Source organism: Geotrypetes seraphini, chromosome 4, assembly GCF_902459505.1.
Source record: "Geotrypetes seraphini chromosome 4, aGeoSer1.1, whole genome shotgun sequence".
Taxonomy (NCBI): domain Eukaryota; kingdom Metazoa; phylum Chordata; class Amphibia; order Gymnophiona; family Dermophiidae; genus Geotrypetes; species Geotrypetes seraphini.
This window is the reverse complement of record NC_047087.1, coordinates 34,534,204-34,668,712: the sequence shown is the minus strand read 5'-3', so window position 1 is coordinate 34,668,712 and position 134,509 is coordinate 34,534,204. Positions and strand designations below refer to the sequence as shown.

The 134,509-nt window shown below is 42.1% G+C and overlaps 1 protein-coding gene across 2 annotated transcripts; it reads right to left on the bottom strand.

Annotated features, from left to right (window-relative positions):
* Positions 1–14,115: 14,115 nt before the first annotated feature.
* On the bottom strand, positions 14,116–80,693 carry CDH5 (cadherin 5). Of its 2 annotated transcripts, XM_033940151.1 has the most exons (12): positions 80,571–80,693; positions 51,756–51,965; positions 44,103–44,391; positions 41,760–41,876; positions 40,893–41,060; positions 33,256–33,446; positions 29,523–29,776; positions 27,034–27,176; positions 23,489–23,613; positions 18,530–18,638; positions 17,279–17,524; positions 14,116–15,770 (listed from the first exon to the last, which is right to left on the bottom strand). In XM_033940151.1, the coding sequence occupies exons 2-12, from the start codon at positions 51,942–51,944 to the stop codon at positions 15,277–15,279; spliced, it is 2,325 nt and encodes a 774-aa protein (XP_033796042.1). In that variant the 5' UTR covers positions 51,945–51,965; positions 80,571–80,693; the 3' UTR covers positions 14,116–15,276. The 2 variants fall into 2 exon arrangements, with proteins under 2 accessions (XP_033796042.1, XP_033796043.1); XM_033940152.1 differs by lacking the exon at positions 80,571–80,693 and having other exon boundaries at positions 51,704–51,875.
* Positions 80,694–134,509: the final 53,816 nt, after the last annotated feature.

Genomic DNA, 134,509 nt, shown 5'->3' with positions numbered 1-134,509 from the left:
GACGGGGGTTTTTGTTGGGGAACCCCCCCACTTTACTTAATAGACATCACGCCGCGTTGTGGAGGGTGTGGGGGGTTGTAACATTTTACTGAAAACTTAACTTTTTCCCTGTTTTTAGGGAAAAAGTTCAGTTTACAGTAAAATGTGGAGGGTTACAACCCCCCAAACCCCCCATAACGCCGGCGCGATGTCTATTAAGTAAACTGGGGGGTTCCCCAACAAAACCCCCTGTCGGAGCCCCTAAAAATTGTAATTTTGTGCGGCGCACGCCTCCACGCTGCTCTCAATTGTCGGCGCACGCTTTTGTCTTTCGCGCCGTTGTCTATGAACCGCTTTAGACTGCCATCATTCTTAACATTTTTTGAGTCACGGACCCCTTTTAAGAATCTGATGAAAGCTATGGACCCCCCTTCCCCAGAAATATTCACATAAACACAACTTTGCATGCAATGAATAGAATGTATTTTATTTATCGAGATTTGATTGTCTCGTACAGATATGACATACACAAAGTATTATTAAACTTTAAAGTAAATAATCTAAAAAAAACCACACCAAAAAAACCACTCCTTTTTTAAGCAAAAAGTAATATTAGGCCACTCATTATAATTATGAAATACAATCCTCTTGTGCAAATTAAAACAGATCTACTACTACTGCATATACTCTCTTATCTTTGAGAAAAATCAACCGTACCGGGCCCCCTGAAACCCATCTAAGGACCCTAGGTTAAGATCCCCTGTGGCTGCACGCCTTACCTCCTGCCTGAACTTGCTGAAAATGCTCCTTAACCTAATAAAAGTATCATCTTTACCTTGCTGCATTGTGGTACTTAAAACATGCTGGCAATTGCCATCTTTTTGCTCCTTATTCCCAGCTGGGGAAGGGTTAATTCCTGAAGGCGATTCGAGAAATGTGATAGTGCAATATGACGAAAAGGCTTTGCTTTATATTTCTGTATTATTTTTTAGTGAACCTTTATTGCCCAGCTGCTTTCCAATCGGGTTTTTATTTGGGCAATGAAAGTGCTGAGTACGAGAAAAGAGCAGATCTCTTGCAATCTGTCCACTTTTAAGTGGGGGCTGATTGCGAATGTGGGAGGTCAGCGTGAAGAACAGAGCCCGAACCTTTCCTTTAGCTAAAGGAGAGCGAGCAGAGGGAGGAAACTAGGTTTCCATAGCAACTGAAAAGGAAACTGGGTTTCTATAGCAACTTCAAAGGCTGTGCTGTAGCACAGAGGCCTGACTTGGTCTACTTCAGAAGAGAAGGGGATGGGATGGGAGGAATTTGCTCCGAGAAGCAACTGGAGGCTCTCAGCTAGCAGGACACTTATGTAGAAGGTCTCTCTCCCTCTCACACACACAGACACACATTAGCCAGTTATGGATGGTGTGAAATCAGAAGACAACCCTTAATCTGATAAAACTCATCCTCAGTTTTTATTGACGTTCTAAGAAAATTACACCAGATTGTCCAGTTTTTTTTTCTTTGTATCTTAGACAGTCACATCTTTTCCTCTCTTGTTCTCTTCCCTAGGTTTCCTTGTCCTATTCTTCTTTCGGGTCATTATTGCCGCTTTCCTCTTATGCGTCTCAGTTGTTGCCCCTGTTAGCAATTTACCAATATGAAACTCAATTGCACTTATTTATACTTAGCTCACATATCTTCACTGATAGTTCAAAGGGAATTGCATTCAGGGATAGAAGACGTTCCCTGTCCCTAAAGGACCTACTGTTTAAAGGCTTCATCTACTAATATGCATTAGTGAGTTACATAGGAGACAGTGTTTCAAAAAGATTGGGGATTCTGAACTCATAACATAGATTAAATTTCCCCTCACTCAGCAAAGGAAAAACAAAATACATCTGGTAGTCAATGACCAGCCTGTATCTAAATAATGGTGACGGGACTAAATCGCGCGAGACAACGGCGCGCCGACAACTGAGCGCAGACAACTGAGCGCAAGGTTGACGGCGCGCTGAAGAAAAGCACTATTTTAAAGGGCTCCGACGGGGGGTGTGGGGGGGAACCCCCCCACTTTACTTAACAGACATTGCGCTGGCGTTGTGGAGGGTTTGGGGGGTTGTAACCCCCCACATTATACTTAAAACTGAACTTTTTCCCTAAAAAACAGGCAAAAAGTTCGGTTTCAAGTATAATGAGGGGGGTTACAACCCCCCAAACCCCCCACAACGCCAGCGCGATGTCTGTTAAGTAAAATAGGGGGGGTTCCCCACCAACACCCCCCATCGGAGCTCTTTGAAATAGTGCTTTTCTTCGGCACGCCGTCAACCTTGCACTCAGTTGTCTGCTCTCAGTTGTCGGCGCGCCGTTGTCTCGCGCGATTTTGTCTATGAACCCTAAATAATATGGATAAATTAAAAGCAAGGGCCCTGCCACTCTGTCCTCCCTCCTCAGCATCATTCTCTCTCTCCTTCCTTTCAGGCTATCCAGAGCACTTTTTTCCATCCAATCCTTCTCTTTCCTCAGTCCATCAACCCCATACTCTTTTCTCCCAATTTTATTCATTTCCCCCTAATTTCTTCTTCCCCTCGCCCCTCTCCCCTCACCCCTCCTCATTCTCTTCCCCCACTGCACTTTTAAAAAAATATTTCTCCTCCTGCATAGGAATAATGGTCCAGGTTCTGTAAATGGAGCCTAAATCGGCAGGTGCCTGGCAAAATGACATGTCACATGCCAGGCAGATGTAGGTCCCTACTTTGAGTTAGGTACCATTATATTAGGCCAGGGTTTTCCTGGCCTAACATACCAGCACCTAAGTCAGGTGCCTTCCTCATACCACACCTACCGTCCACCCCCTAATCAAGCCTACTTTTTGGGTAGGTGCCTCAGTGTAGGTGTCACTAGGCACCACATGGATATGTGCGCACAACTTAATATTTTTAGAATTTTTTTAAATTAGGATTTAATGGCATTAAAATGCTAATGAACCTAATTAAAAAAAATTAAGTTGCATGCAAAAATCGGCTAGACACCACTGATGTACCGTCGAGTCTGTGCAACTCATATCATGATGTGAACTAATAAAGTTGTTTGGACTGTCCCTTGCTGTGTGCTCGACATCTTTTCCTCACGAGTCATAGAAACATAGAAACATAGAAAGATGACGGCTGAAAAGGGCTACAGCCCATTAAGTCTGCCCACTCTACTGACCCACCCCATTAAGTCTGAGTGCTAGTGACCTAGTTCCTTAACTCGACCCTCGTAGGGATCCCATGAGTCCTGTACTTAGATTGTTTTCCCTGTCGTAGAGGCCATTTGGGCTTTTCTCTTCAACACATTTACTACTGCAGCTTTGAGATAGGGACCCGTAATGAGAAAACAGTGACGTGACATCTGCTTTTTAATCCTTATAGTTCTATTACAATCACGTGAGCCCTCTACTCCGCAAAGCACATTGGCTACCCATTTGACATGGAATCATCTATAAACTGCTTCTCCTCACCTTTAAAACAAAACTCACTCACCGGCTTTCATCGACAAACTCATAAACTCTTATTCCTCATCTAGAAATTTACGCTATAACACTCAAAATCTTCTAATCTAATCTAATCTTCCATTTGTGAGTCACAAAAACCTGTATAAGCTCTAGGCGATTGACAGGGATCAGGAGGGAAAGGCGGGGGAGGGGAGCAAGGGAGGGCCAAGAGCAGGTAGGGGAAGGTGTAGAAAGAAAGCAAGTAGCGTTAGTTGTCAAAGAGACAAATCTTCTTGCTACCCCTTCCATTCGCGAAATCTTTTATGACACCACTCAATATTCTCAGTATTCTCTTTTATGACACAAATCAATATTCTCTGTCATTAAATCAATATTGTCTGTCACGGGTCCAACACGATGGCACGCAATGCTGAACACACTCAGACAAGAATCATCCCTATCCCTATTCAAGTACAAACTCAAAACTTTCCTATTCCAAGATGCATTCTGTGAAGGTTAACTCCCTGCGATAAAACATTCTTGATGAAAACTCCCTTCCCCAATTGTATTTACCCTCTTTCCCTCCTTTTCTATTCTTTATTTTATTGTAACTTCCTCCTCCTTCCCCTCTTTCCTTATATGTGTCTGTCATCCCCCCTTTAAGTTTTTTTTGTCTATTTTCTTTTAACTTTTACTATTTTTAAAATTGTAAACCGTCTAGATCAGTGATCTCAAACTCAAACCCTTTGCAGGGCCACATTTTGGATTTGTAGGTACTTGGAGGGCCTCAGAAAAAATAGTTAACGTCTTATTAAAGAAATGACAATTTGCATGAGGTAAAACTCTTTATAGTTTATAAAAATCTTTCCTTTTGGCTAAGTCTTAATAATAATATTGTAATTTATAGCTAAAGATATATATGATCAAGACTCTGTTTTATTTTACTTTTGTGATTATGATAAACATACCAAGAGCCTCAAAATAGTACCTGGTGGGCCGCATGTGGCCCATGGGCTGCGAGTTTGAGACCACTGGTCTAGATACTTGTGATGGACGGTATAAGAAAAGTCTATTAAACTTGGAAACAATAATGCTTGGGTGCCAAGAATTACCCAAGAATGCGTCATGTCAGCTCAGAATCACCTGAAATTCAGCACTAACTAACTTTCAACGTATTCTTTTCATCAGACATGCTTAATACCTTGGTTTTCAAGCGGAGGAAGCTTTATTTAAAAATTTTGGGGCTATATTTGGTGCAATTGCGCCCTAGGGGATGCAGTAACTTGCTTAATGAGTTGTAATGGGCATAGTTGGAGACTCTAGGGATTCTTGCTGCTTTGAGTGCCATCAGGGGAGGGGGGAAGTTTGGGATGGGTGGGGGGATTGAAGATCTGATCATGTTGCAATGTTCTGGCTATTTGGGGATGTGCTTCACCAGTGGTGTATACTGAGCAATGGCACAGTGAGGGGGAGGCGGGGGTTCATGCTTTATGTAAAATAGTTTGAATGACAAGAATTGCATTGTTTGTATTGATCTTATAGTTTTATTTTTTTGTCATCAATAAAAACTATTTAAACATAATACCTTGTTTTTCAACGACAGTGACACTGAAAGGCATAATAGCATGTAGACCAGTTAATACCCTAGTATCGCAGGGCTGTTAAGCTGGCAGTTTAGTGTTTAAAAATAAAGACACCCAGTGCCACTATTATAAGGCTTGTTTCACAGGAGTCGCTTTTTCATACCATAGGAAAAGGCCTTTACGCTTTGATGTATCATTTGATACAATGGGAAAGCAGTCCATTACAAGTAATTTGACCAAAAAGAGGTCTGCAAAATATAAGGTGTAGTGGAAATACTGTAATTTTTTATTTTAAGATGTGCCTTAAAGCCACTTAAAGCTTCAGGGATGGCCTCATTCATCCGCCTTCATTGTATGTCCTGAATACTTTTGCCAGAGGGAAATTAGGCGGTACAAAAGATTCTTTATGTGGAATAAAATAACCCTTCATTTTGTAGGCATTTCCAGAATATTTATTGAAATTTATATGGTCAGATACTCACACTTACTCATTTCTGTGTCCAAGTTTCAAGGACAAATCATAATTTTTGTTCAAAGTATTGACAAAGCTAAAGTCTTAATGGTACTACTATATTCAGTTAGACTCAGTGGAGCTTATGGTGTGTTTAAACTACATTGTTGGAGACTCATATCCGGCAATTCTATAAACAGTTTGCGGAAAAAAAAGCAAACAGGACGCTAGGAATTATTAGGAAAGGGATGGTAAATAAGACTGAGAATATAATAATGCCTCAGTTTCACTCCATAGTGCATCCTCACCTTGAATATTGCGCACTGATCTGGCCGCTGTATATCAAAAAAGATATAGGGCTCCTTTTACTAAGGTGCACTAGCATGTTTAGCGCAGGCACCGGATTTGTGCGCACTATAGCTATACCGCGCGCTACCCGAAAAACTACCGGCTGCTCAAGAGGAGGCGGTAGCGGCTAGCGCGGGGGGACATTTTAGCGTGCGCTATTCCGCGCGTTAAGGCCCTAACTCACCTTTGTAAAAGGAGCCCATAGTGGAATTACTATAGAAAAGGTTCAAAGAAGAGCCACCATAATGATAAAGAGGATGGAATTCCTCTCGTATGAGGAAAGACTAAAGAGGTTGGGGCTCTTCAACTTGGGAAAGATGGCTGAGGGGGGATATGACTGAGGTCAACAAAATCCTGAGTGGTATAGAATGGGTAAGAGTAAATCAATTGTTCACCCTTTCCAAAAAGTACACAATCCAGGGGACACTCAATGAAATTAAATGGGAATACTTTTAAAACAAATAGGAAGAAATATTTTTTTACTCAAATAATAGTTCAGCTCTGGAATTTGTTGCTAGAGGACGTGGTTACAGCAGTTAGCATAGCTGGGTTTAAGAAAAGTTTGGATAAGTTCCTGGAGGAAAAGTACATAGTATGCTATTGAGACAGACGAAGGGGAAGCCTCTGCTTGTCCTAGATTTGTAACATGAAATTTTGCTACTATTTGGGATTCTGTCAGATACTTGTGACCTGGATTAGCCACAGGAAACAGGACCATTGCTACTGACATGAATATACAGTGGAACCTTGGTTTGCGAGCATAATTCATTCCAGAAGCATGCTCATAAACCAAAGTGCTCATGTATCAAAGCAAATTTCCCCATAGGAAGTAAGGGAAACTCATTTGATTGGTTCCCCCGCCCCCAGGCCACCGTTGCTGCTCGCTTCCACACACCGCTACCCCCAAGGCTACTGGTGCGCTTCCACCTCCCCGAGAACCGGCATTGCACCCCCGCCCGTGAACGCCCCCCCCCCCCCCCGTGAAAACCAGTATCACCCGTCCGCCCAAACTCAAATCCTTACCTTGATCTGGCACCGGCACGCAGCACCAACCCACCGGTGCCGGTGCCTGAAGATCCTGTAGATCCTGCCTCTTGCCGCTGGACTCGGCCTTGAGCATCTGCGCATGCTCAAGGCCTTCTGGCTCCCGCTCTCCCTGAGAATATTGGAGAGAACGAGAACCAGAAGGCCTTGAGCATGCGCCGATGCTCAAGGCCCAGCCCAGCGGCAAAAGGCAGGATCTGCAGGATCATCAGGCACCAGCACGTCCTGTGGATTGGTGCTGTATGCCGGTGCCAGATCAGGGTAAGGGTTTGAGTTTGGGCGAACGGGCGATGCCGGTTCTCACATCGGGGGGGGGGGGGGGGTTCATGGGTGGGATGGGCAACGTCAGTTCACAGGTCGGGGGGCTTGCAAATTGAGTCAATACTCGGTTTGCGAGGCACGATTTGCTTGAGTGTTTTGTTCGTCTTGCAAAACACTTGCAAACCGCGTTACTTGCAAACCGAGGTTTGACTGTATGTCATAGGTGCCATTCTATAAGGCATTGCCTAAGGCCCTGATTCTATAAAGTCCACTTAAAGTTAGCCACTGATATCAGCAGTGATTCTATAAAACTTAAGCACCCAGTATAGAATCATGCTTAGCATCACCTAAGCATGCTTATGCAACGTTCAATGGTTTAACATTTAGGCATCCCCGATGTATGCTTAAATTTTGGTGCCGATGTCAGAGCCTAATGGCAACCGATTCACAAAGAGGTGCCTAATTTGAAAACACGCCCATGATCTGCTCCCTAACCACACACACTTTTAGTGTAGGTGCTTTGGGCTGGGCGCCTACTTTTTATAGAATTGAGGTTTTCAAGTTAGGCACCAAACTTTCAATTAAGACAAATTAAAGTCTAGTCTAAGGTGTTGAATGCCAATATCGGCACCAATTAAGCCTATTTATCAATTAAGATAGGTGTCGATATTGACGCCTAACTTTAGTCAGACTTTATAGAATCAGGGCCAAGGTGCTATAGTGCAGTGTTTTTCAACCTTTTTACACCTATGGACCGGCAGAAATAAAATAATTATTCTGTGGACCGGCATCGGTCCGTGGACCGGCGGTTGAAGAACACGGGGCTAAGTCGTGGGCCAGATCCCGCCCATCTCTACCCAATCTCCACCCCCAGACCCCGCCCCCATAATAGTACTAATTGCACCTTGCACGTCCCGTGCCTCATCTGGAAGCCTTCCCTCTGAGGTTGCAACGTCAGAGAGAAGGCTTCTGGTTCAGGCGCCGTAGTAAAAAGACCCCTTTATATGGCTAATTAATTGGGCAGCGATCTGAATACTGGTGCCCAGATTGGCGATCATGCCTGGATCATGCCTGGAGATCAGGGCTGGATGCCACTGCCAGCTGAATATCGACCTGTTTGTGTCCGTCGATTTTGTAGCTGATGTTCCACAGAAATAGCCCATCTAGTCAAAGCAGGTGAAAGTCAGAGACATAATCTTGTTCTGGAAAACTGGATATGCCATGCATTCTTTATGTGTCCTCATTCACTACTTTGTTCTCGCATTTAATGCCATTCTCGCTTCACAAGAACAGACAAGGTCGCACTCACTCATGAAAGGATACCAAGGGCTCCTTTTACTAAGGTGCGCTAGCATTTTTAGCGCACGTTAATCCCCGCGTTACACGTAAAAACTAACGCCAGCTCAATGGTGGCGTTAGCGTCTAGTGCGCATGGCAAAGCAGCGCGCGCTAAAACCGCTAGCGCAGCTTAGTAAAAGGAGCCCGAAGTTTCTTTCTTTTCAAAGTTATGTTAAACTGATCAGATTACAAATCTTTCTTTGTACCCTGTAAGCATCGTTTTTTTAAAAATTTTATTTTGGGTTACTGCAATGTGAAAAAAAAAATCAATATATTTTTATATGTTTTTTTTTTGGTTATGTATATATGTATAAAAAAAAAACCAACACAAACTTTAAAGATCATGAACTAGGAGAGCTAAGAAAAACATTACCTGATGGAGACGTACAGAACTGAGAAAATAACCAATATTGGTACCTGATGCATAATTGGAGCGGTTTATGCTCTACTGTACAAAATTTCCTAAATAGCTCAACAAAACGGATCACAGGAAACATTAAGTAGGGTATGTTAAGGAATGCCATTTCTAGTTAATCTAAAAAGTCTAACCTATAAACTGTACGTTTACACATTCTAGATGTAAATCACAGATACATCTATGTAGACAATGTCCCATAGTGGAAAGCAAAACAAAATAATAATAATCTGAGGGTTTACGTTATCTGGGTATTCACAGTACGCTATCACTTTACATAGTGCCTCCCGTAGAATGGTTCAAGCTTTGTCCGCAGAGGAACTTGTTCGCAAACTTCTCATAACCTACCAATAACAATTTCATACTATCTATATTACCTAATATAACATACAGAAAAATGAAGACACATTGGTAGGTCAAGGTTGCCCGCCCTTTAGTAAATAAGGCCCTAAGTCTACTACCCTAGGTTTAGGCAGCTATTAGAAATGTGTGAGTTTTATCAACCAGGGATAGGGTTACCAGGAAAACCCGTACATTTCCTCTTTTTAGGCTCCTGGATGGACTTTTTAAAACCCCACATTTGTCCAGGTTTTGGAGAGCCCCAACGAGCTCCGGCCACATCTGGAGCCTCTCAGTATGTGCAGATGACGTCACGCACACCCGCGCATGCTCGAGGCCCTCCAGACGTGGACAGAGTTCATTGGGGAAGAAGACAAGGCTTTGTGGGGGCTGGGCTGGGGTGGAACTGGGTCGGGGCTATAGGAGGAATAAGGCGGGGATGGGGGTGAAACATGGGGGCCATGTGGCCAGTTTGGTGAGGCTCCAAATAAGGTAACCCTAACCAGGGACTGTGGCTGATTGTATATTCCGTGGTCTGACAGGTTTCATGCATCCTGAGACTTTGGTTGTATTCTTTCCTGCAGTTCCAATAAAAACATTTTCACCTTTGATTTCATCGTGAACCACCTTTCCAACCTTGATATCAAAAACATTTTGTTTCAGGTAATCACTGTAATCACATTTTTGACCATGAACTTGGGGGGTCAATGGGGAGAAGAGGGGTATTATAGGCTTTTGTACAGAAAAGTGTTTCTTCATGCAAATCTCTCAAACTGTGACTTCAAGTGCAGGACAGGTGGCCGTGGCCCTTGCAGAGGAGAGGGCATAGCCCATGGCGCATTCTACAGGAAGTGACTCAAATTAGCGCTATTAGTGGAGATATGATTGAAGTCTCCAAAATACCTGAGTGGAGTAGAACGGATACAAGTGGATCGATTTTTCACTCCGACAAAAATGACAAAGACTAGGGGACACGCCATGAAGTTACAGGGAGATACTTTTAAAACCAATAGGAGGATATATTTTTTCACTCAGAGAATGGTTAAGCTCTGGAACGCATTGCCAGAGGTTCAGGTAAGAGCGGGTAGCATAGCTGGTTTTAAGAAAGGTTTGGATAAGTTCCTGGAGGAAAAGTCCATAGTCTGTTATTGAGAAAGACATGGGGGAAGCCACTGCTTGCCCTGTATTGGTAGCATGGAATAGTGCTACTCCTTGGGTTTTGGCCAGGTACTAGGGACCTGGATTGGTCACCGTGAGAACAGGCTACTGGGCTTGATGGATCATTGGTCTGACCCAGTAAGGCTATTCTTATGTTCTTATTGCTACTACTACTATTATTAATCACTTTATTATTACTTTTCATGACCACATAAGTTCAGTTGTAAAAACTTGTTTCTTTAAATTACGTATCATCCGTTCACTCAGTTCTATTTTAAATACCGACTCGATTAATATCCTTATTCATTCTTTAGTTATCTCTCACTTAGATTACTGCAATTCACTATTAAATGGACTACCCCAAAAAGAACTTCGCCGTTTGCAACTCATACAAAATACCGCAATCAAACTCATTTACAAAATAGGTAAGTTCGAACACGTCACCCCTCTTCTCAAAGAGGCTCATTGGCTCCCAGTCACACACCGTATAATTTATAAAATCATACTGCTCTCTTTTAAAATCAAACTTTCCCACTTGCCCTTATTTCTAGACAAATTACAGTATTAATACCTCAAAGTTCTCCCCGTTCCTTACGATCTACCGACCAAAAACTCCTTTTCATTCCATCTTTAAAAGAATCCTACTATACAAGGAAAACTAACTTTGCTATAACAGCCCCCACATTATGGAATTCTCTCCCTCAATTTCTCCGGGATGAAATTCATTTACCAAAATTTAAAACTAATCTTAAAACTTTCCTATTTCAGGATGCCTTTGACAAATCCTAATCTTTTCTTTATCTATTTATTTACTTATCTTTTTCCTAAAAGCTCTCCTTTATTTCAGCGCATATCTTTTATACCATGCACCCTTATCCTTCATGTCCTATCCCTTCCCTCTATCTCATTTCTTCTAATATTATGTAACTTTTTCCTTCCTTCCCACTTATCCTCACGGTCATGTTTGTCAGTATCTAATATTATTATTATAATAATTATAATTATAATAATTATAATAATATAATAATTATCAGTCTAATATGTTTTCTCTAATTTTTCTAATACACCAATAACTAGTTCTTACTCTCCTATTTTAAATTTTTTATTGTCAACCGGTCAGATATTTGTTTTATGATCGGGATATTAAAAATCAATAAACTTGAAACTTGAAACTTATATAGTACTACAATGTGAACATGCACTGTACATAAGATAAAGTCCTTTCTCCAAGAGGCTTACACTCTAGACAAATAAGTAGCAAGCAGGATAAGAAAAATCAGGCCACTACCTCTAAAAAGGGTATAGAAAGGGACTGGGACTTTTATATCGCCTTTTTGTAGTCTTACAACCATACTAAAAGTGGTTTCCATATAGCGACTTCAAGCATTTTCCATCTAATGTACCTGGGGCAGTGGAGGATTAGGTGACTTGCCCAGGGTCATGGGGAGCAGTGCAGGGTTTGAACCCACAACCTCAGAGTGCTGAGGCTATCGCTCTTCCCACTACACTTGACTTATCAAGCTTTGCCCCCAGATTTGGAAAGCATTCTAGATTATGACTTTTTAAAGACAATTTGGATGTCTTGTTCACCGGACAGGGCCATTCTTGGGCGATAGGGTACTGTAAATTGGGCCTCGGGCTCTTCACTGCCATGGAGGCTTTAACCTCGACATCGGATATTACTTGGGAGTGCTGGCAGGCCAGAAATTGCAGCATCCCACTGATTTAAGAAGTACAGTGTCCCTCCCTACTCTTCAAGATTTTGGGAGGAAAGGGGGGACACCTATTCTGGTTAAATCACCGGGTTTTGCAATGTGCACTCCCCTAAAGTTTGCCCTGTCATCAGAGGAAATTCAACTTTTTTTTGAAACAGTGGCACACAGTATAAGGGATGAGGTGAGTGGCAATCAGTGCAGCTGCACTGGGGTCCAAATGGTGATGGGAGCCTTGATGTGATCAGGGCCCATCTGTACAGCTCCATACAGAATGGGACCTGTATGGGCTAAAATTGACTGCCAGGTGTGCCTTGATTGCTCTTGTAAACCCCTTAGTCACTCTGACTGGTCCCCATCAGAAAGGGGCTCCCCCATTTCCCCTGGATTAGAGAATGACACGGGGACAAATTTTCCTCCGGCCCTGCGGGAACTCATATTCCTGTCCCTGCCCCATCCCTGCAAGCTCTGTCCTCATCTGCACAAGCCTCAAACCCTTTAAAATCATAAGTAGCAACATTCCAGAGCTCAGATTGTGATGTCATAATGCCTCATTCCACCAATGCCTAAGCTCCGTCCTCAGCTGCACAAGCCACTTTAAAATCATAAGCGGCAACATTCTAGAGCTCAGACTGTGATGTCATAATGCCTCATTCCACCAATGCCTAAGCTCCGTCCTCAGCTGCACAAGCCTCAGACACTTTAAAATCATAAGTGTTCGAAGCTTGAGCGGTTAAGGTAGGAATGGGGCAGGAATAGGGACAGCGACAAAAGTCATGGGGACAGGGAAATTGAGTGCCTGCGGGGAAGGGGCCAAATTTGTACCCGTGCCATTCTCTGCCCTGGATCTGCAAATGATCATTGCCCTTTGTTTTTGGAAACCATCTTTAATATACTATAATATCCTAACTGAAAGAACTCAAAGAGTTTATAGATTCAAATATTTCTAATAATGTACTGGATTTCTTCATTTGTAATGAACTGAAGTTTTTACGAATCCCAGACTTATTATCAGTCCTGTAAGTTGATCATCTTATGTAACTTTTGATCCTGATGTAAACTGACTATATTATATAAATCTCTATTTGTTACTTTAGCATGACAAATGATCACCTAAAACCTAGCTTGTCCAACCTTTTTCTGTTAGGGCACTGATTTTATATTTTGCAACATTTGGAGGGCCAAAACACGCACCATTATATTTTGCCCTATGTTTTATCAAATAGTGGCAAAATGCAATGGTGTACTGCCCCCTCCCCAGCCTTCACCCAGTCTTGCTTGCACGACTTCTTTCACGTATACCCCCACCTCATCTTCACTCAGGGCCGGATTCTCAAAAATCCACGTTAAAAACCGACGGGACGCTGCCGCAGTTGTTCGTGTAGTGACAAAATAAAACAGGAGTCGTTCTCAAAAAAAATCACGCATGCAAATGAGGTCATCAGATAGTAGCAAAGATTCGCTAAATTTATATGCGTTGAGTCACTGGTGATAGCGATTGGCACATGCGCAGAATATACAAGGAAAGAGGCGTGAATGTGCACGTGTGCCGGGAAAAGCAACGCAACGCAATAAGCACGTGCCTTGTTTGAGCATAATATATGCTTATGTCATATGTGCGCGACACATGTGGCTATAGCAGTTGGTCGCAAAAGCTGTTCGTGTTGCAAAAAACAGATAGAAGCCCAGCGTTTCTAAGGCTGAATTTTGGCTGCTGTGTAAATACAGCATCGTTTGTCATCTTGCGTCAAACTTTTTCAATCAGTCAGAATAAAAGCAGGGGAGAAGCTATGTCGGCTTTTAACAAGCGCGCATAAAATATGCCTTTCTCTCCCAAACACTGGTATAATTCAGGTAAATCTTGTAATTTGTTTGTAATGTAGAATTTTATTTTGAACCACAGCCAGAAACACATAAGACACGGGTATCATACACGTGCTCAAGAAGCGTGCTTTTACCACTCCCCTAAAAAAAATAATTATTTATACAGTATATATATATATATATATATATAATTTATGTGAATCATGTAATTTTTATTTTTCTTTATTAGCCACTGTCAAAACACATGCCATAAGATGCACTTTTAACAGTGCTAGCACTGTACCGGCACCCCCGGACTAGTTGCTGATTTTTGTTGCCAAAAGCTGACGCTATTCTTCGAGAATGGCTTGGCGATTTTTTTAAATAATCCACCAGAGCGCTCGTTTCAATGTTGAAGAGCCAATTTGCATGGCAGTATCAGGGACTGCTAGAAAGCTCGCTAAAGACCGCGATAAGCCATTTTTATTATCCGCCGCTAAAATGCGTGCAGGCTCAACCGTTGGAAACCAGTTTAGCGACCGCGTTAAAGTTTTGAGAATCTGGCCCTCGTTCTCTTTCCCCTCATCTGGTTTCAGGTACAGAAGAAATAACAGGATTTCTGTTTCCCCCTCCCTAACACTGCTCTCTGCAAACTTGAGCCATGTGGTGCCGGAAGTTGGGATTGGTCTTGCGGTTTCAAGTCTCAACGTCAAGATTAATCTGAACTTCCAGGATCGAATGTCTGAAGCTTACAGAGAACCGAATTGTGGTGGGGAGCAGCAATCCCACTGTAAACACCACAAGGATTGCCAAACTTTCAAGGACCAGAGAAAAGCATTTGGTGGGCTGAATTCTGGCCCACCAATCATAGGTTGGACAAGCCTGGCCTATAGCCTCATTAAATTCTGTCAAAACTTCAAACCTAGAACTGGCCTTTTTCTTTTTTTAATTCCCTAACAAGTACAATACCTATTGGAGATGAGCAGGATCCCGCGGCAACAAGGGGGCAACGTGGAAAATCAGGGGCGGGAAAGTGCACGGGGACACCAGGAAATTCTTTTTCACTGAAAGGGTGGTTGATCGCTGGAATAGTTTTCCACTTCAGGTTATTGAGGCCAGCAGCGTGCCTGATTTTAAGGCCAAATGGGATAGGCATGTGGGATCTATTCACAGAGAAAGGTAGGGGAGGGTCATTGGGGTGGGCAGACTAGATGGGCCGTGGCCCTTATCTGCCGTCTATTTCTGTGTTTCTATGAAAGAAATATTTTCCTATACAAAGTAATTAATGGTTTCTGCATAAGCAGATGCTTGTGTGGGTACTCTTTCAGGGTGAAAGCGTGTCTGGGGTTCCTTATTTGCCTCTGGGGAATCACAGTTGAAGCTATTTAAAATAGCAAATCTTCTGCATTCTGGTCCAGTCCATAAAGGTCAGCTAACATTTTAAATCGGGGCCCCCACTCATTTAAAACATCATAGTCTATTTCTGAGTCTGAAGATCCTGATTCTAGAGAACTGAGGGATTCTACAATAGACTCTGATCCTTCATAGCCGTAAATATGGAGGGTATCGTATGGTAATCCATCGCCGTCGTTGTCCGCCTCATCTTTTTTCACCTCAATCATGATTGCCATCTCCCCGTTTCTAGAGGGCTTCTGGACCTGGGCATATAGGCATGGTTCAGGCCCCATCTCTGGCCTTGGTTTTGTTATATTTTTCCGAACAGAATTGAGAACAGACACGTCGTAGCTGTTGGTATCCATTTCTCCTCCTCCTTCTTCATCATATGCTACGAGCTGCTCGTGAATTTCTGCCACGTTTTTTCCTAATATATTGACATCCTTCTTGTACCTTCTTCTTAGAACAATCAGCAGTGTAATTACTGGAAATAAATGATTAAATAGAGTTATCATTATATGCAATTGGCCTCAAGAAACCCTAATATTAGAAATGATATAGGCTCAAGCCTAGATTCTATAAACAGTGCCTGAGGTTAGGTGCCTAGATCAGTGTACTTAGCCCATCAAGGCGCCTAACTTAATTTTTTTAATTGGCTTGATTGATGCCATTAATTGAAAGCACCATTACAAAACAATTAAAATGATTAAAAAATTAAATAGCTGGTAGGCACCTGACTCAATAGGCACCTACCATTTCAAGATAAGTGTCTACACCAAGGTGTCTACCAGTAGGCGTCTAACTTAGGCGCAATCATTTAGGCCAAGAAACACTGGCCTAAATGGCAGTGCGCCTAAGAATTCAATGCCTAACAGTGCCTAAGATTGCTTAGGCGCACCGCAAGATGCAATTCTATACACAGTACCTAGGGCTCTAGAAGTTCGGCACTGTTTATAGAATCAGGGTCTCAGTGCCAATCACTTTTTGCTACTATGTGGAGGAACTAGAGGTTTGATGCCTAAGAAAGGCTTCTGCTCTACCCCCTGTTACCCCTGGTCTACCAGGACATGTGAAAGGGAGGGGGAGAGTCTCAGCCATTGGTAAACAGTAAGGGCCTGACCTTCAAAGGATTTATGCTTCTGGCTTTGAGAGTTATGCTCATAATTTGCCCTCTTTGAAAATTTACTAGGGCTGAGTGTATAAATGTTTACTCAAAGGGGTAGAAACAGCTCCCAGCCGGTTAATTCACTTGTTTTGGGCTAACCTTAGAGTGAAGGAGTGGCCTAGGGCTCCTTTTACAAAGGTGCGTTAGGGCCTTAACGCGCGGAATAGCGTGTGCTAAAATGCCGCATGCACTAGCCGCTACCGCCTCCTTTTAAGCAGGTGGTCATTTTTTGGCTAGCATTGCGCTATACCGCGCGCTAATCTGGTGCGTGCGCTAAAAACGCTACCGCACCTTAGTAAAAGGAGCCCCTAGTGGTTAGAACCTCCACCTTAGCACCCTGAGGTTTTTTGGGTTCAATCCCCACACTGCTTCTTGTGACCCTGGGCAAGTCACCTAACTAGGGTTACCAGATGTCTGGATTTCTCCGGACATGCCGTCCATTTAGAGGACATGTCCGAGCGTCCGGACGGCTTTTCAAAACCTGAGCAGCGTTGGAGCATTTAGCGACCCAGGCCGTGGTAGAAACCTCTACCACGGCTTAGTAAAAGAGGGCCTATGTTAATTATTAGTTAATTAATTTATTATAATTTACAATATTGCATTGCAGTTAAATAAATGCCCATTGTAGAATATTTTCAAAATGAAATTATACAGAATGGTTTTCTCCTTTTGCTTAAGGGCGCATTAATATATTGCGAAGGTGTAGTGTTAAAACATTGCTCTTCCTGCAGTTCTTTGATGGGAACAAAGCTCCTCAGATTATTGCTAAAAAATCTTTTCAAAGTTTAAAATATAGTATGCGTTAAGTGGAAATCTTATAAACTTACTGAGTATGGTTAGAATACACACAAGAATAGCAACCAGGGCTTGAATGCTAATTCCCGTTTGTTTGAGAGCCACTTCACAAAAGGTGTATTCTCCTTTTTCATTACAGGTACAGATACCAATGGTAAGAGTGTTTGTGCTGCTCAGTGGTGGCGAGCCATTGTCAGAGATAACGATGGGTAAATAGTGGACTTTGGATACTTCCCGTTTAAAGCCGCCATGTTTGACAATGACCTTGGCTGTGTTGTCTGCAGAAAATAATGACATATTAGGTTAGAGATGATGACAGAGATCCAAGTGCCGGTCTTACTCAGAATTGCCAGTTAATTGGGTACAGGGGTAGGCAATTCCGGTCCTCGAGAGCCGGAGCCAGGTCAGATTTTCAGGATATCCACAATGAATATGTATGAGATGGATTTGCCTGCACTGCCTCCTTGAGCCGCAAATCTATCTCATGCATATTTATTGTGGATATCCTGAAAACCTGACCTGGCTCCGGCTCTCAAGGACCGGAATTGCCTACCCCTGGGTTAGTAGAACAGGAGAAAAAGGCAACCACATTTTTTTTGTATATACTCAACTGGATCCTATTTTCATAATTAGAATAGTGCCAATCCCATGCCCAAATGCCAAGAGTTGGGCTCCAGCTGGCATAAATACTGGTGGCCATCTTTGGGCACAGGAATCGGAATAGAATAGCAATCTTCATCGACTTTTTCTAGTGCCAATTTTTCAGCACTATTTATAGAATTGTGGCTCCTAAGTTATAACATTTAAGAAGCTCCCCCCCCCCCCTTTGATTAAGTAATGAATTTAATAGTTTTCTATGCTAGTGAAGAGCGAGGCCTCTTGTAACATAAGGCTCTAAGCTGTAGCTTGTCTAACTTTTACATATATCTGGCCTTGCTATTAGATACTACCTCCTTTCTCACAATATATAATAAAAAGCTCTTGTTTTAGTTATTAAAAATGAACACAAGGGTTCTTTAACTTCTATTTAATGAACTACAGGTGTTCATTTTTCTCTCTCATGCCAGGAACACGCTTTATGGAATGAGTTTCTTGGGATTAGACCAAGGAGTGGAAAAGGTGGGACAGCAATTCCTCATATTTTCAAGATCACGCTATAACTAGAGCCAGAGCCACTGATTAGATCTGAAACGGAGTCTCCAGGTTTTACACCTCTGTTCTCTAACCCTTTAATGCACTGCCAGCCCCCTATCTGATATCCTTTGAGGGAAGCAACATTATACCGTGATTATCTTGCACTGTGAAATTGCTTCTGTCTGTATCCAAGGAATATGTGAATTTCATTTCTGGTGTCATTTCATCCTTGTCAACAGCAGAAATTTGTGAAATCACCTGGAAGAAATTGAAGGGATTGCAGTTTGAGTGACCAGAACATTAATTGCTACTAATGTTGAAATTATAGCTTATATACAGACCACCTGATGCTTGTAGGGGAGAGGGATGACTCTTTGTGATGAAAAGATTATGGAAACTGTGGAGATGGATTTATGGGCACTGCTGTTTTTCCAGGTCTTGTCTTAGTGACAAAACTGCAATAACAAATTAGTTAGAATAGCACAATGGAGAATATTTTAGTCAAAATCTAATGTGAGTTCAATATGGTGGGCTGGAGGGGAGCATTCACGAAAAAGACTAGAAAGATTTAAAAAAGAGCACAGTCAGCCCGATTTTCAGTCGGTGATATGATTTAACTGCTCTGTTTGCTGCCGGCACTAAACCTGGATATTCAATGCTGGGCCATTTCTGGTGATTGGCACTGAATATCCAGTTTCATTTTTGGCTGCCAGTTGATAACCAGTTAAGCTGATATTCAGCACTAACTGGCCATTGGCTAGCACATTCATATAGGTCACCTATTTATGTGGTCCTATTTAGGCGCTCATCTTGCTCAGTAGGCGCTGAATACCAGGTCCTAAGAAGGCACAATAATGGGTGGAGGGGGGGTGAAGCACCCTGCCCACCATCTCTCCACCTATGCCATGCTTGTGCCCTCTTTAAAAATCTTTGCCAGCACGAGCAATTTCGGCCTGTTGCTCATGCTGGCCTGACTCCCCTCTGAAATCACTTCCTGGTCATGGACAACTGGAAATGTCCAGTTGTCTCTTTTGTAATCCACCCAGAACTGCAAGGTTGAGGTGGAATAGAAATCAGTAATGTAATGTAATGTAATGTAAATGACATCAGAGAGAAAGCCAACGCTGGCATGAATAGCAGGCCAGAGAAGCTGTTCATGCTGGCGAAAATTTAAAGAGGTATGGGGAAGGGAGGGTGCGAGTGTGGTATTGGGGGGGGGGGGCACAGAAGAAGCAGAGGGGGGCATGGAAGGAGTGGGGTGGTAGAGAGGAGTGCACGAGGAACACCACTGCCCTGGGTGCCTCCTCCCCTCGCTATGCCACTGGTTCTAAGTGTGACCCACCCCAGGACGCCCCTGAGGTAGCTAGCTCCTAGTTATGTGGTAACCACAAGCACTTAGGAGGGATAACTGGTTTTCTCCTGCTGAATAGTTGTGGTTAGGTACAAGAAAAAGGGGTTCAACAAAAATCCCGCCCACAATAAACAGTACAGTAAAAAAGGGCAAAATTCACCATAAAAAAGCATTTAGCTAAACTCACACCTCAATTAAGATGTCTCTAATTAAAAAAAAAAAAAAAAAAAAAAAAGTTATACAAAGTAGTTTATTCCAGTCCAAAAACTTAAATTCAAAAACATCAGCTAGAAAGAAGGGTGGGTATGGGTATATCATAGGGAATATTCGTGGATAGCCAGTTATGTGCAATTTAACTGGTCACAAAGAAAATCCAACAGATCTGCAGTAAAAATACAGTGAACTGAAGACAAAAAGGTCCTTTTACTAAGGTGCGGTAGCCGTTTTAGCGCGTGCTAAATGTTAAGGCGTGCTAAGGCACCCATAGGATGTAATGCATGCATTAGCATGCCTTAGCGCCTCTTAACATTTAGCGTGCACTAAAATGGCTACCGCACCTTAGTAAAAGAGGGGGAAAGAAAGATACTGCAGACAGATGCACAAGAGACAGGCAAAGTTTATTTTAAACAAACAAACAGATTGTTGCGTTTAAATCCTATTATTTTTAGGTGCTTTATGGAATATTCAATTAGTGGAATCTGTAAGGGGGGTAATATTTGGTGAAGCTGCTGCTTGTGGGGTTTTTGGATTAGAAAGAAATATTTTATTTCAGAAGGCATGCATGATTGCTCATAAGTGTATTCTACAACAGTGTTTTTCAACCTTTTTACATCTATGGAGCGGCAGAAATAAAAGAATTATTCTGTGGACCGGCATCAGTCCGTGGACCGGCGGTTGAAGAACACTAGGCTAAGTCGTGAGCCAGATCTCACCCATCTCTACCCAATCTCCACCCCAGACCCCGCCCCCATAATAGTACTAATTGTAACACTATTTTTTCCATTCATTTTTCACAGATACACAATATAATCTTATTAACAACACATAATGGTTAACCACAAAATTAAACTACACAAAGCACCCTGACAGCAGATGTAAATTATCAAAATTGACATAATTCAATCACTAAATTCAAAAATAAAATCATTCCCCCCTACCTTTGTTGTCTCCCTCCCTCCATACTATGCCTTACCTTCTGGCCTGCTCCCGCCTGGCCATTTTATGCCGCCCCCGGTATTATCTTCAGGCTCCCTCTTCCTCACTGATGCAGTGAACAAAGCTGTGGGCAGCAGCTCCTTGCATGTCCCGTGCCTCATCTGGAAGCCTTCCCTCTGACGTTGCAACGTCAGAGAGAAGGATTCCGGTTCAGGCGCAGGATGTGCGTAGGAGCCACTGCCAGTGGCTTTGTGCACTGAATCAGTGAGGAAGAGCGAGCTGGCTCGAAGATAACGTCGCATTGATCGCACAGTGGACCGGCGTTTGAAGAACACTGTTTTGGGCCTGATGCACACGCTGGCCCTGGGGACCAGCAGGAAATTTCTGTGGACTGGCACCGGTCCATGGGCCGGTGGTTGAAGAACACTGTTCTACAATATTGGTTACAGAAAGATCCTCCTAGTTTTTGGCTTTGGAGGAACCAATTCCATCGGTTAATTTTATTTGAGGTCTGGGAGGTTTGTAAATTTCCTAGAAAAACTAAGTATTTCTTGAAAATTTGGAATCCATATATTCAAAATCTTTCCCATAGAGTTCGTAGTATGATTCTTAATGTTTTATATTGAGGAATAAGAAACTTTCATTACTTCTTAACACTTTGTAATATGTGTCATCTTTCATTATGGGGGTAGGGAGGGAATTTGTTTGATGATAATAATATTGGAATTTCTTGAATTGTATATTTATATAATTAATGTATTACATTGTTATATTTTAAAAATTGGGGGGATGTGAAAGGGAGGGAAGGGGGTGGGAAAGGTATGGGGGATATGTATGGTATTATGAATAAGTAATATGGAAAATATATTTTGGAGAAATGATAAAATTATTTATATAATATTTGAGCTTTGAATTTAATTGTAATAAGCATTTATTGTATTATTGTATATTTGATTGATTTCTTCAATAAAATGTTTCAACATAAATGTACCAATTTACATGAGATATGGGGCTCAACACGGTCCGTGTTTCGAACAAACAGCCTTCCTCAGGGGTCCCAAAAAGTGGTGTTTTGCAGCATATCATTGATGCTTTTCGCACACAACACACAGATCAGGCTTTTGTTGCGCATCCTTAATTAGCAGCACTTTTTGGGACCTCTGAGGAAGGCTGTTTGTTCGAAACACGGACCGTGTTGAGCCCCATATCTCATGTAAAGTGGCACATTTACATGGAATTTTTTTTCCGCATTGCTTACTCTTTGTTTAAACTCTCAACAACCTCTTTCAACCAGAGGAATACATAAATTTAAATTAATATGTCCTTCAATTAGAGGTACTCAAGCTTTGGGCAGACTTTCACACTCTATGGCAGGGGTGTCAAAGTCCCTCCTCGAGGGTCCCAATCCAGTCGGGTTTTCAGGATTCCCCCAATGAATATGCATGAGATCTATTTGCATGCACTGCTTTCATTGTATGCTAATAGATCTCATGCATATTCATTGGGGAAATCCTGAAAACCTGACTGGATTGCGGCCCTCGAGGAGGGGCTTTGACACCCTTGCTCTATGGCATTTGCCTTGGTAAAAATTTGGAATGACCTCCCTTCAGAAATTAGACTCCTTTCCTTTTTGACATGTTTTAGAAAAACTCTGAAGACATATTTGTTTGATAAATTCTTAGTTGCCAAATAAGAGACTGTAGTATATGTTCTTCTTGTCCAATTTTTGTTTTCCTATATACCGTACTTTCACGCATATAACGCGCACACGTGTACAACACGCACACGGGTATAGCGCGCGGGAACAAGGAATTTATGTAAGAAAATTTTGGTATAGCGAGCCCACACGTATACCGCGCATGCTCCTCATTGAACTTTCATAATCCATGCCAGCGTTTAAGTCCTATTTATCTAACTGTTGCTTCGTATGCAAAATGACTTCACAAGAAATATTAGTTGAGCTATTTTAACTATCAGCAAATGCCGCCAGCAGGGAAATTACCAATGAAGTAATTTTGTTTCCCAGGTTTTCTATTGTAATGCCTATTCTATTGTGATGCGGTGTTTTCTGTCTTGCTGGCGCCCTCCTCCATCTTCCTGCATCGTTCGCTGAAAGCCGCGGGCAGCAGATCCTATGTGCCTCTTGCGGCTGACCCAGAAGTGTTCCTCTGACATCACGCCGTCAGAGGGAACGCTTCCCAGCCGCAGGAGGCGCATGGAAGCCGCTGCTGCGGCTTTCAGCAAACGCTGCAGGAAGATGGAGGAGGGCGCCAGCAAGACAGAAAACAATTGTATAACGCGCTCATGCATAAAACGCGCATGGTTATGCTCGGTTTGTAAAACCGTGTATAGAGCATGTGTTATATGCGTGAAAATACGGTACTTTTGTGCTAACTTTGTTAACCGGTTCTAGTTCCATCTGGGAATGACCCGGTGTATAAGACTAAGGGTTGGATTGGATTTAAAATAAACTTTGCCTTTATCTTGTGCATCTGTCTGCAGTATCTTTCTTTGCCTACAATGTAACTGGTCAGCAGCTGTTGCCGATCGGTAAAATCGCTCTGAATATCGGGCCCGGTTTTCTTAAAAATGAACCATTTACCATTCCTTCTGCAGCATTTTCACAAACTTTGGGCTCATATAATTCAGCAAATTCTGGCGCGTTGTCATTTACATCAAGGATCTTTATGGAGACTTGGACATGTGATTCTTTATCAGCCACGGGAGCTGGAAGAAAGAGCAAAAGAAATGGGATCAATTTCTAGTTGAAACTTACAATTTTCGCCACTTTGTAAAACTGCTTTTTGATTCAGCTGTTCTCGGCTGCTATAAGAAACCAGATAGTCCCCCTTAATTTTTCAAAGCAGAGTACACACTGTGGCCACATGCCATAATTTGTGATGCTTTTATCAAGCGTATAATTATATTATGATTACAGTAGACAATCTAGTATTAATTTAGGTTTGATTTTTTCCTCTTACAGAATATGAGAGAAGCCATAACCCTAAATGTTCCTTTTTCCTTATTTTGTGAGTTCAGCACTTCTGGAAGTTGAGGTGCTGAAGAGTTTAAGTAGTGAATTACCATATAATAGGTGGGCCTATGAAAATAATAATTTTAATACCATACAAGTGTTTTATAAATCTTCAAAGTAAAAAAAGAACATGTTGGGGGGAGGGGGGGTCAATATTCAGCTGTCAGCGGTGAGCATTTTGCTTGCTGCTGATGGTGTTATTTCCGGTTATTCAAAGTCAGGACATATAGAGGATTTGGCTTCGAATATCCAGCTATTTTTAAGCCGGTTAAGACATAGCTGCATAAGTCGATATTCATCACTTAGGTGGCCGTAAAAAAAGGACAGACATAAGAACTTAAGAATAGCCATACTGGGTCCCACCAACGGTCCATCTAGCCCAGTAGCCCATCTTCATGGTGGCCAATCCAGGTGGTCAATCCAGGCCAATCCAGGCAAACCCCCCCTACAGTAGCAATATTCCATGCTAGCGATCTAGGGCAAGCAGTGGCTTCCCCCATGTATTTCTCAATAACAGACTATGGACTTTTCCTCCAGGAACTTGGCCAAATCTTTCTTAAAACCAGTTACACTATGTGCTGCAACATGTTCCAGAGCTTAATTATTCTCTGAGTGAAAAAAATATTTCCTCCTATTGGTTTTAAAAGTATTACTCTGTAACTTCATTGAGTGTCCCTTAGGGCTCCTTTTACTAAGGTGCGCTAAGCATTTTAGCGTGCACTAATCATGCGCTAAACGCTAACATGTGCATGTTAGTCTATGGATTCGTTAGCGTTTAGCACGCACGTAGATTTAGCGCCTGCTAAACACGCGCTAAAACGCTTAGCACACCTTAGTAAAACAGGGGGTTAGTCTTTGTAATTTTTGATAGAATAAAAAAAATCGATCCATTTGTACTCATTCTACACCCCTCAGGATTTTGTAGAGTTCACTCATATCGCCCCTCAGTCGTCTCTTTTCCAAGCTGCGGACTCCTAACCTTTTTAGTTTTGCCTTATATGCAGTCCCATTTATGTGGAAAACCTGGCTGCTTAGGGATGAATACTTGCCCTTAAGCAGTCAAGTGCTGACTCTGTCCTCGGAACGCCCTCAACATAGCGATATTGAGCGGCACTTAGGTGGTTGGTTCTGTCACTTGAATAGTAGTGGCTAGCCCCGGACCAAGCAATTCTACCGGTCAGTGACCAGTTAAATTGCTTTGAATATCAGGCCCTTTAGTTCATGACAGTTTAAACACAGAAACATACAAAAATGAAAGCAGATAAAGACCTTTTGGCTTATCTGGTCTGTCTATCCATGCCATCTACTATCGCTTTCTCTCCCTTAGAGAACCCATATACATGTTCTGAGCTTTCTTGAATTCAGTTACATTGTTCATCGACAACACCTCCACTGGAAGGCAGGTCCTGGCATTCACCACCCTTTCCATGAAAAAAAAAAGTTTTCTGAGGTTATTTCTGAGTCTATTCCCTGTCATCTTCATTCTGTGCCCCCCTCATTTTAGAGTTTCCTTTCAACTGAAAGAGATTCACCTCCCTGCGCATTTATTCCACGTAGGTATTTAAGGATCTCTATCATATCACCCCTCTTCCACCTTTTCTCCAAAGTATACATATTGAGATCTTTTAAATTGTTATATTGCAAATGGTATGCTTCCACAACCAGAACATGGACGCATCATCATACCAATTCACTCCAGAGGGAGGTACAAGGGGCGTACAATAATTTATCTACCTGAGTATGACAGAAAGTAGCAAGCATGTTGAAACAAGTCTGTGCATGTTGTGACATGTCTGAAGGTTACTCATGCAAGGTAGTGGCTCAGTGTGAGTCTAACAATCCAAGATTCAGGCTGTCAGGAGAGACCTCATGTGAATCAAGTAAGAAACTGCTAGATTTGGAGCACCGTTCAGTGATAACATTTCTTGCAAAAGAAGGGAAAAAGCCACAGGAGATCCATGAATGCATGACTGCAGTTTATGGTGAGTCTACCCCATCATCCTACAAAGTAACATTTTAGAGCAAGCAGTTTAAGTGGGGTAGAGAGTCCACGGAAGATGACCCTCTCACTGGACAGCCTGTGGAAGCAACTTTCATAGAAATGTGCAAGAAAGATGAGGATTTAATTTTGTCAGACAGATGAATTAAGGTTTACTGAATAGCTGAAGAAGTGGGCATCTCGGCAGGTACAGTTTGTAAAATAATTCATGGCAGCAATGATTTACCTTGTTATTATTCTTGGCTTCTCTCTTGATTGTATGTGCCTTTTGCAATTGCTAATAAAGATAATTAAAAAATAAATAAATAAATAATTCATGAAAAGTTGGACATGTCCAAGGTTAGTGCAAGATGGGTTCCAAGAACTCTGACGCCATATCAGAAGGTCACGAGGCTCCAGTGCTGTCAGGAGAACTTGGAGATGCTCCGTGAAGACCAATTGAATTAATTTCATCATTTGGTGACTGGAGATGAGACTTGGATCTATCACAGAGATCCTGGGTCCAAAATGGAGTCAATGCAGTGGAAGCACAAGTCATCTCCCACCTCTAAAGAGTTTAAGACAGAAAAATCTGCAGGCAGTCATGGCAACTGTCTTCTGGGATGATGAAGGACTTTTGTTTCTGGAGTTCATGCCACATAAGACAACTGTAAATGGGGAGAGTTATGCCAATACAATGATCGCTTTGCGGGAGTAAATCAAGGAGAAAAGATGAGGAAAGCTCACAGCAGGTGCACATGTCATGACAATCACAGGCTGCCATCCAAGGATGTGGATTTCAGCAGCTGAACTATCCATCCTACAGTCCTGACCTGGCTCCATTGGATAATTTCCTGTTCCAAGTTTTGAAGAAATCTATCCATGGACAGCAGTTTTCAAGTGATAAAAACATCAAGGAAGCTGTGATGTCCTGGTTTGAAGGTCAAACAGAAGAATTCTTTTCAAAGGGGTTAAAGTCTTTGCAGAAAAAAGTGGATGAAGTGTATGGAGCTATCAGGGGACTATTTTGAAAAATAAAACAAAAATTCTTTGAAAACTCTTTTCTTTCCTACTGAGGTAGATATTGAATGAACTTCGTATATCATGTATCAAGACATCTTTGCAGTTTACTTACTGTTTAGGTAAATCTCATAGGCCGCTATGGTTAAATTGTGCCAGGCACTGGTTTCTCTGTCCAGGGTCCCTGTGTTTAAAATATTTCCATTGCTCTTTGTTATGCTGATAGGGCCCTTTTCAGTGGGTCGCCTGATGAGGTATCTGCATTAGTGAACAAAAGAACAGAACAGAATATATATTTTTCTGAGGGTTTATACATTTTGCAGATAGGGTACAGTTGACTTAGGGACCTAAATATACTCTTCTGTATATTTAGGTGCATAGTTGATGTCGAATTGCCCTAGTAACATAGTAAATGATGGCAGCTAAAGACCTGAATGGTCCATCCAGTCTGCTCAACAATCACATTCACTATTAATTCATGTTTAAAATGGTCTTTCTTTCACATTTCTGGGACATAGACCATAGAAGTCTGTCCAGCATTGTCCTTAGGTTCCAATTACTGGAGTTGCCACTGAAGCCCACGCCAGATTACCCAAATCATGTTGTCATTTGCAGGACACGGACCATAAAAGTCTGCCCCGGCACTGCCCTCTTATTCCAAACCACTGGAGTTTCTGTCGAAGCCCTCTCCAGCCCATCCTAAACCAAATTGCCTTGTAGGGGACACAGACTGTGCAAGTCTGCCCAGTACCGGCCTTAGTTCTTCACCGCTGGAGTCGCCATCTAAGCACCACTCGACGCAGCAAACACACACGCAGTCATTAAAGTTTTGTTGTGTATATCATTCATTTTCTAGTTCGAGATCCTCTGAGTTCATCCCACACCTTTTTCAATTCCGTCATCGTTTTCCTCTCTACCATTCTATGAATCAGCCACCCTCTCCATGAAAGAGAATTTCCTGAGTCTACCGCCCCCGCAACCTCAATTCATGTCCTCTAGTATTACCATTTCCTCTTCTTTGGAACAGATTTGTTTCTATTCATATTAAAACCTTTCAAGCATTTAAATGTCTATATCATATCATTGTGACAACCTTCATCAGGGATCCTATTAGGTACAGATATAACATAAAACACAATATTAAAAAGTTATATCTGTACCTAATAGGACCCCTGATGAAGGTTGTCCTAAACACGGACCGTGTTGGGTCCCCTGTTTGGTAAAAAGGTTTTAATATATAGTTTGGTTGTCACAATAAATTTTGCCTACATCGTTGTACATATCTGCAGTTTTGGCTTGTTTCTTCCTGGTGGTTTTTTCACTGCAGACAAGGTTGGACTCCCCTCTTTTTGTTTCTATATCATATCATTTACACATGCTTGTGTGCCGATATGTACAGAATGTAAATGCCAAAATTCCGCCCAAGAGCAAGTCTGTAAATATGTGCTTAACTAACGTAGGCCCAGATTTTCTATACGGCGCTGGAGCCACCTAAAAAGCAGCTGCCCATCGCATGTCAATCACACGATGGCTCCGCATACAGAATTGCGCCTCCGGGAAAGATAAGCACCGGAAATGTGGGCCAGGGTAGTCCAAGTCTACATTTCCGATGCCTATCTTTGTCATGAATTACGCCTATGTAGGCGTTTTAGGCTGCCTAAAGCCACTTTCGGCATTAGCCGCGCTCACTGTGGTGGTCCTACAGCACCTGTGGAGGTGCGACTCCTGCGCTGAGTTTTTTAGGTGCTGGTAGGCGCTTTAACTGTAACATTTTTCGCCATTTTAAACAGCTTTTCTTAATTAACATAGGTGCCATTTGTAGAATTTCCTCCATAGTGCATATGCGCAAAGGGGTTGTACACATGGGCAGTGCATAGGCAGGTCTCCCACTAATGCCCATAATATCTCCAGTATTAAGGGGCTAATGTTTATGTCAGCTATACAGCTGTTGTAATTGCTGATGCCTAAATTATTGGTGCATATGTAACCTGTTATGCTAGGAACATAAGAATTGTCATACTAGGTCCATCAAGCCCAGTTTCCTGTTTCCAACAGTAGCCAAACCAAGTTGGCACCTACATTCCTTTATAAAATAGGCTCTTACCAGGTGCCCTGTCAGTGTCATAGTGAGGATAAGCGGTGCTGGGGGCGGAGAGGGTGGCACACTATACAAACAAACATGAACTCAAAATGACGCTGCGATTCATCACAGCGTCATTTCAAGTTTGCTTTTGTTCTTATAGTGTGCCAGGTGGCAGGATCCTTGTGATACTTACTGCAAGTTACCTCGTTTTTGCTTGATTTTATGTCATTTGGCGCCATCTACTGGGCTACTTTTTACACCTCTGAAGAAGGCCGTTGTGGCCGAAACATGGACTGTGTTGGGGGTCCAGTATGTTTTATTATAAAGGACTTTATATGCCTGTCACATTTTATTTATATATCTGTGTGGTTTTAACTGAAATCTGTTTGACATTGTAAATAAACATATTTGTCCACACAGTGGTTTGACCTGTGTCCCTCCCCCACTTCTTTTTTTTGTTCCTATAGCTAAAAAGGAAACCATAAGAAAAGTATCACTCATTCCATGTGAAATCTACTTACCCTACATTTCTTTTTGCTGTATCTGGGTCACGTGCAGAAACAGGGCCAATGAAAGTGCCAACGGGGACATTTTCTTTCACTTCAAAGTAATACGATGGCTTAGAAAAGATAGGGGGCTCATCCACATCAAGAACATTGACGATAACGCTAGCAATGCTCCGAGATCCTCCCTGCTTGACAAACTGAAGATCAATAGTTGGATCTGTGACTTCAATATCAAACCTGTATTCTCGGATGCTTTCAAAGTCCAAAGACTGAAAAAAAAAACCCAGAACAAGCAGAAACCTCAGTGAGAAAAGAGTATGGAACTCAAATACAGCATTGTCTACTTGAATGGGAATGCTTGGCTAGATCCTCCTGGTACAATAGCTGCGCAAACCAAAGTCCTTTATCCCCTCATAGAGTGGTGCAGTGGCTGGAGAATCGGATGTCAAAGTCGAGGATTTCAAATGGGGCTGGGGTTTTATATTAGAACACAACGAACACAAGGCCTGCTACCAGGCAGCTGCAATGCTCCAGCGTATTTTCCAGTACATACCACTGACTGATTTGAAAGTATTTTCAAGATCTAACATACCTGAAAAGTGGAGGCTTTTTTTTTTTTTAACCTATGAAGCTGGATTGAGGTTTTTCTCCACTTTTCTTGCACTTTTTGTGTATGTGTGCAAGCTGGTATGAGTATGATGGTTGTTGATGTACAAGGCATAGTTGTGTTGGGGTTGTCCCTTTGGTTTCTTTGATAGGACATATTGAGATGGTTGTCGTGATATTTGTGTGTCCTCTCCTTAGTTCATTTCTGGTAGTTTTATACTAGTCCCAGTTTCCTTCCAAAAAGGGATCTCCTTCTACTGTTACTTCTTGGTCTGGAAACTGTATGGGGTATACACAGGTCACAGTATAATAATTGAAGGGAGGTCTCTGCTGTCTAAGCAAGACAGAACCTTAGGGGTCTCTACACATAGGGCAAATTCATCAAAGGTGCCAAATGTACTGTCCAATGTAACAAACGTGTGAATGTTGGCTTGTAAGCCGTTCTGAGCTCCCGGGAGGATGGGCTAGAAATCGAATTAAATAAATAAATAAATAATGCACACTAAATCTGTTAATGCCCCTCAATGAACCCCCCCCCCCTTTATAACCTTATGCATGCACTCTGGTCCTAATCAAGACTCAAGATTTCGGGCAGCAGTCATTTGAAAGGGCGCGCAAATCACTGCATGCAAACGTAGCTTAATCACAATATTGTCATGTCGTTCCCTGTACTTTGACGAACCCTTTTTGATGTAGCATATCTAAGTACCTTGAAGACCTTGCTAGTCATCTCAATGAAACCCCGTCATTGCATAAATAGTACTTCAACCTAGAATGAATATAGGCTTTACCAGGGTGGTTTTATACATGTGCATTATTAAATTCATGCAAACGTATGTAAAATTTTCTGGGTCATTTGCATGAGCCTTAGAACAAGCACGAATGCCTGCGGCTAATTTCCAAGAGGTAATGTTATGAAGGCTCTAAATAGGTGCCATTTATGTGAATATTTGCTGCACAAAATGGGCAGCCTGTTGACACTCTCTGAACTGGAAACAATCTACAGTAGTACTTCTTTTGAAAATTTGTCCTGCTCCATTTATGAGTTCTCCAATACTTGCTGTGGGAATAGACTCACATGTGATAACTGCCCATACTCTCACTCCATTCTATTCACGATGACGTTAAGGTTGTGTGTCAAAATGTGCACTTCCTCTGATCTGCCGCCAAGAGTTTGATGCTGGACAAATTTAGACAATCTATCTTCTCTTTATTATACTGACAAGATCTATATAGGATGTTTTCTGACCCCTGAGGAAGGCTCATTTGAGCCGAAACACGGCCATGCCGGGTCTCATAGATGTGCCACAATAAAGATTTGGGCCGTTTTGCGCATTGGGTCAGTAACAGCAATCGTCGCTAAAGCTGTGAAAACAGGTTTAGCGACGATTGCTGACTTTAGTGCATCAACCCCAAAGTAAGTAAAGTAGAACTATATTCCACTTAAGGGTATCAAAAGCACCTTTCATTGTTGATTTCACCCTGGATCTTTAGCATGGAATGTTGCTACTCCTTGGGTTTTGGCCAGGTACTAGGGACCTGGATTGGCCACCGTGAGAACGGGCTACTGGGCTTGATAGACCATGGGTCTGACCCAGTAAGGTTATTCTTGTGTTCTAAATGCACTAGGCCTTACTGTGTGGGAAAGACCCCTGTAAAGGTGCACTAAGGCCACTTTTTCCAGCAGCTTTATAAAAGGGCCTTGAAGTGTACTTTTGCAAAGTCACTTTCATATAATACATGAGCCCCTTTATTAAATGGGGGATATACCAGTATTTAACAGAACTAACTCAAATGCATTTTTTTTTTTTTTTACAACTATTCAATCATAGGTGACCCCCCCCTGAAAAATGCCTCTGTGTTAAAAGCAGTGGTGGTGTATTTTTAAGGGGTCACTGAATCTTGGCTGTGGCTAGAGAAGCTTTGTGGGAGGAGATGGAGATCCCTTTTTCCCAGGAGGGAGGGGGAAGGTTATATAAGAGAAAGAGGGAGTATAAATTAGGGGATCCTTTTACAAAGGTGCGTTAGGGCCTTAACACGCGGAATAGCGCGTGCTAAAATGCCGCGCTAGCCACTACCGCCTCCTCTTGATCAGGCGGTAGTTTTTTGGCTAGCTCGCGCTATAGCGCGCGCTAATCCAGTGCGTGCTAAAAATGCTAGCGCACCTTTGTAAAAGGAGCCCTGGGTTTTTTGGTTGTTCTACACTTCCCGCCAAAGAGATTTGGGAGCGAACTGACAAGAAATTGTAAATAGTATAAACTAAAGGGAACTGGAAGTGACAGGGGGAAATCTGCTGATGGAACCAAAGTGTCGGTCTTCCATGTTGAAGAAACTGTAAACCAGGGATGTCCAACCTTTTGGCTTCACTGGGCCGCATTGGCCGAAAAAAATGTTTCTGGGGCCGCACAAACGTGCAAACGCTGCAGTAAGACACAGGAGGGAGCCGGCAAGACGGTAAACACCCAGGGGCAGCAGAGGAAAACACTGCATCGCCCTCAACCGGGACCACACAAAATACTTCACTGGGCCGCATGCGGCCCTTGGGCCGCAGGTTGGACACCCCTGCTGTAAACCATTGACTCTGCTGGCAACTGGAAGTCACAGGAGGAGATCTATGATGAAACTGGAGTGTCTGCCATTCTTGTTGAACAGACTGTAAACTTTTACTCAAAAGTGAACTGGAAGCGACGGGGGGGGGGGGGGGGGAGAAATCTATTGATAGAGCCATACCTCATCAGAAGGGAGCGTGAGGAGTTTGAGTAGGGTGACTGAAAATCCCAGAGTTGACCATCCTCCAGCCTACTGGAGTTATTCGGCCCCGGCCTACGCTCAGGCTTGAGTGTGAACTGTGAGTCTGTGAGGAACTATAAGCAGCTGTGTGTGTGATTCTTTTATCGTCTTTCATCTTTTTGCGAGCCCTGGTATTGGGCGGGTGACCCCCTGAACCAAAGGGCTGGCCAGAGCCTGCAGAGCAAGCTGCATGGTGGGATATCAGAGCTAGACATATAACTCAAATAAATGAATACTCTTTTTCTATCAATTTTTCTATCATCTGTCATAAATTAGCACGCTTTGTCGAACTGGTATATTTCTGTAATTACAACACCTTTATTAAAATCTTACCCTTCCTAGGAACTAATACCTTTCTTAAGACGAGTATCCCTTCATTCGTTGCTGCATTTGTGACAACTGAAAAAGTGTCTCTAAATTCTCCTTTGATAAAACTATACTTAGTTTTATTGTTTTGTTCCGGCTCATCAATATCTTCAACTTTCAGTCGGCCAACTTCACTATCAACTCGGGTGTTTTCAGGCACCTGAAAAGTGTACTGATCTGTAATAAAAAGAAAACCCCCAGAATTGAGACCTTCTCATAATCATGTTACTTGTTTCAATAGTCACATGCTAGAAAATTACTGATTTTGCATGCGTGAACATGATTTACTCATGCTGTTAGTAACTAAAAAACATTGCATAAAATGAGACTTGCATTAACGTAATGCACATTACGTTTTTAAGAAAGGTTTGGACAATTTCCTGGAAGAAAAGCTCATAGTCTGTTAATGAGAGAGACAGGGGGGGGGGGGGGCTTAGGCATCTGGGCCAATTAGGCCTTAAGCACCTGGGCCAATTGGAGTCTTAGGCCTCTCTCCCAGTGCATTCTGGGATGCACTGGGATTTGCCTAAGATTCTGATTGGCCAGATTCTTTAGGCCAACTTCACGAGAGGGATTGATTCCTTGCTGCGGCTGCTAAACTGATCGCATCAGGGAGATTCCCTTGCTGTGATCGGCTTAGTGGTCATGTCTATTTGAAATATAGACCAGCATTTTGCTGGCCTACATTTCAGGTTCCTAACTTGGCCCTAGGGAGACGCCTATGGTCTAAGCTTGCCTAAGGCCACTTTTGGGTGAAACCTCACCCACACCTAGCCTTGGGAGAGCTTAGGTGGCCCTACGCATCTCCCTTTGCTCGCAAAAATGCCTACAATGTAAGCTGCCTGCCTCGGGGTATGTTTAAAAAAATTTTTTTTTTAAATGTGCATCCCGTTTGACTGGTTAGGCAGCGGTAGGATGCCTACTGCTGCCTACAATCAGGATGCGTTTATAGAATTTGCCCCTGAAAGCGCAACTAGATAATGTTATTGTGTAATTTAAAACAATAACTCCAGTGAACATGCATTAATAGAGAATGTGCATTCCGCAAGGGTTATGTTAAAAATGTGCGGGTGAAATAGCAATCGCATTAATATCGATGATATAAAACCAAAACTCAGTGTATGACCAATGTAAATAATATACGCTTCCAATTGAAAATAAATTATTATGGAGAAGCAACGTAGATAATGTAAATGCATAAATCAATCTACAAAGAATTTTGGTAACATGCACATCTAAATGCCCACTTTTTTGAAACTGCTTTCAATTCTTAACGCCCGCTCACCATCATCACCTCACCTATACCCATCATATCATTCCTTCAGCTAGAAACTCCTCAACCCTGAGATGTCCTGTCTGTCTGCCCAAATTAGACTGTAAGCTCTTCTGAGCAGGGGCCGTCTATTGAATGTTATATGTAGAGCGCTGCATACGCCTTTCAGTGCTATAGAAATGATAAATAGTAGCAGCAGTAGTCCAGCTCAAAAATAAATTTTTGTAAGACTGAAACACTTGAGTCATGCGTCTCAATTCGTAAGTAAACGCCATTACAAAGATGACAGAGTTTAAAAAGACGCTGCTATGAAGAGAAAACTCAGGGCTCCTTTTACTAAGGTGCGCTAGCGTTTTTTAGCGCACGCAGCAGAATAGGGTGCACTAACCCCATGCTATGCAGCTAGAACTACAGCTAGAACTAACGCCAGCTCAATGCTGGTGTTAGCGTCTATCGCGCGCGGCATTGTAGTGCGCGCTATTCCGCATGTTGAAGCCCTAACGCAGCTTAGTAAAAGGAGCCCTCAGTGTGACTACATCAGAAAATGACTACATCAGAATATGTATTTTAGTGCCATCTTATATAATAATAGGAGACTGGCGCTGTGGTAGAGAAGCACGAACCTATGTAAATCTATAGGTTCGTGCTAGTGAAATACGAGAAAAAAACTTTATGTGAATGAAACATGCAGAAAAGTTAGTAAATGATATAAAATCCTAATTCGAAATATGACTTAGGTGAAAAGTTGATTGGGATGACACACTATAGAAAACTAAACACACCAAGGAGACAAAAAATTAGAAGACTACAATGTCATAAATATGGTAATCAGTGAAAAAAACGAATAAATCAGTGAAGATAATGAACATAGGGATAAACAGAAAAGAGGGATATGAATGAAAAAGCAAATCATGTCAAACATGTTTGAGTCAGACAAAACTATTGGGTGGATGTTTAAACAAAAGAAGTCAATGGACGTCAATTTGAACAAAAGATGCAATAATATTGAAACATTCCAAATATTATGATTGAGTGAGCTAGTGATGTGAAGCCTAAAAAAAAAGCAAAGTGTGGAAAAGATAACATGCTGTGTGGAATTGAATATCGGAGATGATCATACTACATAAGCATGAAGATAATAGGATAAATGAAAAAAAAATAAAAAATATAGAAGGAAGGTATATCTCATGAAAAAGAACGACCGATTGTGTGAAATTAGATATCAAAATAACCAAGCTGCATAGACCCAATGTGTATGAAAAGAAAAGGAGAAATGAAACGAGTAAGACATAAAAAGAAAATACGCGTTATCACCTCTGCTGTGAAATTGAAAATGGAGAAAAACAATGAAATCAATATCTAAAGGAGGAGAAGCGGCCCTCTAATCTTCTGATTAGCCCAGCAAAACAGAGAAAGACTGGGAAGATGATCTCAGCGATGGCTTCCGAAAACCACATTTCCAAGGACCCAGACTGGCCCTAGAAAAGTGAAAAGAGATTGCTGGAAACATGGAAATATTCCCAGCATCTAGAAGGCTATCCAGACTCCATCGCTGTGGAGTGGAGGAGTAGACTAATGATTACAGCAGCAAGCTGAGAACCAGAGAAGCCTTGCTCAAATCCCATTGTGGCCTTGGGCAAGTCATTTAACCCTCAAGTACAAATTTAGTGCCCTTAAATGAGTCTTTCCTCCGTGCTACGACCATCTTTACTGTAGTTGTGAAAACCCCCTATTTTTTAAAAATTTATGGCCATACGCTAATGTTTAGGAACCAGAGTGGAATTGTCCAGATAAGAATGATAGAAACATAGAAACATAGAAAGATGACGGCAGAAAAGGGCCACAGCCCATCAAGTCTGCCCACTCTACTGACCCACCCCATTAAGTCTGAGTGCTGATGACTTAGTTCCTTAGCTCGACCCTCGTAGGGATCCCACGTGGATATCCCATCTATTCTTAAAGTCGAGCACGCTGGCGGCCTTGATCACCTGCCTCGGAAGTTTGTTCCAATGATCCACCACCCTTTCCGTGAAGAAGTACTTCCTGGTGTCACCACTAAATTTCCCTCCTCTGAGTTTAAGCGGGTGCCCTCTTGTGACCGAGGGTCCCATGGGAAAGAATATGTCGTTTTCCATCTCGACACGACCTGTGACGTATTTAAATGTCTCAATCATGTCACCCCTTTCCCTGCGCTCCTCTAGAGTATAGAGCTGCAATTTGCCCAGTCTTTCTTCGTATGAGAAACCCTTGAGTCCGGAGACCATTCTAGTGGCCATCCGCTGGACCGACTCGGCTCGAAGCACATCTTTACGGTAATGCGGCCTCCAGAATTGTACACAGTATTCCAGATGAGGTCTCACCAAGGATCTGTAAAGTGGCATGATGACTTCAGGTTTGCGGCTGATGAAGCTTCTCTTGATACATCCCATCATTTGCCTTGCCTTGGATGAGGCCTTCTCTACTTGTTTGGCAGCCTTCATGTCTGCACTGATGATAACTCCCAAGTCCCGTTCTTCTGAAGTCCTAGCTAGTGCCTCTCCATTCAAGGTGTATGTTCTGCATGGATTTCTACTGCCAAGATGCATGACCTTACACTTCTTAGCGTTGAAGCCCAGCTGCCATGTCGAGGACCAGTTTTCCAACGTGATCAGATCTTGCGTCATACTATCCTTGAGATTGCTTTCACTTACTATATTATACAGTTTGGCGTCGTCAGCGAACAGTGTTACTTTACCCTGAAGCCCCCGGGTCAAGTCCCCTATGAATATGTTGAAAAGGGATGGTCCCAGGACTGATCCCTGCGGCACTCCGCTAGTCACCTCCGATGTCTCAGAGAGGGTGCCGTTGACCACCACTCTCTGAAGTCTTCCACTCAGCCAATCAGTGACCCATGCAGTTAGTTTCTCACCCAACCCCATCGATTTCATCTTGTTTAATAATCTGCGGTGCGGGACACTGTCAAAAGCTTTACTGAAATCCAAGTACACTATGTCTAGAGACTCTCCCGAGTCCAGCTTTCCTGTCACCCAGTCAAAAAAAGCTGATAAGATTGGATTGGCATGACCTGCCCCTAGTGAATCCATGTTGACAGGGATCCCTCAGATTTCCCTCATCCAATATTGTGTCTAATTTACCTTTAAGCAGGGTTTCCATGAGTTTACACACTATTGATGTGAGACTCACTGGCCCGTAATTCGCAGCCTCTGCTTTGCAGCCCTTTTTGTGCAGAGGAACAACGTTGGCTGTTTTCCAGTCTAGGGGGACTCTCCCCGTACCTAGGGAGAGATTGAAGAGCATGGCTAACGGTTTCGCCAGAACATCGCATAGCTCTCTGAGCACTCTTGGGTGCAAATTATCCGGTCCCATAGCTTTGTTCACCTTAAGTCTTGACAGTTCTCTGTAAACATCAGTTGGTGTGAACTCAAAATTCTGAAATGGGTCTTCCATGCTTTGCTTTGCTTCCAGCCGTGGCCCGTGCCCCGATGCCTCGCAGGTGAAGACTGAACAGAAGTAATCATTCAGTAGTTTGGCCTTATCAGAATCTGTATCCACATAGTTTCCTTCTGGCGTTCTAAGGCGTACTATCCCGTTTGTGTTCTTTTTCCTGTCGCTAATGTACCTGAAGAAGGATTTGTCCCCTTTCTTAATGTTCTTCGCTAGAGTTTCTTCCATTCGAAGTTTGGCCTCTCTGACTGCTGTTTTGACTGCTGCAGACTTTGTCCTGTATTCAATGTTTGCTTCTTTTTTCCCCGTGTGTTTGTATGAGAGAAATGCTTTTTTCTTTTCTTTGATGAGGTAAGAGACCTCTTTAGTGAACCATTGGGGTTTCTTTTTTCTTTGCTGTTTGGTTACCGATTTTATGTAGCGTTCAGTTGCCTCATGAAGTGTCAACTTCAAGGTTGACCACATAGCTTCCACATTATCAGTTACTTCTTGAACCTGCAGCGTCTGATGGACGAAATCTCCCATGCGTGCGAAGTCGGTGCCTCGGAAATTGAGTACCCTTGTTTTTGTTTGTGACCTGGGGAAGCCTTTCTTAAGGTTAAACCATACCATGTTATGGTCACTGGTGGCTAGCGTTTCTCCCACCGAGACCTCCGAGACGCTTTCCCCGTTTGTAAGTACCAGGTCCAGGATGGCCTGGGCCCTAGTGGGCTCTAGTACCATTTGTTTGAGCCGTACTCCCTTCATGGATGTTAATATCCTCCTGCTATCACAAGTTTTCGTTGAGAGTGTGTTCCAGTCTACATCAGGCATGTTGAAGTCTCCCATCAGAACGACGTCCCCTCGTAAGGTGATATTCTCAATGTCTTCGATTAATTCTGCATCCTTGTCCTCCGATTGTCTTGGGGGTCTGTATACCACACCAAGGTACAGGCATTTTTCTCTGCCTCTGGCCAGGTTCACCCAGATGGATTCCCCAGTATACTTGACATCCGTGATCCTGGTTGTCTTGATGTTCTCTTTGATGTAAAGTGCAACCCCTCCTCCTAACTTACCCTCTCTGTCTTTTCGAAGCAGGTTGTATCCTGGCATAGTTATATCCCACCCATGAGAGTCTGTGAACCATGTTTCGGATATTGCTACTACGTCTAGGTCTGCATTAACTATTTCTGTTTCTAGTTCTAGAAATTTATTCCCTAGGCTGTGTGCGTTAACATACATAGCTCTCCACTCTTTCTGTTTACTAGGCTCCTGTAGTGAGCCATCCATTTGAATTAAAGTGTCACCTAGTGATTGTTTTGCAATAAGGGTACTTACCTCAGACTTAGAAGCGGAGATTTGGTTCGCTCCATCAGGATTGTTACTTACTGCTCCGGTGTAAAAATGATGTGCGACAAAAAAGTGGTCCTCCGATTTGTCTGGTTATATGAATATCTTTATTGTTCAAACATCAAAATGACACATTCTCCAACTCAATGACTCGACATGGACATGTTTCAGCCAACAGGCTTGCCTCAGGAGTCTTAGAAATCGCAAATGAAAACATACGAATTATGCTGGCTCTCAGACAGATTTGACCGAAAACCAAAAAATGGAGCGTCATCTAATTGTATGAAAAAACGTTGATGATACAAATGCTGTAAACTAATCCCATGCGCCTGGTAAACGCGTTTTTTCATACAATTAGATGACACTCCATTTTTGGTTTTCGGTCAAATCTATCTGAGAGCCAGCATAATTCGTATGTTTTCATTTGCGATTTCTAAGACTCCTGAGGCAGGCCTGTTGGCCGAAACATGTCCATGTCGAGTCATTGAGTTGGAGAATGTGTCATTTTGATGTTTGAACAATAAAGATATTCATATATCCAGACAAATCGGAGGACCACTTTTTTGTCGCACATCATTCTTATCTGGACAATTCCACTCTGGTTCCTGTATATTTGTATTTGTGGCATTGTTTTCCCCTGTTTCGTTCATACGCTAATGTTACCATTACCATGTGGCCAATTTTAATAAATCTCTATTTATTATTATCACAGTTCTATAAATAATAATTAAATTTAATTATAATTTGTGAAGTGTTCAGACCATTACCCGTGTATTCTGTGATCTCACTGAACTGGGGTACATTTGGGACCATCATCACACTTCTAATGTCCCATTGCCAGCCTCCTTCTTCTATATAATTGGTAAGACTCTTTAATACTCATTATATATGTTTGTAGATAGTTTTTTTAAAACCACACTTATCTTGATGGCTGTTCCAATAGGCTTGGCGTTATTCTCTTTAACTTCCAGCTCCAGCGAGGTATTTTAATAAATATCACAAGGGCACATACTGTCACCTATTAAGGAGCTGTTTAGGGCTCCCATGTTAAGTGTGGGGAAACCACTTAGGGCTCCTTTTACGAAGCCGCGTTAGCGGTTTAATGCACGTAATAGCGCGCGCTAATTTGCCGGCCGCACTAGCCACTACTGCCTCCTCTTGAGCAGGCAGTAGTTTTTTGGCTAGCGCGGGGGTTAGCACGCGCTAAAAAGTTACGTGCGATAAAGCCGCTAACGCGGCTTCGTAAAAGGAGCCCTTAGTGAAATTAGCATGTAGATGCGCTAACTGGTTAGCACAGGAATGCCCGCTCTGTCCCTGACATACCCCCTCAAAAAAAAAAAATAATAAATAAAAAAAAAGAGCATTCGGTTAGTGTGTCCACATCCCAAAACTAACATGAAAAGCATTAGCACATACTGTGTTAGACATTTTTTTTGCTGAATTCAAATAGCTGCAGAAAGTTTGGGTAACTTTATTCAGACTGCGGTTTAGTTTTGACACCTTATACTGAGGCCCTTTCTCTGAACTAGATTTCATTTGAAGAATCTTCACAGTGTAAAAATCACAAACCAACTTACTTTGGGTAAATGTTGGCAAGTTGTCATTAATGTCTGTCACCGTGATGATAACAGTCGCTGTGCTGGATAATCCTTCTTCATGCTTAGGGGTATCTTTTGCCATAATAGTGAATTGATATTTTGCTTGTTTTTCCCTGTCCAGATTGTTTACTGCTGCAGAAATGATTCCTGTAAAAAAACAGAAGCATCGCAATATTAGCGGCATTGTGGAAAAGTATTTTATTTACCTCTCTGTTGTAATTAAAATGGTCAAAACGGCTCAGCACTAGTACAAGGATTTCTAGCCAGGCCATTAGAAAAAGTGAACTGTGGGGTCCTTTCACTAAACTGCCTTGTGCACTTGCCGCCCGAAATTCAGCGCTATTGAGCCAGCTAGGAATGGCTCCTGGTTGGCTAAATAGTGCTGAACTGGCTAATCGCTCATATTCAGCTGGAGATAGCCAGCTGTCTTCTGTTGAATATCCCAGTCGGGGGCTAATCCAGACTAGGGTTACCAGACGCCCGGGGAGGTCTGCCCTTCCTTCACCCCCTTTCTACACCTCTGACCCAGTTACTGGCTATATTGTGTGACTTAGCCAGTCAACATCAATATTCATTGGCTGACCTGCTACTTTTAGTAGCCAAATAGACTCATCATCTAAATAGCAGGTCTATCTTTGGCCACGATCAACTAGCCAATTTTGCTCTAAATAATCAGCATTATATTTATGTAAGTAAGTTAGAGCTCCAAATATTTTTGGGCGATCTCATGCGTTCTTTCACTCTTCAGAGTAAGGAAATTTTAATGTCAGTAACACCTAACTCCTTTTTTTTAAAATTCTTCCTGAAGGGACACAATTAAAATGAAAGTCGTTACTCCTTTCTTACCATCATCATTAATTTTGAAGTATGCTCCTCCATCAAGAATTTGGTAGGTTACCAGACCAAAACCAGCCACAGTTGGATCATCGGCATCTGTTGCTAGCACTTTGGCAGCTAAGGATCCTAGAAAGAACAAAAACCAATATGTTAATTTTTAAGAGATATAATTGATTTGTTCGTCCCGTAGAAAACTAACACTGGATTTTACTAAACGGCGGTAGAGGTTTCTACCATAGGCTGGCGAGTTCTACCAATGCTCACAGAATTCCTATGAGTGTCAGAGCATTTAACGCGTCGGCCCATGGTAGAAACCTCTACCAACGTTTAGTAAAAGGAGCCCTAAATTATTTGAAGGTTGTGTATGTTTTTATATACAAAGATAGATGAATATGAGCTGGAGAAGATACATGAAATGGGATCTTTTTGATTTTGAAAGCATGTGCAATACCAGCTTTGGATAATGTTTCAGCTTATCCAATAAAAATTGTAATAGGAACTCGGCTCGGAGTTCCTCACTTTAAAATTTCACACTTTTTGTTGATATGGTTCAATCAATGATCTGAAACAATGTCAGAAACATAGCATTATGATTCTGCAAATTGGCATTTTGCAAAATAATTCTCAAAATGTAGGAATTTGGTTGGGCTGAGAACTTTTCAGCACCCTCTCAAAACTTGCTATACACACGGTAACTAAATCAGCTCCTTATAGAACCATAGAAACATAGAATATGATGCAGAAAAGGGCCTTTGGCCCAACAAGTCTGCCCACTCAAATAACCCTCCCCCCTAAGTTCTTCTTTGAAGTGAACCCACATGTTGATCCCATTTGTTCTTAAAGGCAGTCACGTTATTGGCCTCAACTACCTGAAGTGGAAGATCATTCCAACGGTCAACCACCCTTTTGGTGAAGTGGAAGATCATTCCAACGATCAACCACCCTTTCGGTGAAGAAGTACGTCTTAGTGTCACCATGAAATCTCCCACCCCTGATTTTTAGCGGATGCCCTCTTGTTGCCGTAGGTCCTGTAAGGAAAAAGATGTCTTCTTCCACCTCAATATGGCCTGTAACGTATTTGAACATCTCTATCATGTCACCCCTCTCTCTGCATTCCTCGAGAGAGTATAGCTGCAACTTACCTAGACGTTCTTCATATGGGATATCCTTGAGTCCTGAGACCATCCTCAAGGATATCCCAACAACTTGCCTTGAGTTTAGTCTCCCATCTGTTTATTCCAATGGACTCTGTAGCACCCATCTTGTCTCCATCTAATATCTGCAACTGGCCCTTAGCTATATGATTAGTTGTATTGTAGAAAAGCTTTAGCCAAAAATTCAAAAAATGTCACTCACCAGCAGTGGGTTACCACAATAAGATCTAACATTAAGATATAAAACAGGTGGAGAAAAAGCCTCAAAAGCTTATATCACGCAGCAATCTTTGATGATATTCAGCTGGCGTTCTTATTGTCATTGGCAAAAAAACTCACACCCATAAGACAATGTTGAAAGATCTAAAGAGGGAACAACCCACTACTGTGCACAGTAATAATTTTTTAAGTTTTCAAATCATTTTAATATTTTTTAATCGTTTTTCATAAATAGTTTATAAATTATCAAGCTTCAAACTATAAAAAAGCTAAAAAGCTGAAAAGTTAAAAAATTATTACTGTGCGCAGTAGTGGGTTGTTCCCTCTTTAGATTTTTCAACATTGTCTTACGGGTGTGTTTTTTGCCAATGATAATAAGAACGCCAGCTGAAAATCATCAAAGATTGCTGCGTGATATAAGCTTTAGAGACTTTTTCTCCACCTGCTTTATATCTTAATGTTAGATCTTATTGTGGTAACCCACTGCTGGTGAGTGACAGTTTTTGAATTTATGGTATAATTGTCATTACAATAGTGTTCTTGTGAGAAAAGCTTTAGCATCATATCTATGTTATTTGAATGTTCAGATGTGTGCTTATTAGGTGTTTCATAAGTATTATGCTGCCATTGTATTATATTTCTCTTATTTGAATTTTGGTGCTGTTAATTTTTGAAACTAATTCATGATAATCCTATTATTAAATTTCGATTTGCTGATTTTAAGTTTACCTTATTCATTGTATTTGTTTATATTTGGTCTTGGTCTGAGGTCCCTGGTCAAGAAATGTTGCTGAAATGGCTGGCTAACTGGGAGGGTATACAGTTTTAAACATAGAAAGACCCCCCCCCCCCCCCACTGATTAGTGAAGCATAAAGGTTCAACATTCCATAACCCAGTAGGGGCTGGTTTTGAAAGAACTAGAAGTTCAAAGGAGCAGGGACATACCTGCCTAGTAGGAAAAAGCTATAAAGAACTTACCAATAGGTGATCTTTCTTGCACAGATCCTTCAAACACTTTTTGTACAAACACTGGGATATTGTCATTGATATCGTAGACTTTGATAATAAATTTGGAAGGTGGCTCCAATGTCCTGTTGGTATTTCTATCCATTAATAGAGCTGTTAGCTCATAGTCGGCTTTCTTTTCACGGTCAAGTCGTTCAAATGCATATACATCACCAGTGTGTTCATCAACTTTAAAAATAGTATTTGCATACTCTCCTTTGAGAACATACTTAGCATTTGAATTAATAGAATTTGATGTGATCTGGAAAGACAACACAAAAATGTGACCGTGAATATTTCAAAACAGGAAGGCTACAGAAATGAATAGATGCCCTAGAAAGTTTATAAATTCATAAACATTATAGCAAGTCTCTAACAATCACACAAAAACTACAAAGATCAAGGAATATTTGGAGAAATTTATGTTGTGTGCTCATAGGACATCACCTATGAGGTCTGTTCAAAACGTTTCAGGACAATTTGAATTGCCTGTCAGTGGGAAGTTCTTTTGAGACATGCTAGATGGCATTGATTAGCTTGAAACGTCATGAGTAACCTCCTTTTTTCCATTTGTTATATCTGTTTTTATCTCCAAGCTACAGCAGTTTATGTGGAAATGTGTTTTCGTGATCAGCTATTTTTCATTATCTGCGACCTCAAAGAGCAACGCTACAACATGAAGGTCTGTTTTAAATTGGGTAAGACCACTACAGAAACTTCTGAAATGTTGAAAGAGGCTTATGGGGAACATGTCATGCGTCATGCAAAGTGCTTTTGAATACATCAAAATTCTCAAATTTTGCGCAAGAAACACAATGACAGTTCTTCTCCAGCTTCCTTACACTCCTGACCTGGCTCCTGTTGACTTCTTGTTTCCTAAACTTAAATTCACACTGAAACGAAAGCGATTCAACACCATTGAAGACATAAAGCAAAATTCAACGTAGCAACTTTTGGTGATTCCTGATGATGTGTTCAAGGACTGTTTTTTGTTTCCAGAAGTGGAAATGACGTTGGGAATAGTATATATGTAGGGAAGGGGAGTACTTTGAAGGGGACCCAATGGAATAAGTTGTAAGATTGTTTAATAAATTTTTATAAAATCAGTCCTGGAACTTTTTGAACAGACCTTGTATGTGGAATGATAAAAGATGACACCTATCCTATGAGGGGCCACTGAAAAATTCTCAGCCCAACCAAGAAGAGAATGATGTGGAGCCGTGAAACTTACATTATGCCACACTTTTCTTGACACTTTTTGTTTCATTTCATATCATTGCAATGAAAAGTGTCAAGAAAAGTGTGGGATAACTTGTAAAGTTTCATGGCTTCAAATCATTCTCTTCTTAGTTGGACTGAGAACCTTTCAGCAACTCCTCGTATTATGATGTCATAATGCCTCATTCCACCAATGCCTAAGAGCCAACCTCATTGGTGATGTCACAGTGGCTTGGTTTCCCTATACTTGTGCCTATTTGCTAGATGCATTTACCTCATTAAAACAGTGTCAAGAAAAGTGTGGAATAACTTGTAAGTTTCATGGCTCCACATCATTCTCTTCTTGGTTGGGCTGAGAACCTTTCAAGGCCCCTCATATTGTGATGTCACAATGCTTCATTCCACCAGTACCTAAGAACCAACCTCATCGGTGATGTCACAGTGGTTTGGTTTCCCTATACTTGTGCCCATTTGCTAGATGCATTTGCCTCATTGAGATGAAAAGTGTCAAGAAAAGTGTGGAATAACTTGTAAGTTTCATGGCTCCACATCATTCTCTTCTTGGTTGGGCTGAGAACCTTTCAGCGACTCCTTGTATTATGATGTCATAATGCCTCATTCCACCAATGCCTAAGAGCCAACCTCATTGGTGATGTCACAGTGGCTTGGTTTCCCTATACTTGTGCCCATTTACTAGATGCATTTGCCTCATTATAACGAAAAGTGTCAAGAAAAGTGTGGAATAACTTGGAAGTTTCATGGCTCCACATCATTTTCTTCTTGTTTGGGCTGAGAACTTTCCAGCGGCCCCTCAAATAGGTGTCCAAACCAACCACAGAGCATGCAAATACTCATACACAAATTTACACGTGTTCCAGCAAAGATGTAAATGTGTGTGTATGCATGGATGCACATGTTTTATAAAATGTATGTACATTAAAGTTCCTCCCCGGTTCTGTCTGCTCCCTGCCCCAGGACCATCTATGCATGATTTTGTTGGGGTGCGTGCTTATATATGCATAGTTGGCCATGCAATTTAATAAGATTCCTTTTCTAAGTGTAAAATATGTTTTCATGTGGAAAAACGTTATAAAATTACCTGCCATATGTATATCTATGTCCAGTGTGAATTTCTTCATTCATAAGAACATAAGAGTTGTCCTACTGGGTCAGACCAAGGGTACATCTAGCCCAATATCCTGTTTCTAACAGTGGCTGGTCCAGGTCATAAGTACCTGGTAGAGTGCCCAAAAAAGTAGCAAAGTTTCACCTAGTCTACACCCTGAGATAAGTTGTGGCTTTTCTCAGGTCCACCGTAATAACAGTTTATGGACTTTTCCTCCAGGAATCTGTCCAAACATTTTTTTTAAATCCAGTTACATTATCTGCTTTAACTACATCCTCTAGAAATGAGTTCCAGAGTTTAATTGTATGTTAAATGAAAAAAATATTTCCTCTTATATGTTTTAAATGTACTACTAGACACTTTATGGTGTGTCCCCTAGTCTTTTTATTGTTAACAAGTGTCTTCTGAATAATTAAATGGGTTTAATTAGAGAAGTTTCTCTGGCCTAGTTGATGAAGTGCTGTATAAAAAGCGTCTGACCATTTAGAGGAATGAACCAGATAGGAAGAATAAACAGGCTCTGCTTTGACTCGTCTGATGTTGGAGTAAGCTTCAAGAAATACATTAAGTGCACTCTTGGGGAACGTGTAAAGAGTCATCTGTCATCTGTACAATTACTTGTCTTTAAACAGTTAGTGTACCAGAAGAAATTCAATGCTAATTATAATGGACAGCCGTGTACTGCTGAAGGAAGCATATGGTGAAGCTCTCGATAGCTAGTAAATCACTTTGAAGATCCACCACAGTCGCATTCCAGAGTTTTAAGAAGGAGCATTATTTGACCATTCAGTTTGTGTTTGATACTAGGATTCCTCTATTGGACTGGATATAAGAGGTTGTCACCCATAGGCAAGAATGGAAAAAGTAGCGGAGATGGGGAGGTTCTTCCCCCCAGAAATCATACAGCATAATCCTAAAGAAGATGAAAGAAGGTCCTGTTTAGCCCAGGTATTTGGTGTCTTGAAAATTTGGTGACCTAGGAAGTTGCCTGTGTTGTTTACACCTAAATCCTGTTCATTCAAACTCAGGACCTAGAATTTGGATATCTGTATAATAAACCTCCTTAGCGTGTATGATGAAAGATGATTTAAAAGAATGACATTACCAGAGTACTTATAATATTATCTCTTTACTGATATGTAGACTCATCCTCTTGATGTCACTAGCAGCTGGAAATTGGTTGAAGAAGTGCATTGGGCAAATTCATGCAGTAATGCTAGCTCATACTAAGACCATGACTCTAGACATGTGTTTCCATCTCTATCCTGCCTCACTCAGACATTGACAAGATCACCATATGGCCCTATTGCATAGAAGGCATTGGAAAATCTAAAAGGCAAACAGAAATGTATTATTCTTGAAGGGATAAACATGGTCGAACTTAGAAGAACTTTAAAGAGAATTTTTTTTGGAATTAGGAAAAGTTTATACTTTTATAATCAAAACATAGGGCTTGATGATTGTTGCTTTTTTCCAGGTCTCACCACGTCTGGGTAGGTAGAACTGACAAAAAAAAAAGGGGGTGGAAACTTTTAGATGGAGGGAGAAGGTGTTTGTCCTCGGCCCTTGAGTCTTCACAATCAGATGTTCTAAGCTAGGGAAGACCTGAATTACCGAAGTAGCAATAATCAAAGTGGTGAAATTGCAAAGCTCAGATTTCAGCAGGAAACCATTGGTGAGATACTTCACAGATGTACACAATTTCCATGGTCTGGGAGTGTAACTATACACACATTTAAATGTTATGATTTATACATAGCTTGTAGATGTGTTGGTGTAGAAAATCATGGTCTACTGTAATAATAAAGGCTCCCTTTTACAAAGCCACACAGCCAAGTGCCACGTGGCAAATGCTCCGACACCCATTCAATTCTTCTGGGCGTTGGAGCATTTACCGCACCGGCCCTTGCTGCTGGCTTTTGTAAAAGAGGGGGAGAGATAGGCACAAGATTACCCCAATGCAACTCCCTAAAATAAGAAAAGAGGTTAAGCTTTGGGTTCTAGCTTGAGATGCAGAAGAAATTAATCTCAGGACTAAGTCTTCAGTGTTAAAAACCAAATATTTCCCAAGCTGACTTATTTTGCTTTCTTTTTTTTTTTTTCTACAATTTAAGGCGCTCTTTTATTAAGCTGCGGTAGAGGGCGCCAAATGCTCTGACACTGCTTCGACGCTCATAGGAATTCTATGAGCATCGGAGCACTTAGCACTCTGGGCCACAGTAGAAACCTCTACCGCAGCTTAGTAAAAGGGATGGGGGTGCGGGGGTGGGGGGTGTAAGAAAAATACTGAGGGCCAAATATCTTCAAGTATTCCATCTGTCCTACCTTTCTGTTTTCCAAATAATGGAATAGCATCGTCAAGAGCAGATAAATGTTCAAGCATTCTGAGGTTATATTTGCTTCTTCTCTAAGCATGGGACCCCAGATTAATCTGATGAAGAAAACTTTTATTTTTTTTATAATGAAACAGCTTCATTTAATCCATTTTATTGTGATTGTCCAGTTGCTGATTCTTTTACAGTTGGCCAAATATCTTCAAGTATTTGGCCAGTATTACAACTCAGGACTCTTGCAGAACCAAAGCCCACCTTCTTTTTCAACTGGATCACAGGGAAATTTTTAAAAATTTTTTTGCTTCCTTATAACTCATTTCACTCGATAGATTTCTATTATTCTCTATTGTCCAAGGCTCAATATGACATTCTGGTCAGAGAGTGTTTTAGATTATTTCTTCAAAGACTTCCTCACAGAAGGGTTTTAATAATATGTTAATATTTATTCTGTGCCCTTTAGAGATCTTGATGCCTATCAATTTTGCTTTCCTTTCTAAAAAAAAAAAAAATCTCCACATTCAAACTAGCGCTGGCTTTTACAAAGCCACGGCAGAGGTTTTTTTTCCGCAGGCCAGTGAGGTAAATGCCGGTGAGATAAATGTTCCGACGCTCATAGAATCCCTAAGGGGAGAGTGTGGCGCAGTGGTAAAAACTACAGCCTCAGCACCCTGAGGTTGTGGGTTCAAACCCACACTGCTCCTTGTGACCTTGGGCAACTCACTTAATCCCCCCATTGCCCCAGATAGATTGTGAGCCCACCGGGATAGATAGGGAAAATGCTTGAGTGCCTGAATAAATTCATGTAAAACATTCTGACGTCCCCCAGGAAAACAGTATAGAAAATTAAATAAATGAGCATTTACCTCACTGGCCCACAGTAGAAACCTGTTCCCCATCTTTATAAAAGGAGCTCTAAATGAGCAGTTAATTGATACAATGGGATCAGTTTTTTCCATCGACCCTCATCACTCCACTTCCCTTTTAAAAACCCTGTTCACAGAGGTTAAGGGCTCCTTTTACTAAGCTGTGTTAGCGTTTATTTTAGCGCGTGCTAAACCCACGCTACATGGCTAGAACTTTTAAGCAGGTGGTAGTTTTTCAGCTAGCGTGCGCTATAGCACGCGTTAATCGTGTGCGTGCGCTAGAAACGCTAGCGTGCCTTTGTAAAAGGAGCCCTTAGCTTTCTTTGGGGCCCTGACAGGATATAAGCAGAGTGGAGGCAGTATTAGGACAATTTTTTAAAGGAATTAAATAATTACCTGGGTAAATTTCCTGCTATGATTTCTACTTGTGAGCATAAGCCTGCAGTCAGCACCAATCTTGCATCTGTTTCTCTCGGGTCAATATCCAAGATATTACATGGTTCTGCTGGGGCAGCATCTCTCTCTCCCTCCCCTCCTCTCCTCTCCGTCACACCAGCTGCAGGACCCCAGCACACTTTCAGGGGGCAACAACCCCAATAAAAATTAATGAGCTCATTTCTACCCCATTACATTAAGGTGTGAACTTCCCCCCCCTCTTTTACTAAGGTACGCTAACCGATTAGCGCATAGTAATCAAATTAGCGTGCGCTAAACACTAGCGCCTCCATAGACTAACATGCACGTGCTAGCGTTTAGCGTGCGCTAAATCGGTTAGCGCACCTTGGTAAAAGAGGGCCTTTGTTTTGAAGCAGAAACACTGTACACAAAAGAATTCATAAACAGTGTTCTGGCCTTGTGGACGTTTTTTCATTCATTGTGGTCCTGCTGTGAAAAATTAAACACCTATTTTTGTGGTAAACGCAAAGCTGATTATGTCTTTATTATAAATGTTTACATTCTGCTTTACTTCAATTTTGCTTTCCTTTCTCAAAATTCCCTGCTTAATGCCATGATGCTTTTGGTCTGACTTGATTGGGATAAATTCTAACTAGTAACGTGACTGTCTAGAATGGTGAATTTCTTTGGCAAGAGTTGTAAAATTATTTGCCTGACTGGATTCTCCTTTCAGTAAGGATTACAGCTTGACTTAATTTCAGATTTTAGGGATTGCTGTTTTAAAGGCCAATTAGAACATAAGAACATAAGAATTGCCACTGCTGGGCCACACCACTGGTCAAAGACTGAGACTAGCCCTACCTGCGTTCAGCAGGAACTTGTCTAACTTTGTCTTGAATCCCTGGAGCGTGTTTTTCCCCTATGACAGACTCCGGAAGAGCGTTCTAGTTTTCTACCAATCTCTGGGTGAAGAAGAACTTCCTTAGGTTCGTACGGAATCCTGGTTCGTACAGAATCCTGGTAAAAATCTGTTTTAGAATTTTAAAAACCTCCTTTCTTGAAAACAAATGATAGGTAGATGCAAGGAACGACCTGGTTTTTCCTCTTAAAATGTCTGATGCTTCCTTTACAATGCATTGGAGTGTACCCTACCCCCTGGGCCATTTTCTTCTGGGCTAGCTCAGATAAAAACTAAAAATTGATCTTTCGAGCACTACTCAGATAAGATCTTCTCTCCCATAGGTACTTCCCTGAAATGCTCTACTATCCTGTATATTTTATAGTTTTCCGCCCTTATCCTTCTGTTTATAATGTCTTGTCTGCATAGATTTGTATTATCAGTTCTTAAATCCTCTTTTTTTTTAAAAACTATTTTATATTCTGTACACCACTTAGAAGTATGATAAGTGGTATAAAAAATCTTAAATAAACTATAGAATCATAAACTATAGCAGGATATAAACAGTTACTGCCCATACTGTAGATATTTATTTTATCATTACAAAAAAATACAGAAACTTTATATTTTCTCATTGTATTTCAAAGCAGAGCCATGCTTTTGGGTAACACATTCTTTTACCATCCATTGCCAATCCAATTGAGCCACATTTTTGTTATCAATTTCATCAGGGTACCTACGTGAGTTAAAAATCATACTGTCTGAACAGTGTCTGTTCTGATCCGGATTTACCTTTCCGACATAATGTGGCAAATTTGAGGTCTGCTCTTCTGTAATGTGCATTTGATTCCATATCCAGTCTCGTTTTGCACGTTTGTGAAGATGACCACTTTCCGAAATGGTTTTTAGTTCTTCCGCACCTTGTGTGGCAAAACTCTGATAAGCCACAATGAAGCCAAGAATGACATGCCACGTATGCATCCTCTTAATTGAACTCCAAACCTAAAAAACAATGGGGAAAATGTACAGCTGATAGAAATTTCAATAACATATTTTCAATAAGAGAATACTTTTAGATGTGCCTAACACACATACCCCCTTTTTTACTAAGGTGCGCTATGCTTTTAAGCGTGCGGTAAATATTAGCGCACGCTAAACACGCGCTAAACACTAATGCGAGCATGTTATCCTATGGGTGCGTTAGCGTTTAGGGCTTGCGTTGATTTAGCGCACGCTAAACGCGCGCTAAAACGCTTAGTTCACCTTTGTAAAAGAGGGCCTTAGGTTTGGAATTACGGCATGTTAAAACAATTCCGTGTTCATTTTTACAAAATATAGAAATGCAATGACAGAGAGATGGCTGAAGAATAACTGAACTATTGTGATCTTGAAAAAGAGATTTGATGGAAATCAAACCTTCGTTGATGCATAAAATTCAAATCATTGAGCAAATAGAAACAAAGGCCCTCTTTTACTAAGATGCGCCAACCGATTAGCGCGCGCTAAACACTAACGCGCACATGTTAGTCTATGGACGCGTTAGCATTTAGCGCGCGCTAGTTCGAATAGCGCACCTTAGTAAAAGAGGGGGATAGAAACATGATGGCAGTTAAAGGCCAAATGGCCCATCTAGTCTGCCCATCCGCAGTAACCATTATCTCTTTCTCTCTCCAAGAAATCCCACTTGCCTATCCCAGGCCCTCTTGAATTCAGACACAATCTCTGTTTCCACCATCTCTTCCGGGAGACTGTTCCACGCACCTACCACCCTTTCTGTAAAAAAGTATTTCCTGAGATTGCTTCGGAGCCTATCACCTCTTAACTTCATCCTATGCCCTCTTATTGCAGAGTTTCCTTTTAAATGAAAGAGACTCAACTCATGCACATTTATATTACGTAGGTATTTAAATGTCTCAATCATATCTCCCCTCTCTCGCCTTTCCTCCAAAGTATACAGATTGAGATCTTTAAGTCTGTCCCCATACGCCTTATGACGAAGACCACACACCATTTTAGTAGCCTTCCTCTGGACCGACTCCATCCTTTTTGTATCTTTTTGAAGGTGAGGCCTCCAGAATTGTACACAATATTCTAAATGAGGTTTCACCAGAATCTTATACAGAGGCATCAATACCTCCTTTTTTCCTACTGGCCATACCTCTCCCTATGCAACCTAGTATCCTTCTAGCTTTCGCCGTCACCTTTTCAACCTGTTTGGCCACCTTAAGATCATTACATACAATCACACCCAAGTCCTGCTCTTCTGTCATGCACATAAGCTCTTCACTCCTTAATCTGTACCGTTTCCTTGGGTTTTTGCAGCCCAAATGCATGACCTTACATTTCATAGCATTAAATTTTAGCTGCCAAATTTCAGACCATTCTTCAAGGTTCGCCAGGTCTTTCTTCATGTTATTCACACCATCCGGCGTGTCTACTCTATTGCAGATTTTGGTATCATCCGCAAAGAAGCAAATCTTACCCAACAACCCTTCAGCAATATCATTTATAAAAATGTTAAAAAGAACAGGTCCAAGAACCGAACCTTGAGGCACACCACTGGTAACATCCCTTTCCTCAGAGCGATCTCCATTGATCACTACCCTCTGTCACTTTCCACTCAACCAGTTTCTGACCTGGCTGCTCTTTTTATCCTTAGGAGAGCTATCAGCATTCCCTATTTAATGCCCATTTGCTGATTAACTTGGATTTCTGTAGATATCGGAAAGGTCCAGCTTCAAAAGGTCTGGGATATGCTCAAGGCCAGGGGTCCCCAACCCTATCCTGGAGGACCACCAGCCAGTCAGGCTTTCGGGATTGCCCTAATGAATTTGCATGAGAGAGATTTGCATATAATGGAGGTGACAGGCATGCATATCTGCCCCCATGCATATTCATTAGAGCTATTCTGAAATCCTGACTGGCTGGTGGTCCTCCAGGACTGGGTTGGGGACTACTGCTCTAGGCCACTGTTATTCATCTCTGGTCTATAAGGACGAGAGATGGTTCAGGTTTTCAGAATATCGCTTATGAGCATACTTGAGATAGATTTGCATATCTCATGAATATTCATTAGAAATAGGGGTTCTCAACCCAGTCCTTGGGATACACTTAGTCAGGTTTTTGGGATACCAAGAATGAATATGCATGAGTTAAATTTGCCTGCACTACCTCCATTCTATGCAAATCTATCTCATGTATATTCATTGTGGGTACCTTGAAAACCTGACTGGCTAGATGTGTCCAAAGGACTGGTTTGAGAACCCTTGCATTAGAGACTGAACACCAGACCCATTTGTAGTTCTTGAGGATCTGAATGAATATTATTGCTTTTAGGGTGTTCACCATCAGAAATAAAGGCAGAACTGGGGTAATTCTATAAAGAAGGCACTTATGCACCAAATATGTAAGGAAACATTTTGAATGCAGCATATATGAGGGGCCTCTGAAAGTTCTCAGCCGAATCAAGAGAATTATGTGGAAACATGAAATTTATATTATTTTACTTTTCTTGGCACTTATCATTTCATTTCATATCATTGAAATGAAAAGTATCAAGAAAAGTGTGGAATAACTGTTAAGTGCCATGGCTCCATATCATTCTCTTCTTGGCTGAGAACTTTTCAGTGGCCCCTCATATTGTGATGTCATAATGCCTCTTTCCACCAATGCCTAAGAGTCAGCCTCACTGGTGATGTCACAATGGCTTGGTTTCCCTATACTTGTGCCCATTTACTAGATACATTTTCCTCATTGAAACAAAAAGTGTCAAGAAAAGTGTGGAATAACTTGGCAGTTTCATGGCTCCACATCATTCTCGTCTTGGTTGGGCTGAGAACTTTTCAGCGGCCCCTTGTATACATACATAATTATAAAATAGTGTGCAAGTGCTTATTACAGAAAAGAAAAGCATGCTTAATTCAGAATTGAAAATAAAACATAAAACCAACACATAAAAACCAAAACATCATCCACCCTCAATTACGCACAGGTAAATATAGTTTTATAAAATGCCTACACAAACAGGTGTGTTTTCAATAGCTTCTTAAACTGACTAGCACCCATGCACAATCGTAAAATCCCAGGCAGCACGTTCCAAGGACCAGCTACAGAAAATGCAGCACCTGATTGTCAGTATAATGCAGCATAATGCACATCTTGCAAGCTTTGGGGCAACAAGTGCATAACAATCTCAGAACATAATTGTCAACAGGGACAGAACCTAAACCACATACCAAGAAACCACTGTACAGTGTACAGGGCCCAATGAATCAATGATAATACTTATTTAGCATTTACATGCATATTTTCAATTATGCATTTTTGAGGGTAGATGTACAACTGGGCAAATTCTGGAGCACAAATTTGTGCACATAACTTACAAAATACTGTTACACGTATATTTCTAGCACTTAGGCACAGCAGTTCTGCGACTGGTGTAAATACTGATACAGGTGGTTACGCTAGCATTCTATAAAGGAAAGTAGGTGTTTACTTTCCCTTATAGAAAAGATGCCTAATTCTAGGCACAGTTATATAGAATTACTCCCCCCCCCCAAAAAAAAAAAGGCTAAAGATCTGTACAGATTTTTAAATATAGCATCATAACAAGGAGTGACATAGAAATCCCAAGAAGAGACAAAACCAAAGGATAAAAAATTGGGACTAGAGGAGATGCTTTCTGTATGGAACCTTTATTAAATCTTGAAAACAGCCTCTACGCTGCCAGCATTTCAGTACATAAAGCGAACCTTCCTCGGGAGTCTTGCAGAACTCAGGAGTGATATGAATCCAGTGTTGCAACGGAGAATGAGCATTCCAAGAAAGAGCCAACGGTATGAAGTGAAGCCCCGTTTATTTCAATCCAGGACATACAGTAACATTTTATTTATGTATTTTGATTTCTATCCCGGTCTCCCAGAAGCTCAGAATGGGTTACAAATTGACATTCACAATTATTTGAAGACAGACTAGTCATGACAACAAATAGGTTACAGTAGACAATCACAGAGCTTATTCTAGAGACCAGACTGGTCATAGCGAAGAGTACTAGAAGTATATTGAGGAAGCAGTCATTGATGGCCCGATTGGGTGTTAGTCTCTCAAGGGCTTGAAAAGGCTTTAAAGAAAAAATTCCACTCCTCTACTCTTTTCAAGCTCTTGAGAGACTAACACCCAGCATGTAAGACTTGTGTCTTTCTAACTTGTCCCGTTTGGCTTCCTGAAGAAGTGATGAAATGTGGCACGTCGAGGCAGTTTCAATACATTGAAAAACAGTATTTATTTGTAAGCCGGAAGTACTGCAATGATTGGGTGGTGAGGTTTTTCCTCCATGTCTCTGAGCATTACCTTCCTATAAGAAAACATATATTATAATAGTTATAAAGTTTGATTTACATATTTTGGTGTAAGCGTGTTTATTATTTTTCTGTCTAGTACTACATGACAGGAGTTACCCCCAGTTACTCCTTTATTCCTGTCCCATTTTTCACACTCAGAATGATGCTGAGTGACCCCCTAGTGGCTGTCTCACAATACTGCCACTAAGGATCAAGCTGCTAAATATATAACAAAGTGTAAATGTTAATGAACTAAAGCATTTAAGCACCTTTGGGCCTTATTTTAAAACATGTTGGCATACATACAAACTGGGAGAGGCTCTGTTGTTAATGCAAAGTGTCTCTTCAACTCGTCATTCTTTAGACTAGCAGGGACAACTAAAACAAGAGGTCATTCAGAAAAACTGAAAGGAGACAGATTCATAACGAATGCAAGGAGGTTCTTCTTCACTCAGAGGGTGGTGGACACCTGGAACGCGCTTCCCGGAGAGGTGATAGGACAGAGTACAATTCTGGGGTTCAAAAAGGGACTGGATGATTTCCTGGAAGCAAAGGGAATAACAGGGTACAGATAGAGGTTTACCTTACAGGACATTGAGCGAATAGGGTATGGATATTTTAGGTTAGGTAGGGAACACTTTCAGGTCATGGACCTGGGGGGCCGCCGCGGGAGCGGACTGCTGGGCACGATGGACCCCTGGTCTGACCCGGCAGAGGCAACGCTTATGTTCTTATGTTATGTTCTTAATACAGTATTTGGAAGTTTTTCATAGGTCATTTTACACTGTTGTAAATGGCTGGCATTCTTTTTTTTTACTTTGGAGCACTGCGAAACACTGATTATGGAAAGGAAGTAGAAGGCATCACACACATTGCCTTAATCATGATGCATCATGGTGACTCTTTAAAGTATAACGTAATGACGGTCAATCATACTGTCTCACAGTGACTCATGCTGCTGAAGCACAGACATTAATATTACTCATGCAAAGACCACTCACCCGAATTTCTGACTTACAAAACATCTGTCTGAAAGATTTTTGAGGAGTTTTGGTAAATGCAATCACGTCTTTAAATTTAAAGACGTTTAAGAGGTCTCTGAATATCTTGAGAAAACAAAACTGAGCAGGAGTTTGGACTTGCTTAACGCCAGAATTGTATATTGTATTAGCAGTTTCATTATAGTAATCTCTGAGCCTCTCTATTCCTTTCCCAGTATGTGATCACTCTGTTGATGCCACCAGTTCCTGGAACTGGAAGTCCAATGAACACTTCAGATTAAAAGCAATAAGTATAAATGACTTGTCTATATATCAGTTACAAAACTGGCTCATTTAAATATACGAGGGATCTTGAAAAAGTTAAAAAGTTTCCACATTATTATTTTTTAAAACACTATTTATTAAATATCTCAAAAGCAAATTACAGTACATCACTTTTCCACATAATCACCCTATTTTGCCTGACTGCCTAGTCACATAACATTCTACAATGCGACCTCATATCGCTTCTCCGACCCCATTTCCTATGAAAAAAGGAAGTGCCGAAAAGTTTTGAAGAACCCTCATACTTACCTAGGTGATTCAACGTTATATAAATCAATAGGGCAAAGGAAACGTAAAATGAATAGAAATCTTTTATGTTTTGTTGAAAAGCAATTACCCTTTCGATATTAAGAGCAGTTTAACTGGCCAGACACATATCATTTTGGCACCTAACTGTGAATATTTAGTATGAGATATCTGGTTATCTACACTGAATATTCACGGCCAGTGCCGAAAAGTTACCAGCTATATCACATCATAGCTGACAATATTCACTACTAAACAGCTAAGTTTAGTCCTATATTTGCCTGCTATTAACAACCAACCTAAGAACATAAGAATCAGACCAATGGTCCATCAAGCCCAGTAGCCCATTCTCACGGTGGCCAATCCAAGTCACTAGTACCTGGCCAAAACCCAAAGAATAGCAACATTCCAACATCTCAAAGAATAGCAAGATTCCAGAACCCTAATGAGAGCACCATTCCAGAGCTGAGATTGTGATGTCGTAATGCCTCATTCCACAGTGCCTCAGAGCCAACCTCATCAGTGATGTTACAATGGCTTGATTGTCCTATACTTGGCAAATATAAGAACAGCCGTACTGGGTCAGATCAATGGTCCATCAAGCCTAGTAGCCAATTCTTATGTTGGCCAATTCAGGTCACTATTTCCTGGCCAAAACCCAAACTGTAGCAACATTCCAGTATCTCAAAGAATAGCAAGATTCCAGAACCCCAATGAGAGCAACATTCCAGAGCTGAGATTGTGATGTCATAATGCCTCATTCCACAGTGCCTCAGAGCCAACCTCGTCAGTGATGTTACAATGGCTTGATTGTCACGTAAGAACATAAGAATAGCCTTACTGGGTCAGACCAATGGTCCATCAAGCCCAGTAACCCGTTCTCCCGGTGGCTAATCCAGGTCACTAGTATCTGGCCCAAACCTAAGAGTAGCAATATTCCATGCTACTGATCCAGTGGCTTCCCCCATTTCTTTCTCTTTAACAGACTATGAACTTTTCCTCCAGGAAATTGTCTAAACCATTCTTAAAACCGGCCAACACTGAATATTTGTATAGCCAGTTAAGTTAATGCTGGCCAAAAAAGGAAACATAAGCCCCTTTTTTACAAAGCCACGCTAGCAGCTGCCACGCGGCAAAAGTTCTGAAGCCCTTTAAATCTCTATGGGCTTCAAGGCAGTTACTGCAGCGGCAGCCACTAGTGTGGCTTTGTATAAGGGGGGGAGGGGAGAATGAATAGAAATTTTTTATGTTTTATAGAAAAACAAGTATTCCTCTGAGATTCAAAGCTATCGGAGCCAATGGAAATGGCCTGGCAATGAACGTCCGGGGTCAGCATCAACTACAGTACTTATGCAGGCTATTTCCTGCTGGCTGAATATAGGCTCTGCACGAATATTTCCTGGTTTAAAAATATTCAAGCCCTTTTTATTTTGTACAAGTCTTTTCTGTTTAATATATGAGCATAAGACATTCTACTCAGTGTGAAAATATAATATATTTTTTTCATTTGTATAATTTTTTTTGTTTAATATATGGTCATAGCACACTGTGGGGTCCTTTTACTAGGCGCGCTAACCAATTTATCGCGTGCACTAAATGCTAAGGCACCTTAGTAAAAGAACCCCTTTATTCATCTTAAGATTTTTGGGGTCCTTTTGTTTGTTTACTTATATTCCGCCTTTAACAAAGCGGAGCACAAAATAACATACACAATAAAATTACATACAAGCATCCTAAAACAAAATTTTTTTTTTTACAGTACATAAACCAAAATCCATCACATCCACAGAACTGGATTACATATCTTTTCCACACTAAGCACCCATAAACCAGCCACGGCATTATTTTAGGGGGGAAAAAAAAAATACAGACTCAACTTGCGTACTTCATGAGGCAAAAAGACTCGGATAATGTAAAAAACCAACTGTAATTCAATAAAACACTTCCACAATGGTAAGAGGCACACTGTCTGATGGTATGTTAGAAACAAAGTGCAGGTTGAAATGTCAATTTTATACGGAGGGAAAAAGCCTCAGACAAGGGCCCCCCCCCCCCCACCTCCACAATGGTGGAATAGCGGTGGTGGAGCTTTCACCTCACTGGCTAAAAAACCTCCTTTGCATTGAACAAACACTGCACTGAGTTAAAAGTGTGATGGAAAATACTGTACGATAGATGAAAATTTCAACTTATCTTAGTTGATCGGTACACCTGACGATGGCCAGCGTTTCACTATTCAGCAGCCTCAGGGTGTAACGTCTCCGATCAAAACTGAAACCAGAATCAACCGATCAACTAAGATAAGTTGAAATTTTCATCTATCGTACAGTATTTTCCATCACACTTTAACTCAGTGCAATGTTTGTTCAATACAAAGGAGGTTTTTTAGCTAGTGAGGTGAACGCTCCACCACCGTTATTCCACCATTGTGGAGGTGGGGGGTGGGGGCCCTTTGTCTGAGGCTTTTTTCCTCCGTTTAAAATTGACATTTTAACCTGCACTTTGTTTTTAACATACCATCAGACAGTGCCTCTTACCATTGTGGAAGTGTTTTGTTGAATTACTTCATGAGGCAAAACAGGTGTCGTTTCAACAGTTTTTTTAATTCCCCCCATCCTGTTGCCTATTAGAGGATGGAAGTTCATTCCACTCTTTAGGAGCAGCATAGGAGAAGACCCTCTGCCCTGACAGTCTGCAATCTGACCTCTCTCCTTGTCGGTATTGCCAGGTCACATTGCGTCTAAGAGCGTAACTATGGTAGGGAAACATATGAGGTTACGCACTGCACCAAGTAGCTAGGAGCACGACCCTGCACGCTCAGATAGGTCAAAAGTCAGAGCGTATATCTGATCCACAACTCAATTTTCAGCCAGTACAGCTTATGTTAAAATTCAGACACGTGATCATGCTTTTTCAGCCTAAACAGAGTTCTAATAATAGAATTCTGGGCTACCTGCAGAGATCTCATCACAATCGGGGCTATGTCCAACAATACTATGGGCTCATTTTACGAAGGTATGCTAGGGCCTTAATGCGCGGAATAGCGCGCGCTAGCCGCTACTGCCTCCTTTTGAGCAGGCGGTAGATTTTCAGCTAGCGTACGCTATAGCGCGTGCTAATCCGGTGCGTGCGCTAAAAGCACTAGCGCACCTTCGTAAAAGGAGCCCTATGCTACAGTAGTCCATTGTTGACAGTACTATTGTTTTATTAAGCTGTGGTAAGCACTAATGTCATGCTGGAGCATGCGCTACCTGAATGCTAAAAATTATTTCTCCATTTTTTGGCAGAGGGAGGGTATCTGAGGGCAGAAAGTAGGCCTGGTTTTAAGAAAGGTTTGGACAAGTTCCTGGAGGAAAAGTCCATAGTCTGTTATTGAGAAAGACAAGGGGGAAGCCACTGCTTGCCCTGTATTGGTAGCATGGAATATTGCTACTCCTTGATCTGGATTGGCCACCTTGAGAACAGGCTACTGGGCTTGATGGACCATTGGTCTGACCCAGCATGGCTGTTCTTATGCTCTTATGTGTGCCAAGTCTAGGACAATCAAGCCATTGTAACATCACTGATGAGATTGGCTCTGAGGCACTGTGGAATGAGACATTATGACATCACAATCTCAGCTCTGGAATGTTGCTCTCATTGGGGTTCCAGAATCTTGCTATTCTTTGAGATGCCGGAATGTTGCTACTCTATGGGTTTTGGCCAGGTTCTAGTGGCCTGGATTGGCCATTGTGAGAACGGGCTACTGGGCTTGATGGACCATTGGTCTGACCCAGTAAGGCTGTTCTTATGTTCTTTTTGCGCTAATCAGTTAGTGTATTTGCATTGCCACATACTAAGGACCGGATTCTAATGTACCCGGAAAAATGTATGACAACCTACTGGCCACCAGAGCAGCAAAACTGGACCGACAACTCACCAATCTGGTGACTTCGACCACAGACTACAAAACTTTCAAAAAAGAAACAAAAACCCTACTCTTCAAAAAATACATAAAACCAACATAACACAACCAAACATACTCTGAACTCCTCCTGCGATACCAACTCCTCCTTAGCAAACCAGAAAATGTTCAGTCTATTCCCTAACTACTTCTTAATGTAATTCTACAAACGGCGCCGTTATTGACCAGCGCCTCCAAAAATGACACAGATTGCATGTCAATTATGCAATGGCACCATTTATAGAATCGCAGCCACTGTCAAACATAGGAGCCAGAAATTTAGGCCAGCGTTTTGAAGGCCTACATTTCAAGGGCCTATGTTTGATGCGAATCACGTCTATGGAGGCCCGGAACGCAGGAGAAGCCCATCACAAACTGGAATCTGGCACACTTACACATTTCTTAAATTTAACTCTGCTAAGGTTCGGTTGTTCTTTCTAATGCTTTTCTTTGCCTCATTTTTTTTCCTTAGAAATGATCCCCTTCTTAAAATGGCAGGAAATTAACCTCTTGTGACTCATTGGCTTGAAAAACAACATGATTTTGCAGACTTTTAAGTGCACTGTGCTGCAAACTATTGATTGATATAAATGTCCTTTGTGGGGATTATAAGAAAAGATTGTGGCAGATGGAACAGAAACTCGTATATAATCTGAGAACAATTTGGCCGGAAGGGCTCAACGCAAGGACTGAATGGAATTCATTTTTTTTTTAATAGGCCCCTTTACATTTTCTCTGCCTTCTGATTGGAGCATTTTTGGTATTTATTTATTTATTTAAAACATTTATGTCCCACATATCCAAAAATCTATGTGGGCTACATAATTAGTATTCATAAATGAAATACACAAACATTTATATATATTGATTCTATAACCCTTGATATATTTAAAACAAAACAGCAGAACTGCCTATCACATAGCATTAAAAAAACCTTACTAAAAAAGTAAGCTTTAAAACTTTTTCAAAAAGCTAAAAAAGTAGGAATTAAATGAACTGTGTCAGGAAGAGAATTCCATAATTGAGGACATGTTACACTAAAGACACGGGAACAGCTGACTGCATTGACTATGAGTCGAATGGAAGGAACCACTAGCAAATTCCTAGATTGAGATCTCAAAGAATGCGAGGACATATATGGCTCCTATAGCGAGGTCACAACTTTCGATGTAGAATGTTGTAAAGCTTTATATACTAAAGTTAAAATCTTAAATTGAATTCTCCATTCTTCTGCAAGCCAATGGAGCTCAGCAAGCAAAGGAGAAACATGCACATATTGAGGTAAACCACCAATTAGAGAATGACACGGTGACAAAATTCATCACCGTCCCCATCCCCGTCCCCGCGGATAACCGTGGGAAATAATCCCATGTCATTTTCTAGTGTCTATTTCAACCTCGGTCCTTCTACACCAGCACTCTTCAAAGCAAAGCTTGCGGGTCAGTGGTTGTGGCCATTCATACTCTGATTCTTCCCTCTTTTCTTAAAGAATGACTTGAAGATGGTTTCCCGCGGTTATCTGCGGGGACGGGAACGGTGATGAATTTTGTCACCGTGCCATTCTCTACCACCAATCACCCTTGCTGCGACATTCTGAACCACTTGCAAGGCTCTCAGAGATTTCTTTGGGAGCCCACACAAAAAAGAATTGCAGTAATCCAAGTGAGGCAAGACGAAGCATTGCATAACGACGAAAATTAGATGAAGAAAGTAAATTCTGCAGTTTCAACACCATACAGATCTTAGAAACGCCATCTTCATTATCAACTAAATAGGTCCACGAAACTGCAAGGAGGAATTTAATAAGATGCCTAAATTCTTAAGCTTTTGCTGTATTGGAATTAATAGTCTATCATATGGAAATCCTGATGGAGCTCCATCCATGCCAGATGGTGAAAGCCACAAAAGTTTAGTTTTAGCAACATTCAAATGAAGGTCATTCGTGGCCATCCATTGCATAATTGAATCCGGATGAGGTGATAACAAATGAAAACCTTGAGTAGAATCAGCAGGAAACTAAAAAGAACAAACAAAACCGAACCCCCCCCCAACTATAAACCATCAGCATAAATCCGATACTAGACCCCAAGTTGCAAAATCAATTTGCCAATTGGAGCCATAAACAAATTACGGTAAACAACATTGCTGAAAAAGAGGAACCTTGAGGAACTCCACAGTTTGTAACAAAAAAGTTAGTTTGCTCACTGCCATTGCTTACACAAAAACTCCTGTTACTAAGGAGTGACTGAAACGGTGCTTAGCTGTTCCCGCGGCGTTCTCTATATAATCTGGCGCCGTTCTAGGAGGACTAGTGCCCGGGGTTGGTGAATTGTCCCCTGATGCAGCCGGCTTGACTGGTGAAACAGGATTTCTTTGTTGGGTTTCATCTGAATGGAACTGATTCTCGGGCAGTATCTGGTCGTTGCACCATTGTGAGAAGTGCCCGGATTTATAGCATTTTATCTAGGCTGCAAAGTTTCATCTAATTTAATCTTCTATTTGTGCGTTGCACATACCTATATAGGCTCAAGGTGACATAAAGAGTGGAAGAGAGCCAGGCGATAAAAAAGCTTAACGCGGCTTCATAAAAGAGGGGGGTAGGTGTTTTTTTTTTTTTTTTTTTTTCTAATTTGTGCACGCAAGCTTCTTTGTGATATCTATATGCTATTCTGACCTGCTCTAACTTAGGACTAAAAATTGATCTTAATCTTCTGTGTCTACTATATTGAAATTGTGGGGTCCTTTTATTAAGGCGTGCTAACCGTTTTATCAAACCCTAACCGATTTATCGCACACTAATTGCACACTAATTGCACACTAATTGCACACTAATCGCACACTAATTGCACACTAATTGCTGATTTATTGCACACTCGTGCTAAAGATTAGTGCGCGCTAAATGCTAAGGCATCCGTGATATTCTATGGGTGCCTTAGCATTTAGCGTGCAGGTGAGCGCCTTAATAAAAGGACCCATGTGTCTGAAATATATAGAAATTCTGCTTAACAGTGGAGCAAGAAGTACCTGAGGGCAAACAAGCTGAAAGGCAAACATTAAAATAAAAATAAATATAGATACCATAAGACCTAAACTTTAAGTACATACACAGCATTACAATAATAATAATAAAAAAATCTACCATGAGGTACTTTTATGAAGCAGCATTAAAAAGTGGCCTTTTGTGGGTCATTCCTGCACTAAGGTCATTTATAGCGCTGCCGTGCAATATCTGATTTTTTAATTTTTGTCTTAATGGCCACAAGGCTAGACAGCATGATTGAAAGATCTGACATTGCTTGTTTGTGGTGAAAACAAGCCCTGCATCATAAGACAACTGGATCTTTACACATGGAAGCAGACACACGGCTGGTATTATATGTCCCTGCTATCTCATAGATCAATTACTGGATGGGGCTGTCATGGAAAGGAAAACGGGAGAACACGTCACAATGGAAAGACATAACAGTCCTGCTGCAGCTATTTTGGTCTCGTTCGTGAACCTCACCTCACTGGCAAATAACAGGAGAGATATTTTATCGCAGCCTTTGCATCTGCTCCAAGAGACAGATGTGCACGAAGGGCTATGAGAACACCGCTGTCTAATGAGGTCAGCGGCTGTTTATGTCTTTGTGCGCAGCACGCATAATTCCAAGTGCACAAGGTCGGCGCAGTGAGGCGTCCGGGATTATGCTGCGAGTAAATTATATTAAGGAAGGCGTGGCCTAGCTGCCGGCTTGAGATGGGGATCGAGAGGAACCCAAAACAAAGAGGAATCCAACAGTGAAAGTCAAACCACGCAATCAACACTACGCAGCAGAACAGGAGCTTCACATTTTCTGTTTCTTTCAAATTTTATGCCACTGTTGTGATTTTTATGGTTCTTGGCAAGTGAGGTTCAAAATAGATGCTTTCTCAACCCCCAAATGAGAGCACCATGTCCTACCCATGCTCTGTCCTGTGTGTGTTTCCCTTTGCAAATATATGCAGCCTACAGTATGTTAAGCGGGTATTTGCTGAATAACACTCAGGTACCTCTCTAGCATTCATGCGTGTAGATACGGGGACAAATTTTTCTCTGTCCCCGCAGGAACTCAGTTTCCCTGTCCCGTCCCTGCAAGTTTTGTTGCTGTCCCTGTCCCATTCCTGTAAGCTCTGCCTTAACCACACAAACCTCAAAAACATGATTTTAAAGTGTCTGAGGCTTGTGCAGATGAGGACGGAGCTTAGGCATTGGTGGAATGAGGCATTATGACATCACAATCTGAGCTCTAGAATGTTGTTACTTATGATTTTAAAGTGTTTTGAGGCTTGTGCAGATGAGGACGGAGCTTAGGCATTGGTGGAATGAGGCATTATGACATCACAGTCTGAGCTATAGAATGTTGCCGCATATGATTTTAAAGTGTTTTAGGCTTGTGCAGATGAGGATAGAGCTGAGGCATTGGTGGAATGAGGCATTATGACATCACAGTCTGAGCTCTAGAATGTTGCTGCTTAGGATTTTAAAGTGTTTGAGGCTTGTGCAGATGAGGACAGAGCTTGCAGGCATGGGACAGGAAATTGAGTTCCTGCGGGGATGGTGAAAAATTTGTCCCTGTGTCATTCTCTACTGTGGGGCCCAGGGCAATTGCCCTGTTTGCCCCCTCCCCCCCAACAATGGCCCTGTATGTAATACTAATCAGAAGAATGAAGTCTAAACTGAATTCAACCTCACATTTACAGTACAGTTGTCCAAAAATGTGTTACTTTTCTTACCACTTTTGTTTGTGCCATGGCCTTTCTTTCACTGGCTTTATAACAGCTCTTCTGCTTGACTCTCCCTGCTTATATAGTTTTTAGTTTATTTCCAGACTTGCTATACTGCCTTTTTAAAAGGCAGTTTACAATCTAAAAGCAAGATAAAACTGAAAAGAACACCATATCCAGGATAGAAAGATATTACAGTCATTCATATGAAAACATTCAGCCCCCCAAAAAAAATTCACTTTACTCATCAACCTCTATATATCTCAGAAACATTTTGCAATCAGAAATAAGCCTTCCCCAAAAAGTGAGATTTACGTACTATCTTAAACTTCTTCAAAGAAAGTTCCCCTCTAATCGTGTGTGGAAGATTATTCCATAAAAATGGGATCAAGAAGAAAAAAGCTTAGTACCTAGTAGACTCGTGATAGGCCTTTGTTGGTAGGGGAAGTACTAATAGAGAATGACACGGTGACAAAATTCATCACCGTTCCCGTCCCCGCAGATAACCGTGGGAAATCATCTTCATGTCATTCTTTAAGGAAAGAGGGAAGAATCAGAGCATAAATGGCCACAACCACTGACCCGCAAGCTTTGCTTTGAATAATGCTGGCGTAGAAGGACAGAGGATGAAATAGACACTAGAAAATGACATGGGTTTATTTCCCGCGGTTATCCGCGGGGATGGAAACGGTGATGAATTTCGTCACCGTGTCATTCTCTACTAAGTGATTTGAATCCAATAACCTAAAAGTTCTATTGGATGTGTAGGGGATAATCATGTTAACCAGATAGGACAAAGTTCTATGAGTGTAGACACAGAACCGTGAATTGGATATTGGTATTGAACTGGTAACCAGTGGAATATTTTAGAATTAGAATACAATGATCAAATTTATAAGCATTAAACCAAAAAACTATGCAGCTGTATTATGGAGTGTTTGTAATCTTTTCAGTTGAGATTTTGGTATGCTTGTCAAGGCTGAGTTGTGGCCATCAAGACATGAAATAGGAAACAAGTGTGTGAACGATGATTGATCAATAATTTTCTCAAGGAGGAGGAGTCTGTGAAGAGCCAAGAAATCTGTATGTATAACATTGGAGTTATGTTTTGGAAATAAAAAAAACATAGTAACATAGTAGATGACGGCAGATAAAGACCCGAATGGTCCATCCAGTCTGCCCAACCTGATTCAATTTAAATTTATTTTTTTTTCTTCTTAGCTATTTCTGGGCAAGAATCCAAAGCTTTACCCGGTACTATGCTTGGGTTCCACCTGCCGAAATCTCTGTTAAGACTTACTCCAGCCCATCTACACCCTCCCAGCCATTGAAGCCCTCCCCTGCCCATCCTCCACCAAACGGCCATACATAGACACAGACCGTACAAGTCTGCCCAGTAACTGGCCTAGTTCAATATTTAATATTATTTTCTGATTCTAAATCTTCTGTGTTCATCCCACGCTTCTTTGAACTCAGTCACAGTTTTACTCTCCACCACTTCTCTCGGGAGCGCATTCCAGGCATCCACCACCCTCTCCGTAAAGTAGAATTTCCTAACATTGCCCCTGAATCTACCACCCCTCAACCTCAAATTATGTCCTCTGGTTTTACCATTTTCCTTTCTCTGGAAAAGATTTTGTTCTACGTTAATACCCTTTAAGTATTTGAACGTCTGAATCATATCTCCCCTGTCTCTCCTTTCCTCTAGGGTATACATATTCAGGGCTTCCAGTCTCTCCTCATACGTTTTCTGGCGCAAGCCTCCTATCATTTTCGTCGAGAAGGATGTGTCTATTATGAGAAGGATGTGTCTATTATGACACCTAGGTTTCAACCAAAAAGAGTGAAAATAACAGGAGACCAAATGGAACAGCCTGTCATCCAACAAGAAATGTATAAATTAATATCTGAATTTTTGAATTAAAAGCCAAAAAATAGTCTTAAAGACATTTGGAAAATTGAGACAAAGCAGCAGATTTCTGCATCTCAATGGCCATGAATTTGGAATTGGAGGATGAGATGTACAGCATCAGCATCTATGAGACAGACTTAGTTTTTCTTGTTACATAAATCTTTTTGGACCCCTGTTAGGTTACAAAGGTTAGACAGTTCTAAATCTAATAGATGCTGGCAATGTCATCTCAATATAGGGACATTAGATCATTTGCTATATTATTGTCCCTTGATACTCAAATTCTGGAAATCCATTTGGGGGCAAATTATTACAATATTGGAAGTTCCATTAACGCTGTCATATGATATAGTATTGTTTGGAACGATATTATTCCCCAAGAAACCAATCAATGCAAACCAGAATAAATTGCTTCTCATCATGAAAGGAGTAGCCATGCAGCTGATAATGAAAAATTGGAAAAGCTGGAATAACTTAAATTACAGTTTCTGGTGGGAATCCTTATGCCAGATTTATAAATTCGAAAACTTCAGTTCTTTACAGAGGGGACATCATAGCAAATTTAAGGAAATTTGGGGCCCGTTAACAAAATACACCGAGGACATTGACCTGAGACCGATAAGAAAATTGAAGAAGGGAAAGTCAGCGATCCTGGTGGGAGACTCGATATTGAGGCATGTGGACAGCCACATAGCAGGAGGAAGAGAGGATCGACTGGTGACCTGCCTCCCAGGAGCGAGAACCAAGGACATCGTGGACAAAATTGGGAAGGTCCTGGAAGGAGCGGAGACGGAAGAGACCGCAGTAATGATCCACATCGGGACGAATGATGTCAGCAGGAGAGACTACAGAAGAGGCACGCTGATAGAACAGTTCAAGATTCTAGGAAGGAAACTGAAGATGAGGACCCAGAAGATAGCATTCTCAGAGATCCTACCGGTACCAAGGGCAGATGTGAAAAGGCAGGAAGAACTACAATCAATAAATGCATGGATGAGGAGATGGTGTGAGGAAGAAGGGTTCCACTTCGTGAGGAACTGGACAACGTTCTGGGGCAAGAGCAAGCTCTACAGGAGAGATGGACTGCACCTGAGCGTGGCGGGAACAAGACTTCTAGCAAACAACGTCAAGAGAGGAATAGAACAGGCTTTAAACTAAGAGAAAGGGGAAAGCCGACAGTCGACCTAGCGTCGATGATTCGGAAGAAGGTATCCCATGAAGATACTGAGGGGAAAAAAGGCAGGGAAGAAACAAGAGACAAATTACAGGAGTCAACTAACCCAGAAGAGGAGGTTAGAAAGATTGTAGCAAAAGAGAAGACACCAAAGACTGAAGCACAGGGAAAAGAAATGAAGACGACAAAATGCCAGGATCTAAACTGCATATATACTAATGCAAGGAGTTTAAGAAACAAAATGGGGGAGCTAGAAGCCATGGCCAATGCAGAGGACATAGACATCATTGGAATCTCTGAAACGTGGTGGAATGAGGAAAACAAATGGGATACAGCACTGCCGGGGTACAAGCTCTATCGCCGGGATAGGTCAGGTCAGAAAGGAGGAGGAATAGCCCTATACGTAAAAGAAAGCATACAATCGACAAGAATGGACACAGCAGAGATGATCAACAAACTGGAATCGCTATGGGTTAAAATACCGGGTAGGAAAGGGCATGAAATAAAGATGGGCCTATACTATCGTCCACCCGGGCAAACCGGAGATAGCGATAAAGAAATGGATGCCGAGATGAAGCGAGAATGCAAAAGTGGTTACACAGTTGTTATGGGAGACTTCAACTATCCTGGGATAGACTGGAGTCTTGGAAGCTCAAGATGCGCTAGGGAGACAGAATTCCTGGAGGCTATACAAGATTGCTTCATGGAGCAGCTTGTTAGAGAACCGACGAGAGGAAATGCCACTCTGGATTTAATCCTAAATGGACTAAGGGGACCTGCAAAGGAAGTGGAAGTAGTGGGACCGTTGGGAAACAGTGATCATAATATGATCAAGTTCAAGGTTGAAGTAGGCATACCGAACGGAAAGAGAACCATAGCGACATCTTTCAACTTCAGGAAAGGAAACTATGAAGCAATGAGGGAAATGGTAAGGAAGAAACTTAGGAACACTTCCAAAAAATGGCAAACAGTAGAACATGCCTGGTCTTTTTTCAAAGACACAGTGAGCGAGGCACAAAATCTGCACATCCCCAGATTCAGAAAGGGGTGCAAAAAGGGTCGAACAAAAGACCCAGTATGGATGACTAAAATAGTGAAGGAAGCGATAGGCAATAAGAAAAATTCATTCAGGGAATGGAAAAAGGACAAAACTGAAGGGAACCAGAAGGAGCACAGGAAGTATCAAAAAGAATGTCACCGTGTGGTTCGAAAAGCCAAAAGAGAGTATGAAGAGAGGCTAGCCAGGGAGGCACGGAATTTCAAACCGTTCTTCAGATATGTTAAAGGGAAACAGCCAGCTAGGGAGGAGGTAGGACCGCTGGACGAAGGAGACAGGAAGGGAGCGGTGAAGGAGGAGAAAGAAGTCGCAGAAAGACTCAACATGTTCTTCTCGTCTGTATTTACAAACGAAGACACAACCAACATACCGGAACCTGAACAAATCTTCAATGGAAATCAAGCAGAAAAATTAACATCCATGGAAGTGAGCCTTGATGATGTACACAGGCAGATAGAAAAACTTAAAACTGACAAATCCCCGGGTCCGGACGGAATCCATCCCAGGGTTCTGAAGGAATTAAAGGAGGAGATAGCGGAACTACTGCAGCAAATTTGCAACCTATCCTTGAAAACAGGCATGATCCCGGAGGATTGGAAGATAGCCAATGTCACGCCCATCTTTAAAAAGGGATCAAGAGGTGACCCGGGAAACTACAGACCAGTGAGTTTGACCTCGGTTCCGGGGAAACTGACGGAAGCACTGATTAAAGAACACATCGATGAACATCTGGAAAGAAACGAACTTTTGAAAACAACCCAACATGGTTTCTGCAGGGGGAGATCGTGCCTAACGAACTTATTGCACTTCTTCGAAGGAATTAACAAACGGATGGACAGAGGAGACCCCATAGACATCATATACCTTGATTTCCAAAAAGCCTTTGACAAGGTGCCTCACGAACGTCTACTCCGGAAACTGAAGAACCATGGAGTGGACGGAGACGTACATAGATGGATCAGAAACTGGTTGGCGGGTAGGAAACAGAGGGTAGGGGTGAAGGGCCACTACTCGGACTGGATGGGGGTCACGAGTGGTGTTCCGCAGGGCTCAGTGCTAGGGCCGCTGCTATTTAATATATTCATAAATGATCTAGAAACAGGCACGAAGTGTGAGATAATAAAATTTGCGGACGATACAAAACTATTTAGTGGAGCTGGGACTAAAGAGGAATGCGAAGAATTGCAAAGGGACTTGAACAAATTGGGGGAATGGGCGGCGAGATGGCAGATGAAGTTCAACGTTGAGAAATGTAAAGTATTGCATGTTGGAAACAGAAACCCGAGGTACAACTATACGATGGGAGGGATATTATTGAATGAGAGCAACCAAGAAAGGGACTTGGGGGTAATGGTGGACATGACAATGAAGCCGACGGCACAGTGCGCAACAGCCGCTAAGAAAGCAAATAGAATGCTAGGCATAATCAAGAAGGGTATTACAACAAGGACAAAAGAAGTTATCCTGCCATTGTATCGGGCGATGGTGCGCCCGCATCTGGAATACTGCGTCCAATATTGGTCTCCGTACCTTAGGAAGGATATGGCGTTACTCGAGAGGGTTCAGAGGAGAGCGACACGCTTGATAAAAGGGATGGAAAACCTCTCATACGCTGAGAGATTGGAGAAACTGGGTCTCTTTTCCCTGGAGAAGAGGAGACTTAGAGGGGATATGATAGAGACTTATAAAATCATGAAGGGCATAGAGAGAGTAGAGAAGGACAGATTCTTCAAACTTTCGAAAAATAAAAGAACAAGAGGACACTTGGAAAAGTTGAAAGGGGACAGATTTAAAACGAATGCTAGGAAGTTCTTCTTTACCCAACGAGTGGTGGACACCTGGAATGCGCTTCCAGAGGGAGTAATAGGGCAGAGTACAGTACAGGGGTTTAAGAAAGGATTGGACAATTTCCTGCTGGAAAAGGGGATAGAGGGGTATAAATAGAGGATTACTGCACAGGTCCTGGACCTGTTGGGCCGCCGCGTGAGCGGACTGCTGGGCATGATGGACCTCAGGTCTGACCCAGCAGAGGCATTGCTTATGTTCTTATGTTCTTATATGAATGTGAATTATTAATATTATTTCCCTTTGATTCATGAAAGATTGTTATACACATCCAGGAGTGGTGGGGGGTGGGGTGGGGGTGGGGGTGGGTTTAAATAGCTGTATATTATTTTGTGGAATAGAGTGCAATATGTTATATTACTTGATTGTTCATCTGTTTGCACTATGTATTTGATTTTAAAAATTAATAAAGAATAATTAAAAAAAAGAAAAAAATGTATTTTCTTGGTTCAATACTAATTTGTTGTCATGGTACCAATGTACCATTGGCTTCAAGCATGTTTGTAATGAACCAAAATAGGGGATGTCAGACAGACAGGGTATACAGACCAGTACAATGTCATTTGGTATAGAAATGAGGGGGAACTACTGAATTCCAGAATAACAGTAGGTAATGGACTAATAAAGATATGAAAAAGCAGAGGAGCAAGAATTGAGTGCTGTGGAACCCCACAAGTGAGATGGTGAGATGGAGGCGATGGAGGACTGAAAAAGAGCGATTTTTGAGAAAAGAGGTAAAAACCATGAAAGAACTGTTCCCCCAATCCCAGATTGAGAGAGAAGACGATCATGGTCGATTATGTCAAAAATTGCCGATACGTTCAAACGTAGAAAGTATTTCCCTCAATAAAGCTGAGCTAAAATCTCTGTACTTTGAACCGGGTCGGGTCCGGTCCACATGACCATTAGGACCAGTTATTGGATACATTATTGTAGTTTATGTAATTGCTTTATATGTGGTTTACATGTTTTTAAGAACTTTTGCTTTTCAAATAAACTCCTGCACTCTGTACATTGCATTATTGACTATTGCATTGGCTACTGGTGGAAGCACGAGTAATATTTAAATTCTCTTGCATTTGCTTTAAGCTAGTGTGGGGACTGGCCCCAATCTACCTTCTGTCCCATTTCATGCTATACAGCCCTACGAGGATAACTAGCAATTGCAATTTATTCATCTATCCTAAAATCAGATACAGATCTTTTTTGGACAGGACTCTTGCATTTCAAGCAAGTAAGCAACAATCCTGGTTGGGTAGTTACATTAGTGGAGCCATGATGTCCTATGATGCATTTCGAAAAGAAATTAAGACTGTTTGATAAATTTAGTTCTTAACTGAAGTTTTATTGATGACAAAAGTTTTACATTGTGTATATACAGGAAACATGTTGTTGTACTTTTTTAAACTTTGTATTTCGCTGAGGGGCTCATAATCGAAAGAGAAAAACGTCCAAAAACCGGCCTAAGTCGGCACTTGGATGAACATTTCTCAAAAACGTCCAAGCGCCGATAATAAAACCGGGTTTTGGACATATTTAAAAACGACCTAGGCCTTCATAGTGCCGCTCAACGTCCAAAGCTAAATGGGGCATTTCGGGAGGCATGTCGAGGGCAGGAGTTGGGCGGGACGAGGGCCGGTTTAGACTTAGTCGTACAGCATGTATAACCAAAAGTTATACACCCGACGATCGACGTAACTTGGACATTGTGACTTAGACCATCTAAAACATGGTCTAAGTCACAAAAACCCACCTAAACTCACCAGATAAGCACTGAAAACACATAACACCGAACCCCACACACTACCCCAGTGATCACCAACCCCCTCCCACTTCCATAAAAATTTTATTCACAACTTTAAATTTCAGCCTCCAGACCATCATCAACTGGCTGCCTGGCATAGGAAAGCCTAGTCATCCAGCCCAGAGGTAGCTTAAATCATCTTGGGGGTGGGTTAGGGACCCATAGAGAAGAGGACCTATGCCCATAAGCCCCTGTAATCACTGCATTGATACTGAAACATGTGCACTGCCCTATACACCCCAAAACCCTTTTTTACTGGCATATAAGTGGCTCCTGCAGCCATAAGGGCTATTGGGGTGGTAGATAGGTGGGTCTAGGGGATTCTGGAGGTGGTTTGGGGGGCTCACCATCACCTATAAGGGAGCTGTAGTGAGGAGAAGCCATGGCACCCTTTTTGTGAAGTTCACAGCAGTGCCCTGTAAGGTACCCCACTATTTAGGTGGCATGTCTGGGTGTGCAGTCCATCACTTTGCAGACCCCTCCCACGTCCAACAAGGCTTGTTCTAGGCGTTGTGGACTTGGACGGAAAGTTGGATGGAAATGTGGTATGAAGATGGATGATTTAGTGGCTTGGACGATCAGATCGGCAGGACGTATAATTAGACGATTTTCGAAAGTCAAAAAATGTTGGATGTATCTTTCGAAAATGTGTTTTAGGCTCTTTTTAACTTTGGACGACTTGTGAGATGGACGTAAATGGACTTAGACGTCCCTTTTGATTATGCCCCTCCATGTGTCCAGCTCTCTTTTGTGTAAACTGCCTAGAAACTGTCTGATTGAGGCAGTATAGAAGAATAAAGTTATGTTATGTTTTGGTTTTGTTTTAAACGTTCTAGGATTGCCATGGATTTAGAGTATGGGGTTCCTCAATCTGCTTTAAAAACTGACTGAAGATCACGTGTTATTAGATAAGAAACATAGATTAGATATGAGACAGTAGTTTTTGGGCAGAAAAGGATCAGATATCGCTTGCTTAAGAATAGGTCAGATGAGCTTTTTTTCCATATGAAGGGAAAAGATACCCTCGAAAGACTAAAAGAAATCAAAGTCAGTGCTAATGGCAATAAACAATGCATAGATAATTTATACAAGGAAGATGGAAATGGATCTAAAGCACAATGTGAGCAGAGGTCAAAACACAGTCAGCTCAACCACTGGATGAGAGGAGCACTGGCTCAGGGTTCCAGTAATAAAAGGTGCCAAAATCCCTAGCCTCTTACATCAATGCCAGTACCAGTCCAATGGCTAAGTGTTTCCTTCTCTCTGAAGGGCATAGAGAAAGTGGACAAGGACAGATTCTTCAAACTGTGGGGAACCACAAGCACTAGGGGTCACTCGGAGAAATTGAAAGGGGACAGGTTCAGAACAAATGCTAGGAAGTTCTTTTTTACCCAGAGGGTGGTAGACACATGGAACGCTCTTCCAGAGGTTGTGATAGGCCAGACCACAGTACAGGGGTTCAAGGAAGGTTTGGATAGGTTCCTAAAGGATAAAGGGATTGAGGGGTACAGATAGAAGCAGAGGTAGGATATAAAAATGTTCAAATCATTTCACAGGTCAAAGGACCTGGTGGGCCGCCGCGGGAGCGGTCCACTGGGCGGGATGGACCTCTGGTCTGACCCAGTGGAGGCAACTTCTTATGTTCTTATGTTCTCCCCTCCCCACAGGTATGGCATCTCTTTCTTACTCTCTTCCCACCACCCCAGTCAGGTCTCTCTCTCCCTCCCTGTGCATCTGGCATTACTCCCTCTTCCTCTTCCCCCCCCCGAACCAGAATTGCTCCTTCCCCCTCTTCCTTCTCTGCCTGAAGACTTGCAAACTTGTCATGGATTGTTAGCAGTAGTAGCAGCATCAGCAGCACGAAACTAGGCAGCCCATGATCTTCCCTCTGTCACTTCCTACCTATAGGATATTGCAACAGAGAGAAGACCAAGGACTACCTGTTTTCACTCTGTTGTTGCTGGCAATCCATTGCAAGTTTGCAGGACCACAGGTGGGAGGGAGAGATGCTGCACCAGTGGAGGGTGAAAGAGGGAAAGATGCCAGATTTGCAGGGAGGGGGGAGATGGAGGGGAAGGGAAAGAGAAAGATACCAAACTGTAGGGAGGCAATGGGACGAGGCGGGTGGAAGGGACTGATGCCGATATGGGAGTTGGGGGAGGGTACCACAATCCTTTAAACTGACCCTGTCAAAAAGAAATATATATGCGTTATTTTACTCCTCTGACTTGAAAAACCCAGGACTGCCTCCACTGAGTACAGCAGTAAATAAGTGGAAAAAAAAATGTAAATTTTTAACCATTATAATATATGGATTTTAAGACAGCTGATAATACACAAGTAACATGTATTCAGCTGTAAATCACTATCCAAATTATCCTTCCTAGTACTTTATCTAATTATTAAAGAATGCATTCTTTAATGATAAAAGCAAGTATAGTTAGCAAATATTCCATAATTTTAGCTCAACAAACCTTAGGCATCAAACGTATCCTAGTATTTAAAACCATACAATTCATTTGCAGATATCCTGTTTTCCATGATTTATTCTGCTTGAACAAAAGCAGGATGTTTGATCAGCATGTTTTCCTGACCAGCGTTTTCAGGCCTAGGGGGGAGGGGGGGGGCTGTAATTCTGAATATCTGCCCCGGATGCAGGAAAAACTGGTTCCAGCTCTGGCCTGCGGCGTGAATGGCTATGGAAAAGCACGGCCTTTCAAACTACGGGCCAAATCTGGAACCGATTTTTCCTGCATCAGGGGCAGATAATTAGATTTACAGGATTTAATAATTTGAGCTTGTTTTACAAGTGAGGGTAGGATAATGGTTACAAGAAACAATGGTTCTCGTCTGACCTGCCTGAGTCAATCAGCTAAACTGGAATGGGGAGACAGCAGACCAGTGGCCAGAAGCTGGGGTAGTAATAAGAGAGCAAGCAAAAGTCACTTTTCCACACATCATATGTCCATATATCATATATCCTTCTCCCTGCTTTTAAATTTGCTACAAAAGACAATTCAAGAAAGTTACATAGGTCTTCTATAGATAACCCCCCACTCCCACTGCAGCCAATATTGGTCATTCAGTAATACTGTTATAACTGATATCCAAGTTTCCACATTATTCTACGTTATTTTATTGCCCAGTAAACCCAGATGAAAACAAATACCCAGTTTTCATCATGCTTCCAGGTACACAGAGTGCTACCACAACCTGACCATAATTTCATAGGGCTCCTTTTACAGAGCCGTGCTAGGGCCTTAACGTGCGGAATAGCACACGCTAAATTACCGCAAGCGCTAGCCGTTACTGCCTCCTTTTGAGCAGGTGGTAAATTTCCTAGCGCGCGCTAATCCGGTGCATGCGATAAAACCGCTAACACGGCTTTGCAAAAGGATCCCATAGTGTTGGTGGCAGTAGGGAAGTCTGAATTTCATTGCTAGTACTTCTAGATCCAGAAGTACCCTCAAATCATAGTTGACCTCTGGTGACCACACAATGAGGGATCCCGACTCCCCCCTTTTATGGTTTCCTATTTATCATTTGATATACTGCCTATCAGAAAAATAGCTATACGGTTTACAACAAGAATTATAAAAGTATATATGGTAAAGCAAAAATGAAAACCAAAATTATGTAAGATCAAATAAAACGGGGGATTAAAAATGGACAAGAACAGACATTGGAAGAAGGAAAGAACAATGGGGAGTAAAATTACATCAAGATATAAATAAAACAAAAGTGATGAGAGGGGATGGAAAAGCACGAGAGGAAGTGGGGGTCGCTTCTAAGGAAGCGTTTGTTGTTCTCTGTTAATGTATTCGTCCATGTTTGGAGAAGAGGAGAGATCTCAGGTGATGTACGGTAGTCGTCCTTGAAGAGAAAGGTTTTGACTTTGGAATGGAATGGACTCCGCTCACTCAAGAAACTGGATCTGAATTATACTACATAACTTTTTGGGGAAAAAAAAAATTGAAAACTTTTATGATTTTTAAAACTTTGGAATTCTTAAGTCGGTCTTATCTTTTAAGCTATCCGTGCCAAAATTTCCCAGTAACTAACTGGCTTCTTCCCTGAAATCCACGACGAACAAGAGCTCTGGAAATTACAGAATTTAAGAAATTTTCATCACACAATTAACTGAAACTAAAAATTTTCATCATATGATTAATTGCACAAAGCGCCCCCTTAACATTATGAAGTTTCTGAGTTTTAAGGAGACATTTCAGTGTAGGGATGCGTTAGAGGTCAATTAAGGCCTTGGGATTACTTAAGTCAATAATCTCTGGTCCGAGCAGAGGGGTTGGACTGTTCAGTAGATCTTTAGGAGGTACATTAAAGAGCAATTAGGGGAGAGGTAAGAGTTGCAATTAATTTAAGGATAAGCCCTGATTCTAGGGACCACTGAAAAGTTCTTAACCCAACCAAGAAGAGAATGATGTGGAGCTATGAAACTTGCCAGCTATTCCACACTTTTCTTGACACTTTTTTATTTCAATGAAGCAAATGCATCTAGTAAATGGGCACAAGTATAGGGAAACCAAGCCATTGTGACATCACCAATGAAGTTGGTTCTTAGGCATTGGTGGAATGAGGCATTATGACATCACAACAGGAAAAACTGCTGAAAAGTTCTCAGCCCAATCAAGAAGAGAATGATGTGGGGCCATGAAACTTGCCAGCTATTCCACACTTTTTGTTACAGTGATTTGAAATGAAATGGAAAGTTTCAAGACAAGTCTGGCTCCACATCATTTCTCTTCTTGGCTGGGCTGAGAACTTTTCAGCGGCCTCTTGTTAACACACATTAGCCTAGGAATTAACAAGTGTTAAGTTGATTTGCATGTGGAAAGTTCTTTTATTAAAAAGAATGTGTGAAATGAACCAAGAAAAGTACAAAAATCAGAAAAAGTCTAAACAACCCTCCCCCCCCCTTTTTAAAAACTGTAGCACAGTTTTTAGCGCAAGCTGCGGCAGTAACAGCTCCTACGCTCATAGATTTCCTATGAGCATCGGTGCTGTTACTGCCGTGGCTGGTGCTAATAAACGAACCACAGTTTTATAAAAGGGATGGGGGGAATGAAAATGTTTGCCTTTGCACACCCTTAATATCTTATATGTGAATAGTAGAAATCCTCCGCCTCCTAATCATAGTTAGAGATTAATTACTTCTTTTGTCGCCACCTCTAAACCAACTGCTAGATTATCTTATTTGAAGCATAGAGATCTACGTTATTTTATTGCCCAGTAAACCCAGATGAAAACAAATACCTTTACTCGGTTTTCATCATGCTCCCAGGTACACAGAGTGCTACAGCAACCTGACCACGATTACATAGCGTTGGTGGCAGGAGCGAAGTCTGAATTTCATTCCTAGCACGTCTAGATCCAGAAGTACCCTTGTCCTGGCTCAAATGATTTGTCCAGATATTTAGGTCCTTGCGAGAACGTTATCTGTCTTCTACCAGTATTATATATTAGACTCTTGGCTTAGTGTCTGCTTTATGGAATCTGTGAGGTGATGTGACATGGTAGCAGTTAATGTTTCTGCCAATATACCGTGATGACAATTTTGAGAGGAAAATTAGGGCAAAATGTGCAAACTTTCACAGTTGCTTCTTCAAAAAATGTACAAAATGTCAAAAAATGACTTTTACAACTTACTTCCTGTTTTACTAAGGTACGCTATGCGTTGTAGCGTGCGCTATATATACGCTCGTGCTAACCGCTAATGCGTCCATAGACTAAGATGCCCGCGTTAGCATTTAGCACACGTTAAAACACATAGCACGCCTTAGTAAAAGGAGCCCTAAGTAGCAGTAAGTGTGCACAATGTACTGGGTGGATTTATAGTACATATATTATTTATCTGTTTGCATTAGATTACAAATTACAAGAAGTGGGGATATTCTACATTTTTAAAGTGCTAGAAAATGCTAACAATATTATTTAACATAATCATGTTTCTTAAACTTCTAAATACACTTGCTTTTATAAATTCTGACACTTATTACTCAGTGAAACCTGCTCTCTGTTAACATGCTATTCAGTTTAAAAGCAAACTATAACCCGGTTTTCTGTAGTTACTGTACAGTATATCTACCAGAAACTCACACCTTCTATCAACCTCACTCGCAATCAAAAAGAAATTCCCTAACAGTTTTCAAAGTAAAGCTTGAATAAATCCAGCACTTCCTAAATCCTTCATTGACTTACCTGATTGGAAAGGATTCGTAGCTCGTGAACGATACGTAGAATGATCCAGCGATGTATAGAAATTATTCCCAAATTTTTACCGTTGCGCAAAGAGTAAAGGAAAGAGTTTATTAAGAAATGCTGGGAGTGTTCCACTTCCCAGAATGTCTAAGGTTGTCCAGCTGGGAGCCAGCCTATTTCCCACCCTGCAGGCTTCCTGTTATTGTTCCACACTGTTGTGATGCCAACAGTGAGATAGGAGAGTGGAGGAAACCAGATAAAGTGAGAAGAGTTCCACTGCCAGACCACCTTAAGATGGGCAGAAAGGAGTATGAAGCTGTACAAAAGTCGAGACAATAATGCAGAAGTTGTGGAGGAAAAGTGATAGGCCTCCATTAACACCTGGATTACGGGGGTGAATACTTTACAGCAGGGGTGTCCAATGTCGGTTCTCGAGGGCCGCAATCCAGTCGGGTTTTCAGGATTTCCCCAATGAATATGCATGAGATCTATTTGCATGCACTGCTTTCAATGCATATTCATTGGGGAAATCCTGAAAACCCGACTGGATTGCGGCCCTCGAGGACCGACATTGGACACCCCTGCTTTACAGCAAGTGTTACAGCAATAAACTGGTCTTTCTGCCGTAAGCCCATAGTTTGAGACTCACTTAATCTTATAAAGAAAACTGTTTCCTTTTTATTATATTAAAGGTCCCTCACTCCTTGGGCTATGACTAGGGTTACCATATGGCTCCAAATAAAAGGAGGATGGATTGAGACATCCGGGTTTTACTTCTGCTGAAAGCAACGGAAGTAAAACCCGGATGTCTCAATCAGACCTCCTTTTTCTGGAGCCCTGTGCTATGTATGACGACACCTTACTGAGCATGTTTTCCTTGGTGATGAATAATACAGGGTGTCCACAAAGTTTCTTTACAATTTCAAAAAAATTACTAAAAAGGCAATTTATTTATTTATATATTGAATTTTCTATACCGTTCTCCCAGGGGAGCCGAGAACGGTTTACATTCATTTATTCAGGATCTCAAGCATTGATGAGATATGTTAATCAAATTTGTCCTATGTACTCGGTCGCTATCAAAGTTTGTAATCACATTGCATTTGGGTATTTTTCAGGTACCCTGTCGATGAAAGAGAGGCTGTTGAATAAACCTCTAAAAAAGTGGCTACTCCTCAAGAAAAGGCACAGTGTGCATCGTGGTTTATTGAAACAAAATCGGATACGCAGACTCAGTGAAACTACAGGACTAAGGGCTCTTTTTACAAAGGTGCGCTAGCGTTTTTAATGCACGCAATGGATTAGCGTGCGCTAGAGTGCGCACTAGCCGAAAATCTACCGCCTGCTCAAAAGGAGGTGGTAGCGGCTAGCACACGCGGCAATTTAGCAAGCGCTATTCCGTGCGTTAAGGCCCTAGCACGCCTTTGTAAAAGGAGCCCTAAGTATGGAAAACATCCACCATCACGTCCGTCAATTCGTGCATGGCACATGAAATTTATGGAGACAGGGACAGTATTAGATAAAGAAAGGAGTAGATGACAAAGAATATCGGAGGAAAACATCGATCGTGTGAGACAATCCTTTGCTCATTCGCCTTCAAAATCCATCCATATAGAGGTGTGTTAAATGAGGCAAAAAAAAACTTCAATATCTACTCCTCATTTTGTAATAATTTCCACAGATTTGTCTATTCATTGTTTTTTTTTTAAAATAAAATCTTGAAATTGTCAAGAGACTTTGTGGACACCCTGTATATCTTAGATGTTACCCCTGGAAGCTTTGTTTAGCTTGATCTGTTCCATCTTCCATCCACTGCCACAGTCTCACCTTACAAGAGTAATTTTGTAAGGGGTCTAGGACAGTGTTTCACAACTCAGTCCTGGAGTACCCCCTTTCCAGTCCGAGAATCTCATTAGAATCTCGGAGAGAGCGGAAGCCAGAAGGCCTTGAGCATGCGCAGATGCTCAAGGCCCAACAGAGATCACCGGCAGGTGCCAGTCTCCTTCGGCACCGGCACCGGCACGTCCTGTGGGTTGGTGCTGTGTGCCAGTGCCCGATCGCAGTAAAGGTTTGGGCAGGCGGGCAATGCCGGTTCTCGGGGGTGGGGTGGAAGCATGCCAGTGGCCTTCGGGGAGGGAGGGTCTTTTAGGGATGTGGTGGGATGGGATGTAAGTGCACCAGTGGCCTGAGGGGGGGGGTCCTGTTTGGGATAAGGTGGGGTGGGATGTAAGCGTGCCAGTGGACTCTGGAGAGGGGGAGGGTGTCTTTTTGGGATATGGAATGAATCATTCGAGCTTCCATTGTTTTCTGTGGGGAAATGTGCTTTGATATACGAGTACTTTGGTTTATGAGCATTCTTCTGGAACAAATTATGCTCATAAACCAAGTTCCACTGTATTTGGTTATGTTGCATGACATAGCTTGTGCCCGGCCTAGTCAATGACCAGGATATTCAGTGAGATAGCTGGCTATCTCTGCTGAATATCAGCAATTAGACATCTTAGCACTATTTAGCTGGCTGGGAGTTGTTCCAAACCAGCTAAATAGCATTGAATATTGGGCAGTAGGTTTCTACCAGGTGCCTGGAAGGTGTCTAATTTGTTATAAAATTACAGTTGAGGCTGTTCTATGAACTGGTTTTAGAGAAACAGAGAAGAAAAGATGCAGGAAGATTCAATCATTTTGGATTCTCTCACTGCTAACTTACTTTCCACGTTTCACACATTTGTAAATTTATTCTTTATTTAAAGCTTCTATACCGCTGCTAATGATTGGGGAAGCCAATTCAGTGCGGTTTATATGAGCTTTGTAATGCTGTTACAATACAGAGTTTGCATTTCCTGGGATGGTTTCAATACAGACATTATTAAACCTTAATCAATACTTGTACTTTTGTAAAGGTGTTACAATACAAAGTTAGCGTTTTTTGGAGTTGATTCTCAATACAGCCCTCTTAAACCATAATCAATCCTCTTTCTTATTTCCGCCTATATTATATAATCAATCTACCTGCTTATACATACCTACTGTACATACCTCAATAAAGTATATCATATATTATACACACATATCAATATATACATATATAAATCCTTATTTAGTATCATGTACTGTGTTCATACTACGGGAAGGGGTAAAACGAGGACCTCACGGACCTCGCAGATCTAAACCCTCAAGTCCTTAAAAATCTGAGGTCCGTGCCACTTGTAGTTAGTTTCGGGTTCTGACAGACCTCAGTGACAATTTAGTGCTGACGGATCCGTCTCAGCGTAGGGAGGGGAAAGTATTAGGATCCGTCAGCGCTACAATGTCATCGAGGTCTGTCAGAACCGATTTACTGGGGCTGCAGGAAACCAGTTTAAAGGATTCGGTTTAGAGCCGCTCCAGCACTAGCACTAGTCTCTGGCTCTGACAGACCTCGGTGACATTTTAGCGCTGACGGATCCTAATACTTTCCCCTCCCTATGCTGAGACGGATCCGTCAGCACTAAATTGTCACCGAGGTCTGTCAGAGCCAGAAACTAACTACAAGTGGCACGGACCTCAGATTTTTAAGGACATGCGGGTTTACATCCGTGAGGTCCGTCAGGTCCATGAGGTCTGCGTTTTACCCCTTCCCTCATACTACTCCTATTTCAATTCACGCGTGAGTGTCCATATCATGATCTATGTTCATCTTGGAAGTACTAACTTCTTGATAAATCTAGTTATCCCTGCTATGATTATCTTATTCCCTGTCCCTACCGTGTTTATCCTATAGATGTGTCTAGTGGGGACCAGCCAACTAGCTCCTCTTTTTTGCATTATTGGCTATAGTATTTTGCGAAGAGGATGGTCTTAATCCGTTTCTTGAACTTTCTGGTGTCCTTTTCTAGTCTTAGTTCCTTAGGAAGAGTGTTCCACCACCTTGGAGCCGTCATTGAGAACATTCTTTTCCTGACGCTTTTATATTTGAAGTCTCTGAAGGAGGATATTTCCAGCAGGAGGTTTTGGCTCGAGTATAGTGTGTGTGCTGGTGTGTGGTGATGTAATCTGTCCGCTAGATATTGTGGTTCTGAGAGATGAACGATTTTGTGTGTCAGCAACCAACTCTTGAATTTCACCCTGCTTTTGATCGGGAGCCAGTGTAGCTCTTTCGGTAGTGGGGAGGCACTCGTCAGCCTCGATTTTCCCAGCAAAAATCTCGCTGTTGCATTTTGTACCATTTGAGTCTGCTTAATCATGTATAGGAGTAGTACTGCACATAATCTTTCATCTTTCCTGTGTGATAGGGTTACTGCAGTATCGTCCTCTCAGTAGTGGTATTTCATGGCAAGTAAGTGCAGAATTTTCAGAAACGTAGAAGCAGGTCTTCGTACTGGACAAATGCCCCCTTCACCCCATACTTGAATCTAGTACAAACTCTTTTTGACTGGAGAAGGCAGCACAAATGGATCTTTGGTTAACAGGATTAGAAGTTTGTGCGAAAGTTGTAGAAGACTTTCCATCTGACTAACCACATGGTAGCGAAGATGTAGAGGGTGGCTCTTGGAGTTAGGGATGGATGTGGGGCCATGTGCAGATGCTCATTGCAGGCTGAAAGCAGGCGAAGAGGAATAAGGCAGCTTTTAAAGTTGTCTGGGTAGGTTGTGCATAAGTGCAAAGGTTTAGATACAGCTTTTCTGCCTCTCCCTCTCGGTGGCAGAGGTGGGTGGGTAGGGAGGATGTATTCCTTCTCATAGGGGCAAAAAGAAAGAAAGAAGGGTCATGGTATGAAAACACACTCCTCCATAGCTGGGCAGGCTCTGAGTGCACCCATTGTTATGCAGTAATTCTCTCCACGTGAAGCTCGATGAATGACATAATGAGAATAATGGACCCGATATTCAAGACCATGTTCTCAGCAGATGCTGCCATCCAGTAAAAACGCCGCCGCCATTGCTCTTGATACAGTGGTCAGAGTTTGGCGGTATTTATATGGAGGTAAGACTTGTTTAGCGGATTTAGGTCTTATGAAGATAGATGGCCTTTATTGCTATCTTTTGAATATGTAATATTCTTGTCACTATTCTGATAGACATAATTTATTGTTAATTTTATGTCCGATAGGGGTTCCTTGATAAAGCTTGAATGCGAAACATGTCGGTGTTAACCCCCTGCCAGAGACCACAGAACTAAGCTAAGTAACATGCTTAAAAATTCCTTATGAAAATTACCTTGAAATAATGTGAATAGTTTCAAAAAAAGAAAAAAGATATATATATATATAAAATATAAAAAAAGTAAAACGATCCAGTGACGATCTGACACATAAAGCTTGGAACAATGAGAGTGGTTTGAGTTCCAAGTGGTGCCGCTGAGGATCGGGGTAATAGCTTACTAAGATTCCAGGACACAAAAGGTTGACTTAGATGTATGTCTCCCTTTGACTTGGTATATTGATTAGTTTGTCTTGGGATAAAATAAAAGAAATTTGTGCTATTGCATAATTGAATTAAAGATATGGGCCATCCAGACAAGTGGCATTGGCTACAACTATCTATGACACAATCGAGTAGCACTGCTGGATATCTTACAGATCGCCTCAGTGCTATCCAGACAGTGCTGGGGCAGTCTCTGGGGAGTGAGGTAGCACAGTGAATTACCTAGATAGCAGCAATATTCGCAGGCGCTATCCAGATAACTTAGAATGGCAAAAAGACTGTCCGAGGTTGTCTGGAGAGTTAGATAACTTCACTACACATCGCTGCTATCTGGATAAAGCTGTTGGTCATTGCTCTGTGTGGATTCCAGTGCCAAATATCTGTTGTCGTGGTTTTTTTTTTTTTTTTTAACTGCTGCAGCCAGCTTTTAAATAAAACAAATATCAGTCTGAATATTTTTCTGTTTATCTGTCTTTATCACACCTTTGACCGCTTCAACAAGCCCAGTCTTTGTCAAACGTTCTTCATTAGCCTAATGAAGAAAGTTTGATAACCGCTGGGTTTGTCGAAGTGGTTAAATAATGCTAACCTACCCCTGTTGTGTTTCATAATTAATAGGACCAACAAATATTGATGTGTAACATAGTTGTTTGTACTATTTATACAGCATGTGAGGTTGAGGACTATGAATTATAATCTGTTAATAACACAGAATGAGCAACGTAATGTATTTCCATATCACCAAAGCATACCTAGACTCACACTGGCTACCAATAAAAGCAAGATCCCAGTTCAAATTCTACTGTCTACTATACAAAGTAATACATGGAACAGCCCCCAGTTACCTAAACAACAGACTACACCGTAACCTCTCACACAGACTAAGGAGAACTCAGAGCCTATTCATTCACCCCCCTCTCAAAGGAACACGACGAAAGAAACTATACGACAGCCTTTTAGCGACACAGGCAGCAAAGATCGATACTACCATCACCAATCTACTGACCAAATCTATAGACATTAAAGTATTCCGAAAAGAAATCAAAACTCATCTCTTCAAAAAACACTTCCCATCATCATAACCTCACAAAAGTATTAGAAAATGCTCTCACGACCACCTCCATCACCACCACCAGCAACACCCTGAATCCGGACAGTATTATCTCTATTCGTCTAAACAACCTATCACTATCTACTACCTGCTATCAATTTCTCCTGGAAAAGTCCAGACTAACAATTGTAACTGGACACACTCTTGATTACATGTACTGCAATGCTACTGGAAATGTCCAGTCCTCTAACTTGTAATCCGCTTAGAACCGCAAGGCACAAGCGGAATAGAAATCACTAATGTAATGTAATGTAATGTAATGTATTTTGTAGTGTAATAGAAGATTGCTTATATGTTACAGAATACAGTATGGGGTTCATAATCGAAATGGAAATACGTTTAAAAACCGTCTTAAATCGGCATTTGGACGATCAGTAAGACAAATCGTCCAAGTGCCGATAATCAAATCGGGTTTTAGACATATCTAAAAATGACTTAGGCCTTTTCAGTGCTGCTGTATGACCAGAGCTAAAAGGGGCATTTTAGGAGGAGTGGTGCGGGTGGGATTTGAGCGGGATGTGGGCTTAGTCGTACTGCAAGTATAACCAAAAGTTTAACGAGGCTGCCTGGACGGAACTTGTACGTTGTGACTTAGGCCATGTAAAACCAGGTCCAAGTGCCAAAAGGGTATCCAAAGTGACCAGATAAGCACTGCAGACACAAACTACAGACCCCCACACACTGTCCAGTGATCACTGACCCCCCCCCACAACACCATAAAAATACATGCCTGCCTCCAGAACATCAGCATTTGGCATAGCAAAGCCTAGTAGAGAAGCACAGAGGTGGCTTAAGTAGTGTGGGGGGTGGGCTAGCGAGCCATAGAGAGGAGGCCCCAGGCCCATAAGCCACTCTAACCACTGCATTTATGGTGGAACATGTGCACCTCCCAAACCCTACTGTACTGCCATATAGGTGCCACCTGCAGCCATGAGAACTATTGGGGTGGTAGACAGGTAGGTCTAGTAGGTTTTGGGGGCTCACCATGACCAATAAGGGAGTTATGGTGCGATGTTTTTGTGTTACCCTTTTTGTGAAGATTTGCAGTAGTGCCCTGTAAGGTGCCCCACTGCTCTGTTGCCATGTCTAGGTGTCCAGTCCATTACTTTGCTGGCTACTCCCATGTCCAAAAGGTCCTTTTCTAGGCATTTTTGACTTGGATGAATTTTTGGACGAGAATGGGGTATAAAGATAGACGACTTAGTGATCTGGGCGATCAAACAGCCGGACGTACAGTTAGACGACTCTTGAAAAAAAACCATTTTGGACGTATTTTTCGAGAATGGACTTTTGACACGGCTGACTTTGGGCAACTAGTGACTTAGGCCCAAAATGGACTTAGACGTTTCTTTTGATTATGCCCTTCTATACATGAACAAGTTTCAGAACAAGCAGTGATACAAATTAATATCTTTTTCAAAAACTTAGAACTATTTGAGAAGTTTATGTAGCCCCCCCTCAACATGCTCCTTCCCTGCCCCCTCCTACCATGTGCACACCGTTTCCCTTCCCCTTTAGCTCTGTAACATTCCTGGCGCGAGCAGCAACCCCCAAGCTGCTGTTGCACCAGCGTCGGTGCTTCCTCTGACGTCACTTCCTAGGCACAGGTCCAGGAAGTGACATCGGAGGAAGAACTGACACTTGCATGACAGCAGCTTGGGGGTTGCTACTCGTGCCAGGAATGTTACAGATGTACAGGGAAGGGAAGTGATGAGCACGTGTGGCAGTGGGGGGTGGGGAATGTGTGTGTGTGGGGGGCCCAGAGAAGAGGGCGGTGCCTGTGCCCACACCAAGATGGCACCTGGGGCGGACCGCCTCCCCCTTACTACGCCACTAAGTAAAGGCTAACCAAATTTCAGTTTCATTTTTGGACTGAGCATTGAAACTGACTTGAAATTCAGATTTGGGTTTTGGATGAAAATGTTTGTGTAGTTTTGGCTGAAACTGAAACTCTCTTCCCGTTCAATGTAATCCCCCTCCTTCCCAAACTAGCCAGTCATCTGACCCCCAACCCCTCTACCCTTCCACCACCCAGAGGCCTTCCTGGGCCTATCTTTAAATGGCCTGGTGGTCTAATGGTGTCTTCTGGACAAGAACAATCTGTAGTCACTCTTGTCCCTGCAGGTTCCTCAGTTTATGCTATTTCCAATCATTTAAGTTTGAATAATAATGTATCGCAACACCTTTTTGTCATCTTCACTTCATTGGATTGGTTAGTTTGTGGCATAACTCATCAAATACATTGCCATTTTCATGGTTTTTACCATTTGTACAAAAACTAATCCTTCCCCTTAGTCCTTATCTGGTGGCAATTCTATTTTTTTATTTGTAATCCAACATGTAGCCTCTGTCCTCCTCCATTAATATCTTACACTATACAGTATTGCGTTTTGAGAATAGTTACGAGGACCTTCTGTTGTCATTGTAATGTTTGCCAACAGATCTGGAGTTTTAAGAAATTTCAAAATTTAGCTTAAGATTTCATTCTGCAAGAACATACACTTGGGAACTTGCTTTCACTACTCAGAGATAAAAGCCGGACTGCATTCATCAAAATGCAAATATGCCAGACGTTCCCATATATGTCAGACGTCCCCTTGGCTAGCCCAAATGGTCCTCCAGGCCTACAACTACCTCGACTTTAGAAAATTACTCAAAACTCACCTATTCCGAGACCAAGACCCTTAATGCCCCTTTTCAATCCTCCTCCTCCCCCCGTTCTGAACTACTCCCCTCCCTCATCTCCCTCCTCTCCCCCCACTTCTCTCCTTGCTGTTCGCAACTCTATGATCAATTCGAGATGTAACCACTTGTAACTACTCTCGCCTTGCTGTTCGCAACTCTATGATCAATTCGCTATGTAACCACTTGTAATCTCTGTTTAACTAATGTGAACCACCTAGAACTCTTCGGGGTATGGCGGTATACAAAAATAAAGTTATTATTATTATTATTATATACTTCTGAAATAAAGATAAGCCACCGCCAGTCCTGCAGTCTCTAAGATGGAAGAGAAGACCTCTAATAATTGTAAAATCGACTAACAAAAAGTGATTCTTATAAATCTAAAGTTACACAGTGAACGGTAATTGGAGTGTATTATGCAAAACGGAACCTAGTCTGAAGTGACATCAGATTGATAAAAATAACTGACTGGCTGTGGTTGAAATACTTTTATTATTATTTTTTTTTCCAGGGTCTTTTAATCAGTGTGCTGCAGTTCTAATACTTATTTCCTTTTCTTTCACAGACTTTTTTTCATATCATGCTTACGCGTCTGTCTCTGACCTTACCTTCCTGTTTCTAAGTGGGGCTAAGTATTATTTCATTGTGTGATGGTGATGGTGGTTGGGAGAGGAGAGGGTAAGAGAATTAGAAATTTTGTGTCACTTTAATCAGGGGTGTCCCTTCTTGAGGGCTGCAATCCAGTCGGGTTTTCAGGATTTCCTCAAAGAATATGCATGAGATCTATTAGCACACAATGAAAGCAGTGCATGCAAATAGATCTCATGCATATTCATTGGGGAAATCCTGAAAACCCGACTGGATTGCGGCCCTCGAGGAGGGACTTTGACACCCCTACTTTAGATGGATGAATTTAGTCCTTAGCTGCATCAGATTAAACATACGTGTAATAGCTGTGTCAGAGATCTTCAGTATCTATATTCCAGAGATCTAATTTTGACATGACTGCATCCATAATTGAAGAATTTAGACCAGGAGTCTCAAAGTCCCTCCTTGAGGGCCGCAATCCAGTCGGGTTTTCAGGATTTCCCCAATGAATATGCATGAGATCTATGTGCATGCACTGCTTTCGATGCATATTCATTGGGGAAATCCTGAAAACCCGACTGGATTGCGGCCCTCAAGGAGGGACTTTGAGATCCCTGGCCTAGACCAGACATGGGCAACTCCGGTCCTTGAGGGCCAGAATCCAGTCGGGTTTTCAGGATTTCCCCAATGAATATGCATGAGATCTATGTGCATGCGCTGCTTTCAATGCATATTCATTGGGGGAATCCTGAAAACCCGACTGGATTGCGGCCCTCAAGGAGGGACTTTGAGATCCCTGATTTAGACTATGCCCCAGTCAAAGTTGCTCTATTTAATGACCTTCTGAATGATGAAATTAGCAATCTCGATTATAGAATAAAATCCTTTTGCAAGTCAACTGATTGGATGGCCATGGCTGAGCTGGAGGCCACTGCACTTTCTAGTTATAAATATGCCCTTTTACTAAATCACGCCAAATGCTCAAGCCTGCATAATGTGGGGAAAAATGCTTACTACAAAACACTTTAAAGCATTTTGTGGTAATTTGTCCCCGCTTTTATCAAGCTGCACTTGAGGTTTTTAGTGTGGGCCTGTGAGGTAAGCTCATAGGAATTCCATGAGTGTCGGAGCATTTACCGCACCAGTTTGTACTAAAATCCTCTAGTGCAGCTTGATAAAAGGGGCCCTTTGCTTTCTAAAAGTTTCCAAGTTTATTTAAAACTTGTTAATCTGCTTATTGAATTTCTAAGTGGAGTACGAAAAGGGGTATTATAAAAAATAAACCACTTTTGGCAGCCGGACTCACTCAGTGCGTCAGCCCAGAAGGAGATTTTTCCGCATCAGTTCTGAAAATTTTGATGACCATATCACTACGTTGTTTTCCACATCACTCTCTACATGTGATACATTGGACATCTTGGACCCCTGAGGAAGGAGTGTTTCTCCGAAACACGAACCGTGTAGGGTCCATATTCCATGTATATGAGAGCCATTTTTAAAGAATTATAAATTTATATGGTTTTTAAATATAGATTCTTGTCCTTGTACATTTCCATCTGTACTCTCTTTCTTGTTTATGATAAAAAATTTAAACAAACAGACATACTAAGACGGGGGTAGGGGGGTAGAACTACATTAAATTATAGGACAGTAAAACAATAAAGGTTAGCATGTGAGGACGGGCATCCCATCTGTAAGCAACATTGAAATAAAGGATGTTAGGAATGGACTGAAATCGGATGTTATGTATCAAAAGCGTCCTTAAACCATAAGGTTCTTAGATTTGATTTAAAGCGGTCTAGAGATGTTTCTTCCCGTAAATGGGTCGCCACTGAGTTCCATACTAAGGGTGCGGTTACAGAAAAAAAATTGTAGAATGCATTGTGTTAATATGACGCAAAGAGGGAATCGACAACAGATGCCGAGAGTTCGATCTAAGCGATCTCATTGAAGCTTAGGGGATGAGGAGCCTCTCTAGGAATTGTGGGGAATTGATTGCTCGTGCTTTGCATGTTAGAAGAAGTATCTTGTAAGTAATTCTGTGTGAAATAGGGAGCCAATGCGCATTAATCAGAAGTGGCGTTACGTGATCAGATTTCTTTGTATTTGTTAGTTTGATTGCCGTATTTTAAATAATTTGCATTTTTTTTGAGAGGGGGCATGCCATGGATAGGGAATGGGCCTGGAAGAGTTATCTAGTTAGTGTGTTCTGATTAGCGCAGACTTAACACAGGAGCACTTAGCTGCTCCTACATAGGAAGTGCTCCCATGTTATTGTTTTCTGCAAATCCCATGTGCTAATGGAAAAATGAGCTTTGGAACTAAACAAAAAGAAAAAAAATAGATAAAAGAAAAAACCCTTTATACATTGTCATGGTAAATATGGGCTTCATGCAATGCACACAGACCCACGTGCACACCTGTGGTCACACTATGCAGAATCAAGCCCTTAGGGCAGAGGTAGGGAACTCCGGTCCTCAAGAGCCGTATTCCAGTCGGGTTTTCAGGATTTCCCCAATGAATCTGCAGGAGATCTATGTGCATGCACTGCTTTCAATGCATATTCATTGGGGAAATCCTGAAAACCCGACTGGAATACAGCTCTCGCGGACCGGAGTTCCCTACCCCTGCCTTAAGGCATGGAAAAGTCCAGCATTAGCTTGCGCTAACCTCAGATTTTTGCCCTATCTTAACCCCCCCATTTTTACTAAGGTGCGCTATGCTTTTTAGCACGCGCTAAACACTAACACATGCATGTTATCCTATGGATGCATTAGCGGTTAGCGCACGTGTTGATTTAGCACGCGCCAAAACGCTTGGCGCACCTTAACAAAAGAGGGCCTTAGTAAAACAGCCCCTAAAGGTTTCAGTTTGAGATAAAACCTAAATGTAAAAATAGAGCACTCAAGTACCTGTGCACTATTTTGAGATGGCATGTTTCATTTTTATTTCTTCAAGATAGGAAAACTTCAAGGGAATATAATTTCTGTAGTTATTATTTTATTACGTATTTGAAATATATTAGCCAGCTTGGTCCTGGAAGGTTAGCTGAAATCCTGGTACATACGGTGTTTCCCCGAAAATAAGACAGGGTCTTATATTAATTTGTGCTCCAAAAACACACTAGGGCTTATTTTGGGGGAAACACGGGCTCCCTCCGTGAGCATGACATACCTCCGAAGCCTTATGCTCGACTACTGATGTCCAGCTGCTCACTGAGTTCCTCCTCATACAGACCGTTCTCCTCGCAGCTGCGCTGGCTTAAGCCACCCTTGGACATAGCCACGCTGCCGTTGTGCCTGCACAGGGCCACATGCTCAGCCACGGCAGCAAAGTTCTCGCCGGAGCCCGCTGTCCGCAGAGAGGTCTCTGCCGCCCACTGCCAGTACTCTTTTTTTTCTGTTCCCCGCCGGTACATGACCAGTGAGTCGGGGGCTTCTGTGGCTCTTTTTGACGCTGCCCATGTAGCCCTCGCTGCTACTGCCGCCGTTGCTTTCTGATGTCGAGCTGGGGCTGGCAATCACTATTGGCCTCTGGCTCTTCACGTACGATACTTGGCCTTGTGTGCAGCCAGTTTCTCGACATACAGCACTCACCCTCACCCGAGCTGTGCCTTCCAGCTGTCTGCGCAGGTAGTCGGGCCCCTGCCACTGTTTTTGTTGGTGGGGTGGAGGAGAGGAACGGAAAGATGATTGGCAGCACTAGTGTTATGGATCTAAACTAGAGCTTAATTTTGGGATAGGGCTTATATTAGAACCTACCTTGAAAATCATGCTAGGGCTTATTTTGGGGGAAACACAGTAGTAATTCCTTTTGTTAAACCAACAAGAGCTCAAAAGATATTATAGCACATGAGTTTATGAAACCACGTAAACCCCTTCTTCCTTTGTTTTTGTGGCATTTCTCACCTAAAATTTTCCCCTAAAACCCTAACAAACTATTCATTCTGTTGCTTGTACCATTTCGGCACATCTGAAAGCATTCCACTGTGCTCTGGTGTGAAAGTTATAAAATTTGTAAAAAAATGATGGGAGTTGAAAAAATGGTAGCGGGGCACCAGGAATGTGATTTGAAGTTTGTGATTTTCTTACAAATTACTTTATATCGGGGAGGTGATGTTTCTTTATGCATGCAACAAAAAGAACAGAGATCTATTTATCAGCGGGGGGACTGTGGCCCCAGGTGGGTTGAACGCTGAGATTCAGTGGGTGTAATTTGCAGGAAGAGCGGTGTACAAGTGTTGGCTTACCTGAAGAGATCATTTAGCCACCTGGGAGATTTGTGACAGGACCGGGTTACGTAATGAGCTTCATGCTCCTGGGTGGAACCCACTCTCAGTGCTGGCATGGATGTGTGATGACGTGGCTATGTTCCATCTCTTATAATAAAACGTTAAGCGCGCATGTGCACTCGCACCGCCGTGTTGCCTGATCTGTAGTTCCATGGCCGGCAGAGTGCACATGTGTGCTTACCACGCACGGCTAGACAAAGTTCAGATGCGCTCCAGGCGGGAGGGAGGCGGGGGTGGGTCAGAGCCGGACTAGAAGATATTCGCGGTCCGGCTCTGCCCCTATCCCCCGCGAAACCAAAGGGAGAAGTGTAGTGACACAAATAACATTTTCCTATGCATAATCCTGTGATTCTATGAAGTCTAAAACCAAACAGAAAAAAGGATCAGTAATTAAGAGGCAGCAGAATATGAAAATGTGTCACGTGTCTATTTCAACAATGTTTGATGCTCAGACAATTTTTGGGGGGGACATCCTTCCTGAAGTGAAACATATGCCAAGCCTTGGACTTGCACATACATTTATCATTAACACTGTGCACATGTTTAATCCATCTTCCTTCTTTCATTTCCTGAGAGGTATTTAAAGCCTAATATCACGTCTAATCAAACTGGCTGTCATCGGCTTCAGAGACTGTATTGTTTTTCCTAGATACAGCCCAGTTCTCATTCAGCCCCGTCACAAAACATTTGCAATCACTTCCAGCTTCGTCATAAAGGAGCTCCATGATGATTGTAGAAAAACCATTTTGATTTTAAAAAAACAAAATGCTTTGTCACTGGTTTTCAGATGTTCTTCAGCCTTGGTTCTGTTGAATGAACATGTGAACTGCTGTACATTTATATGCTGTGTTATGTTAATCAGGTTTACCTATTCAGTTCAAGGTCAGATTATATTACAAGAGGTTGTGCCAATTACCCAAGAAGTTACAATGGACAGTCTTGCTATACAAGCACATATGGTATACACACATCACAAATGAACCAATGGTTCTTCTCTCTCTGACGCTGCAGGAGTGTAGTGACTGTTCTAAACGAGCGAGATCTTGCAATACAAGTATGCATAGTATTTTGTATGAAAGTTTTTGGGTTGTGGAACAAATTGTCTGAGTTTCCATTATTTCCTATGGGGAAATTCACTTTGATATACGAGTGTTTTGGATTACAAGCGTGCTTCTGGAATGAATTATGCTCGCAAACCAAGGTTTTACTGTACATAGTTACAAGTTCAAGTAGGCATCGTTGGCTAATCGTTAAATCCTAGGAGTTGCATTAGATACTCTAGAAATGAGCTTTTACAATTACTATTTCAGTTACGTACATCAGGGTTTGTTTCCTGTTTTGGTATACTGTAGAAATGCTTTAAAAAAAATTTCTGAACCTGAATTAGTGGTCACAAGATCATAGTGTAAGTGGTAGTTGGTTCCAGCATATTGCTAATTGATATTGGATGGATAAGGACACCAGCCATTCTTTCTACTGAAAATTAACCCAAGTTGTGCATCTTCAAAAATGTGACTTGTGCTGAGATAATAATCAGTCCACTTCAACTCTGAGTGTGTCTTACATTTTAGTACAAAGATTTTAGATTTACATGGATAGGTTGAGATTTCTCTGAAAGTTTATCATTAAAAGTATTTGAAACAGTACAGATGTACAATGTCGGCATCTATGAGACAAACTTGTTTTTTTCTGTTACATAGAGCATTTTGGACCCCGGTTCGTTTACAGAAGTTAGATAGCTCTAAATCTAATAGATGCTGGCACTGTCATCTTGAAGCTGGGACATTAGATCATTTGTTATTCTATTGTCCATTAATACTTGCTTTTTGGAAATCAATATGGGGTCAAATAAATAATTTGTTAGATAATCCGGTGGCATTATCCTATGACACTGTATTGTTTGGCATGGCAATGAGGGCTAAAAGCCAAATATGCTCTAATAACAATAAGCTTCTACTCATTATGACAGGGGTTGTCATTCAACAGATTATGAATAACTGGAAAAATTGGGATAGGCTGAATTATAGCTTTTGGTGGAACTCTTTGTGTAACATTTTCAAAATTGATAGGATAATTGCCGTGCAGCAAGGAAATTTTAAGAAATTCAAGGTTATTTGGGAGCCATTAACAAGATACTGTAAAGATTGAAATGAATGCATAGAATAAATATTAATTCCCTTTTGTTCATACATGTCCAGGGTGGGGTGGGAGTATTTTATGATTTCTTTTGATTATGATTAATTGTTGGGTATAAGGGAGGGGGCATATTTTATGAGAACGATAATTTGATGATATAATAAGTAATGTTAAAGTATAAAATGATTATATTTTATGTTATACTTATTGTAAGTTTTAAAAATGAATAAAGATTAAAAAAAGTATTTGAAACACAATTGTTTAAAATGGATGGACCATTCGGGTCTTTATCTGCCGTCATCTACTATGTTATGTTACTATGTTATATAATCATAAATGGGATGGAATGAGTAAATAGAGGATGGTTGATAAAGGTACATTTCATAAAAGAAATAGGTAGCATATTTAACACAAATTGGAGAAAGCAAATTTTCATCCAATTTACAACTCTTAAGCTGTGGATTTATTGCCAGCAGACGTAGTCAAGGTAATTAGCATTAATATTATTAAGTACTAGTTTTTTAGCCCGTTACATTAACGGGTGCTAGTAGCCCTTCTTCATTACTTTTTTATCCCCCCTGTCCAGCAACACCCCCCCTCTCTGCTCCCACTGTCTAGCAGTAGGCTTTTTCCCTTACTTTTACCTCCCCCCTGTCTAGCAGCACCCATTCACTGCTCCCCCTGTTCAGCAGTAGCCCATCTCCATTGGTTTTGCCTCCCCCGTCCAGCAGCACCTCTTCCCTGCTCCCCCTGTCCAGCAGTAGTTCTTCTCCCTAACTTTTACCTCCCCCTGTTCAACAGTACCCCTTCCCTGCTCCCCCATCCAACAGTAGCCATTATCCCTTCCTTTTACCTTCCCCCTGTCCAGCAGCACCATTTGTTGCAAATTCCAGCGGTCTCTCCCTATCATCGGGCCCTCTCCTCCTCTTCCCGTTGCTGGGGTGCCTGCAGCGGCGCCTTATGTGGAGCTATCTCCAACGCTCACACTCTTTCCCTGTCCTCCTGCTCCAGGGTGCTCGATTTCCCCCGATTTCCCTCGATTTCCGGTCCTTCGCTTCCTGTATGTCTCCATGGGTAGCATTTCTTTGTGTGCTTGTGTAGGCCGGCATTGTTTATTATTTTTTTTTGTTGTTGAGGCCAGCTTCCAACCTGCTGAAACTGCCACGTGTGCCACGCACCGCGTGCCACAAACAGTCGTACGTGCCACAAATTGAATACGGCCACGGAAGCACACATCACAGTGGCAGGGATCACAGCCTCCTAAGTGCTCATGCACGCTTAGGGTTTTATTATAGAGGATGAGCGTGAATCAAAAATTAAAGGCAATTGTTAAATTATGTGATAACTGGAACAGAGCTAGCGAAATGCAACATATGTACTTGTACATTGCCTGTTGGATAATTCATCCACCCACAGTGCATTGCTTGGCTTTTTGTCCTGTGGTAGCCATGAGGTCAGAAACATGGACATTCCATTGCAAGATTGCACCATCAAAGAACAACGTGCAATTGTGTGCTTTTTTTTTTTAAATTCTTTATTCATTTTCAAACTTACATTAAATGTATATATATTCAATCACATGAACAATAAATATATCATTAACATTCTATCATTTTACATTACATAAATTCTTATTCCTCTCCCTTCCCACCCCTCCCTACCATATATTCCATAATCAGTTTGTATATTTTCAAAAAAACTTTTTTTTCAATAAACATTTATTGATTAAAAAAAAAAAAAAAAAAAAATACATATTAATAAAATATCCCTCACCCTACCCAAATTAATTGATATATTTAAGGGAAACATTTTCAACTAATCCATGCAATATTTTGTTAATGGTTTCCACACATCCTGAAATTTCTTGAAATATCCCCTTTGTAATGCAATAAATCTTTCCATTTTATAGATATGGCATAAAGAGTTCCACCAAAAGCTGTAATTTAATCTCCTGCAATCGTTCCAATTATATGTAATTTGCTGAATGGCAACCCCAGTCATTATAAGTAGCAATTTATTGTTGTTCGCAGAAATCTGACTTTTTGCTCTCATTTCCATACCAAATATCACATTATCATAGGATAATGCCACTAGGTTATCTAATAAACTATTAATTTATTAATTGTATGCTTTCTTTTTGGCAGAGGGAGTGAAACCTGTGGAAATTCATCATCAGATATTGACTCAGGATGGACATAGCATCATGAATCAACGAAAGGTTTATGAGTTTGTGAAAAGGTTTAAAGCAGGAAGAACAGGTGGAACCGCTGAAGGTTGTTCTGGTTGCCTATCAACATCATGTGCACATGAGCACATTGACAAGCCAGATGCCTTGATTAGAGAAGACCGACGGATAACGGTATCTCAATTGGTTGCAGATTTGGATACTAGCTATAGATCTGCATTTGCCACAATTCATGATGACTTGGGATACAGGAATGTTTGTGCACAATGCGCACTGATCTGCACAAGCAATGGCGTGTGAAGGTTGCAACCCAGTTCCTGAGATGGTATGAAGAAGATCCTGAAGTATTCTGGAGAGAATTGTCACTGGCGACAAGACACGGATGCATCACTGTGCCTTGAGAGCAAAAGACAAAGCATGATGAAGTCAAGGAAGCAGTGTTCACCTGGCTTCAGGAGCAGCCAAAAAACATCTTCCCTGCAAGAATGCAGAAGCTAGTTGAACGATACAATAAATGCGTCATCTTGCAAGGAGAGTATGTGGAAAAGTGATATGCTCAATTGCTCACAGTTACTTCTATTAAATGTATTTTGCCTTTACTCTCTGGTTTACCCTTATGTCTTCTTGAGACAGTCATAGCAACATGAAGGGGCATTTTTGATATGACATCCAAATTTGATTTTGGATATTTTGTAAAAAAAAAAAAAAAAAAAAGTCCAAAACTTTGATGCCAAACATGGTCATCTGTGACCCAGAACAACATCTTTTTTTCATTTGAAAATTGGCATATTTTTTAAAGACAGTTTAGTGCTCAGTGCATCTTTCTTCAACGGCCATTTTCAAAACAAAAAAATATCCAAGAGAAAAATGCACAAAAAGAAGTCATTGGGATGTCTGGGGACCAGCCGCACAGACATCCCAGTAGAGCAGTGGGTGATGTTCTGTAATACTCTGCTTGTGATGCATACCACCATGAAGATGCCCCATGGGCAGACACTGAAGGACCCTGCCCAATAAACAGGACTTGCTCCTCCCCTATTTTTTTCTGAGGATCTGTGCTTTTTTATTCAGTCTTGCCTGTGAATTGTGATCTACTCCAGCAATATGTTGGTGCTTTGTGAGAAGAACCTTGTGTTTGTTGCCCTTCTTTTTGGGGAACCCCCCTAAGTATCTTCTGACTCAATGCTACATAGGGTGGCAGGGAGACCCCTTGCAATGCTCTGCCTTTTCTGTGTCACTGAAGGAGGGTCTCCTTAATACCCAGTCAATGTTCAGGAAACCTTAGCTTATCCATATGGCTTCTCTTATGTAACATCTTATTGATTTCTGAAGCCCTTAGCGAGGGAGAATAGGATTATCTGAAGAAAAACCTTCCTCAGGATTGTTCTAATTTCTCATTTTATATACCCTGAAGCCCTGTTAATCTGATTTAGAGTGACCCCCCTGCCTTTGTTCTCCTGTATTGCCCTCCTTCACTGCCTTCTATCTGTTGGAATGAGATCTGTGATCTTATTGATTTATCCACCTTCTACACTAATTCCTGGGAGACCAGTTGGATACTCCATCTAAGTTTCAGGACAGAGGGTTTCTCTCCCTTATGACAGATTTGGGAGACAAACAATATCACCCTGATACAATAAATTCATGCACACAGTTGTAAACTTAACGTGGAAAGCTGCACATGCAGGTTATAGAATATCAGTTGTGTGTACAAATTAATATGATAATTAGATGCCAGGTGAGGAGTGGACTAGTGAAGAGGTGCTGCCAGGGGTTTCAGAGGGGTTTCAAATGGCAGCAGTGGGAGGGAGTGGGCATCACTCTCGTTGCCATGGGGGTGTTGGGGTGTGTGTATGCTGCTTAACAGCAGTGGCAGGAAGGAGTGGGTATCCCTCCTGCTGCTGGAGGGGGGGGGGGGTGTTGCTTGATGTAGGCAGCAGGAAGAAGTGGGCATACCTCCTGCCAACCTTCGATTTGGGGGTCTTTTAAAATTTTTAAAGAAATATTTATGGGTTTATTCTGTGCCTGTGACAATCGCTATCACCAGCGATTGGCACATTCAAATTTAGCGACCCTTCGCGAACCTCATTTGCATGCATGTTTTTAAAGAATGACTCGCCTGTTTGAAATCGTTAGCAGCCCGTTGGATTTTACCTCCAACATTTGAGAATCTTCCCCTAAGTGTATAGACCTCAGTGGAGTCTGCCCCAATTTAATTGGCTGGACTGAGAACTTTTCAGTGGCCCCTCATATATCTAGGTTTCTTGGCCTAAATAATGGTGTCTATGTTTAATTTAGGCGCCTTAGTGGAAAATAAGCCTACCTAGTTAGGTGCCTAACTAGCAATTTTAATTTAAGCCAATTAAGCTTGATATCAGTGCCGATTAAGCTAATTAAATAATTGTTAGATGCTCAAAACATCTAGGCATGCCAATTTATGTGTCTTTAATAGAATCTGGGCCTTATTGTGTGTCATCCTGCGGTCTAACTGTTGAAAATTTCCCCCTGTGTGTCCCTCTCTGCTCATACAGAGGTTCATTCATATTTTTGGCTGTCTTTACCATAAAAGGTGATTGCACTTTGATCATTTCCAGCTATAACTTTTACCTTGGGTCAGTTGGTCAGGTTTCTCCCTTTCCATCCAAGGTAGCCTTTCTTTGGCCCTTCCCTCCATCACAATACTAGAAGAGGAACCTACACAAAATGAACATGGAATCCAGCGCTGAAAGCTGTTCACATTTCCCCTCAGATCTCTCTTCTCTTGGTCTAGATCAGTGGTCTCAAACACGCGGCCCACCAGGTACTATTTTGAGGCCCTCAGTATGTCTATCATAATCACAAAAGTGAAATAAAACAGTTTCTTGATCGTATATCTCTTTAGCTATAAATTACAATATTATTATTAAGACTTAGCCAAAAGGAAAGATTTATAAACTATAAAGAGTTTTACCTCATGCAAAATTGTCATTTCTTTAATAACACATGAACTATTTTTTCAGAGGCCCTTCAAGTACCTACAAATCCAAAATGTGGCCCTGCAAAGGGTTTGAGTTTGAGACCACTGGTCTAGATAAATAGATTGCAGCCTTTGACAAAGGATAGTATAGCAAACCCAGGAATACACAAATCTAAATTCTCTAATACCTCAGGTACTAGCTTAGACTGTAAGCTCTCTGGGGAAGGGACCTCTTTCTATGAATTGTAAGTCATGCTGAGAACAGGTTGTGGAAGGAAAGTAATTAAATCCACTTTTATAGATTTGAACCCTTGCTAAATCCCCTCTTTAAATGTACATTTCCCTTTCTTCTCATTCTTTCTAAAAAGTGTTATCTTGCTCTGTTTGGTAATGCGCATTTTGACTTGCCATATAAAGCAATCCTATATTTCCTTTGCTACACTGTTATCCTTAAATGTAATTTGAGCTGATTCATCTGGGCTTCAGTCAGGAGGATTTCCTCTATGTAACAATGTTTCAGCTCATACATAAATGTCAGGAAACACATTGTATTCAGATTATTTTACTAGTCTTTCATGTAAGCATGCTGTAAGAGCGAGGTATCTCCTCTGCCTTGTATCCTCTTAATAATATCTCAGATTAAGCAGACCATGCTAATAACTGCTTTCTCTTATGTCATGTCTGGGCAAACTTCTGTTGAAAACCCAGTCTAGAGTGGTAACTGGAAGTTAAAACCACACTTCCCTCTAAGCTGGAGCAGGAGTCTTTCACTTATAAGCCCTGCCAGTAGGGGGTGCTGTTTTATTATCACATTTTCAAAAGTGAGGGACAGGCAGCCCTGCAGAATTCCAGAGAACCTGCCTGTCCTTAGCGATTCAAAACACAATATTGAAGCTCTGCCCCCCACTGGCACTGTAGCAGTTGGAGGACGTCCCATTCTCCTAAACCAAAAGTGTCGGTTGTAATTCAAAAGATTTATGCAGCTAACTTCTGAAGTTAACTGGACAAATCTTTGCTTTGGAGACTTGGGGGCTGTCACTAGTTATCTTTTTTCCAGACAACTTCATGCCTGGCCATAAGATAAATCTGTTAAATAGAGGCGAAGTCATAGGTGTGCTAGAGAAGGATTAAAAGGTACATTCAAGAAAAGTCACCTAAAGTTAGCCACCAAACATTTGGGTACTAAGCATCAGTTCTATAATGGCAGCTCCGTGCTGAACTGCCATTATAGAATATTAGCTAAGGCAGCATATATGTGCCTAATTATAGGTGTGAGCCCTTGTGCCTAATTTAGGGGTCCTTTTACTAAGGTGCGCTAACTGATTTAGTGCGCGCTAATCAATTTAGCACACGCAAATGATTAGCGTGCACTAAATGCTAACGCGCTCATTATATTCTATGGATGCGCTAGCATTTAGCGCGTGCTAATTGTTTGCATGCCAAATCGATTAGCGCGCACTAAATCAGTTAACGCGCCTTAGTAAAAGGACCCCTTAGGTAGTAATGCATATATTTGCATGGAATCTATAACATATTTATGCAAGTGCAGGGCACACTACGGATCCATTTGCGCTTCTTCCAAGTCCACATCCCCTTGAAGTTGCGCATTATGGATTTTGTGTGCACATTTATGGAATACCAACTAAGATCAGTTGTGTGGTAACTGCTAACACCAATTATTGGGGTCCTTTAACTGATTTAACACGCACTAACCAATTTTGCGCATACTAAATGCTAAGGTATCCATTATATTCTATAGGCGCCTTAGCATTTAGTGCGCATTAAATTGATTAGCACGTGCTAAATCGGTGAGTGCGCCTTAGTAAAAGGATCCCATTGTTGGTTAATTTCAACTATGAGCTCATTATTATATTAACTTACACACATAACTCATCTTATCTTATAACTGGCCAAATCATTATGCTAAAGTTAACAGGATAAAGTTAAGTGGATTAAATTCACATGGGTTCCCCCTGGTCCTACAGACCTGAGTGCTTAAGTGTGTCATCCCGTAGCGCGGAAGGCACTTCTCAACCTGCCCTCTTACTGAGTGTTCACAATTTATCTTGATGATCTCATGATTAAATATGAGGGTGGTTTGAAAAGCTCAATAAAAAAATCAAGATAAACAAATATTTTTAATAAAACCAGTTATATTTCTCCACATAGTCTCCATCGAGGGCAGTGAGTTTCCAGTATTTTTCATCCTGTCGGAAAAATAAGGTTTTTATCAAGATTTTTTTTTAAAAAATATTTGTTTAACTTGATTTTTTTACTGAACTTTTCAAACCACCCTCATAGACAGACCTATTTGTTTTTGGCTAGGAGGGCAGGAAATGGGTCCTCTGACAAGCCCTTTATCCTTAAATATTCAGAAAGGAGGCAAGGAGCATTGTGAATGCCACATTCCTGTAAGCTTTTGAAACATATTTCTGGAGAAGGAAGGATTTGGGCTCCTGGCCCAAGACAGGACTCCAGGGATTCTTTGTTGTATATAGGAAGGAAGAGCAGGGAAAGGCATTTGAACTATGAGGTCAATAAGCCAGAATGAGAGAAGGGAATAGAGACCATCTTACCTTTAATTTTAGCTATGCCTACATTTCTGCAGCCCAGCTTGCAAAGATAAATGATCCATTCTGTGGCTCAATGTCATCAGTATATGGATAACGTCAAGCCCCTATTTGCATAACCTAAACTAATGTACCAGCTTTGGGGAAGCTGGAGGTGCTTGAGCACCCCTAATATTGAACAAATTCCTTGACTGTCTCTGGGGAGAGATAATTTCCTATGGGTTTGGCACCCTCAATAATTCTGAAAAGTTGGCTTCCCTGCTAATGCACAGTATAGCCAGAATTTGGCCATACAGGTGGCAGTAATTTTAAGGGGGATGACTTGTATAGAAGGCACTGGATACTGACTACCTAAGTCTGACAATTTGATTCTCCAAACTCTATAAGTCAGATACTAAAAAATTGTATGCCAAAATTTCAGACTAGCATGCAAATTTGACCCCACAAGTTATAACATAAGCACATAAAAACATAAGAGTTGCCATACTGGGACAGACCAAAGGTCCATGAAGGCCAATATCTTGTTTTCAGCAGTGGCCACCCCAGGTCGCAAGTACCCAGCTAGATCTCAAGTAGTAAAACACTGGTTGCCGTACATGAAAAAGGACATAGTACTACTCAAAAGGGTCCAGAGAAGAGCAACAAAAATGGTTTAGGGGCTGGAGAAGTTGCTGTACAATGAGAGGCTAGAGAAACTGGGCCTCTTCTCCCTTGAAAAGAGGAGACTGAGAGGGGACATGATCGAAACATTCAAAATAATGAAGGGAATAGGCTTAGTAGAGAAAGACAGATTGTTAACTCTCTCCAAGGTAGGGAGAACGAGAGGGCACTTTCTAAAGTTAAAAGAGGATAGATTCTGTACATACGTAAGGAAGTTCTTCTTCACCCAGAGAGTGGTGGAAAACTGGATCGCTCTTCCGGAGGCTGTTATAGGGGAAAACACCCTCCAGGGATTCAAGAAAAGGTTAGATAAGTTCCTGCTGAACCAGAACGTATGCAGGTAAGGCTAGACTCAAATAGGGCACTGGTTTTTGACCTACGGGCCGCCGCATGAGCGGACTGCTGGGCACGATGGACCACTGGTCTGACCCAGCAGCGACAATTCTTATGTTCTTATCCTGGAAATCAGCAGTGGATTTCCCCAAGCCATCTCAATAATGGACTATAAACTTCTCTTTTAGGAAATTATCCAAGCCTTTTCTAACCCCACTAAGCTATCTGATTTTTTACCACATTCTCTGGCAACAAATTCCAGAGTTTAATTAGACGTTGTGTGAAGAAATACTTTTTCTGGTTTGTTTTAAATCTACTACTTAAAAGCTTCATCGTAAAGTGCTAACTTAATTTGTTCAATTAGACACGAGCTGCTAGATGCACTAAAGTCAGCAATTGTTGTTAAAAACCTGTTGCAGCTTTAGCGATGATCGCTTTTACCGACCCGATTCGTAAAATGGCTCACTGCGTGTTTTTCCCCTCGATCACCCATTTCCCAATCCAGCCGTGAAAATGAGTGAAAACCCTATGCAAAGTAGCCAAGCAATTGATGCACTAACATTGCTAGGCTATGCAAAACCCCCAAAACAAAACAGGGGTTTTAGCGATTGGAAAAAAAAAACACTAGACCTGTTGGTAATACAGGTCTGCCAGTTTTGGTTTTCATTTTTTTCAATGGCACAGATATTTTGCATGTTTTACACACACAAAATATCTGTCCCATAAAAAAAAAAGTTCCACACTGCCGATGATGGTCCTCCCTGACAAATGCAGCACCAGAAATCCCCCCCCCGAGAGAAAATTGGCATGAGGGACGCCCACTTCCTCCTGCCATGCTGACCCCAGCCCCCATGAGAGAAAATTGGCATGAGGGATGCCCACTCCCTCCTGCCAACAGAGGCCCTCCCCTGAACCAACCCATTCCCTTCCCCCTTCCCTCCTGAAAAAAAGGTAGGATGAATGTCCACTCCCTTCTGCCACCAGATGCTCCCCCGATCCCCCACTCCCACTCCCCAAGCCCCCCCACACACCTTTTGTAGATGTTGGGAGCCGGAGGGAAGCATGGTCCCTCTAGCTCTGAGGCCTGCCCATCGAAAATGACGGGCCTTCCCCTCCCTGGTGCACCATACGATGCACGGGGAGCAGCCTAAAGCCCTGATTGTCTCAGATGCCTAAGGTCCCTCCCCTTGGGCTACTCCCTTTGTATCAACTGCCTTAGGCTTCTAAGTCAATCAGGGCCTTAGACTCCTCCCTCTGTATCCCATATGATGCACAGAGAGGGGCCTAAGGTCCTGATTTGCTCAGACATCAGACCTTAGGCCCTTCCCTGTGCATCACATGGGATACAGAGGGAGGAGCCTAAGGCCCTGAGGGAGGGAATTTGCTCAGACATCAGACCTTAGGCCCTTCCCTGTGCATCACATGGGATACAGAGGGAGGAGCCTAAGGCCCTGAGGGAGGGAATTTGCTCAGACATCAGAACTTAGGCTCCTCCCTGTGCAATATTCAGCTGGAAGTGGTGAGCGTTTTGCTCACTGCCAACAGAATTATCTTGGATACCCAAAGCTGAGACTTGTGTGAGCTTCGATTTTAAAATTTGTTTGTTTTTAGCTGGTTAAGACAAAGGCACTTAAGCTGATATTAATTACTTAAGTGGCCATGGGTTACCACAGGGCTGCCCAAGTCCGGTCCTCAAGATCTATTGGCAGGCCAGGTTTTCAGGATATCCAAAATGAATATGCATGAGAGAGATTTGCCTGCACTGCCTTCTTGGTATGCGAATCTCTCTCATGCATGTTCATTGTGGATATCCTGAAAACCTTGCCTGCCAGTAGATCTCAAGGACCGGACTTGGGCAGCCCTGTGTTACCACATAAAAAAGGATATTTTATGTGGTCTCATGTAGGCAGTAAGCCTGGCTACTTACATTACATTACATTACATTAGGGATTTCTATTCCGCCATTACCTTGCGGTTCAAGGCGGATAACAAAAGATTAATTAAAAAAACAGTATTACAATGGGAGAACTATTGAATAGCTAGAGAGGTAAATAGATCTTTTAAACATTTCACGGGTTGTTAAGGGTAAGGCGGTTTGCAAAAGAATTAAGAAGGGGGTCACCATGGAAGCTCTGTTGTTGTTACTAGTGAAGTAAAGGGTAGATCAATTGTCAGTTTTAGAGTTATTAAGAGTACGTGATGTTATGGCTGCTTCAGGAATTTCTTGAAAAGTATAGTTTTTATTTCTTTTCTGAATGTCTTGTAGTCTGGGATGGTCATCAGAAGGTTGGAAATCTGGTTGTCCAGCCTTGCGGCTTGAGTGGCTAGGAGGCCGTCGTGTAGTTTTGTTCGTTTTACTTCCTTGATTGGGGGAGGTATGAATGGGGAGTGTGTATTTCTGTGTCTGGTAGTGGGTGCTTGGATGAGGCGATTGTTCAAGTAAGATGGATTGGAAGCCAATGTGAGTTGATGTAGGCTTCTGTGATATGGTCATCTGAGTAGATGAGTCTCAAGGCTGTATTTTGGATTGTTTGAAGTTGTCTAATCATAGTAACAGGGCAAGGAAGGAAGAGGATGTTGCAGTAGTCCAGTAGACCTAGTATTAGGGATTGTACTATAAGTTGGAATTGTGTTCTTTCAAAGAATTTCCGGACTTGTCTCAGATTTCTCATGATTGCGAAGGATTTCTGAATTGTTTTGTTTATTTGCGGTTGCATGGTGCAGCATCTGTCTATGGTCATGCCAAGTAGTTTTATGGTGGTTTGGATGGGATATTTGATTGCGTTTAGTTCTAAGTTGGTTGTGGTTTGGACCTTGTCATTTTCGAGAAGGATGAATTTGGTTTTGTCTGGGTTGAGTTTAAGTTTGTGATCTTTCATCCAGGTTGTGACTGTTTCAAGTGTTCGGTGAAGTGTGTCTGTCATGGTAGGTTTAGAATGATCATATGGGATGAGGATGGTGATGTCATCTGCATAACTATAGGTGGTTATGCCTAGATTGTCCAGATGTGTTCCTAGAGAAGCAGTGTAGAGGTTGAAGAGGGTAGGGGATAGTGGAGATCCTTGTGGTACGCCGCAGGGGTTTGACCAAGGTTCTGATTTTTCTTTGTTTGATTTTACACTGTAGGTTCTGGATTTAAGGAAGCCTTCAAACCAAGAGTATACTTTATCTGAGATGCCTATTGCATCTATGATCTGTAGAAGGATGTTGTGATCTACTAAGTCAAATGCAGCAGTTAGGTCCAGTTGTATGAGAAGCATTTTTTTCCCTGTACTAAGGTGTTGTCTGACAGTGTCCATAAGGGAGCCTAGTAGTGTCTCTGTGCTGAAGTTGGTTCTGAAGCCTGATTGCATGGGGTGGAGTAGGTTGTGGTCATCTAGGTAGTTGGTGAGGAGTTGGGCTACTAGGCCTTCTATAATTTTGACATACAGCGGAATGGAGGCAATAGGTCTAAAGTTAGATGGGTGGTTTTGTGGTACTTTTGGGTCTTTTTGGATTGGGGTGATGACGATTTCACTGAGGTCAGCAGGGAATATGCCTTCTGTGAGCGTGGATTGAATCCATTGTAGAAGTATGGTGCGGAATTTTACACTGGAGGCAGTAAGGAGATATGAGGGGCAGTGGTTGAGGTCACAGGAGGCATGACTGTATTTTTTGTAGAATTTGTTGAGTTCAGACCATTGTATGTTGGGGAACTGAGTCCATGTTCTGTCTGCTGCAGTTGACTCTTTTTCTGAAGGGTGGATTGTGATTGTGTTTTGATGGGGTGGGGTAAGGTTGAGAGTGGCTCTGGTGTTGGTAATTTTGTTCTTGAAGTGTTCTGCTACGAGGGTGGCTGAGGGAGGAGGGGTGTTATTGGTGGTTGAGTAAGGTTTGGTGTCTGTTAGATCTTTCAGGATTTGGAATAGTTTTTTGGAATCTTGGGTTTCCGTGCCTATGAGATTAGTGTAGTGGGTTTCCCTCTTGTCCTTTAGTAGATTTTTGTATTGTTTGTTGATTTTTTTCCAGTCTGTTTTTGTTTGATCTAGGTTAGTTTTTCTCCATTTTCTTTCTAATCTTCTACACTGTCTTTTGAGTTGGAGCAATTCATTATCAAACCACTGGTCTGATTTCCTGCTGGTTCTGGTTTTGGTTTGTAGGGGGGCCAGTGGGAGATGAAGTCTTTTGGGTTGCAGTCTTGGATAGTTTCGTCTACTTTTGACCAAAAAATGGTTGGGTCGATATGTTTGCATGCGGTATATGTGGATTTTTTAGATTGGGGTGTGGGTTTGGTCTTGGTCCAGTTGATGTTGAAGTTGTATGTGTAGTGGTCTGACCATAGGGATGGGGACCATGTTCCGTTGGGAGTTTGGATTGTTGGGTTGGATGGTTGGTGAGTCATGAATGCAGCAATGTCCAGTTGATGACCTTTTTCATGGGTGGTTTGTGGGTTTAGGATCTGGAAGGATAAGGTATTGAGGAAGGATAGACAGTTATTTGTTGGTGTGGAAGTTGTGTCTTCTAAGTGAAGGTTTAGGTCTCCTAGGATAAGGTTATATTCTGCTGTTAATGAGTTTTGGTAGATGAAGTTTTCAAATTCAGGTCTCACTGTGGTCCAGTTTCCTGGTGTTATGTAACAGAGCATGCAGTTTAGTGAGTTTTTTAGTGTTGGGTTTGTGAGATGACATGCGAGGAAGTCCATTTGCGGGGTGGATGTTTTTTCTAGTATGTTTAGAGTTAGGGAATCCTTGATTATTATTGCTAGTCCTCCTCCTCTTTTTTTTTCTCTGCAGGTCACTGTTATTTTGTATCCCTGCGGGCATACTTCTTTTATTCTAGGGTCTGTGTCTGAGGTTAACCAGGTTTCTGTGAGGAATAGGCAGTCAAGTTTTTCGGTTATTATCCAATTTTTTATGTTTTCTGTTTTGGGTCCTAGGGCTCTGATGTTAACATAGGCACATGTAAGGGAAGCCGTGTCAGTCTGAGGAATGTGAGCTGTTTCGGGGTATATGAGTGTTGTGGGAGATGGTTGAGATTTGGTTTTGGGATGTGTTGATCTTCTTCTCCAGGTTACAGTGATAGGGTGTTGAGTGCTGGCGTGGTGGTTCGAGTTTCTTGATGTGAGTGTTCTTCTGTTGGGAAGTTGGAAGTTGGTTGTACAGGAGGTTGTGGTTGTGGTGGGTAAGTTGTTTGCTGCTGCTTTCCAACTAGAAATGAGGAGGATTATCAATAGGGTGGCTAGTGTGTGTGTATGCAGGGAGAGCTTCATTTTTGGTGTCTGGTTCAGAGTGTTAGAGAGGAGGAATGGCTCTCCTTTTGAGTCCCGGCTGGATCGGGGGGTGGAACAGGGCTCCCACGCTGGTCCCAATCTGGCTGGCTGATGTAGATGTGCTGGCGCTGGGCCTATTTGTGTTTCCTGTGTCCCGGCTTGATCGGGGGGGGGGGGGGGGGAGGGAAGGGGCGGAGCAGGGCTCCCACGCTGGTCCCGATCTGGCTGGCTGATGTAAGTGTGCAGGCTCTGGGCCTTTTTGCATGTCCTGTGTCCCGGCTGGATCGACTGGATTGACTTAAGGGTCAAATGCTGATTCCACCCCTCAGAATGCCCCCAACACAGCCAGCTAACTGTGATATTCAGTGGCTCTTAGCCAATTATGTTTATGATGCATTGATGTTTTATTGATGTGACAAATTATGAATGTTTTATTGTAATCTGCTTAGGTACTAATAAGAATAGAATTTTATTAAAAATAAATAAATAATAATGTTCAGCTGAATATTTGCAGCTAACCCCAACCGCACAGATTTGCATTCACAACTTAATTGTTTAACAAGCTCATCAGTGTGAAAAATTGGCAATTAATAGCTAATAACTGATGCTAATTGACACTAATTAGAAGTTACGCGGCCAACTTTCTAAGAGCATTCTATAAAGTGCTGTATGTAAGTTCTAGTGTGCAAGTCTCAAAAGGGGGCGTGGTCAGGGGAGGAGCATGGGCAGATCATGGCCATTCCTAAAAGTTAGGTGCACTGTTATAGAATATGCCCGATCCACGCACAATTTAGATGCAAGTATTTAGGCCGGATTTTCATTGGCTTAAATGGGTGTGCCTAATTGTTAGCCCTACTTACAGGTGCCAACCATGATTCTATATGTGACGAGTGCCTTTTATAGAATTGTGCTAAGGCTATTGTGGTCAGCATTGATTTTTTAGTCGCAATGTATAGAATTTGGGAGTTAGCACCCATATTTTTCACAGCTAGTTTTTGGCGCATTTTCTTGTATTCACCCCTGAAAGGTGAAAACCATAATGTGGAAGAAACATCTTTGTCTAATTTTAAATATTAAAGACATTTTTATTCAAAGAGGCCTTTGGCAAATAATCGTCCTATTAAGGATGTCCTGTGATTTCTCTCATTTTTTTTAGCATGGTTTCTCTCTCTTTTTTATTTTTATCCCTTACCTTCTGTTCTTTACCTTTTCTCTTCTATATTGTAGTTCTGCCTTTTACCTATTGTACCTGTCTGTTTGTCTGAATGTTATTTAAGTTTTAAGAAAAGTTTATTTTTGTAAACCCTGCTTAGAAACTTTGTATAGGCAGTTTAACAAATTTTTCAATAAACTTGGAAACTTTCCCCCTATTTTACTAAGGCACACTAACTGATTAGCGCATGCTAATTACATTAGCGTGCACTAAACGTCCATAGACTAACATGCATGCGTTAGGGTGTAGCGTGCTTTAAATCAATTACTACGCACTAATTGGTTAGCGCATCTTAGTAAAAGAGGGCCTAGGTTATTGTTTGGATCAGATAAGTAATGGGGGGGGGGGGTCCGTCCCGGGTGCTGTCTTGCTAAGGGTGTGGCACCCCTCCTCCTCCCCACCCTCCCGCTCCTCTCCTTGCCATGTTCCGCATGCCCCTTGCCTTACCCCGTCGCTTTTTTTACTTCCCTGGCATGAGGTTGCTGCCCGTGTCGGCGTTGGCGTTCCCTCTGATGTCACTTCCGGGACCCGCGCCTAGGAAGTGACATCAAAGGGCGACATCAAATGCTGCTCACGCTGGAGAAGGTAAAAAGTTATGGGTAAAGGGAAGGGAGCATGGCGGGGGTGGGTGAGAAGAGGGCAGGTGCGCTCACCCTTACTATGCCACTGAACCCACACACACCTTCGCCAACAAACCAAGCCCACTATTCTCAAAGAAAAATTGGAGGGATTCCCCTCGCTTAAGCTTCAGTTTATAATTTATCATGCACACACTTCCATGCCTTCAAAACTGAATATATTACAGCTAAGGCTAGTGCAGGCCAACCATTCCATTGCACCCCTGTTGTGTGAGAATAAATCAAGGCAAGATAATGATTTCTTTGTGTGAAGTATCGAGCTCTACTAAGCGAGATTCATAGCAAGATGCATGATGCTGGCAAGCAAACAGAGCGCTGCCTCCTTTACTGCAAATAACTGCCTTTTGCGGAGATAATTGTATGCCTTAACCTCTACCGAGACCCACTAAACAGCATAACAGAGGCATTGAGTATTTCCATGTTTTGAATTTGATCGTCAGTCATTTGCCGCCCGCTGCTTTTTAACTCTTATTTAACAGTTCCCAGGCGTTGAAAATAAGTGTACGCAGGATACAGAGCGTATTGAATGCTATCGGAAGCTCTTACATGGACAAGGAAAGATACAAACTATATGCATTAGAATTTTTTTTTTTTTTTTTAATATCTTTATTCATTTTGAAACCAACAATAAGTGCAACATATTATACAATCATATTACACTATACTAGCACTTGAATTCAGTCAAAATTGTAATCTTTGACAAATAGCTATATCACCCCCCATCTTCATATTCAAAAACTGCACTCAAATTAAAGATTAAAAATATTTTCATTCTCCCCCTCCCACCCACCCACCCTGGACTTGCATGATCAAAGGGCAAAATCAACAATCACTCTTTGCAAAATTTTGTGAATGGCTCCCAAATCCTCACAAACTTCTTATAATGTCCCTGTTGTATAGCCATAATACGTTCCATTTTAAAGACGTGACACAAAGACTCCCACCAAAAGGTTTAATTCAATCGATCCCAGTTTTTCCATTTCCTTAAAATAAACTGTCATAATAAAGAGAAGTTTGTTATTGTGAGATGATATTTGGCTTTTAGCTCTCATCAAAGTGCCAAATAGCACAGTGTTGTATGTTAGAAATTTTCTTTGCTTAAGAAGTAATCTGCAGGTGATATAGGGCCCCTTTTATGAAGCTGCGTTAGCGGTTTACCGTGCGTAATAGTGCACGCTATACAGCCGGCTGCGCTAGCCGCTATCGCCTCCTCTTGAGCAGGTGGTAGTTTTTTTGGCTAGCGCGGGGGTTAGCGCGTGATTAAAAGTCACGTGCGATAAAGCTGCTAACGCGGCTTCGTAAAAGGAGCCCATAATCTTTTTTAAAGGCAGTGATTAAATGTTAAATTGGATGCACTGAGGAAATCATTTGGTGAATCTTTCCAGGTCCCTGTTATGCTTAATCCAATTGTACAATGAAGGGCATTTATTTTCTAGAGATTTTGCATCCTGTACTCAAAACGATTCCTGTTAAATGCTGTGATTTTATCGAGCGCATTTTGCTCCTTACCTCAGTGGCTTAGTTATCAGCGGACATTTCCCAGTCTACACAGTACTGGTTTAAATTTTTTTTTTCTACTGCTCAGTGCAATCAATTGCTGCTCTGCTCCCCTCCCCCAGCTCACTTCACATGGATTCCCGTAAAGCCCTTCACGATTGTCTGTCTTAATTAATGAGTGAATCTAGGACTCTTGATCCCTGCAGTGCGGTAATGAGTAAGCAGTTCATTTGGGTTTGTGCGCATGTGTATGTGGTGATGCTGAGGGAGGCGGCAGTGAGGCTTGTTGTCTGGTGAGCTGTCCCTGTGGAAAGCACAATAGCATAGTGAACAGTGATAGAAAAAGCCATTCAGTCCATTGGCAGCATATCAGGTGCATGCAAAAAAAAAAAAAAAGTATCCTGCCCAATTACTCTGTTCCCATTGCTAATAGGTAGCCCGAGAGCCCGTCTCGACAGGTGAACCTACAGCTGGGAGGCCCGCGTGGTAGCCCGTCGTAGGTGCGGGGCCAGCTGGGGTGGTTAAGGGGGAAAGGGGATAGCGGGTCTTTCCCGCCATGGGGAAGACCTGCCATTAGCGAGCCGCGGCCAAGGAGGGCATCGGGAGGAGGGGGGAGGGGTTAAAAGCTGGGGCTTGGTTGGACTTAGGGCTTACCTGGTCCTCTGAGGTGGCTTTTCCCGCCCGCCCGCCCGCCCTTGGGGTCCCGGATAGGAGGGCTGGGTAGTGCTGACTCGGGGTGCGGTATCCCGAGCTACTGGCTGCTGGGCTCATCAGAGGATGAGCGGTGGGCCAGCTGAGAGCTGTGCCTGGCGGGTCAGGTGACCCTGGAGAATGGGGCATGTGGGGGACATGCCACCCCTCAGATCCTTGCTAGCATGGCGGAGTTGGGGGCCATAACTTTGTTTATGGTAGCTCGGGAATTTTATGTTATGATGTTATTATGCTGTTATATATTTAATGTGTAATTTACAATAAACAGGGCTTCGGTTAATTTTCACCATAACTATAGTTTGTGTGTTTTGTACAGAAGGTAAGGAGTGGTGGGGCACAGGATAAAGTGGTTATTCAGGGAGGAGGCCTATCCAGGTTCCGCTGTTAGGATAAATTCCAGCCTTTAGCTACAGAGTGTGATCAACTGCAAGATTTCTCCTCATTTCAGGCAGACTTTTTGCTCTCCTCCTCTGCATGCCACCATCCAGGGGCAGCAAAGGAGCATACAAATAGAGAATGACACGGTGATCAAATTCATCACCGTTCCTGTCCCCGTGGATAACCGCGGGAAACCATCTCCATGTCAGTCGTTAAGGAGAAAGGGAAAAATCAACCACTGACCCTCAAGCCCTGTACTGAAGAATGCTGGTGAAGAAGGACTGCGGTTGAGATAGATACTAAAGAATGGCACCAGATGGTTAGAACATAAGACCATAAGCGTTGCCATACTGGGACAGACTGAAGGTCCATCAAGCCCAGTATCCTGTTTCCAGCAGCGGCCAACACAGGTCACAAGTACCTGGCAGAAACTCAAAGAGTAGCAACATCCCAGATCTGAGATTGTGATGTCATAATGCCTCAATCCACCAATGCCTAAAATTCATCCTGATCAGTGATGTCACAATGGCTTCATTATCCTATACTTGGCTCACTTAAGAATCAGAGTATGAATGGGCCCAGCTACTGACCCTCAAGTTTTACACTGAAGAATGCCGGTGTAGAAGGACTGAGGTTGAGAGATAGATACTAAAGAATAGCATGGGATTATTTCCTGCGGTTATCCACGGGGACGGGAACGGTGATGAATTTTGTTACCGTGTCATTCACGACATACAAACTCTCCACCCCATCCTTCCTATGCCTAATTACAAGGCCTACCAGACAGACCTGGCTACTCGAGTACCTATATCATTGTTCCCTCTAAGCCAGTGTATCACAAACTGTGTGCTGTGCGAGATTCCAGGTGTGCCACCAGATGCCGGGGAACTGTAGGCAGTCAGCTGGTGCCAGTGCCCCCTCCTCCTCCCTGGCGTCTCTCCTCCTCTCCATGCCTGTTCTTTTTCAGCACCCCATCAGCATCCCAGGGTCTGCGGGACCTCCGCGCATGCAAGGAAGTCGATGTGATGACATCACACACGTGCGTGATGTCATTGCATTGATATCCACGCAGTTCCAGATGCCCTCGAACCGCGGCCCCCAATTTATTGTGCCGCCAGCTCTCAAAGTTTGCGAGGCATTGCTCTAAGCTGAGTGGGCGTCCTCCAACAACATTGCTGCCAGTGGGAGGCAGTGCTTCAATATTGCGCTATCATTTGCTAGAAACAGGCAGGTGCCCTGGAGTTCTGCAGAGTTTGCCTGTACCTCTCTTGAAAATGTGATAATGAAGCAGCGCCCCCCTCTGGCAGGTAAGAACATAAGAACATAAGAAGTTGCCTCCACTGGGTCAGACCAGAGGTCCATCTCGCCCAGCGGTCTGCACCCGCGGCGGCCCATCAGGTCTGTGACCTGTGAAGTGGTTTCTGACCACTTCTATAACCTACCTCTAGTTCTATCTGTACCCCTCAATCCCCTTATCCTCCAGGTACTGTAGGGAGAGGACGCCTGCCCAGCTTAGAACAGTGGTTCTCAACTTTTCTTCTGTTGTGACACACCTGACAGAAATCGTTTATGCATATGACACACTGAACGCTAAAATTCACAGCTGAACACTGTTTAAACTGTAAGTGTAGTATGCATTTGCCTATCCCATATCAAAGAGCTGTGTGCAACACATCAGCCCCAGATTTCTCACTCGTCATCCAAAAGAACAAATATACAGGGTGCCCACAAAAACACTCCTTGATTTTAAAGGGTTACAAAATCAAAACTTATTGGAATATATTTATAAATAAGATGATAGCAAATACAAGTCCCAAAAAGCACGGTTAGCAAGATCTTACACAGTCGCTTGCACTTTCACCCTTATAAGCTGCAATTGGTGCAGAAGTTACAACCTTCAGACAATGACCAGGTGTTCCTCAAGTGGCCCCCGAGATCACTGGACATTACTGTTTGTGACTTTGTGGGTACGTGAAAGATAGAGTGTACCTACCTCCACTACCCGCAACTATGGATGATCTGCAGGAACGCATCACTGAAGCTATAAACGCGGTCATGCCTGGTATGCTTCGGAGAGTCTGGTCCGAGCTCGATTATCGCATCGATGTTTGACGAGGAAAAGGTGGGGCACCCATTGAGTGTATGTAATCAACAGATACCATATGAAACTTTATGAGTAGATTAAACTGTAGCCTCAAAGGTGAAAGAATATTCCAATAAATTTTGGTTTTGTAACCATTTAAAATCAAGGAGGGTTTTTGTGGGCACCCTGTATATATTCAAATTCCAGTGTCACCTCAGCAAGAGCAACAAAAATCTCTCCACTGCCAATCCACTAACAGGAAGAGTTTCCTTGTCTCAATTCTTGGATTAGGTGGGAATTCTGAAGAGGAAGTACAGTGGTATCTTGGTTTACGAGCATAATTCGTTCCAGAAGCATGCTCGTAATCCAAAGCGCTCGTATATCAAAGCGAGTTTCCCCCATAGGAAGCAATGGAAACTCAGATGATTCGTTCCACATCCTAAAACAGGCCTATGTTGAACTCAACTTCAGTGACTTAATACATCTCTCCTCCCCCTGACTCATATCCCTTCTTGTGGTCCAGCATTTCTCCCATTCCCTGTTTTGGCATTCTCCCTCTTCTCCCCTCCGCTCTCCAACTAGATCCAGCATTTGTACTCCCCTCTCTTTCCATCCCTACAGACCATATTCCCCAACTATCATCTTTCTCTCTTCACTTTCCCCTTCCCTCCCTTTTTTTTTTCTCACCTCCGTGGTTCGCCTTCAAGCCTGCCTTAACAGCCGCGGTCAGACGAATTGGCTCCCACTGGCATCGCAGCATTCCCTCAGCCAAGCTCCACCCCCTTTTGCTTCTACTTCCTGTTTCTGGCAGAGCTGGATGCGGCATGGGCAAGGCGGTGGTGCCGGCGTGGGTTGGTGCGTGTTGTTTGCCAGTGTCCGCTGGAGGTAAGGGTTTGGGGGTGGGCTGCGGGGGGGGGGGAGAGAAGCCAATTCCCAGGGTGAAGTGGTGTGGTGGCAGCTCGGTTTGAGGAGTGATGCGCTCGCTTATTGAGTCAAAGCTCATTTTGCGAGTTAAAGTTTGCTGGAGTGTTTTGCTCGTCTTGCAAAGAACTCGCAAACCGCGTTACTCACAAACCGAGGTTTGATTGTAATTGCAACCACAGAGGCAAAACATTCTAAGGCAGGCTTATCCAAGTTCAGTCCTCGATGGCTGCAACCAGGCCAGGTTTTCAGGATATGCCTCATGAACATGCATGAGATATATTTGCATGCCTGCTATATCCATTCTATGAGATCTCTCTCATGCATATCCTGAAAACCTGGCTTCGAGAACTGAACTTGGACAAGCCTGTTCTAGGGTGACAACTAGGGTGTTGTAGGGTAATAACTTGGGTTCAGGGCTTGTAATGACCCAGTCTGGGACTGTCATTACAGTGATTATATGCGGTGTGGGCAGGATGAGTATAAAAAAGGTGGAAACTCCCCAAGTAGATGCAAATGAAAGTTCCTGTTGCTAGGTCCCAGCTCTGGCTTTAATTGAACTAGAAGCCCAATGGAAACAGGAAGTAAAACTGCTAGGGGTGGGGGAGAATATTGTGTGTCAAATGTTTGCATTCCATAATAGCTTCAAGCAAATTTCATTTTATACTGGTCTATGACAGTGCTATATTTAAAATCAGTGCAGTACACATTTGATGAAAACCAGTACATCCTGTTCTAGCCTTTTCTAAATGTTTTCATATAGAGTTATGAACGGTTCTTTAATATATAAGAACATTTCATGTCTTTGTTTTCTCCAGATGTTTTCCAGTCTGAATTTATTAGTGGCTAGAAGTCGGTAACGATATGTGTGGCTGGATATAGCTATCCCAGGCACATGGAGGATAATTTTATAAGGGGGTGGGTACTTTAATTGGTGGTATCACCCACTTTGGTGATATTTTAGGGGTCCTTTTATTAAGTTGTGATAAATACTGGGGGGGGGGGGGGGGCTGCTGAAAAGTTTTCAGCCCAACCAGCAAAGTTGGGGCAGTCTCCATTGGGAGCTAAACACTTACTCTAGTGATTTTCCACTTTTTTTCATTCCGTTTGAAAAATACGGGAAAAAAGAGTGGAAAATTGCTGGACCCCTATATTTGTGGGCTTCAAGATTAATATGCTTACAAACATCCCCCCCCCCACCTTTTTCAAAGCCACGCTCACAGCTATCGTATGGCAAAAGCCCCAAAAGCCTTAAACTCCCTTTGGGTTTCAGGGCAGTTACCACATTTATACAATAGGCTTCACATAGAGGCCTTAAGTGACACATGAACTAAGTGCCCCCTTATGAAATTATGGTTGTGTATTCACGCTTATCCATTTTTATTGCACACACTAATGGACTGGTAGTGGTTCCTGTTATATCCCAGTTTCAGATGAGGCTACAGACCACCTGGCATGGTGCCTGCAGTGCCAGTCCATTGCTTTCATTAATTTATTAAAAAGTTTTATTACTCGCAATCATCCTACAATTGTGAGCGAGTTACAATAAAACATAGGCCCTCTTTTACAAAGGTGCGCTAAGCGTTTTTAGCGTGGATTTAGTGTGCGCTAAATTAACGCATGCCGCTAACCGCTAATGCATCCATAGGATAAAATACACGTGCTAGCATTTAGCGCGTGTTTAGTGGGTGCTAAAAAGCTTAGCGCACCTTTGTAAAAGAGGGGATAGAGTACATAATAACCAAATATCACTTCAGTATTCCCCCAATATTCGCAGAGGTTGTGTTCCAGGAACCCCTGCGAATCTTGAAAAACCACGAATACGGTTTTTCGTGGGGGAGACTGGAGAGGGCAATGGGAGAGGCAGCAGAGAGCAGCCGGAGCACCGGCGAGTGCAGGAAATCACTCGCTGTATGCTCCGACCGCCTCTTCCTGCACTAAGTCGGGCCTTACCAATCAGGAGCTGCGTGTCAAAGCAGCTCCTGATTGGTAAGGCCCGACTTAGTGCAGGAAGAGGCGGTCGGAGCCTATAGCGAGTGATTTCCTGCACTCGCCGGTGCTCCGGCTGCTCTCTCCTGCCTCTCCAGCTGTCCTCTCGTTGTCGGCGGTCTGCGGTCAGAAAATACTGTGAATGACCGGGACTGCAAACCACCGACCGCGAACGACCGGGGGAACACTGTAATAGCACAGCATAAAACAACTTCAAAAAGAACAAACAATAATGGCTGTCACATAAAAGACAACAAACGGAAAACATTCACGGAAAACATTCACGGAAAACATTTTTTAACTACCACGGGTTTAGCCAGTTTCCTGAATTTAGGTATACAAGCTGCACTTTTTATTTCCTCAGGCAAAGAATCCCGGAAAAGCACCCCTTGCACAGTGAGCATTGATTGCCGATTATTCATCAGTTCCACACATTTCAAAGAAGAGACCACTAAATAACTCTTATTTTTGGACCGTAGTGCTCAAAATGGATGATACATATGCAACAGAGAACTTAACATTGTTGGATGCTTATCATTCAGCAGCTTAAAAATCAACCATACTACGTTAAACTCGATACGTGAAGCTACCGGCAGCCAACGAAGATCATGCAGAATTGGAGCAATATGATCAAACTTCGATGCGCCTGATATCAAACACGCGCCGGCATTCTGCGCCCGTTGTAACTCTAGGACCATGTACTTAGGCAGGCCCCTATAAAGGGAGTTGCAGTAGTCCAAAATAAGGAGTTGACGTTGCACTGACCACTGAATGGAAATTATCCAAGGAAAGGTAGTCCGTCAATTTCCAAAATAATCGAAGTTTAAAGAAAACATTGGAGATCATCATCTTAACCTGCGGCTTGAATGATAAAGTTGAATCAAGCTGAACACCCAAGTACTTACCAGACCTTTAGAAGATCGTTAAAAATGTATCTGTTTGATAAATTAGTATAAACTAGATAAGTTAATAATTTCTTAATGTTATATTTTATATACAATGTACTGTGCTTTGTGGTGTAAATTCACTGTGTTTTTACAGTTCTTATTGTAAACTGCACTGACCCGTGAGGTTTTGCGGTATATAAATAAATTTATTATTATTACTTGCATTGCCTAGAGACAGGAACTGTTACATCATCTAATACAATCTCAGCTTTCATTCTAGTATCTTGGGTGACAGGGTGGTTTTCCAGAAGTTCTATGGACAAAAGTACAGCAAATTAAAACTTCTGCCCAATTAGATATGCTAGTTAGGCTTAAGAGCAACATGATGGAGTGCTGCCATCTAAGGGGAAGACCATGTATCTTGGGATTGAGGTTTCTGCAGGCTTGAAGTATACCGTAAATAGCAGTTCAGCCTTTCCCTGATTATCAAAAAGATCATGGATGAATTAAAAAAAAAAAAAAAAAAGCTGCTCTTATCTCTTTAGGATATAATTTAATCTTCTGAATGATTTGTCTGGCAGAAGAATTATATTTATAAAAGGATGCATTTCAGTGCTCTGGACCCCATTAAAGACACACGGGCTCTGAATCTATAAAAGACACCTGAAGCTGGGCATCTAGATTGGCACACCCAGCCAATCTACTGTAGATGACTAACTTCATTTTCTTAATTGCCCCAATCAGTGCTGATAATTGAAAATGCCATTAAAAACCAATTACAAAAACATTTATTTAAAACTTTTTTTTTTTACTGTTTAAAGAGAAGACTAAATGGTTTACAGTGTTCCCCCGTGAATTCGGGGTTCACGGACTCACTCATTTACGGTCTGCTCTGACCGCCTCTTCCTGTAGTAAAGTTGGGCTACACCAATCAGGAGCTGCGTGTCAAAGCAGCTCCTGATTGGTGTAGCCTGACTTTACTACAGGAAGAGGTGGTCTGAGTAGACCGAGTGATTTTCTTCACCCGCCGGTGCTCCAGCTGCCCTCTCCTGCCTCCCCTGCTTTTTGACAGGTGAAAAACCGCATTTGCGGTTTTTTGAAATTCACGGGGATTCTTGGATGGAACCCCCAAAAATTTCAGGGGAGTACTGTACATCAATAAAGACATACATAAGCTGGTAGGCACCTACCACTTTGGTTAAGCGTCTACACTGTGGCACCCACCAGCAAGTGAGCACGGTTAGGGGTACATTTGGGGTGGATTTTGGGCTTGGTTTCAGTTAAGCACACTCTAAATGCCAGTGTGCCCAGAGGTGTAGTAAGGGGGGTGGTGGTTCCGCTCCAGGTGCTGTCTTGGTGGGGGCACTGGCACCCATCCTCTTCTATGCCCCTGTTCCTTTCTGACCCCCCCCTGCTGTGCACATGTGCCCCTTCCCTTCCGTTGTACCTCTTTAATTTTTCTGGCAGCATCTCGAACTTCCCTGGTCTTCATTTGTGCTTGTTGTGAAAAACTTTCTTGGCCACAAGAAGGCAGACAACTACACACAATTAGTAGAGGATATGCTCTTTCATTTCAACAGGCTCGGCTGTAACATGAGTGTTAAAGTCCATTATCTGCACAGTCACTTAGATCGCTTTTCAGAGAACCTGGGTGACTTAAGCGAAGAGCACGGTGAAAGATTTCACCAAGACATAAAAACAATGGAAGCCAGATACCAAGGAAGATGGGATGCACACATGATGGCAGACTATGGTTGGAATCATATGCGGGATTGTCCTGGCAGATCCCACTCTCAGAAGTCTTCCAAAAGGAGCTTCTTGTGTGTCAAATGACTGGAAAGTTTGAATCATAAACTTGTGCTTTTGGTATGAATTAAGTAGATTTTCATGTTGTACACTTTTCTTTTAATTTTTAATGTTTCCTTCATGCTAAAAGACATTAATTTAAACACTATATTAAAATATCCTGATTTTTTTTTTTTTTTAAATTGGTGAGCAGACTGCAAATGGCACATGTTCTGTATCTCAAAAACTAGAGCCGATAGAAGAAAACTGATTCCATTTTTGGAATCAGCAGGGCAAATATACCTAGAAACAGGTCTAACATTTGAGGTACCAAAATGTGTGTTGGCCAGTGTAATAATAAGTTATAAGAATAAAAAAGCCATGACAACCCAGAGAAGAAGAGCAAATCACAGACGTCTACGAAAAGGTTTGTTCCAAATTCTGATATATATGCGCTTGACTGTGTCAAATGACTGATGACCCAACACGATGCGGCTATGTTTTGGCTAAACATCTGCCTCAGGGGTCCAACCCTGATGTCATACAACCATATGAGAAGGAACCCCCCCCACCCTCAGGTCTGGAGCATCAGGTGTAAGGATTCAAAAATGCTGAGCTGGGTTGACAATTTTGCTTTATGGCTTCAATGGTGTTGAATCGCTTTCCTTTCAGCGTGGATTTAAGTTTAGGAAACAAGAAGACGTGAGCGGGGGCCAAATCAGGAGAGTAAGATGGCTGGGGAAGAACTGTCATCACGTTTTTGCACAAAATTCACAAATTTTGATGCATTCAAAACACCTTCCATGACTCATGACATGCTCCCCCATTGTAGAGAATGAGAACTTATACTTGCCTTAATTATGCAGTATGGCCCTGATTCTATCAACGGCTGGCGTGAGAGTGCACACACATCCTCGGTCTCCAAAAACTCCACTCTTATCTATATAATAATTTTATGAGAAATTGTTTTATGAGAAATTGTTTGATAAATAACGTCAGGTCGTATCTAAATATATCGCCAAAAAATTCAAAGCAAAGAAATAAACAAAAAACTTATCTGTAGCAGGAATCGCTTTATACTGGTTCTGTGAGCAGGATATCACAACGAGGTGTTCACTTGGAGTCCAGATGTCACCATGTCAACCACATTAACGGACTCCCTTCTTCAGCGAACTGATGTTTTCTCAGCCACAGCTTGGAATTTCCACATGAAATCTTCCAGCTCTGTTTGCTATTGCTATCTACATTTATGTGCTGGGTGGAATGAGATTATCTTTAAACACGGCACAGTGACAGACTTTTTAACACGACCACCTAGCGATTTTTGCACATTCGAAAATGTTTGCACTGTATTGCTGAATTCTTCAATGATCTTATATATCATAACATTTATACAGTAACTTGTGGACACAGTTGCTATATGGTGTTTCTATGTTGCTGTATTTCTAATCAAACAAATTTTAAAAACCTACTATTATTTGAAAAAAAAAAGAAGTATCAGCTTCCTGTTAACCATGGTACAGTGATGTAGATTTTTGTCTGGGGAAGAAATGTTGTAGGCCTATCACAAGTTCCACCCAAAGCCGCAAATAATCGCCGAACTCAAGAAAGCGCTGCAGATGATCTGGGACAACCTGCCAGAGGAACCAGCCGACCTCGTGCACATAGCTATTCTCCTCCCTTGTCTCTTCTCTTCAACCCTTTCCATCACACCTAGCCCCTCCCTCTTTCAATTAAAACTTAGGGGGGGGGGGGGGTTTGGACACTTTGAGCATTTACAATGACTGCAAAATTCTGACACATTGTTAATTGTTTTAATGACGTTGTTTTACTGTGTTTTAGCTCAATAGATTTAGCAGATAAAGACAGACTGTTCACTCTCTCCAAGGTAGGGAGAACGAGAGGGCACTCTCTAAAGTTAAAAGGGGACAGATTCTGTACAAACGTAAGGAAGTTCTTCTTCACCCAGAGAGTGGTGGAGAGCTGGAACGCTCCAGGATTTCAAGACTAAGCTGGACAAGTTCCTGCTAAACTGGGACGTACGCAGGTGAGGCTTGACTCATTTAGAGCATTGGTCGTTGACCTGGGGGCCGCCGCGTGAGCGGACTGCTGGGCACGATGGACCACTGGTCTGACCCAACAGCGGCAATTCTTATGTTCTTATGTTCTTAATGCACAAGAATTGCCTAGGTAGTAATGCTAAACATCAATTTAGCATAGGATAATTAAATATTGTTTAAAGGCAATACGTAACTATGATAGCTAAATATAAGGGGTCCTATTACTAAGGCGCGCTAGCCAATTTAGCGTGCGCTAACTGATTTAGCACGTGCTAAAGATTAGCACATGCTAAATGCTAACGTGACCATAGATTATAACGGGTGTGTTAGCATTTAGCGCATGGTAAATTGATTAGCACGCGCTAACTCGGCTAGCGCGCCTTAGTAAAAGACGGGGGTAGTCTCTTGTTGAAATTCAAAGCAGCTGTCGAGAAAATGCAAAAATCTCCAGGGGGGTTCCTTTTTATACCCTCGCAACGTACAGGGTCAGATTCTGAGCGCACCGTAGTACAGGAGTAGATTGCAAAACACACTAATATGTGAACATAGGCCCTGATCCTATAAAAGATGCCTACAGTCAGTGGTGTATTAAGGGGGGGGCTGCCTTCTTGAGGGTGTAGGCACCCATCCTCCTCTCAGCCCCCCCCCACTGCCGCATATGCATGCCGCTTCCCTTTCCCCTAACCTCTGTAACGTTCCCGACGCAAGCAGCAACCCCCAACCTGCTGTCACGCCAGCCGTTGATAGAATCAGGGCCATACTGCATAATTAAGGCAAGTATAAGTTCTCATTCTCTATAATGGGAGAGCATGTCATGAGTCATGGAAGGTGTTTTGAATGCGTCAAAATTTGTGAATTTTGCGCAAAAAAAACGTGATGACAGTTCTTCCCCAGCCACCTTACTCTCCTGATTTGGCCCCCGCTCACGTCTTTCTTGTTTCCTAAATTTAATCCACGCTGAAAGGAAAGCGATTCGACACCATTGAAGCCATAAAGCAAAATTTGATGCAGCAACTTTTGGCGATTCCTGAGGATGCGTTTAAGGATTGTTTCCAGAAGTGGAAACGACGTTGGGAATAGTGTATACGTAGGGAAGGGGAGTACTTTGAAGGGGACCCAATGGAATAAGTTGTAAGATTGTTTAACAAATATTTATAAAATCAGTCCTGGAACTTTTTGTACAGACCTCGTACTTTAATGGTCAATAAGTATTTATACGTGCATGCGGCCATCTAAGTATGAAAATGACTTTGTAAAATTACCTCCCTAATGTCTAATTAATTTGTGGCAGAAATAAGATGACATAAGGTTGCCAGAGAAATTATCGATTAAGTGCTATATGATTAAATATATTGCAGGCACAGAATGATGGCTGCACAAGGCAAATGGTAGCTGACTTCAATGAGTCTATTATTTCTTCCTTATCATAAGATGTGGTTATTTCTTTGTAATATTTCACAATGCAATTTGTAAGTACACTACATGAGACTCTCCATTTCACTAATTACTAGATGTGGAATAGTCTGATAAGACTACAATCATATTGCTAAATTGCTTTACTGTATATTTCCGTGAAGCTACACCAGCTGAATGCCTTACAGTTTCATAAATGATGTAAAACAATAATGCTTAATGCTATTTGTCACAATAATTAACTTTTTAACAACAGAATAACAAACTGAAAGGGAGAAGCATTAGACTGGAGTCAATTGAAATGAGTTATGCTCTCCTATTCCATTATATGCAAGAACAAATGAATATATTCATGGGTTCAGCTTTTCCTTTTTTTTAAAGAAGCCTAAGGGCTCCTTTTATCAAGCTGCAGTAGGCGGTTAATGCGCAGAATACTGCACGTTCAACCGCCTGCTGCGCTAGTCGGTAGAAACATAGAAACATAGAAAAATGACGGCAGAAAAGGGCCATAGCCCATCTAGTCTGCCCACACTAAAGATCCCCTTCCCTAAATTTATTCTCCCAGATATCCTAAATCTCATCAAGTCTGCCTATTCTGATGACTCTCCCCCCACTATTACCCTCTTAGAGATCCCACATGCGCATCCCATTTATTTTAAAATCTGGCACGCTGGTGGCCTTGACCACCTGCACAGGAAGTCTATTCCAATGACCAACCACTCTTTCGGTGAAGAAATACTTCCTGAAATCGCCATGAAATTTCCCGCCCCTAATTCTTAGCGGATGCCCCCTTGTGGCCGAGGGTCCTTTAAGAAAGAAAATATCATCTTCCTCCTCGATACGACCGGCGATATACTTAAACGTCTCAATCATGTCTCCCCTCTCCCTACGTTCCTCGAGAGAGTACAGCCGCAATTTATTCAGCCTCTCTTCGTATGAGAGATCTTTGAGCCCTGAGACCATCCTGATGGCCATATGCTGAACCGACTCAACTTTCAGTACATCTTTACGGTAGTGTGGCCTCCAGAATTGCACACAGTATTCTAGATGAGGTCTCACCATGGTTCTGTACAATGGCATAATGACCTCGGGCTTCCGGCTGACGAAACTTCTACGGATACATCCCAACATTTGTCTAGCCTTGGATGAAGCCTTCTCTACTTGATTGGCAGCTTTCAGGTCTTCACTAATGATTACTCCTAAATCGCGCTTTGCTGTGGTCCTAGCTAAGGTCTCACCATTTAGGGTGTAATTCCTGCACGGATTTCTGCTGCCAAGATGCATGACCTTACATTTCTTAGCGTTAAAGTTAAGTTGCCAAGTCGAGGACCAACGTTCCAACAAGAGTAAGTCTTGTGTCATACCGTCGGGCAAAGTGCTATTACCTACTATGTTACACAGTTTGGTGTCATCTGCGAATAATGTTATTTTACCTTGAAGCCCCTGAGCCAGGTCTCCTATAAATATGTTGAAAAGGATCGGGCCCAACACCGAGCCCTGCGGCACTCCACTGGCTACTACCAACGTTTTGGAGAGGGTGCCATTAACCACCACCTTCTGAAGTCTAACACTTAGCCAGTCGTTGACCCATGCAGTTAATGTTTCTCCTAATCCCATTGATTTCATCTTGCTTAATAACCTATGGTGTGGAACGTTATCAAAAGCTTTACTGAAGTCCAAGTACACAACGTCTAAGGACTCTCCCATATCCAGTTTTCTGGTGACCCAATCAAAGAAACTAATTAAACTGGATTGGCAGGACCTACACTTGGTAAATCCGTGTTGGTGGGTATCCCGTAGATTCTCTTTGCTCAGAATCATATCTATTTCATATTTAATTAGCGTTTCCATGAGTTTACTCACTATCGATGTGAGACTCACTGGTCTGTAATTTGCAGCTTCTGTCCTGCAACCCTTTTTGTGCAGTGGAGTGACGTTGGCCGTTTTCCAGTATAAGGGTACTCTTCCCATACTTAGGGAGAGATTGAAGAGCACGGATAACGGTTCTGCTAGGACAACACACAACTCTCTGAGCACCCTGGGGTGTAGATTGTCCGGTCCCATGGCCTTGTTCACCTTGAGTCTTGATAATTCATGGTAGACATCGCTGGGTGTAAATTCGAAATTCCGGAACGGGTCGTCCAAGCTTTGCCTTTTCTTCAACTGTGGACCGGACCCCGGTGCCTCGCAGGTGAAGACTGAGTAGAAGTATTCATTTAGAAGTTCTGCTTTATCGGAATCTGATTCTACATAATTCCCTTCTGGTTTTCTAAGGTGTACTATCCCGTCTGTGTTTCTTTTTCTGTCGCTAACATACCTGAAGAAGGATTTGTCTCCTTTCTTAATGTTCTTTACTAGATTTTCCTCTATTCGAAGTTTGGCCTCTCTGACTGTCGTTTTGACTGCTTTAGACCTGGCTATATAGTCTGCTTTAGCCTCCCTTGTCCCAGATTGTTTGTAGGAAATAAATGCTTTTTTCTTACTTTTGACGAGGTCCGACATCTCCGTAGTGAACCATTGGGGTCTGTTGTTTCTTCGTCGTATGCTCACTGTTTTTATGTAGCGGTTCGTTCCTTCGTGTAGGGTAGATTTCAGGTTTGACCACATCGCCTCCACGTCCTCGGTTTCAGCTTGGTTTTGCAGTGCCCCATGTACGAAATCTGCCATGAGTTTGAAATCAGTGCCCCGAAAGTTGAGTACCTTTGTTGACATGTACGATCTAGTGTAACCTTTCCTGAGGTTGAACCATATCATGTTGTGGTCGCTGGAGGCTAGCGTATCATCTACCGAGACTTCCGAGATGCTCTCTCCGTTTGTGAGTACTAGGTCCAGTATCGCCTGATTCCTTGTGGGTTCTAATACCATTTGTTTGAGTTTTGCCCCCTTTATGGATGTTAATAGCCTTCTGCTGCCGCTGGTTGTAGCAGAAAGTGTGTTCCAATCTACATCGGGCATGTTGAAGTCCCCTAACAGTACAGTGTCCCCTCGTAAAGTGATGCCTCTCTATGTCCTCGATTAATTCCAAGTCCTTGTCTTCCAGTTGTCTTGGAGGCCTATATACTACACCTAGGTACAGGCATTTTTTGGTACCTCTGGCCAGGTTTACACAGAGGGATTCTCCGGTGTACTTGACATCTGTGATTCTGGTAGTTTTGATGTCTTCTTTAGTGTATAATGCCACCCCCCCTCCTAACTTGCCCTCTCTGTCTTGACGAAGTAAGTTGTAACCCGGTATAGCCATATCCCACTCATGAGAGTCCGTGAACCAGGTCTCAGAAATCGCCACCACATCAAGCTCGACGTTCAGTATTTCCGTCTTCAGTTCCAGAATTTTGTTGCCTAAACTGTGTGCATTAACATACATAGCCCTCCATACCTTATGTTTGCTAAGCCCCGCCTGAGTTAGTGTGACTCCTAACGAATTGTTTGCGATGTGGGTACTTACCTCGGACTCAGAAGTGGAGTCGTGACTAACCTCCTCAGGATAGTTACTTACTGCTCTGGTAAGTGAATGGATACCTCCCCCAACTTACCTAGTTTAAAGCCCTACGAAGTAGGCGGGCTAGTCGATGTCCGAAGATGTTCTTACCTCTGCTGGTCAGGTGTAATCCGTCTTGTTCCTGAAGTCCCTGCAGTGCCTCACCATGGTTTAGGAATCCGAAGTTCATCTCCATTGACGAGGCATTAGTTTTTTGGTGTGCCGCGGGGGTTAGCGCGTGATGAAATGTCCGACGCGCTAACCCCCGTAGCGCACCTTGATAAAAGGAGTCCTAAGACATAAGAGCATAAGAATAGCCTTACTGGGTCAGCCCATTCTCATGGTGGCCAATTCAGGTCCATAGTACCTAACCAAAACCCAAGAAGTTGCAACATTCCAGCATCTCAAAGAATAGCAAGATTCTGGAACCCTAATGAAAGCAACATTCCAAAGCTGAGATTGTGATGTCATAATGCCTCAGAGCCAACCTCATCAGTGATGTTACAATGGCTTGATTGTCCTATACTTGGCACACATAAGAACATAAGAATAGCCTTACTGGATCAGACCAATGGTCCATCTAGCCCAGTAGCCCTTCAGACCAATGGTCCATCTAGCCCAGTAGCCCATCCTCAAGGTGGCCAATCCAGGTCCCTAGTACCTGGCCATAACCCAAAGAGTAGCAACATTGCATGCTACCGATCCAGAGCAAGCAGTGGCTTCCCTCACGTCTTTCTCAATAACAGACTATGGACTTTTCCTCCAGGAAATTGGCCAAACCTTTCTTAAAACCAGCTACGCTATCTGCTCTTAGCACAACTTCAGGCAACACGTTTCAGAGCTTAACTATTCTCTGAGTTAAAAAAAACTTCCTCCTATTGGTTTTAAAAGTATTTCCCTGTAACCTCATGTGTAGTTCCAGGTGTTATAGTGGAATCTGATCCTCATTTTTGTATACCAACAAAATTACAATAGAAAAATCTTGAGAGATGGAAGGCCAAGAGATGATGTGAAATGTAATTATGGTTTGATGTCAACAGCACATATGTGTTAGACAGACCTAGTGCAGACTGAAATTGACATTTAAGTTTATCTTGAAGGTGTAATAAGCTGTGTTGATATATTTTTTAAACATTTGTGACCTGTGTCATTTTCTCATTTTCTTTAAAACTTACATGGGAGTTATTTCAGCCGCCGAGGTGAGAATCTGAAGCCAAAGTATCATGGACCCATCATTCACTTCCCTAGGGGGGGATTATCCTCTTAGAGCTCACCCTCTATCACACTTGTTGGTCTGTGAGCTCAAAAACTAGGGCTCAAAACCCATATGAGCAGAAGATCTCTCCTTTCTTGTGACAGTGAGCTTTATGACATATTCAGTTGCTCTCAGATCAAGTTTCAGGCTTATTTAAAATATTTGATTTGATCGCAAAATCCAAATCCAATGCGATTTACATTTTGTTAAAAGTTAGGTTAAAAAAACAAACAAAACAAGACAATTAGTACTATTTTAACAAAACAATATATGTGAAAAAGGGAGGGAAAAAAATTGAAGGATTAAATCTATCTATATATATAAAATCGGAGGTATGCATGTGTATGTGTGTGTGTGTGTATGTGCCGCGATCACGCAAAAACGGTTTGACCGATTTGAACGAAACTTGGTATGCAGATCCCTCACTACCTGGGATGATGTGTTCTGGGGGTCTCGCGGCCCACCTGCACACGTGGGCGGAGCTACAAACATAAAATCAGATTTCACCCATTCATGTCAATGGAAAAATGTAAAAAGCTGCCATTCTCACAGTAATTCAAAAACGGCTTGACCGATTTGAACGAAACTTGGTATGCAGATCCCTTACTACCTGGGGTGATATGTTCTGGGGGTCTCGCGGCCCACCTGCACACGTGGGCGGAGCTACAAACATAAATTCAGATTTCACCCATTCATGTCAATGGAAAAAATGTAAAAAGCTGCCATTCTCACAGTTATTCAAAAACGGCTTGACCGATTTGAACGAAACTTGGTATGCAGATCCCTCACTACCTGGGGTGATATGTTCTGGGGGTCTCGCGGCCCACCTGCACACGTGGGCGGAGCTACAAACAGAAAAGCAGATTTCACCCATTCATGTCAATGGAAAAAATGTAAAAAGCTGCCATTCTCACAGTAATTCAAAAACGGCTTGACCGATTTGAACGAAACTTGGTATGCAGATCCCTCACTACCTGGGGTGATATGTTCTGGGGGTCTCGCGGCCCACCTGCACATGTGGGCGGAGCTACAAACAGAAAATCAGATTTCACCCATTTATGTCAATGGAAAAAATGTAAAAAGCTGCCATTCTCACTGTAATTCAAAACCGGCTTGACCAATTTGAACGAAACTTGGTATGCAGATCCCTCACTACCTGGGGTGATATGTTCTGGAGGTCTCGCGGCCCACAACTCTATGTTGCTTGCTCAAGGGTGGGTTCACCCAAGAATTTATATACGAGGCCAGACCGTAAGCCGCGCATGCCACTTCCTAGCTGCAGCTCACAGAAAACGGACCCACGCATAGGAAGTGCGCATGCGCGGCTTACCGTTTTATTATATTAGATGGTGTAAAGTAGAGCAATAGTGAAATAGTTCACTTCAGTTTGTGCACCTGGATGTGATCATTGTGATCTATCTATCTATCTATCTATCTATCTATCTATCTATCTATCTATCTATCTATCTATCTATCTATCTATCTATCTATCTATCTATCTATCTATCTATCTATCGTATGAAGAGCACATTTTCCAGGTAGGTGTGCACACAGGCAAAATCTGTACAAGAAAGTGCAAGCTTTCTGATTTATTCCCACTGCTCTTCAGGTCAACGATGCCTGAAGGGCTTATGGAGTCCCTTTTTATACTCTGATTCCCCCCCCATTTGCAAAAAAGGCAGCATCTGTGTCTCTGATCTCTTTTTCATTTAACTCCTAACCTCCACTCACATGTAAAGCACCCACGCTTGAGAAACTCCCTAACCTCCTACTTGTCCTGTTTGCCTGTTTGATTAGATTGTAAGCTCTGCTGAGCAGGGACTTTCTCTTGAGTATTTCAATGTGCATCTAGCAGTGCTTTAGAAATCATAAGCAGTAGTAGTGATCTCACCGTCATTTAAATCTGTAAAGTTCTCAGTGTAGACAACTCCTACATCTGTTCGAGCATTGCCAGGTTCGGCCTGCTGGCATCAGGATTGCAATTAGAGTGTGTGTGGTTGATACAGTGGCACCGGCCTCATCTTTGCGAGGGGAATAGACAGAGTTGTCAGGAGCTGTGTGAAGTAGTAGAACTGCTGTTATGACTCACTAAAAGAAAGAGCTGTTTTCGGGCAGAGTGCCAAATCCTCTAGCTACAGCACTGGTTTGTATAAAAATCTGACATTAGAAGGCTAGCAGTGCTTTCTTACAAAGTTAATTGCAAATGGAGAAGTTGACTTTCATATTCAGTCCAGTTTCATATTACTAGGAGACAAACCTATCTAGAGGGTAGCTTGAGCGATCAGTGCTAGCTGGCAGACTTGCGTGCAGGGCTGGATTTTCCTATAGGCTAACTAGGCTTCAGCCTAGGGCCTCAAGGTTAGTACCAATAACAACATATTTCATTTAACATATTGATATATATCACAGTAATGATGTATTTTATTATCTCTCATGTAATTTACCAACTTAAAAATGGGAGGTGAAAGGGCCTCATAAGTGGAATAGCCTAGGGCCTCTTTTCATCTAAATCCGGCCCTTCTTGCGTGTACTTTATATCCAGGACCTGCAAACTGACTTTTCAAGGGAAGCATCCTGTTGGATTTTCCTTTGAAAATCTAATGGTGGCCCTTTGCCATGGGATAGGGTTACCAGATTTTGGGCCACATAACCTCAGACACGTGGCCCCACCCAGTTCTGCCTCCAGCCCTGCACAATTCTGCCTCAAGCCCCGCCCCATTCTGCCCCTATCCACAAAGCCTCCTCTCTTCTTCCTTGATGAGCTCCGGCTGCGTCTGGAGAGCCTGGAGCATGCACGGATGTGTATGACGTCACCCGCACGTGCTCGGAGGCCCTCCCGATGTGACCGGAACTCATTGGGGAAGAAGAGAGGAGGCTTTGTGGGGGCAGGGCTGGGGGCAGAACTAGAAGTGATATTTTTATGAGTATATTGGAACTTTGTTTTATTTGTTTGTATGTTATTTGATGATTATGTTTGTATTTTGTAAACCGCTTAGGTTTATGCAGGCTAGAATTTTTTTTAAATAAATAAATATATGCCAGGGTTTTCTTGGCCTAAATGAGTTTGCCTAAGTTAGGTGCCTATAGACACCTACGTCCAAAACAGGTGCCTACATGAAAAACATGTCCTTGATCCACCCCCTAACCACACCTACTTTCTGATAAGTGCCTTGGTAGTTGGGCACCTACAATGCAATTAATTGCAATTTACGTCAATGACAAGGTGCTAATTGTTAATTATCAGTGTTAATTAAGCCTTTTTTATTATTTATTTATCATTTTATAATTGATTATCAAGTATAAACTTGTACAGAAAGTAAAATTTAAGTTTAGGGATACATAACCATGCACATCATATTTAAGTCCAAAATACAAAGAAGCAAATGAATAATACATATCCATATTTTCAAAACAGAAAAAGCAAAACTCCATTATATTACTTAAATTTTATACTCAAGTCCACTTT

Bases quoted from the DNA above. Each gene is read 5' to 3' on its own strand.
- CDH5 (XM_033940151.1), bottom strand. From the start codon at position 51,944: ATGCATACGTGGCATGTCATTCTTGGCTTCATTGTGGCTTATCAGAGT. The intron at 23,614-27,033 runs GTAAGTAAACTG...TCTTTCTTCCAG, and splicing joins CTATGAGATTTACCTAAACA to CTCCCGTGGCTGATAAAGAA. The intron at 15,771-17,278 runs GTAAGTTTATAA...ATTTATTTCCAG, and splicing joins GTGTATTCTAACCATACTCA to TAATTACACTGCTGATTGTT.